Raw genomic sequence first — 144,179 nt, forward strand, 5'->3', positions numbered from 1 at the left:
ATTTGAGTATGGTACACTCCTACCATGTCCACTACTGACGTGCACAACACTTCACTTTCATGTAAGCTGTCCCCTTTGTTTGCTTGTGTGTGTGCCTCCCCATCACTTCATTTGTGACACTGTGCTTTGTGGTGCAGATCTTTGCCCAGGAGCAATGTGCCACTCAGGACATTTTCCCAATGGGTTATATGTGATGTTCTTATACTGTTTAGCAGTCATGGTTGCTCATATGCAGTTCAGCTGTTTGTGCTGCCCAGTCCTCTGGTCAAGTTGTTTCCACTTTTGTGTCCTTAGCTTGTGTATATGTGGGTGTTGTGTTGGGTATATGTGTGTATGCTGAGGTACTGCTTGACTTCCTGAGTGTGATGTTGTCAGTGTGCTGTTTTGATTGTTGTTGTGGGTGTTCATGGTGTGTCACTCATGTCTGTGTGGGATTGTTATGTTTTGTGTGCACACACTGCTTGTTCTGCATGCAGTGCTGTGGGTGTATGTTGCCTTGTCCTTGCCTGGTGTGCATCCCCTGATGTTCTGCTGTGTTTGCTATGTGATGATTTTTTGGCCTGTGCATCTGTTATATGTTTGATGTGACTGTGTTGTTCTGTGATGGTGCACTTCTTGTCTGTGTTGTGGTATGTTGTCTGTGCATTGTTCCTGACTGATGAGGTTGTGCACTTTGGTTCTGTCTATGCTCCCATTGCCTTTCCACAGTTTTGCTGAGCAGGTCATATCTGTTCTTGTTGTGGTTCTGTGTGTGTTTCTGTTGAGTTATGTATTTGGCTGTTGTTTTTGTGCAGACATTGGTTCTGGCATCCCTGTGTGTGTGTGTGATGTTTGTGGATACCCCCGGCAAGTGTGATTGTTTGTCTGTGTATTGACTGGACATTATTGTGTCTGACACTGGTGTCGTGTGCTGCAGGTGTGAGGGGGGATGTGTGGAGATTCCTACTTGTGATTGACAGTCATGGAGTGTGTCAATGGGCCCTATGGGTTGTGCTGCTGGCATACTCCTGTGAAGGAGTTGTATACATATATGTGGCTGTTCACAGTTTGACTTCAGGGCCTTCCTTTCATCCCTGTGCCTATACATGGGTTGCCTTGCTGTCTCCCTGAGTTGCTGCACTGAGGTGACTGTGGTTTGACTTCACTCACTGTGCCAGCCATGTGTGGTTTGATGGTCTGAGGGTGTTGTTCTCTGTTCCTTGTCTTGCATGTGATGTACACATGCTTGGTGGTTATCTCCTTGGCCTTCCATTTGTGTGCACCTCACTTTGGCTTTCCTATATGTTGTGCTCCATTGCTGCTGGCATGTGGTCTGTGTATGTGGCTGTGTGTCAGTGCAGGGTATGTCTGTGTGACTTTGTCAGGCTGTATGTCCAGTGGAGTGGTTGTTCATTATCTGTGTGTGTTCCTTTTGTGCTAGGACTCAGTTTTCTTGCCATGTGTGTGGTGTTGTGGTGGTGTGTGGGTTGCCCTGGGCCTGTGTTTCTGTGCTGTGTGTTCCTCTACAGCCACTCCTGCTGTGGCTGTCTCCCTAGTTGTTTGTTGTGTGGTGCAGTTTGTGGATTCACCTAGCTTGTTGTTGTGCTGTTGTTGTGCATGGGGGTGCACAGGAGGTGCACATGGCATGTCCCTTCATGTTGGGGGGGCCTAGTGTGTGGAGGGTGGAGGTGTGGCCCTGTGGTCTTTGTGCACTGCCCATGCCTGGCGCTGGCCCTGCCTTCTGCATTGTGCGCATGTTTTCCCGCGTCTTCACCACTGCGGTGACGTGCCCGGTCATTACTTCATGATCGCGGTAGATTAGTGACCTGGATGCAGAGGGGTGATTTGGTGCCAGGTAGGACATGTGTGGGAACACTTGTGGATGTGTTCCTTTCCCCACCAGTGTGTCTGGTGTGGACAGGCACCCTGTATCAACCCATGAGTTGTGTGTTGTGGTTGTGTGCCGGATTGTGTTATTGCGTATCTGCGACGGGTATCTGATAAAGAATCACTGCTGAATTTGGCACTACAAAACAACAAGGTACTACAATTTTATTAATCTTCCTCAAATCCTGCACTATCCTGTACTTTCCAGTAGGCTTTTTGAGTCCTATTATAGGCAAAGTACAAGGACTACTCATTACTTCTTTTAAAAGGCCCTGTTTAATCATTCGGTTAATTTCTGAAGCCACTCCTGCTTTCACTTCTGGACTCATTTTGTATTGTCTGTTGTTGGGATAAACTGCAACTTCTTTCACAGTCACCTTCACTGGATCTACATTTGCCATTAGCTGTATTTTTTTCCCAGCAAAATCCCATACTTCTAGATTCACGGTTGTTTTCAGTTCTTCTGGTAAGTCATCTATAGTCATTAAAGAATACATCTCATCTACCTCTGTGCCTTGTTAAGCAAGCATTATCTTATATACAATATCTTCATCAGGGGTTTGAAAAGCAACACCATCCGGTGTGCAATAAATTGTGCAATTCATTTTGCACAACAGATCCCTTCCTAATAGATTCACTGGACTAGAATCACAGACTACGAATCTATGCATATCTTTAAAATTTCCGATGTGCACTTCCATTGGTTCTGTAATTGGGGTTCTAATCTGTTGATTCGAGACTCCGACTACTTGCATCGCTTCTCCTTAGAAGGATAGGTTTGGGATATCTGCTGTTCTCACAGTAGAACGGGTAGCACCAGTATCCAATAGAAAAGTGATATCTTTGCCTTCCACTTTCCCATAAATAAATGGACCTGACTGATCTACCGGTAATGATGCACCAAGTACGCACTCCTCTTCCTCCCCCCTCAGGCACCGTCATTGCTCATATTTATTTTCATCATTATTCTGTAAAAGGTATTGTGACATCACAGAATTTTTCTTACCACTTCCTCCTTGAAATCCGGCGTCCGCACTGTACTTTGGCAGGTTCACAAAATTTGGCATAGGGGCAGGTGGCACCTGACACTGCTGATTAACTACCTTCTGCGGCTGATTCATAAGCACCTCATTCTGCGTCTGTGGCTTTAAATTTTGGTTTGGCCCATTATTATTCTGAATATTCTTACACTTATTTTTCCAATGTCCAAGCTTTCCGCACCCATAACAAGGAAACTTCTTCTTTGCATCCTATCTATTCATTCCTCCTCTTGATTTACCACCATTCGCCACGTGATCACTCTGATTCTGTTCTTTCATCTGACCATCTGCCTGACTATTTGACTTACATTCCTGTTGTTCTGCCAATTTCACTTGTGCCCACATGATTTTCTCTTTTAGCTTTCTATGTCTTGCCTCATTATCGTCCCCGCAATACCTTGTATACTTCAAAATCTCATCTATCGTCTTGCTCTGCCAGCACAACATGTGCTGCTGAATCATCTGACTAATTTCCCGGTTCAAGCCATACACCAACCGATACACAAAATGTCCCATATCCTTATCACCAATGTTCTCAATACCACTTTACTGCTTAAACACCTGGAGTAACCTTTCATAATACGCATGTACAGATTCATTCGGCTCTTGGGCTGTTCTATCTATCTTTACCCAGTCTGTTTCTTTGGGAGGGATTTTCCCTTTCAAGAAAGTAATTACTTGGTGATATTTCTTCATCACATTATCTGAAGGTGCTCCTGTTTTCGAATCTCTTGGATACTCTTCACTCGGCCAGTCAACTGTAATCTTACATTCCGTCCATAAATCAGCAGGCATCACTATATCAAACAGACAATCCAGATCTTTCAACAGGACCTTCGAAACTTTCACAAACCTATCAACCTGTTGGTACCATTCAACTGGTTTCTCTCTTAACCTAGGGAAATCGTTTGTAAATGACAAAATATCTTGTTGACACCATGGGACATGAACATATCCACCTCCAAGTACCTCTCTCATGGGACACATTCTTTTTACCTTTCCTGGTTCTTTTAATAAAAATGCAGAGGACACTTCTTTCACCTGTGCTTCCTCCTTCTTCCTTGTCCACCTTGTCCTCCACTTGCCAATGTCTGCCCACTTTTGCTAAATATACATCAATTCCTTTACCTGTAGCTTTTTACCGGACACATTCATATTTTCTAAATCTTTGACAGTAAACTCCACTCAATATTGTTTCTGTAGCATTTTTGATCTCCCTATATCTATTCCCATCTCTGAAGCAAGCTCTGTCAATTTCTCATGAAACACTTTCGCACTTCTTGTTATACTCCTGCATATAAACAACAACTCTTCCTCATTGTAAGTGTTCAATCTTTCTATTCCCATATTTCCAGCTATCATCTCTTCTAATTCTACTTTCAGTTTGTAAATATCTAAAATCTTTGGGGTTGAACTTTGTTTTTCTATTCCCTGTGCCCATCTCTCCAGATCTTCTGGATTTAGCGCTGTTGAACTTCTGGTTCCTGAGGATACCACAGACCTTCTTTCTTTTGAACTGCTGGGTGTAACTCTTTTTAGGGCTTCACTTACTGATATTCTTATCGGTAGATCCATTAATGAAATCACTGAATCGCATTCACTGGCTTGGTCGACAGTTATTACAATTTCTTTTCTAGGATTATTCAAAGGAGTTGTTACAGCTTGTGGTTTTGGGCAATTTATTTTGTCCCCATACAAAGGAACAATAGGACCTATAGTTACTGGTATTGTCAATGCTTCAGGGTTTATATTTATTTGGTCTATTTTCTGTATTAATTCCTCTCTACTTTTATTTAACACTTCCTTTTCCTTATCTTGAAGTACCCTACTAACTGATGTATCATGTAAAATTTTTGTAATTAAGGGTGTTCCCATGACTGGTACACTCGGGGTGACTCTACTGGGTCCTTCCTGATACGGTGGAGGGTATTTAGTTAAAATGTCCTCCAACAATTCATCATCTGATTCACCATATCCTGTCACTTTCAAGTGTTTCATTTTCTCTTTACTCTTGCTCACTGACTGCTCCTCAGCCATTAACACTGGATATAAACCTTCTGATACCATTGCTCTTCTCCATTACTTCATCTGACCATCACTTGACTCAAGTAAATATCGGAGAAAATGTCCCATATATTTTCCACTCCTGTTTTTCTCTCGTTGATATGACTCAGTCTCCCATTCTTCTAAAGCCTCATTCTGCGTTAGCCTAGGTCTTGGATCTAAATCATTCATCCGCATTCTCAAATTCTGAAGAATTCTCCCATTGAACGTACCATCTTCAGGAAAAGCGAAAACACCATCACTCTTTGTGGATTCTATCCAATTCTCCATCCATACACATGTACGATATCCTCTCTCCATCATCATAAATGAAGCAGGCATTTTAGGTGGCAGATTAGGAATTCCCTCTCTAGTCAACACAGGCTTATCTTTTGTAAAGAAATTCTTAATTTTCTTTATTAATGACATTTTTCTCTTTTCAAAATACATTTTAGACACTCGGTGCACAAAACAATAATCTGCAAATTATCGAGCTTTTCTGTCAGAACGACTCACACCAAAAGGCAAATGAGAATCGAACATACAAATATTCATCGACCAATACTAAAACAGCTTTTATTCAGTCACCCAATCAGATTCCAGCTCACGCTTGTGGTCTGACCAATGCCAAGCGTGACCTTTTCCATGTCGTCAGTTCAGCTCCTTACTACTGACCCCCTCCTTTACAATTTGCGTCAGTCACACGCCCGCTGTTTCAGTCTATCCCAGCGCGGCTATCTGTGGCATCAGTGCAACTCCGGCAACTGACCCTCCCTTCACAAGATAATACAAACTTATTTCTTTTACTTTTCCTTAAATGAAATTCGTTAATAACAACATAAAAACATTCGCTACTCTGCCTGTTCCGCTAAACAAAGGAATGATTTCCGACTTGTTCTGCAGTCTCAGAATTGCTCTTCTTTCACTGCGAGTAAAAACCTCTGTTTACCCTTCATTCAAGATCAAGAAAACCTGCTATTCCTTCAGTGTTACCCTTACTACGTGATAAAAGACCAAAGTTTCACCAGCAAACCTTTCGCTTTCACTCACACTCGCTTTAACAGAAAATAGTCCCTAATTTAACACTGCCAGCCCTGCATAGCTTCTCAGTGATATTCCAACAGACAAGTAACCTCACTGCAGTGTGGCTTCTGTCACCACCCGCTATTCATTAACCGGGAATTTTCCACACAACTTAAAACAAGACGCTAACTCTTTTTGTTAAACATAAATCAATAATCAATACTTATCACCAAACTAGTCAATAATAACCATAGCTCTGCTACCAGAAAACTGATCCAGCGGCGTACCAGCAACAGATACTCCAATACCATTTACTCACCTGGGCCCATAAACACACATACTCACAGTCTAGTAAAACCGCTGGAGTCAAAGTTTATGTTTACTAATATTTTAAGATTAGTCACCTCCTATTCTCAACTAATCTTTTCACTGATCAAAAAGTTCTTTACTCTGGTCGATGGACCATTAGTTGAACTAGTTGATGGTGAAATGACATTAATAAATCCTCTTCTTGCAATGAAATAACCACAGACTCAGGACATTTTTTAAATCTTTATCTAAATTATTTGCATGTGAACGACTTCAGACTACAGTACAGTCTCCGTCACTCATAGGAGAGAAGATTCAATTAATCAATCATCAGACACATACTTTATACCTTTGCAATAACTTATGCTCAGAAAGGAGAGGATAGAGAGAAGAGAACATCTACAAACTCACAAATTCATTGTTGCCTAGGATGGTGTGAAGACCAGCCCTCTGGCCAAAGGGCTGGAAAGAGTCCCAGGGATAGATCAGGCGACAAAGGCTTCAGGACAGGATAGCTGACCTCTCTAACATCAACTCTTGCGTAGCACCCCTCTCTGCCACTCTCTTCCTCCTCGAGATTCTTCCGCAATCTTCTTCTAAATTAGTTATTTAAGATAGATGGTTCTGCATTCGATTCTTCATCAGCATCTCTCGTTACTCCGACAGCATCCCAAGCTCTGCAGCATTCAGCAAATCTCCGTCTGACTAACTAAGACTACCTCAATGATACCCTTCGATATTCATGTGCCACCCATTAATGTTTCAATATCGTAAAAATACTAATTCTGATTGGACAGGCAAGGGGGGAATGTCACCACACCTTGCTTATATGTCATCTGAGTCTATCAACCCATTGTTCATAGATCCAACCCCATAATTTTTATTCCAAAACTTTATTCTCACCTATATTCACATCTTATTAGAAATATTTGTTTTAATTTGTCGTAAACATCCATTCATCCAGAGGTCTTCAGTGCTTGTTTCCAGGGTATGTAACTTTTGTGTCCTTGGATCGCATTCAAGAGTATCATCATTCTTCCGGCTCACTTTCAACAGGCATGCATGAAGGTCACATGTCTAACAAACTCTGGACATACACGAGAGGCCCAAATGCGAACTAATAAGAAAGTCAGAAAGACAAATATTATTTTCAAGAATAAATGGTTTCACTGTATACCACCCTTCTCTACTCTAATCTCATTTATTTATTAATGCTTTCCCCGCATTAGCATTAGTACAATAACTTGGCTTAATTTCAGCAAAGCAGATGCCATGCATGTGAGCTTTCAATCCGCCATATTAGTATTTTCTGCTCATGCACAAGAATTTCCCTCCAAGTGACAGCTCGTCATACTGCGTAGATGCAGTTGACGCATGTGCAATAAAGATTTCCCGTTAGCAGACATTTTAGAACATCGCTCCAGTTACTTATGTTAGTTGACACATAGGCATGCTTCTCTAGCCCTCATTTTGATGTGGTGTGTATTAGTTTTACACAATACGTAATTAATACCACGTTAGAAATTTAAACAAGTTTCTTTTTTACGAGTCCTTGCTCCATCAGTGGCAGCTAGCTCATCCAACACAAGGGCGCTGAAGAAGGAGGCCTGGAAAAAAGTCAAGTTCACCTCCAAATACACACACATTAACTGGGTCCACAAACTGTTGGTCAGCAAAAAAGGAGGCACAAGGAACAAAGAAAAAAACAGGCATCACACACACACAAAATTGCTGCACAAAATGGGCACCGCTGCATGGCCAGCAAATAAGTGGCCTGGAGAACCAAGAACACATGGCAGCCTGTGGCAAACACACAATTTGGCTACACAAAATTGCACCGCTGCATAGCCAGCAAAGAATGACACAAGGAAAAGACAATTGCTGTGTCTAGCCTGGAGCACATTTCCCCCTTTATAAAAAAAATCATTGTAGCACTGTAGGGAAAAGATTGCAAACATATTATTTACCCAACACAGATAACTGCTCTTCACCCACCAACATAAAATCACGTTGCCAAAAATGAAAAATTAATTTAGTTTAAAAATTCCTCAATCTCAATATGAACCATTTTACACATGCATGAACTCACAAAAAATGGCCGGCAAGAAGAAGGTAGTTGAGAACAAATGTTTGGCTACATGGGTCTGGACTTCAGGAGCCACCCTAGCCCTAGCTAGCAACACGAACATGAAGACAAAAAATAAAATAACCTACTTTTTGCATTTAATGAAAAGTCATACACAACCCCCTAGATGTTTTTGAAAAGCAAATAGCAAAGCAGCAGTGAGAATGTGAAAACATCAAACATCAAAAAAACACCCAAGGCCTAGTTCAGGGCAGGCTAGGCCCAAACAGTAAAGCAACATCACAGTAAAATGATGAACAAATGAGTACAAAATTCATACACAACCCCCCCAAATGTTTTTGAAAAGCAAATAGCAAAGCAGCAGTGAGAATGTGAAAGCAACATCACAGTAAAATGACAAACAAATGAGTTCAAATTTCATAAACACTACACAAGATATGTTGAAAATCTATATTCATCCCCGGCCTCTCTCATCCAAAAAAGTGAAAACATTTCCCCTTAAATAAAGTTAATCCCACATGTCCCCCTACTCCATCCTAAACTTCTGTCTACCCACCAACAAAGACACAAACTAAAACAAACAAAAAATAACAAAACATACTGCTGCATGCCCTCCCTCAAACAAGATTTTTTTTTCAAAAGTGCAGCATAAAACTTTTTGGATTTTTCCTATAAATCTAAGATTCTGGTTATGCGTATACATTAGAGATTGCAGACAAAGAGCGAGAGTGGTGCTTTTCCTCCAGAATCCAAATCCAAAGTAGACAAGGGGTGAGCAAAGCAGAGAGAGGAATCTTCAGGACAGGAAGAAGAAGTTGCTAATGTATGTACACTAGACATCCGGTCTCTATGGCACTTCCTTCCTATTTAAAAAATGAATAAATGAAAACTACTCCAACAGTCTGGTGAAATATCAACTTGAAAATGTATTTTGAGTTGATTTTCCAGCCGCTCGAGTAAAAGATGTACTGATATGCTGACCTGAAACCACCCGCATTAAAGTACTGCCACTCACATTTCCAAACAACCGCTGAACATTCTGTTCACATTTGTCAGACAAAAAATGTGAGCTTTCACGTTATCGCATTGATTATTGCTTCTCGCTTTCTGTTTTTTTCCCCGAATTGGAGAATTGGTTACACAAAGTGGCATTTTGGTGGTAGAATCTCTAACTATGCATTACAAAGGTAACACAAAAATACCAAATTACTACAGTTTCTCCAGCGTAATTAAAATTACACCCTGGCCTAACATAAGACATAGCATTCCTACTGGTAACCAGTAACAAATACTAATAACATTATAAATATATTTTCTGTACTAACGGTTTCCATCAACTCATGTAAGATGTGAGACTCATCAATCCTACTAGTGGGTGGAGATTTCGGGCTGGAATTATTGAATACTATCTGAGTGGAGTTCTCCCACCAGCTTTAGATGGCAATCTACATGTGAGGAGATCTCCATGCATAAGATTTCACTTTGTGAATCGAGGCCAGGGTCTCCAAATAAAGGCCTGATAATCTCTTTACTTAAGCAAAGTGGCATTTCATTTTCTTTAATGTGCAAATGGAACATTAAAAACCAAGTAATCTACTAATTAATTAATTAATCTAATTAAGACTACTAAAGATGCGTAATTATCCATGTGGGATTATTAATATTATTATTATAATTATTATTATTATTAGAAATGTCCCTTTTTGCAGAGTTCACCCCCAGACTTTTTGCTTCTTTCTCCTATTTTTTCCTGACCTGCTGTTGTAGGTTTTAGGACTCTGGGCTGATGATCAGTGTACAGTGCATATGCTCTCTGTATAAATTGTATTATGGATTGATGTTTCCATGATTGGCATATTTGATTTACTGGTAAGCCCCTAGTAAAGTACACTGAGCGTGCCCAGGTCCTGTAAATCAAATGCTGCTAGTGGGCCTGCAGCACTGGTTGGGCCACCCAAAGAAGCAGCCCTTCAAAGGCAACTCAGACCTGCCACTGCAGTGTCTGTGTGCAATCTAGTACTGCCATGTTGACTTGGTAGGTGCACCTACTTGCCAGGGCCTAACCTTCCCTTTTCTTACATATGAGTCACCTCTGAGGTAGGCCCGAGGTAGCCCAGTGGGCAGGGTGCAGTATATGTGAAAGGTAGGACATGCCCTGATGTGTGTTGCATGTCCTGATAGTGAAATACTGGCAATTTCGTTTTTCAGGATGGAAAGGCTATCTGGCCCATAGGAAAGCATGGGAGTTAATTTATAAAATCTTATAAATATAACTTCCCATTGAGACCATATAGGAAAATAAAGTTTAGTATGCCTGAACTCAGAATCTAAAGAGGCATCTTTTAGTAAAGGTAATTTTTACATTCTGTGTTTGGAAATGCCACTTTTAGAAAGTAGGTATTTTCTTGCTCAGCCATCCTGTGTGCCTCTTCTACGATGTGTATTGACTGTATGGCTTTGGAGTGACAGGGGCTGGGGATGTGCAGTGGCTCCAGAGAGTCTGGATGAGTCAGGGCTGAGCTGAATAGAACTGGGCTGCATTCAGAGTAGTGGGAGGAGTTTTCACTAGCACCTTAATACAGCCAGGTCTGTAATTAGAGTAGTGGGAGGAGATTTCCTTTCACCTGAATGGGCCTTGTCTGCTGTAGACAATGCTGCCTGTGCCTCCTGCTGGGAAGCTGGGCCAGAGAGGACCAAACTGGTTTAGACTTAGCACAGATACTCTCTGCCTGGGAGGACAAATGAATTTTGAGAAAATCCCCATAACTTTGGAACTCTTTTGGACCAAGAAGACTGCCAGGAAGAAGAGCTGGAGAAGCTGTGAGGAGGAACTACCACTTTGCTGAGTGCTTTTCTGTGTTGGCCTGCAGTGGCTGCTTCTGTCTTGGGCAGTGAAATGACTGGACTAAACTTTCTATAACTTATATTAAGTTTCTCCAAGGGCTTGGGGTAGAGCTTGCCCCCTGTTCAAGAAGTCTTGGGAACAGCATAGATGTCAAGTTCTTCTGCCATCAGGACTGGGGACTGTGTGTTTTGTGCTGCAACAGAAGAAAAAGCAACCCAACGCCGTCTGCCAGGCAGCTGCGACTCCGTGTTCTGAAGGCACCGCTGAGGGCAGTATGCACTTTTGTACCTCAATCCTGGTCTCAACGACAACATCAACCGGCACACCACTGAGCCGCTACTTGCACCGCAACCTATGGGCACAGCACTTCGCAGCACTTCGCTTCACGACAATGCCTTGGTATCCCCGACGGTGCCGCTCCTAGGTGACATTCTTGCCACTGCTTGCTCGTGGTTTGAGGGCACAGCTTGTAAGTTACATGATGCACCGTCCACATCCTGCACTGCAGTCTTGGCTCACCAACGCTGGTGCCACTGACTTCAGATCGTCAGCCGACAGCAGCTCTTTATCAATGATGATGACCTGAGGGCACCGCACGCCACACTGCTGCACTACGCACCGCAGCCCCGATGTCTGCCGATGCCAGCGCTCCTGACTTCAACCATGAGGAGTTCGATCTGCAACACTTGTGACTTCAAGGGCCAGACGACTCCTGCACCGATCTCCAAACCAACGCCTGTGGACGGCCGCCTTATGGGGCTCATCGAGAGGTCCCTGATGCCCTTAATTTCTAAAGGTACTGTTTTGTGGGTCTTCCCGACACTGTAGCTGGCCCGCGACGCCGTTGTCAGTCAGAACTGTTTGGATTTGTTGTTCACGATGCAGTGATAGCCCGAGACGGAGCTATTGACTTCAAGGAATTGTATTTCAAGTCTATTTTGATTACTGAAGATTTCTGAGAACTGTATGGTGGATTTTTATTGTTTTTAATCTTGTTTTTAGTATAACAAATATGAGATTTTTTTTTAACTGGTGTGGTGTTTGTTTGTAGTGTTTCCACTGTATTACTGTTGGTTATGTGCAAATGCTTTACACACTGCCTCTGAGATAAGCCTGACTGCTCTTGTCAAGCTACCAAGGGGGGAGCAGGGGTCATTTTAGGAGTGTAACTCCCTTATCCTGACTAGAAGGAAGGGTCTCTACTTGGAAAAGGTGTAAACACTTGACAAGTAGAGAACCTCATTTCTAACATTTACTATTATGATTATTATAATTATTATAATTATAATTATAATAATAATTATTATTATTATTATTATTATTTTTATTATTATTATTATTAGAGGACTTCTTACAAAGAACTGCTTAAAATTCGATTTCACTTGCAATCTCTTGCTGAAACGCTGGTTTGCTCACTCTGAAGACTTATACAGCAAGCCTTAAAATAACAGCATTATTTCTTGCCCAAAGAAAGTGTTTTGTTTTTCTAATTTAATTTACAAACTTTTAAAACTACAGCACGTCATATTTTTGTACTCTCTGCACAAAACTGTACAGGGAAGACATCCAAATAATGTGAAATTAATTCATTGTGATCTTTCTTTTAACACATAATTTGGCTTGGTTACGGAGGGAGGAACACATTTATCAATCTTTTATGCATTGGAACGGAGCAAGCCACCTTGCTACGCTGTGCTGCATAAAGGGGCAGGAATATGCCATATTTAACATTATCTAGCGCATTCCTGTCCTTTCCTAGCGCTGTCGCATTTGTGACTACCTAGTGCCAATGCAGCACCCTTGTGTCATGTTGCAAGGGTGCTTGCGTTGCAGGCAGGATTGTTTTTGTTCAGGAAGGAACATCTTCCTGCACAAAACAAATGCTGAGAGACAATTTCCTCTTTCCAGGTGTGCTGCAAAATGCAGCACAAGTAGAAAGGGGAAAAAACTAGGAGAAATAAAAATAGTTCCCTCCATAATGCCTCACTTGGGAAGGCGTAGCATTTTGAGGAATTTACAGGTCTACCACCAAAGGTAAATTTGGGAATGCATGAAAAACCATGGGTGAATGTGTGGGAACACCCATGCTCCACCCGTGGAACACCTCCCTCCGCAGAGTAACGCAATGCAGCATTTTGTGCTGCCGTGAATTACTGTAGATAGATCAAACCATGCAGGGCCATGCCAGGTGACCTTGCCTGGCTTGATAACTATCACTTACGTTTTGTGTTGCTTTTGCGTCCCCCTTGTGTGGTGCAAGGGCGATGCAAAACCTTGATAAATATGTCCTAGAGTTTCAAAGTTAAGTGTTTGTGGCAAGTTGCAGTAATCTGTTTCAGTACCCTCCTCCCGTGTTGCCTCCCTCTCAATGCATGCCTATTCTGTATTCAATGTATGGTAGGAAGCACTCTGAGGCTGAGCCTCCAACATTGGCACTGGTCATTAACGTAGAACTTTTGTTTACAACTGGTGCTCCTTGTGCTCCCATTGTAGGGCTATTGAGTGATTTTGTGTAGGGGCAAAATTCATGTGATTACTTACCTTTAGGGTAATTACATGATATTCTCCAAAAACAATGTGAAATTCTGGTCAATTATACGAATTGCCTTTTTCTGCATCTCGTGCATAAAAAAGATGTGAAGACGCATTTTGTGTTAAAAAAAAGTGCAAAATATCAATCAATTCATCAATCAGGGAATTGTAAGCGTGCTACTCACCCGTTAGGGTCTCAAAGCACTGGGGGGGGGGGGGTATGCTGCTCTGTTCAGCCGAAGAGCCAGGTCTTGAGGGTCTCCCTGAAGGTGTTCAGGGAGGGGGCACATCTTATGTCTGCCGGTAGCTCGTTCCAGGTCTTGGCTGTGATGTGAGAGAAAGATCTTCCACCTGATCTGGCTCTGTGGATGCGCGGGGTTTCTGCCAGTGCGAGGTTGGATGATCGCAGGATTCTTTTGGGTATGTGGAAATGTATTCTGTGGTTGAAATATTTGGGTCAGTTGTTGTGTATGCATTTGTAGGCATGAGTGAGGATTTTTAAGGTCCTCTCTTCTCCCCGGGGAGCCAGTGGAGTAGCCACAGGTGTTTGCTGATGTGTTCATGCCAGGGTATGCTGAGGACGAGCCTGGCCGCGGTGTTCTGTATTGTTTGCAGTTAGAGGAGTAGGGATTTATTGATGTCGGCGTAGAGTGTCTTGCCATAGTCGAGTCTGCTGGTGATGAGTGTGTGGGTGACTTTTTTCCTTGATTCGGGGGGATCCATTTGAAGGTCTTTCGGAGGATGGGGAGGGGGATGGGGAGGGTGTTGAAGCAGCTGGAGGTGACGGCTTTGACTTGTCGGTTCATAGTGAATGATGAATCGAGTACGATGCCGTGGTTTTTGGCGTGGTCTGTGGGGATAGGTGGGATTCCGAGGGCAGTGGGCCACCAGGTGTTGTCCCATGCTAAAGGGGTGGTTCCCAGGACAAAGACTTCTGTCTTCTCAGTGTTGAGTTTTAGGCAGCTGTTGGTCATCCAGACTGCCACTTCTTGCATTCCTCTCTGGAAGTTGAGTTTTGTGGTGGTGGGGGCTTTGGTGAGGGAGAGGATGAACTGGTGTCGTCGGCGTAGGATATGATGTTGAGGCCGTGTTGTTGGACAATGTCTGCGAGGGGGGCCATGTAGATGTTGAAGAGGGTCGGGCTCAGAAATGACCCCTGTGAGACTCGGCAGGTGATGTCCGTGGGGGCGGAGAGGAATGGCAGTAGTCTGATCCTTTGGCTTCTTTCGCTGAAGTACGAGCGGATCCAGACTGGGGCAGTTGCCTATATACCGGCGTCATGTAGTCTGGTGATTAGTGTGCGATGAGAGACGGTGTCAAAGGCTGCAGACAGGTCGGGGAGGATGAGGGCCACGGAGTGGCCCTGGTCCAGGAGGGTGCGGATGTCTTTTGTGGCAGCAAGTAGGGCGGTCTTGGTGCTGTGGTTGGCTCGGAAGCCAGATTGGGATGGGTCGAGGATGGCGTGCTCTTTAATATATTGTGTCAGCTCCCTGTTGACTGTTTTCTCTGCCACTTTGGCTGCGAAGGAGAGAAGCAAAATTGGCAGGTAGTTTTTGAGGTTGGTGGGGTCAGCCGCAGGCTTCTTGAGCAGGGGCCTGACTTTGGCACGCTTCCAGTCATCTGGAACGGTGCCTGTTTTGAAGGTGGTGTTGATTGTGTGTTGCAGTTGGGGCGTGATGGTGTCAGTGGCTCTGTGGTAGATGTGCGGGGGCAGGGGGCAGTGGGGGCCCCTGAGTGGATGCCATTCATGGCCGCGGCAGTATCCATGGTTGTGATTGGTGTCCAGTTGGAGATAGTGGGCTGGCTGGTGTCTTGGGGAGAGGGGGACTGGTTGAGGTGTCTTGTGGGCGGTTGGTGAAGTTGTCATAGAGTGTTCTGATCTTGAGATGGAAGTAGGTTCCGAGCTTGTTGCAGAGGTCTTGGGACGGGGTGATGTGTGCTGCTTCGCTGCGTGGGTTGGTGAATTCCTGGATGATGTTAAGGACTTCCTTGGAAGTGGTGAGGATTTTGTTGTGGATGAAGTTCCTTTTGGTCTTTCTGATTTGAATGTGGTAGTCCGGCATGGCATCCTTGTAGGTGGAGTAGCTGTCTGTTGTCTTGGTATTCCTCCAGTTCTGTTCCAGGCGTCTGCGGGTGCACCTGGCTTGTTGGAGGTAGGTAGTGAACCAGGCGGCTTTTCTGGGGCGTTGTTTGCCGGGGCTACGTTTTAGTTTTTAGAGACAATAATGGGGTGACCCGGTGTCCATCAGAACCTAGGTATACGTATTATATAGATACAATGGTTCTGTTGGGAAATTTCTAATTTCTTTAGAGTGTTCAAAGCATATATACGTTACATGTAACACATATCAATGAGTCAGAAAAAAGGGAGATAACACACACCAAAGTGGAATTTCAATTGGTATTTTTAAGGAAATAACAAATATTCTGGGCTGTAGTGATACATGAATGCAAATGAGAAAACAGAATAGAAGTGACTTGTGATGAAGGAGTGACATGTAGTGATAAATAATAAAGACAGTATACTCTGTATATGGCAAAAATGAAAGTGTAGTCAAAGGGGAAGTGTACAATTTTATGGTTTTGGCCTTATGTTTTTTTCACATATACTTCGCGATCCTTTGTTAATTAATCTTTAATCAGAAGCGTTGTGCAGACATATAGTAAGCGTTGACGTTTCGACCCCGTGTAAAGCGCAAAAATTAGTAAGTGTCACGGCGGGTCTTTCTCAGGACAGTGGGGGTAGGTATACAGCCTATGGGTTGAATGAAAAGCTAATTTAGGGTGTGTGTTATAAGAGCAACCAATAAATGAATGTTCTGTTTAGCGGTAGTAGCGCTTACCAAAAAGCAGATTTGGACGAATAACTGCCGGCACGTAGGGTCTTAGTCAAGTAGAGGTCCTTGTGGATCAAGCAGTAGCCTATGGAGTGATAATAATGCTTTAAACACTCCAAAAGATGCAATTAAAGAAGGCAAAAACAATAATTTATGAGGTGAAGGTCCGTCTATTAAAGTGAAGACATACCTCAAATTTGTCAAGAATCATTGGGGAAGGGGAATATTCCTCACAGCGGTAGAAATAGTCGTTTTAAGCCAGTCAGATGAATTACTGAAAAATAAGGGAGGTGTGCATTTAGTCATTATGGAAAGTTGAGCACTTGAGAAGCAGAGCGCTTCTGCATGTGGGAGCTAGGGGTTTATCTTGGCGCGATCTGGTATTTGCACGTCTCTCCAGCTCTCGATCGGTTGCAATAATGAGGCTGGGGACGGCAACCTATACTTTATGACAGGCTTTGCGTGCCTACAACGTGCAAGTTCACCCGTGAAGGTAAAGAAAGGCTACAGCTGCGTTCAGTTGACCTGGCGTCAAGGTGAGGGATGTGCTGTAAATTATCTAGAGGCAATAATTATTGAGAACTATCACGATTACGAAGCATTCTCACACAAACTGAATTTCATCATGTTAAAATAATTGGCGAAATTAGGCTTTTGAAAACGTGGCCGAAGTGTTGAAATGAGTTAATCATAATTGAAAAGTGCCTGGCATGCGATATTAGGACACCTATGTTTTTCTCGAGATTAGCGTTTAGGCATTGCAACATTTTAAATGAAAATCTGCCAAGAAAGAGAACTAAATCAAGTTTATAAATAATAATCTATTCAGAAATACATGTAATTGCCCCAACGAAACAGATTACACGTATGCGTATGTTTAACATGTACTAATCACCATTGAAAAATGCCTGCCATGCGTTATGTGAACAAACATATTTGGTGACATTAGAAACACATGTAATTGCAACAACTAATCAGAATACGCGTGTGTGTATGTTAAGCATGAACTAATCACCATTGAAAAATGCATGCCATGCGTTATACGCTATGTAATCCACATATGCTAGTCTTGAGATAAACGATTGTGCATTCCAACATTTTAAACAGAAAATGCCAGATATTAGGCACAACTAGTTGAAAATCTATTCAGCGAAGTATATAATCAGATTATACGTATGTGGAACATAAAACAATAGGATGTTATTTTCTTTAATTAAGCTAAAGTACACCAACAAATGTGGAATATAAAAACATTTGGATATGGTTTCCTTTGTTAAGCTTAACTTAACAGGCGAGCTGGGTAGAGATGGTAATATTGTCTGATAGGCTCAACCTGGTTGGCTAACCAATGCGTTTGAGAGGTCATATAAAGGATTCTACAGTTTGATCATTTGCCTATATGTCTCCTCCTGCTCATTTAGCCCGTTTTTTACTGAGTCAATCAGGTGGATCCATCTGCATTCTTTGAGGTTAAGTAGTTGGAGTATGCAACCCCCTCTGGGATGCAATGTTGCCTTTTCTATTACCCACCATTGTAGGTCATCCGCAGTGTGGTTATTTTTGGAGAAATGGTCAACTAGGGGAGCCCCCTGGAACATGCAATGAATTCTACTTTGGTGCTGTAGAATCCTGGATTTTACCTTTTGGGTTGTTTGGCCAACGTAAATTTTTCCACAAGGGCATTTAATAGCATAGATCACGTTGTGGCTATTACAGTTACTGTGATGTCTCAAGTGATATGTCTTTCCTAGGTTTTGAAAAGATTACCCTATTAGTGTGGATTCACAAGCCTTGCAAGTGCTGCACTTGAAATGTACCATTATTGGTGGTAAGTTGAGTTGTTGTCTCAGGTCTCGTGGTTTCTCGGTTTCAAGAAAGGAACTTACTACGTAGTCTTTGATGTTTTTGGCTTTTTTGAAGGCAAACAAGCGTTTCTCCTGTATCCCAATTTCCGTGCTCACCAGATTCCAATATTTTAGTAGGACTTTCTTTATTTTGTGACTGCGCGTGTTAAAGGTGGTCACACATACCAATTTCTGAGTGTCTTCTGTATGTGGCTGTATTTCCAAGAGAGTTTCTCTGGGTCTATAACAGGCTCTTTTCCGTGAGCGATTCAAAAGGCCTTTGGGGTATCCACGGTCCCTACTTTTTTTATGAGAATGTCTGTTTCTTTATAGAAGTCACTTCTTTTGGAGCAATTCCGTCATAGTCTAAGAAATTGCCCGTATGGCAAATTGTCTCGGAGACATCTGGGATGATGTGAGTCATATTTCAAGGTAGTGTTTCGCGCAGTCGGTTTGGTGTAGAGTGTAGTGAATAGTCTTCCATCCTCATATTGTAAGGTTATGTCCAAGAAATTAATGGACTCATTGTCATGGGACATGATGAATTGTATATCAGTGGTACGTGTATTAAGCCATGCTTTAAATTCCATCAGGCTCTGTTCTGTACCGGTCCACACCATAAGCACATCATCAATATAACGCTTCCAAACTGAGATGTTGTTTAAGTAGGGGTTGGTTAGATCATACAAGTAGGTGTCCTCATAGTCGTCCATATAGAGATTGGCCAGGCTTGGGGCGAATCCAGCCCCCATAGCTACGACTTTACATTGCAGGTAGTAGGTGTTTTGAAAAACGAAATAGTTTTTTTTCATGGCAATTTTGAGTAGGTCTACCAAGAATTCAGTTGGGATCCAAACTGGTGTAGGTCGTTTGTCCAGCGTCCTTCTTATGATCTGGATAGCATGTTCTTTTGGAATGCTGGTGTACAGCGAGGAGACATCTAATGTGGCCAGGAATTGAGTTTTATTATCATATGGCTGATTTTCCATTATTTGTATTGTGTGCATGGTGTCTCTAAGGAAGGACCGTGTCGCTATTACAAACGGTTGAAGAAAACTATCCAAGAACTGATTGAGGGACTCGAGGATAGATCCACAGCCCAATACAATGGGCCGTCCAGGTGGATTGTGTAGGTCTTTGTGCATTTTAAGGAGAGTGTAGATGGTAGGTATTCTTGGGTCAGTCTTGTTCAAAACGTTATACTCATGCTGTGACAGAAATCCTTCTGTTAGTCCTTGTTGGGTCAGTGTTTGGATGAGGCTACTAATTTCCATAGTTGGGTTTTTTGTTATTCTTTGGTAGCTCTTGGTGCAACTTAATTGTTTGTTGATTTCTGTAATGTAGGTTTGGGTATTTTGAATTACAACGGCATCACCCTTGTCAGCTGCTTTCACTACAATGGATGTGTTCTTATTCAGTGAGTGTAAGGCCTGTCTCTCGTCCTTGGAGATGTTGTGCTTGATGTATTTCTTGTTGTTAAGGAGGCCCATTACTTCTTCCATTACAATTTTTTCATATGCGAGGATCTTTTTGCTCATTAGGTATGTTGCAGGAAGGAACGTTGAGGCTGGCCTGAATTCAGTTGCTGATACGTGTCTGCTCCAATTTTCATTGTTCTTGAAGTGGTATTTAAGGCAGATTTTTCGGAAGAATTGCTGAAGTTCTAGTTTGATGTTGAAGTTATTTGGCGTGGTCGTTGGAATGAATGATAAGCCTTTACAGAGTATATCATATTCATTTTCTATCAATATGTGATCAGAGATGTTAATTATGGGATCTTTTGGGTTAATCTGGACTGATGGCCCGTGTCTTGCATTTCAGGTGTAATTTCTCTTATATCAGTGTTTCCTGCCAAAGATGGTATTGGTAAATCTTCAAGGACATCAGTGCTGTGCCCAGGAAATTTAATAATAGCAGCATCTTCATCTTCAGTTTGTGATCTGTCTGGTAATTCATTGTCACGTGTGTTAGTACTCACTCGTAATTCTTCTGGTCCGGAGGGATCTTCGTTGTCAGTGTCAATGTTCAATGTTGGTCCGTCTGGTAGGGTGATGTCTTCAACAGTGACTGGTGGTTTGTGTAGTATCTCGCTTTGAGAGGGTACAGGCTCATGTTCAGTTTCAGGTGTTAATTCTCTTGCATTGGTAATTCCTTCTACAGGTGATGTTAGCAATTCGTCACGGAAAACTGTGCTGTGTCCCAACTCTACAATGCTGGCATCATCTTCATCTTCAGCTTGTGGTCTGTCTGGCAATTTATAGTCATGTGTGTTTGTTCTCACTAGCAATTCTTCTAACCCGAAGGGGTCAATATGGTTAGTATTGTATTCACTTCTAGTTGATCGTTCATGTTTTGGGATATCGATGTTCCCTAAAGGTAGGTGGACGTCATCAACAGTGACTGGTGGTCTGTGTAACATCTCACTAGAAGGGGATACATGTTCAAGTTCAATGGTAATTTCTTCATCTATCACCACTTGTAGGTCTGTCTCCTTGTGTTGATCTCTCCATGGTTGTTGTTTCTCTGGAACCTTACTCTTGCGTTTCCACGTCTGTTCTGTCCTCGGTTCCATCTTGCTGGTCTGTCCCAGTTGGTGTCCCTGTTCATCCATGTTTGCTCCCCTAAAAAAGGAACACTGCCTTGTGGGTCGCGGAAACGTTGTCCCTGTTGGTCTTGGAGACGCTGTCCTAGTTGGTAGGGTCTGCTGTTTGTGCTTGTAGTTGGTCTATCACTGTCGCTGTCAGATCCACTTCCAAAGGATGAGTTAGAGAGATTGGTGTACCTGCGGTATCCTTGTCGTCCCTGGGTAGTGTAAAAACCTTGTGCGTCCTGCTCGTAGTGGTCGTCACTTAGGTACGGATAGATTAGTTTTTTTTCGTATGGTCAGATGTCTTTGCTGAGCTTATCCAATTTTTTGTTAAGAGTAATGGTCTTAAATTCCACCAATGTTTTTTCAGCACGTTCTAGGGCTTCTTTCGGGTTTGTAATTGTTCTGTCTTCCAGGATTTCTCTTTTGAGTTCCGCAATTTCCTGAGCAAGTTTTTTGGCGTATTCAAGAGCGGTCTCAACTCCCAACACCATCCAGTGTCGGGAGCAGTTGTTCGCAACAAATGAGAAACCCTCTCGGAATTTGGGGATTTCTATAAAGATTGCTGGTTCATTTCTAACCGGCAGGCCCTTTGGGATAATGTTTGCCTGTACATACTTTGTTAGAATGTGACCATGCAGGCGAGTACGAATTAATTTTTTCTCAAGCCTCTCTAATTTGGAGTTTTTTTTCATTTAATGTGGTGTCGAGTGGCCCAGTTCCTATTCCCAGGGGATTAAGCTCATTCTGTTCTTGGATTAGTTTCGCTATATAGTCCTCACTATATGCAAGTGTTTCCCTGTCTGACATATTATGATAATTAGGACAAGGTATAGTAGTAGTAGTTAATACTTTATTCGAATTCAATATTCATGAAATCATAAAAGCAACAGGTTCATACATGGACAAAAGTAAACCACAGTAAAATTTTTGTTTAAATAGGACATACAAAGATTACCTAAAAATTGATTAAACTTTTCCTTTTCCTTAAAATACTTTTTAAAAAGCCCAGCATTATTGACACACAATATTCATTCTGTAAAGAAACTAAAAACAATAAAGCGGGGCGACAATGTCTCCATGAACCATGTTTTTTTAAAAATGGCTTGATCCATCTTGATCTTTCCATCGAGTAAAATTTACAGAAACAAATTACGTGCAAGGTTGATTGGGTAGACAGATTATCACACGGGCAATTACAAAGTTTTCTCGCCCAATCATTAACTGCGGGAAAGGAAACTAGTCGGAAGAAAACGTCGAACCTTAGCCTAGTTAGTAAGAAACGGTCAAAGCCCACCTGACACCAGGTTAAATAAGGCTGAATGTTATAGGAGACCAGTATACGTTGATGTTGCAAAACGAGATTCTTGTTAAATTCAACGCCTAGTCTAAGTGATTCAACGTGAGACCATCATAGCTCCTTCAGATCCTTTCTTGTTATCCCGCACAGAGACTCTGGTTGATGATAAAACTCGGGTCTACCAAGATCCCTTGTGAATTGACAAATATACTTCAACCAGGGTATCCTGAGGGCCTTATCCAATCCCATGCAATCCTTGAGGATTTCTCTATTTAACGTTAGGTCCGGTGAGGTCCATACCCTATACCAAAGCAAAACTGGTTGTATGCTAATCAGGTCACTCACATAACGCATACCTAACTCTGCATGGCAGTTAAAAACAGGGGAGCTAACAGGGGTTGCCAGAATGAATCTCAAAAATGCATTCTCTACCTTTTGTATAGAGGAAGAATTGTTATAGATCCCCCAAATACCTGCCCCGTATATGGCTATGCTGATGCACTTAGCTTGATAAATTTTTAACAGAATCGCAGGTGGTCTCTTCCCCAACTTTTTCGAGAAAGTCATAAGTGCAGCGGTGGCTTTCTTGAATGACAATGTCCTATTTCTGATGGCTGGCCCCCAGGACCCCTTTTCCTCGAGGACTATGCCCAGATAAGAGAATATTTTGGTTGGGGCAAGTTCCTCCTTCCCAGCAAACAGGCGGCACACTCTTTTCTTACGACTACCACAGGACATTACAAATGATTTAGAAACATTGGGTTTTAACCCCCTGTTGTCCATGAAGTTTAAGTAAGTGTCCAGAGCAGTTTGGAGACCTCTTTGAGTCCGGGACATGATCACTGCATCATCAGCGTATAGGAGGGACGCGATTTGATGCTGATTAACCTGAGGGGAGTCGCGTACTGCAGCAACTAAGACATTTTCTAGGTCGTTAGTATACAGGTTAAACAGGAGTGGGGCGAGTACACACCCTTGTCTCACTCCCCTTTTTACATGAAAAGGCTTAGTGCATTCACCATTTATACCGTACCTAACCTTTGCCCTTGCGCCGGCATACAACTGTCTTAGGAAGGAAATAAGTACTTCGTCTACCTTCATGTCGCTCAAGATCTGCCACAGTCGATTGTGGATGACACAATCGAAAGCAGCACTTAGGTCGACAAACACTACAAAGGGTTTACCTTCCTTGGCCTGGGTATATTTACCAAATAATGATGTAAAATTAAGAACCTGTTCCACGGTACCGCAGCCCTTGCGAAAACTGTATTGAACCGGTGATAGAATGTTGGACTCAGTGGCCCATAGTTGTAGGCGATTCAAAATGACCCGCCCGGTGACTTTCAAAAAAGAATCCAGAAGGGATATGGGACGATAACAAGAGGGTTTATCCCGGTCCCCTTTTTTAAATATTGGTATGAGTACAGAGTCTGCCCAGGTATCAATAAAGCCCCGCGCACAGCTAGCCTCCAGTACACGCGTGAGTAGAGGCGACCAGAGCCCAGGCTGGATTTTAAATAGATCTATTGGAACGCCATCTGCACCTGGCGCTTTGTTACCTTTGCTCTGGGTGATTGCGTCAAAGATTTCATTAACTGTAGCATCTAGCTTAATCGGAGCAAAATCGCCCGCCTTTTGACCCTGGGTAATTATCTTCATATCTACCAGTTTGTCTTTCCCTCCTGGATTATAAACCTCGGCGAAAAAGTCTACCCAGGAATCTTCTGTGATGGCCACTTCCATTCTATCAGTTTCCCCTGTAGTAAAGAAAGGTGCCTTGACCGCCAGCCAAAAGGCAGAGCAATCCTTATCCAAAGACGCATTGTATAAACATTCCCAAGCATCGTTCTTAATTGCGCATTTACGGGCCTTCCTAGCCTGGTTGTACACACGTCTAAGATAAATAATTTCAGTTTGATTCCTCGGATTTTTCCCTAAAGCATTCTTTAGGACAGTATGGGCCTTAGTACAGGCTGAATCGAACCACCCTTTTCTAGCTACTCTCCCCTCTTTAATTGGACGTTGTAGGTCATCTTTAATTATCTTAGTAATTAAAGCAAAAGAGTCCAGAATGTCTGTATGAGATACTTCGTCCTGAAGGCAAACGTTGATGGGAATTAATGCTTGTTTAATTATGGTCCTGTTCATCACCTCTTGATTACACTTTGACCATCTAAGGGCATACCCATTCATTCTATTTAGGGTGCAGTTAGTTGTCCAGGCCAATTTCTCCGCCGGAGTACAGACTGTTTTACAGGGGAGCTGTATACTAAAGCTCAGTGGGAGATGGTCACTCACCCCAAGTGTATGGGTGGCAAAGTCGGTTAACCAGCTGGAGTGGGAGTTGGTAACGGTAACAAAGTCGATCAACGTACTAGACACTCTCCCCACATACGTCGAGCTAAACTCCACCGGGGGCCTACAGAGCAGGTTAACAAAACCAAGATCGAATGATGCCATCATTTCATTAAATGAATCACCCCCGCTATTATGATCAAAATGTGGTTGATATTCTGATTTATATTTTTCCTGATCACCACAGCCACTCAAATAATATTTACAGAGGTGGGGGTTGAAATCACCTCCCCAGATGATAATGGAATCCCTTGGGGATGAAACTAGTAGAGCCCCTAAATCCTTAATGAGAGTATTTATCATACCGTTAACTAGACCTTTCTCAATACTATTATACATATTAACGATAAGCATCTCCACCTTGGGAGTCACCCGAATTAGAATGATCTGATAGTAGTTGCATTGGCCCACCATTTTTACTGACAGAGTCTCCATCAGATTGGATAAATAGATAATCAGGCCGCCTTTATTTCTCCCTGAAATGGAGGGACTAGCAGGTTGATGAAAAGTTCTGTAGCCGGTAATATGGATGGCGTCCAGGGACCAAGTCTCTTGCAGACATAATATATCTATGTCCTTAATATAGTCAATCCATATGGGATTATCAATCTTGGAACGGAGACCAGCTACATTCCAGAAGGCAATCCTGGTTCCTTTATTTTTAACAACCCCTGGTTGATCGGACAGAAAAGTTACCTTCTGTTGGTCACCTACACAGGCTATCGCACTTGGTTCTTTCAAATCAGTTGTGGCAGGATCAACAGCAGCTTCCATAGTTGGGCGTCAATCAACTCCTACAAGTCCGCTCAAAACTGAGAAGCGATTGACCCCTTCAAAACTATGGCAGTGGCCGTCGTACCCACTCCACATCTGATTAGGAAGCGTTTTTCTGGGGTATTCCCAACCTGAATTAAGTGGGATGCAGTAGCTCTTCCTACTCCCAAGCTCAGAGACCTTGCTAGAGTTTGGTCTGTTCAGCTCCCTATAAAAGTAATCAAGTGGGAGGATCTGGATACCCTTCAATTGTGGCTTAGCATTAAATATGGACTCATCAATTATTCGTCTAACCAAAAAGGGATTATTAAAATTGAGTATAATACAGTCTCCAGCTTTAGTCTTCCTGGTTCTACCAATCCAGGACACTCTACGTATCATTATTAAATCATTCCAAATGTTGTTACCCGCCAAAGTGTTCTTTGTAAACTAGTGGAGCACCTTATTTTTTAACTGCCCAAAGTCCTCTCTAACGCCCCTGTTCAATACAGGGACGTTTGCGAGCACTACTACTAGGGGTGAACACACTGGTGGAAGATTAATAACTGGTAAAGGGACCCGTTCAACCTGTTCAGCCCGCTCTGTCTCCCCCATACATTTATCGCTGGTTTGTGAAGATGTAATAGTAAATGAAGTGGGTTCGGCAATATTAACATTTTTAGTTGGAGGGAGCAACAGAGGTAAAGTAGTGGTACAATTTTCACCAGAAAGGGTTGCAGCTACAGGAATGGTTGGTCCTTGAGGGGCTAAGTTATTGCTGGACGTTATCTCGGTACAAGTGATCGACTTGGGAAATGTTATGTTATCGAGCCTACATGTATTAATATTGACAAGGTCACCCAAGGCGTCTAACTTCCCATTGATGATTTTCAGTCTCTCGATTATTGGAAGGGTAAAGGATCGCAAAAGATGGATTATGTTTGAAAGTGATACTACTGTATCCTCGTCCCTTCCGCTAAATATAGCTCTATTATTTAAATCAGGTGGCTGCAATACAGGATCTATCGGTGCTTGAGAGTTCCTCTTGGATTTTTTGATGGCTTTCTTAGGACAAGTTACACTCTGTGTACCAGACAGCTTTAGAACTTTTGGTTTCCTGCCTGTTTGACTGCTCCCGCCCCTTTTCCTTTTCCCTTTCCTATCCATACTAGGTGGGGCCACTACCGTGATGGCTTCGAGGTCTACAAGATCTGCTGGCTGTAAACTTTTCCTGGGCTCTATCGGGTAAAAGCCCTCGGATGAATCAAGACTACTAAAAGAGTTATTACTCTTAGACACAATTTCCTCTACAAGCGGGTAATCAGAATAAGTTGAGCTGCGTGGGCATATGGAAGTCAGATCTGCCCTTGCCGGTTACACCACATTACTAAAATCTCCTAGGGAAGAGCGTCTGGCGTTCAAAAGTTCCATAGACAGTCGCTTTTCAGTCCTGGCAATCTCCCTTCCTACGACGTCAGCTGCTCTCAGGAAAAAGTCATCAAGAGTGCCAGTAGGTCTTTCGCCGGCAACGGCTGGTGTAAGGCGGCGTTTCCTCTCGTTATCAGAAGTGAGTGACATGATCACGTACAAGTGCAAATAGTCAGGAAGATCTTACCGTGGAGAAGTAGACCTCAGGGACGTGGCCCAGCCCAGCCTCTGCCGGCCTTGGACGGCCGTAGACGGCCCGCCCTTTACCCGGGCTTAGCCCGGCACGTCCCGCGAAGCGTCCCGCGAAGCGGGAGGCGCGAGGTCTGATAAGGCTGCCGCTGGAGAGGGAGGGGCTGTTACAGGTCACGCTTCCCCCGTAAGGTCCTGGGCCATGTAGTTCTCGCTGGGCTGAGTATTCCGCTGTCAATGCGCTGCAATTTGTAATTTGTAATTTGAGTATACAGAAAAAACCCTTGCAGGTCAAAACCTGCACTCGTACACTTAGAGAAAATAATGGGTGACCTGGTGTCCCTCAGAACCTGGGTATACGTATTATATAGATACAATGGTTCTGTCGGGAAATTTCTAATTTCTTTAGAGGGTTCAAAGCATATACATTACATGTAACACATATCAATGAGTCAGAAAGAAAGGGAGATAACACACACCGAAGTGGAATTTCTATTGGTATTTTTAAGGAAATAACAAATATTCTGGGCTGTAGTGCAAATGAGAAAACAGAATATAAGTGAATTGTGATGAAGGATTGACATGTAGTGATAAATAATAAAGACAGTATACTCCGTATACGGCAAAAATGAAAGTGTAGTCAAACGGGAAGGGTACAATTTTATGGTTTTATCCTTATGTTTTTTTCACATATACTTCGCCATCCTATGTTAATTAATCTTTGATCAGAAGCGTTGTGCAGACATATAGTAAGCATCGACGTTTCGACCCCGTGTAAAGCGCAAAAATTAGTAAGCGTCATGGCGGGTCCTCCTCAGGACAGTGGGGGTAGGTATACAGCCTATGGGTTGAATGAAAAGCTAATTTACGGTGTGTGTTATAAGAGCAACCAATTAATGAATGTTCTGTTTAGCGATAGTAGCGCTTACCCAAAAGCAGATTCGCACGAATAACTGCCGGCGCGTAGGGTGTCTTAGTCAAGTAGAGGGGTGAGCTCGTCTGCGCAGTTGGGGATCCACGTGTGGAGTTCTCTGGCTGTGGTGTTTGCGTCGGATGCTCGGGTTTGGTTGTCTTGGGAGAGGGTGGAGTTCAGTTGCTCATCAGTGACCTTGCTCCAGTTCGTTCGAGGCGGGCGTGGGGCTGGTTTAGGTGCTTTGGGCTTAACGACGGTGAAGTGGACGCAGTGGTGGTCGGTCCAAGGTGGTTGCCTTGTGTGGCTGAAGTGGACGCTGTTTCCTGAGGCAAAGATGGGGTCGAGGGTGTGCCCTGCCCTGTGTGTCAGTGTGTTGATGAGTTGGGTGAGTCCAATGCTGGCGAGGTTGTCACTAAGGATTGTGGAGTTGGGGTCGCTGGGGTTGTCGAGGTGGAAGTTGAGGTCTCCAATGTGTATGTAGTTCATTGATGTGATGGCGTGGGGTACAATGAAGTCTGTGATGGCGGTGGCGAAGGGTGTCCGGGGGCCGGGGGTCTGTAGATGAGTGTCCCGCAGAGTGTGGTCTTAGGGCTGATCTGGAAATGCAGGTGTTCGACGGATGGGAAGGTTTTGCTGTAGGTGGTGAGGCAGAGGGTACTTTTGTGGACTATGGCAAGGCCTCCTCCCGGGTGGTTGAAGCGGTCCTTCCTCTAGATCTTATAGCCGTCCAGAATGACGGTGTTGATGTCAGGGGCAGAGGCGACGTTGGTCCAGGTCTCTGTGAAGAAGGCGACATCATGCGAGAGAGAGTCGAGTAGGTTCCAGATCTCCATGGCGTAATTGTGCACGGAGCGCACGTTGAGGAGGATGCAGCCGAGGTTGTCGTCGGTGCTGGTGTTGGTGGTGTTGGTGGTGTTGAGGGTCGGGGTGATGGTGAAGGTCCGGCAGCAGCGGAGGAAGGAGAACTGGCCGTGGGTAGTGTTTGGTGAGGCCTGCTGGCATTCTGTGTGTCTTCCGGTGTTCTGTGTGAGGAGGGTGTTGCAGTCGTAGCGTTGGATAGTTGGATAGTTGGAAATCCAGGGTTCCTGGTGCTGGGCGCAGTCGGGTCGCGGACGGGCACAGACCGGCTTGCCTTAGGCAGCGGCTGCCATTTGTAGGGGAGGGGTGTGGGACGAGCAGCTGGGAGGCCTGGGCAGTCGGGGGCTGTGGATTAGGAGGGAAACGGGGGGGGAGCCAAAGGCCAACGGAACACAAACGGGAAAAAAGCGATACATGACACATGCTGTTTGCCATTTTTATGAGGAGACAGCACTCTGACATGAGCCAGCTCCTGCTTGGCTGTTTTTTTACCTCTTGTTACTCATTCAATCCAAGTTCATCCCATCATTTTCTGTCCACCTCTCTCTGTTTCAAACTTTATTTATACTTTTAGTCTAGTTTCTCTGCCCCTGTGCTTTTTTTTCGTGTTTATCCCTTATCTGCCACTTTTATATTTTTGGCAACCCTCATCCCCCCACATTTACGGCAGAGGCAGGCACTGAGCTGCCGAAGGCTGTAGAAACCCTCTGATGTCTGTGCAAGGGAGTTGCTTGTCAGAACATTGTTTCAGAGATGGGGGTTGTTGTGATGTTTTTTACACAGTGCTATCTGCCTCTCATGTTGGCAGCAGTCAGGAGACCCGCCAAGGGCAGCCTGGTGTCACAGACCCTGAACTGAAGGAGAGAGAGGAGCATCGTCACCATGTGCCACCACATTGGCGTCTTCTGCACCAGAGGCTGGTCATGTACAACTAGGCTGACATTATAGACCGAGAACAGCACCTGTGCAACCTGCTAGGCATCAAGATGGTGTAGACAGAAAAGTGACTTTAAGTAATTTTTTTAAATATTTAATTTGATATGTATTGCAGTTCAGGAGGCATTTTTTACAACACAGGTAAGTTTAAATGATATTTTTTGCAAGATAGATAGATAGATAATGGTGGGTGAATGGACATGGGTGAAAGTGGGCACTTTACAAATTTTGAAACAGACCAAAAGTAAAAGACGTCCACTCAGGATCCAGTACTTTATTTTAAATTGACTAGTTTATCAGAGCAGGACAGGAACGCAGGCGCATTTAGGTTCTCTTGGAACCTTTCTCAGATCGTTCTGTGTGAAATATTTTCCATGGTAGTGAGCACTAGATCCAGAGTGCACGTCTTGGACTTTTGTTCTTTAGCAAAAAGCATACTAAGCACCCAACCTCTCATAGCCAATCATAAACCTACCCCAAGCACAGCCTAAAACATCTATGTCACCTAGCAATCACTTGCTCCTTAATGTAGAAACAATATTTGTTCTGCTTATAATGAATTAATAGTCAGAGTGTGCTGTGGGGAATGTGACTTAGACAAGACTCAGCATTAGGCAAAGAGTAAGGTCACTGCAATTCTTGTGCAATTCTTTCTTATTATGTGCCAATATTCATCTGGAAATTATACAGCCCTTCACCAGGTTGGTTCTATTAATGTTGAATGAGCTAGTAAAATAAACTGAACAGCATAAATTTAAAGCACCACCATTTTCAATGGCAAAGTATAACACGGATAATTTCTTTAGACACACGCTATGTTTCTGCTGAAAGAAAATGTCAACCCATGAAATCAATTATTTAAACTTTTCTATTTTGCTTTTTCAGCACCTGAGCAAACAAATTATGTTTTTAATTATACAGGTGCTTCTGGTGGATTAATTAATGCAAAGTATTGCAAATAGTAATTAGGTAAATAATGTGAAAGTCACAGAGGTACAGAAGCATATAAACAATTCCAATGGCCCTAGAGAACCAGCAAAGTTGTACCTGACTGACTATTCAAACATGCTTGCAATAGTTGCTACAATTAATTTTCTTTCTTCTTTCTTCATCTGTTGTTCCTGTCAGAGGCCCTGTCCCAAGCTCCATTACCAAAGAGGACTGATACCGGTCTGGCGGGAGGAAGCTCTTCAGCTGAACCACCAGAAAATGGATGCTATTACAGTGGCAGCCTTTCTTTAGCTGGCAATGCTGGAGGAGGAGGAACCAGCAAAAGTCGTCCCTTCTTCCTCCAGTTCACAGCCACCGGAAAAGAGGGCTAAGCACCATCGGCCAGTTACTACTGGCAGCCGAATAGACCCCCATCACACAGAGTAGCCACCATCATTCATCTTTCAACCACAAAGGTCTTCCTCCAGGAGGTATTTAAAGGACTGAAGGAGGTGAAGCAGGCCCAGAGGAAAAATATACATAGAATCCACATTTGAGAGGGGTATTTTAATTGGAGAGGAGATGGGACTGTTTTATGTGTTGTGGGAACAGTAGGTAGGGGGTAAGTTTAGAGTAGTTTTGAGGGTTTAAGGTTTAGGGAGGGGGTGAGCCTGTTGGTGTTGGTGTTGGTGTGTTGAAACATTTAGGGAAGGGGTAGGTTCATATTGAGGATACTTTAGTCCTGTGTTTTTTGGAGGGATTTATAGAGAGCAGTGAGAGTGTTATATGGGATGTGGTTGGGAACTGTTGGACAAGAGGTACGTTAGTGTAGGATAGCTGTGAATTTTTGGGGGGTTAGGAGAGGAGTGGGCCTGTTGTGGGGGAGGAATAGATGGGTTTTGCTTGTTTTTTGTTAAATGAATACACAATAGTCTTCTTATGGGATTTTGATAATTATGGCTATTATTGATAGAGTTATTAGGTGTTTTGATTGCTATAAATGTTATTGTAGCATCCATAAGCAAAATGCTCCACCTATGTACCTACTGTCAGAGTAGAGGCTGAGCCCCTATCCTGATATATCATAAAGAAATTGTCCAATGTTCCACCCTTATCCTCTTTCCTGTCTACTCTCTATATGACCTAAGCGAACCCTAATGCAGGCCTCCAGTCCACTCTCCTGCAATCAGTGAAAGAAAATGGATAACGCATTACTTTTGCCTCCCCCCTTCAGAACTCAATGCTACCTAAGAGCACCCACCCCGGCGTCAGCCAACAGTAGAAATATCTGTATATTCCCCTACCTTATGCATTCAGTCAACAACAACAACCCATGGACTTCTGAAGTACAGAATATCAGTATATATCACACACACTACAAAGTCCCGTCCAACCCCGTACCCAACCACTACCCCTTTCCAGTTCTTACCTGAGCAGAAACATATTGTCTGCCACATCCCCAACACTCTCTACTGATATTGATGATGCAGTGGATCTTCCAAGGGACTAAGGGCCAGATTTATTTCTTGGCAAAGAGGGAACTCTGTTGGAAAAGCGAAGGAGCTCCCTCCCTGCCAAGACTATGGTCCACCTGCCCGATTTAAATGTGGGTTAGGCCATAGTATGACGATGGCGTAGAGTATTCCATCTCTGCCAGGGCTAAAGTTCTTTAACGACCCGATGGATTTAGGGCTGATAGAGGTTTGACTATAAGTCTGCCCACCTTATTTAGTCGGGTGGACATATAGCCATTTTGCCACCTCCAGGAAAAACCTGGTGGTAAGGGGTATATGAAAGTGCTCAATGCCCCTCGCTGTTGTGAGGGGGTCATGCTTTTTTTATTTCCTAAAAGAAAATCAGCTCTTGACATTGGTCATTCAAGCAGTCTTGTACCATCTTTCTATCGTCATACAGTCATGGTTTTGAAAATTGTATACCCTCTCCTTTCGAGGATTTCATTATTTGTAGGCCTGTGTTGTCAAACTGGTGTTGCAGAATGTAAAATGAGGAGTTACAATGCCTTGGAACCTCCTGTATTAGGGCTTTTACGGTCACTCTATCCTCAAGCTGAATGGTCCTCAGCAGTTTCCCATGCTTTGAAGGAATTACTTCTTTTTTTACAAAGTTTTGTACAATTACGTTAATGAAATGAGCTAAACATAGGCCTCAGAAGTATCCTCCATCAGCCAGTCAGTCAAAAGTCTTTATTCGGTTTAAGTGCAAACCATAAAAGCATACTACATAACAATAGATAAAAACAGTTGAAGGTACAAGAATCATTTTTAATAATTAATAGCTCCTAAAAACCTATAAAAACAGCTAGTACGACATTTAAAAACATTTCCATTTTAAAAACGTTTAAAAGAGGTCATACATAGTATGATTGTACATTCATTTCCTCAAGAATCTAATAACTATAGATAAAAAATTTGCAATATTAAAAGTTTCCCAAACATCAGTTAACATTTGAAGGTGGAGTAGAGCAGGTCTCACCTGCACAAAGCCTTTGTTTTTTAAAATAGGGAGTAAGAAACGCTTCCTGATATCAATGAAGTGCTCACAGAAAAAAAGGAAGTGTGTGATATCTTGTGGTGAAAAATTGTCACAAGAGCAAGGTCCAAGGTCCTCTACCCTTTTCCATCCTTTCTGTACTCCAAAAAGTAGATGCAGTTGATTTAGTCTAAATCTAGTCAATAAAAAACGGTGATTAGTATTTGTGACGTATCCTAGATATGGTTCCATGAATGGAGTTGTTTTGCATAGCTGGTGAGCCCTTACAGTTACCTTTAACAGCTCACTCCCTTCCCTATCCATGGTGGCTATACGCACGAACGTTTCCTTACACCAATTAATGTCTCCTTTCACTATAGCTTCTGGTGACTGGTATAGTTCTGGACGGCCCAACTTTATTGCCAGTTTCTGAATGTATTTCAGCCAGGGTATGCATAACCCATAATCTAATGACATACAATCTTTCATGATCGTACGATTAAGCAGTAGGTCCGGGTTTAACCAAATGCTTATCAATTCAATAAGGGTGCCACAGCGATAGAATCTTCTACAAAACCAATTCCAAGCTCCTGATGGGTGTTGTAATTGGCAGTTGTTTTCGGGACTGATAGGAGGTTTTTTAGGAACCTATCCTCAACAATCTGTATACTTTTTACGTTCTTTATGCCCCATACCTCGGCTCCATACATTGCTAGAGAGAAGCATTTGGCTCTATATATTTGAATAAGGGCCTTCATTGGCCTGGCACCTAACTTTCTGGCAAAACCTAATACAGCCAAGGTCGCTCTAGTTAAAACAATCTTTTTTGCTGTGGTTACCCAGGATCCTTAATCATCGAAAAGTACACCCAAGTATGGGAATGACGATACCCTAGATAGTGTATGGCCCTCACATGTAAAAGTTTTAATCTTTGAAGATTTTTGTCCAATGGCCATTACATGCGATTTTGAAAAATTGACATTAAGATCCAGCGCCTTCATAAAACCCGCAAAAGAGTCTAACAGTATCAGGCAATTCCCTGAACGCGGAATATCATTACATGAGGCGATTAGGGCATTGTCTAGGTTATTTATGTATAGGGTAAAGAGCAGGGGTGCCAAAATGCACCCCTGTCTAACTCCATTAGATGTGGGTATATCTTCCGTACAATTGCCCTGTTGATCATACCTGACCGTGGCCGATAGATCCCTATGTAAGTCAGCTAAGAAGTAGACGATGTTTTTGTCTACTCCATAGGATAGGAGCAAGGACCACAATTTTGACCTATTTACACGGTCAAAGGCCGAAGACAGGTCCATAAAAGCTACCAATAATGCTCCCTTCTTGGCCACCGTATATTTGCCTATTAATAGTTGCAAGTTCAGGCATTGATCTATAGTACCCATCCCTTTTCTGAAGCCGTACTGGGCCATAGAGAGTGTTCCAGATTCCTCTAGCCAGCCAGTCAATTGGGCAAGGACCACCCTACCCAGTACTTTCACAGAAGAATCTATTAGGGATATCGGGCGATAGCAGCTCGGGTCACCTCTATCGCTTATTTTGTATATGGGTATTATAACCGATTTTGCCCAAGTGGAGGGGAGACCCAAATGGCAGGCGTTAACAAAGACATTGAATAAAATCTTGGACCAAATTTTTATATCTGATTTAAAAAGGTCTACCGGGACTCCATCGGGTCCCGGAGCCTTATTACTTGTCATTTGCATGATGGCGTGTGTGGCTTCCAATTCTGTTAAGGACAAAGTATATTTCTCCATATTTAAAGTTGGGCCTTCCATCATCCCATCTCCGTCATACACCTGTTTAAAATGACTGAACCATTTTTCTTCTTGGATACCACAGTCAAGCTCATTGTTACGTTTGTCCTGAAAAAAGGGCTTATTGACCACAGACCAAAATTTGGCACTATTTTTAATTACATCTATAGATAAAAGTTCATTCCACGCTTCCTCCCTAATTTCATTTTTACACTTACTTTGAGCCTTTTTGTAAACTTTCCTAAGTGCAGCGATTTCCGCTTTGTCAGGTGGCACGGTTTTCAACGCCACCATCAACTTCCGTTGGGCTATTGAGCAACTATGATCAAACCATTTCTCCCCGTTTCTGGGTTGCCCCTTCCATACTTTTTTAAGGTCACTATCGACCTGGGAGCAAATTCTGCCATAGGCTACCAAGACCTCATCGCCTATAATGCCCTCTTTCAAACAGGTAGACATTTCATCCCCAACCTTTCCCATCAAGTTTTCATTGAAGTCCTTCGGTACCACTCGCCACCATTTCAGACGACGTGTTTGATCAGTGGGCCTTATGTCCGAAATTCCAACAGTCAGGGTGTCAGATTCTTTTTTCCTTAAATCTTCAGACAAAGTCACCTGAACAGGGTTAAGATCACCATAAGTAGACCAGCTGACTTTATACTGGCTCACCCTGTTAACTAAATTTATACTCACAAAAATGTAGTCGATAGTGGACCCCAGGCCGCTTCCTTTATATGTTGGGATATCTCCTGTGTAATTGATGGGGTAGATCAAATCATTTCCAGCGATGAGGTCTTCTAGGTACAAACCCTGCGGGGTGTGTTCAAAATGAATATTTTCTTGATTTGGTGGGCCTAAACTGTCCCAAACAAAACAATTACCTGAACAACGATGAACGTTAAAATCACCAAGCACAATAACCGAATAAGGATTCCTATTGTTAACATTATACATTTCCTAGAAATCATATAGACTGACTAAATGTTCATTAGGCGTACTCTTAGCAAAAGAATTATAAAAATTGACAATGAGCCAGTTCCCATTTGAATTAGTTTGAATTTCCTCTGCAAGGCAATAAGGCGAACCTGTCTCCACTTTAGTATAGGTTCCCTCAAGTTTCAATGAAATAATGGTTAAGAGGCCGCCCTTTGCCCTACCCCCACAAGAAACCACTGCAGCTGACCAAAAAGCGGCATACCCATCCAACAAGAAAGTATTTTCCGTGTCCCAGGTCTCTTGTAGCCCGATAATTTCACAGCCTAATACACAATTCCTCAACAGTGGATCATTTGCTTTACTATTAAGCCCAGCGATGTTCCAACTAAGGACCCTCGTACCTGGATGCTGGGGTGGCACTCCCACCGAGCCGTCAGTAGTGCCACCATGGGCATCCCCCTCTATAATCGTAACATTTAGGGTACCCTCCTCCCCAGTGCACATTAAATTTTCATTTGTCCCCTGATCCTCCTCCGTGGTCAGAATAGGAGCTTCTTTAGTGGGTGTAGGAAGGTCCCAATCAAAATCAAGTCAATCGTTTGAGTCTAAATCACTCAAAGGTTCATAGCGATTGGATGAAGGGACACCATGGACAATCCGCCCTTCAGGACCAGTTTCTCTGCCCCTGAATAGATCATTTATGGGCTGCTTTGTCCGGTATCTATACAAGTATCCCAGTGGGCGAAGAGTGATACCCTGGTCAGTATATGGGAGCGAGGAAGCTCTTAACAGGGCATTATTAAATAGGAATGGATTACTAAAATTTAGGATGACACAGTCCCCCTTAATATTCTTACGTGAGCGCCCTATCCATGAGACTCTCCTGGTAGTTAATATCTGGTGTGATAACTCTACAGGGAACCCACGCTGTTTGTTTAACCACGAAACAGATTTGTTCTTTAGGGATTCGTGGGATTCTGGTTTGTTTAGCAAATCAGCTTCTAAAAGAGGTGGGACATTAGTCAGCACAGCCACAAGTGGGGCACACTCAGGGGGTAAGTCTGGTTGTGCGCCCACCATGTGCTTGATCCTAGTTTCCCTCTTACTCACTGGGCAAATATCTAGAGGTGGAGTTTTATTCACTGCTGTCAAGGGTACAACATCTGGGGATTCAACTGGGTGTGGTACTTCCTTAGGAGGCTTATGTAACTCAGTTTTTCCCCTTGGGCCCTCAGCTGTAATACTAGCATTTGCAGATGGATCAATGCGGGGACCCAAAAGTTTTCGTAACTTTCAATTTCTGCCAATAGTACACCAATTTTGGTCACTAAGGGTTCAACTCTCTTAAGAATTTTAGCCTCCATACTACCAATCAAACAGTCTAATTGTTCAGAGTCTAATTTTGTTTTAGAGTTGTTTAACAGAACCTCCCTTGAGGTATCCCCGTTTATGGACAAAGGACCTGTTTGTTTGTGGCTATTTCGACCACCTCCCCGTTTAGGTTGTGTGTATTTACGAGGTCTCAGTACTCTCTGGGTTGCCGGAACCAAGTGCTCCTCTAATGGAGCCTCATTGGTGTCATTTAGGTCAGCCATATTAGCTTGAATCAGCTCTAATTCAGGAGAAAGAGGAGCTAGTTTTGCCAAGTTTGCCGAGTCGTGTTTTTCACTACTGCAGCTAGCACCATGAGAGGGCGAGGATAATGTGGTGGGCGTACTAATCAGTAAGGGGGAAATGGAGGTAGGAGTAGAACCCTGGCCTAGTGATTTGCGTCTTTCGCTATTTATTTTGGTAACGACTTTCACCAGATAATTATCAAGTGTTGCAGCAGTGGAGGGTGTTTTGCCTAATGTGGATTTCAACATTTTCACAGAAACCTCGGGATATATTAAAAATTAATTAAACAATACCATGCTGTAATAACGCCTATACGAATAAAAGGTAGCCAAGTAAATCAAAACAAGAATCAATCAGTTCCTTGTACTATGAGTCACCACCTAAACTCAAGGGGCGATGCAACTCACTGAGTCCAACAGAGGGGTGACGGGAACGAATACCTGACACCATTAATAACGTGGCCTGTCCCGGCCTCCTCGTGCCTCTGAGGGCCACAGAGGGCCCGCCCTTTGCCCGGGCTTAGCCCGGCGCCGCCCGCGCGTGTCCGGCGCCGCGGAGGGAGCCGCGGTCTTTTGTGCCCCTCGGGGCGCGTGGGTGGCGTCAACGGGCGCTAGGGCGCCTGGGAGCTGTAGTCTCCCCGCTCTCGGCCGCAAGGTGAAGTGGCGGCGGCAGGGGAGACACGCAGCGTAGAGGGCCCAGGAGCGGCGGCAACAACACAGGTGAGACAGGGCGCCAGCAAAGTCCCCAAAACAATGAAGCAGGTCTCTGTTTCAAACTTCCCGCTCCCCCTAGGGAACCGCGGTCTTTTGTGCGCCTCCGGGCGCGTGGGTGGCGTCAACGGGCGCTAGGGCACCTGGGAGCTGTAGTCTCCCCGCTCTCGGCCGCAAGGTGAAGTGGCGGCGGCGGGGGAGACACGCAGCGTAGAGGGCCCAGGAGCGGCGGCAACAACACAGGTGAGACAGGGCGCCAGCAAAGTCCACCAAACAATGAAGCAGGTCTCTGTTTCAAACTTCCCGCTCCCCCGAGGGAACCGCGGTCTTTTGTGCGCCTCCGGGCGCGTGGGTGGCGTCAACGGGCGTTAGGGTGCCTGGGAGCTGTAGTCTCCCCGCTCTCGGCCGCAAGGTGAAGTGGCGGCGGCGGGGGAGACACGCAGCGTAGAGGGCCCAGGAGCAGCAGGTGAGACAGGGCGCCAGCAAAGTCCCCCAAACAATGAAGCAGGTCTCTGTTTCAAACTTCCCCATCAGCCATATTTTGACTATATAACTGCCATTGTCAGTGGCAACAAATCCCATCCTACCACCTCTGCATTGAAGCCATTTATAGACTTTGGTATTACATTTTTCCAGGATGTTGGCAGCTGTATGTGATTTATCTATTGAGAACATTGTGATAGTCACATGCCTCTGTCTGCCTTGAAACGCAATGGCAAGGGTGAGACCTGAGGCTAGCTTTGGCTTAACCCCCTAAAGGAGGCCCACTGAGAGGTGATGCATGTGTAGTCTGTGACGTGACAACTTGGCTACATGTCCTCTGTGAGGTGAATGGACTGAACAGCGCTCTCCTCCATTGCTACACTAACCAATTCTAGCATTTGATGGTGCAGCACTCGCACAGCAACAGTTAGGTCCGGAATGGGACCTTTCATTTTGGATAGAGAGTCTTGACAAATTTAAGAAACACCTATCTTTGTATCAATGAAAGAAAGAAGAGGTCAAGCGATAATATTTGGCCAGATTTCGGTAGTATAAATCTAATTGCTAATGTGTTTGAGGGCACAGTGGCTCTTTGCTGAACATAGACTTGATAGTAGGTGGTTGGGGCAGTTGTTTTTTTTGTGAGGTAACCGCCTAAAGTGACCTAAAGAATCAGATAGGCTGCTGAGATGCTTTTGAGTGACTCTAGCCCTCTTTTCTTTGTGTCATGTGATGACTACATAGTAAGAGCGACAGGACTTCTTCACATAATGGTAACATCACCTTTGCTTCCTCACCACCACCGCTTCTATCTATCTGTTCAGTGACTTCTCTCTGTGCAGCAGCTATCTTTTCAAGGTTACACTTCCCACACGACCGCATGATGGTTTTTCAGATGGGTTAGTTGGCCTCCAGTACTGGAATGCCCGCATATCTTTAAACAATGTACTGGTTTGCAGTAAACTGTGCAATCTGCAGTGTGTCCTCATGCAGCTTGAGTGTAAAAAAGCATACCAGGGAGAAGTGATTCCTTAGAGAGCTAAAGTCAGATAAACTTGTGATGGAGCTAGACGATTTTGTTTGACTTTCCCAAGGACAGGCTGCCTCTGTGGTAGGGATGGTGGTTGCTGCTGGTGTGGGAGTACTTACAAATATGGAACGGAGGTGTTAGGGATACTACATGAATCAGAGGTTGAATTAAAGTGATCGGTTCTTCATTTGTGGCAATCTCCATGTGACAATCACTGGCTCATCATTTTCCAAAGCTTTCAGCAAAAGTCTTTTTCTCCTACCTCCCAAGGTGGGAGATGTGGGTCCAATCCATGTCACAATTATCTGATGAGGAGCTTGGAGTAGATAGGGGAAGTGGTTCTTCTTTTCCTTGGAGGATATAGTGACAGCGATGTGTGGAATGAAAGAGCAGTCAGACTATCCTGCTTTTCTACACCAAGCTCAAATTACTGATCAGCGCCTATCTCTGGAATATAGGGGACAACCTCCTCTAATTGCTGTTGTGGTTCCTGTGGAAAATCGGTTTGCTACTGATGCAATTCGATTTTGTGGTTCTCATTAATAGCTATAATCACTGCAGCGCTGAGAGATATCTGCTTCAGTTTTGGTGCTGGTGCCATAGATGATCCAGGGTTGAGCCTGCTCCTAGTGTCATTCTGCTCAAAAGAAGGTGCAGCAGGTATTGTGCATTGATGATAAAGGATCAGGGACTTAGTACCAGTGCTGGCAACAGTCTTTGTAGCCATATTATTTACTTCTTATACTGGCCTGGTCAATAGCACAAGCAGAGCACTTAGCAGATAGGTCTCTGGTGTCAGGTATTTCAAAGATTTCTCTCCATCTTACTCCATATCCTCTTAGTCACCTGCAAGTAATACAAAATAAGAAACAAGAGAGTGAGACTTACAAGCCATCATCATAACAACATTTTTTTTTTAAATGAGTACCTCTTTACCTGTTGTCTGTCCAGGCCCCAAGGAACTCTTAGGGGGGCAAAGAAAGATAGGTAAAACATTTATAAATTAATAGATTCATCGATTATGTACCTCCAGGAACCAGGTGGGAGAAAGGCAAAAATGAAATAAACTATTAGATCAATAGCTGGTGATCCTCCAGGGCCCATTTGGCACCTGTTAGTGAGACTGGTGGAGGCAGGTAAAAATAATTCAATGAAAGATAACAACGATGTACTACAGTGCACTACAATCAGTCAAAAGCTAAAAAAATATATATGTAAAATACATTACGAAACATTTTCAAAAGGACAAAAATGACATGGGCTTTAAAAAAAAAGCTATTCTCCTAGAAAATGAATTGTAAAAAAAGTGGAATAATGTAATTAATAATCACAAACACATGCTGGCTTTACAAAATGATGGCTACTCACTACATGGCTAGTAAAGAAGGAGGCATGGAGAATAAATGCAAATGGCCACCATTGATATTGGTTCCACAAAATAGTAGCTGCTCATCACATGGCCAGAAAAGGTAGAATAGAGAACGGCAAAAAGACCACCTATGGCATACTCACACACACGCAAACACACAGCCACTGGCTCAAAAAACTGGTGGTTGTTCACCACATAACCAGCAAAGAAAAAGACACTGAGAATGTAGGCAAAATGGCTGTCTCACACACACACACATACTTTGGCTTCACGAAATGGTAGCTGCCCACGATACAAGGAAACATGGTGACACTGGGAACCAATAGAACATGGCTGCTCTACCCTGACTAGGTCCCCTTCCTCTCCCTCCTCCAGCATATACTGGCAGGATTGCAGAGGAAGGATGGCTTAAATATACACCCAAAATGTGAAGAGGCCCACTTGTGCAGTAAAGCAGCATAACTAATGTAAAAGAAAAAAATGTCAAGGTGAAATTACAGTACAATAGAAACTGTGAGAAAATATGTAAAAAAAAGTTTAATATGACCCCAACACAAACAGCACTAGACAGCACTTACCTCTGCAAATTAGTTTTAAAAGTTGAAGAAAACCCAATAAAGCAGCTATTTCACACAAACACACACTCAAAATGATGGGCAAGCACTTGGTGAAGAACAAAGTAAAATGTCTGGTTTCATTGGCCTGGACTACTAGATCCACCCTGAGCATAGCCACCAACAGGTAAATACAGACAAAAAAAATCTATATTTAACATTAATACAAGACCATCCACAAGCCCCTAAAAATATAAAAAAATATCTTTAACACAGCAGCAGTGCAAATGTGAGAAAGTACATTTAAAATACATCCAAGGCCCCTAGCAGACAAGGCCCTAAAAAGTAATATGCACCACAGTGTTGGAGCTGTAACCAGTTGATAATAGCATCTAGAGCACAGCAGCGAGGATGCCAATGGATGTGTGCCTTTGAGTGTCTTTGGTGTTGACAGATGGGCCATTCCGTTTTTGGCACTATGAGAAACTTACAGTGATATCAGTGCAAACACCTTCAAAATATATACATTCCTAATGTGTTCTGTACATATTGTAAACATACATATGTATATATAAATGAATACAAGGGGTCAATCGCATAATCAAAACTCATCATTTGCCACATTTGTCACTGCCAGCACTGGTGCTAAGCTAATTGGTTCTCTATTGTAAAGACCTGCATTTTGCACCAAACTCTAAATAGACCATGGAGTACCATATGGACTCTGGGGATCATTGTTATGCAAATAAAACCCAAACTCACTTGGCAGCAGCCAACGTACTTTGGCAAACATATAGCTGTTTAGCTTGGATCCTGTCACAATGCCCACACATGTTTGCACACTATTATGCCCATTCCATCTGTGCAAATCAAGCCAATGTCAGCTCACGTACTCCTAGTATTAAATCATAGCGGCCTATTCACAAAGGCATTTTGGCATTCATAATGTATATTTCTTCAGACTCGTTTATGAACTGTATCACGCATTTGTGAATTGCCCCCAAACATCTTAAATTGGAATAAAATCTGTATTTAGAAAATATTCATGTACAATTAGTACAAATAGAAAGGTCTCGCCCTCTTGCACTTTTAGAAATAGGGGTTTGGAGATTTTTAGGGAAGATTCACAAAGGTCTGTAAGAGTATGTAAACGAGTACTCCTGTGGTACTTCTTCCCATACTCGCATATGCTTTTGTAAATCAGCCCTATTTGTTTTATCTCAAACAAAAAGAATCAGGTCACTTTTAGTGGGAGTTGGACAGATTGCTATTTACTCGTGGCTATGCCCCACTTAACTTAGAAGAAGTAACTGCAGAAATATTTGTGCAGTTATTCTGCGCTTCTCACGCAATATATAACTTGTCTTTTAATGGGTGTTTGGAAATGTGTAGCATCAGGATTGAACTGGTACAGAAAGCAGACCAGGGTGCCAAAATAAAAGTGGCCCACCTATGCAAATGAGATAGCTAAAAAGTGGTCCATGTTTGCAAACTGAGGCAGTTTTTAACTTGTACACACACGCTGCATAAACGTTTCATGGAAGACTGCATGGACTTGAATTTGCTGCAGGCAATGATTGTTTTAATATCAGGAACTCAACAGTACAAACCAGCCCAGCAGACCATAAAAAGGCCCATCAATAACCAACAAACTGACCCACACATTGACCTGTCATAGCAGCCCATAGGGCACAGCCTGATTGCCCTACAGGCCGGTCCAACCCCAAATAATGGCTAGATAGCTTTGCTTATTATTTGTAGATTAATAAGGCCTTCTTTGGTTCATAAACTCTCATCTACGCAAACAGAACTACTTTCCTGTTTAAAACAGTCACTCTTTAATAGAACCTAAAACCTTTAGGGTGCTCAGTCTTAGAACTTCATTTTGAGTCCACCATTAGGTGGAAATCCGGATTAAATAGGAGCATCTCCTGCATCCAGATTGCACATTTTTGCAAAAATTCTGGTAAAACCTGGAAACATTTGTGGGGGCGGGGGCTACAACATTCTTAGCTCAGAATAAAAGGAAACTTGGTGAATTACTGCAATATCCCCATTCAGAGGTGGGTGAACTCTGAAACAATAAGTTGCATGCCCGTATATTACTGTACCTTTCAGTTATCACTATTTTGTGGGTGCGATATTGCTGCCCCCCACCTCAAAATAAAAACATGAGGTACTTGAAGGGAAGCTCATAGTGCTCTGCAATGAGAGTGGTTTATCTTCTTGACCATAGATAGCCCCGAACGACACTGAAAAGGTCATATATTAATACCACCGAATGGACTTTGCATTTCATTGCTTCACCACTTTAAGATTCGTGGCATTTGTGTGTCTGTAACTCAATTGCTCCTCAATCTGCATAAAAAAATAAAATAACTAATAGATAATGTCATCAGAAATAAACCGAGCCTGTCCAATCTTATAAGCTCGGGCCATGTCTATTACCAATCTAATGTGTTCACTAGTAGGTAATTGACATATGTCTAATGGCATAAATGTCAGGGGAAAAAACGTATTAAGCATCGGAAAAGGTTTTGAAAAATCTGTGGTCATACAATTTGCTTGGCTAAAAGGAAGAGTTGCCAGGCACTTCTGCATCTTAGAAAATTAGTCTCAGCAGGCGAACCATTACATGTTCCCAATGCTAAGTAAAATTACTGCGAGTCATTATCACACATTTCCTTTTACTTTATGCAAAATTATCTGCAGTGCATCATCAGCACATCAGCATTTCCACCTATGTTAGTAACGTTTTTAATTATTTTGAAAAGTGTGACATTTTCAATGATTTAGAGTGAATTTTAACATGTGTACTTCAGCAGTCTTGGGAGAAAATATTCCACACATTTTTTATGTAAATGTGCTGAATAAACCACATAGCTGCTTAAGAGTGCTTTACATGAAACTGAGATTGTTGGGACAATAATCAGGCAATCTGTCCAATGCAAGATAAAAGGATTACACAATAAGCAGTCCAGAGAGTGAAGAGGAGCCTCAGGTATATTCCATACACCCCAGCCACAGCATACCAACTACTAATTCAGGAGCACACAGGCTCCTCACTCTACGTTCACAAACTTTGTGGGTGAAAGGTTTCACTGTTTTAGCCTACTCTACAATGTTCTGGTATGTTCTACAGTGTGAGTGACATAGGTGGCGGACAGATACCACACATCTCACTTTTTTCACGAAAGATATTTTTCTCAGATTCCCACCCAAGAAAGCATAGAAACACATGACAGGGAAAAACCCATTTGAAAAAAGACAAGCAAATTAAACAAACATGTTAAGTAAGGATTTTCATTCATGGCTTTACAAAGTTAAAATTACACATGAGTACCACATTACACTTCCAAAGATAAGGGGAAGTTAACAAAGTAAAATCTCTAGCTGTATTTCTTGACTAAGGAACCTTTAAAGAAACTCGGGGGCAAGTCCCCTGTCCACTTGATCCGCAGTGTTTTCCCCCGTATGTAACACAGGACTGCCATACCCATGTCCACTTTTTGACCTTGCTTCACTGTTGTTTTCACATGTCTCCCCATTATGTCTAGGCCAGACATTTTTCACTACCCTCCTCAGATTCCATATTCTACCATCCTGTGTCTTGACCACATTGCGAAAGGGCTTTATGATTTTCATGGGTTCAGTACATTTTAACCATTGTTTGTTGCCAGTTGGAGATTTCACTCTTCCCCAATCCCCCACTTTAAACTTGATAATTTTAGTCTTATGCAATTTGCCAAACCTATCTTTGCAGGCTACCTGCAACTCTGACTTCTTTTTCCTACACTGTTGGCCTATGTAAACCCTCATCCAACCTTTGTGCCACTTCATCCACCGAGGTACCAGTCTAGAATTGGCCTTCCTGCTCTTTAACAACTGAAAGGAAGTCATATCTTTTGACTTATTGAGGAGTTAAGCGAAAAGCCTCTATTCGCCTCTAAACCTAATTTGTTCAGCTCAACCCATTTGTTTTGCCAGCTTTGAGTGTTTTGTTAAATCTTTGTACTGCCCCATTGGTTTCTGGGTGATACAGGGGACTAAGTTTGTGTGTTATTCTATTACATTGCAAAAATTCCTTCATTTCTCAGGTGCCAAACTGAACACCATTGTCAGTCAAAAGGGTGTTGGGTAAACTCTCTCTTAACAAACAACCCTACCAGGAAGTTTATAACTGAGGTCGACCTGATGTCAGAGACAAATTTCATTTCTATCCATCTTAAATATGTAGACTAAAACTAGAAAGTATAGGGAATTCCTTTCCCCCGTCAGTGGTCCAATGATATCCATTGTTACATCCACCCAGGAACCTTCAGGTAAGGTACGACACTACATGGGAGAAGTGTGCAATTTTGCTACCTTATAACTGGAGAAACAGGCTATACAATTTCTTATCTCTCTCTCAACCGGTACATCCATCTCTGGCCACCAAATGTCTAACCTCCACTTGGTTTTGGTGATCCCCAGATGGTCTTCGTGTGCTATGCCATTCAGTTTTTTCCTGAGGGTTTCTGCAAGGATTGGCGCCTCTGAAAAAGCATCCATCTACTTCTGATAATTCTTCTCTGACCATTCAATATAGCCACAGCCACTCTTCATTCTTTTCTACAGTATTCTTACCCCTGGATCAACAAATCTGGTACTTTACTTAGAAGGGCAATCTGTTTCTAACTCTTTTTTCAACTTTTCCTCCTCAACCACACCTTTGGTGATCACACACACATTCTCTTTGTGCAATTCTATACCCCCACTTCGGTTATCACAGACTTTCTCCTCCTTTTGTGTGTCATCAACCAATCGGGACAAGAAATCTGCTGCAGGGGTATGTGTACCAGGGATATATTCTACATCATATATGTACTCTTGTAGATTAATGACCCATCTTTTAATTCTACTTGAAATTACCTCCAGCTCTTTATTTTGTAAATTCCTCCTTAAGATGCTTGTGGTCCGTTTTTAACTTGGACACAGTCCCCTATATAATGTTCTTGAATTTGTTTAGCACCCAGTACACTGCCAATTCTTCTTTTTCAATTACAGAATAGTTGACCTCAGATTGCCTAAGTGCTCTTGAGGCAAATGCACTGGTTTCTTCACTTTTTCCACTTTCCTGTAGAAGCACACTCCTAGCTCTTTTGAACTGGCATCTGTTGTAATGATATTTTGTTTGCAGTTTTCCTGGAACAAACGCTTTCAAGTCTGGTGCAGTGGTCAGAGAATTCTTAACACCTTTTTAATTCTCTCTCACAATGCTCATCTCACTCAAAGGTTAGCCTATTTTTCAGAAATTTGGACATATGGCAAAGTTGTTGATGAATTTACTATAAAATTCTATAATTCCCAAAAATATCTCAGCTTATCTTTCGCTTTGGGAACCACTAATTTCATTATGGTGTTCACCAGATCTGCTTTGGGTTGTATACCTTCAGAAGTGAATTTATGACCAAGATAGTTTATTTCAGTACATTGAAGTTTACATTAGTCTCTCCTTACTGCAAGGATCTACTCTTTGATTCTGTCCAAAATGTTTCTAAGTCATTATGTTGTGCCTGAGAATAATCTTTCTTAATTAAGTGCACTCTTGTTAACATTCTTGATCACCTGGAATCTGATTTAACAAAGGCTCTGGATTTTCTGTCTCTCCTCAACCTGAAAACTATGGCCCTACAAGACTATCTTGTTCCAACTGATAAACCAAAAACGAGTGCTGAAACACATTGGAAAAAATCTTAATTACAGTCTCAATGCTCGACCTGCCAGACAAATTACAGAGGCTACAAACCTGCATGTTCTAGAGCGAAGATGATATACATCAAATCCTGAATTGATGAATTATCAAAATTATACTGTTCAACATCTATAAGGAAGTGGTGTTAAAAGGTTTGTCAACTTCATCAACTCAACAATGATACAAACTCCTGTTGTTTTTTTGTTATTGAAATTGACACCCTATATATTACACCATCATTCCTACCCCCACAAGTTGGGGGCCTGGGACCGCATTTCCCAAACACACTAGTGTAACCCCGCACCCTCATGAGTAGGCAGCAATCTCTGGAATTGACACAAGCAAGAGTCTCACTTCCTTCAAGTAATCACCAACTTCTTGGTATGTCTACATTTACCCAAATCATCTACCTGAGCCTCACAGCTCTGACATTCATTACCACTAGCCTCATCGCCTCCTCTCTATCCAGTGGAGTTTCACTCAATTGCAAAATCATCACAGCAAAATAAAAACCATCTGTGAGAACAAATATTGTTTCTAAGTTCAAGCCCATTTTTTATGACTTGTGTCAGCTGCCACTCACCAACTTTCTTCCAACCTGAATGCAGATAGTCTCCCCAGTGACTTTCACTGAGGATTTAGAATCCATCAGGGAACAGAGGCCACTCTGCTAAATATCATAGCAGAGCTACTCAACTACCAAACTACAGTCACCTCTGAGCTTTCTTCCTATTGAATCGTTCAGGCACATTTGGCACATTTGACCATCAGGTACTACTCAACTCTACCTAAAGCAGAGCAGCCAAATTGACATGGTTTGTGTCATTCTTACATATCAGCTCCCATTATGTCACATTGGGCACAGGGTGCTCCTTAAAACATCTTGGTCAGAGCTCACAACATGAACATATTCTTTCAAAGTGATTTATCGTGTAACCACTATTAACCGCAGTCTCTATAACAGCATGATGCCATCTACAACAACTAAGGGGTTCTCCCATTGCTTCCTTGCTCAGGGAAAATCACTCAAAAGCTTCTGTGATCATATCTTTTTGGCTTTCCTCACAGACCTATACACAGGTCTCCCTAATAAGTCTGCCTCAAAATTCCAGAGAGTTTAAATCTACAGAACCTGAATGCAGTTCAATTTCAAATGACATGATGACATAGCTTCAGTCCTGAAATATGTCCATTGGCTCCCATCAAAAGAAAGAGTAACAACCAAAAAGGTATGTATAGTATATAAGGTACCTCTCTGTGATCCTACGGCAAAGTTCCTCTTAAAACTGTTTGTTCCTTACCTACTGACTAAAAGACTGATGTCTGCCAACAGACTAACCCAGTGCAGTACATCACGTGTAGTGGCTGAAGTCTTCATGTTCATGTCCCACCCCTTGTGGAATCTCCCTACTGCTACACTTGAGACTGGAAAATCCCTTCATCAAATTCACAACATCCATAACAACTCATCTCTTTGGCACTTGGGTAATTCTGTCATGCTCAAGATATGTTTACTCAGATGTTGCTTGAAGACCTGGCTAGTCAAATGCCTAAGACTGGCAAGCCCTCTTCATCCTAGGTTCTAATTCTAAGGACTATTGCTCCTCTCTCAGGCTATGTCATCTTTGCAGTCAGATTCAAAGGCGGAGCACATAGTATGATGCCTCCTTATTGGATAGACTACTGCATTTCCATCACCAGACACTTGCGAAGGACTATCCAGACTATCCAGCAACTTGCTAAAAGTTCTATGATACCAATTTAGGGTGTTTAAATGCACCATACTACAAATAAAATAAATACATGAACTAAAATTCCTTGAGAGTGCTACCCATAATTGACTTCACCTAACCTGCCAACTTTGGTTGAATTGCCATGCAATAGAATAACAGAGAAGAGAAGAGAAGAGAAGAGAAGAGAAGAGAAGAGAAGAGAAGAGAAGAGAAGAGAAGAGAAGAGAAGAGAAGAGAAGAGAAGAGAAGAGAAGAGAAGAGAAGAGAAGAGAAGTCAGGTTTAATATGATGATGTGTGAATTGATTTGATTTGATTTGGGGGAGTGTTCCATCCTGCTCTGCTGTTGGACAAGAGGGCCTGGTGGTAGATGTAGTGCTGGCTTCCTACCCCACAAACACCCATCCCTGTTAAGATGGCTACCTACCTGTAAGTTTGAAGAGAGCAATGCAATGGCTGACACATGGATGTGGGTGTGGGGGGAGTCTTCCATCCTGCTCTGCTGTAGAACAGGGGGCCTGGGGGAGTTGTAGTGCTGGCTTCCCACCCAAAAACACCCCTCCCTGTTAGATGGCAACCTACCTGTAAGTTTGAAGAAAGCAATGCAATGGCTGCCACATGGTTCTGGCTGTGGGGAGTGCTCCATGCTGCTGAGCTGTGGGACAAGGGTACCTGGTGGGAGTTGTAGTGATGGCTTCCCACCCACAAACACCCCTCCTTGTTTAGATGGCTACCTACCTGTAAGTTTGAAGAGAGCAATGCAATGGCTGACACATGGTTGTGGGGGGAGTGATCCACCCTGCTCTGCTGTGGGACAAGAGGGCCTGGTGGGAGTTGTAGTGCTGGCAGCCTGTACACATGCCCCCTGGGAATGTTGCTAGCTACCTTTGGGGTGATTCAGAGGGATTAAATGTTAGATCTGTGAGGCATGTGATGGGAAGTGTGTGTTGCACATAAGTGCATTTGGGCCTAGGAAGTGTAGCTTTGTAGTAGTGCAAGACAGTACATAGCAGAATAATAGGAGACATTCTTTGTAACTTACCAGCCTCCACTTCTCTGGCTATTACTGTGAGACTCTCTGGATGCAGTATGGCAAGCACCTTCTCCTCCCATTTGGTGAATGTTAGTGGTGGAATGGGAGGGCTACCGCCAGTCCTCTGAACCAGCTCATGGTTCTTGTCGGCACGCTCTTTCACCCTGGTCTTGAGGTCATGCCACCTCCTCCTGATCTCCTTCTGGGTGCGCAGGGTGGTCCCTACTGCATTGACTTTGTCGACTATAGTTGCCCACATTTGATTTTTTGTGGCTACCGGTGTCTGTTGGATTATGCTTCCAAACAAATGTGGTTCTACTCTGAATACCTCATCTACCATCACTGACAACTCAGTGTCAGTGAATTTGGGCATCTTCTTCTGTCACATGGTGTGTGATGTGCAAATGTGGGAAAAGTGCAGTTGTGAAGGTGGTGGTGGTGGTGGTGGTGATGGGTGTGGTTGTGATGGTGTGATGTGTGCTGATTTGCCTCTCCTTTGTGCTGTGGGGTTGGGCCCTTCAGTTGTGGAGTTGTGCAAAGGATTCTGTCTGGGGAAGGGTCTGATATTATACTCAGCTATGTGGGTTTGCAAGAGTATTCATGTCAGGTGTGTTGTGTGGGTTGACCTGGGATTTGTATTTTGTACTTGCCATGGGGATGTGTCATTGGGGTTTGTTAGGGGTATATTGAGTCTGAACCAAATTCATAACCACACTTGGTAGCCTTATTGTGTGCTTGCTTTTGTCTGCCATTACTCTTACGGCGCGACCGTAGCGGTCGGAATGCAACTGCCCTTCCGCCGGCTCTCCCATTCATCATTTGTTGGGATCGCAGCGGTTGGAAACAACTGATTGTTCAGCTATCACAGCTATCGTATCCTAATTTCACGTGTGGTCAATCCGTTGGTCGAACTGAGGTTTTGGTTCTTCCTGCAGCGAATCCGATGGCAGCGGAACAATTTTCAGCTTTTCCTGACGTTCCCGGCGGAGTTTCGTGAAATCCAACCGCCGCGGTCGGATTTTTCTGGTGGTTCACAAAATCTGACCGCCGGTTTTCCCGCGGTACATGCAGACGGTTAATTTCCATGACCATGGCAGTCGGAATTGTTTTCCGTCCACCATTCTAATCGACCCCTAAGTGTGCTGCAAAATGCAGCATACATGGAAAGAGGAATTAACAAGAAGAAATAAAGATATTGGTCCTCATTACACCTATCTTTGGGAGGGATATCTTTTTGGTGCATCTCAGGTTTACAAGGTCCTGTAAATCTGGAAGTGTGTCAAAAACCATGGGAGTTGCGTGAGAAACCTCATGCGATTTCCATGGAATGCTTAATCAGGGCAGAGTAACACAACACAGCAATTTGAGCTGTATTGCGTTACTCTAGATTTTTGGAGCCACTCAAAGCCCCACAAAGTGGCTTTGCGTGGCTTCAAATATCTGACTTAAGGTTTGCGTGGCTCTTGCATCATATTGTGTGGTGCAAGAGCGATGCAAACAGGATCATAAATATGGTCCTACGTCACACATTTAACTGATGTAATTAATTAAACATTTGTAAGAAGATGACACAAAACAGCTGTGGAAATATGACGATTTTACCCAGGATGCACACAATTCTAAAATTATTTAATACCCTAATCGATGTACGTGCTCACTTCGTACATGCAAAGAAATCTATAAAGATGAGCCTGAAAAGTGACAAACTTGCAGTGCTAAATATTTCTTGTCTTTTCAGTAGCATTTACATAATTAGAAAAACATACTGTGAAGTTTTCCCAAGTCTTCCAGTTGTTAGAAAACACCGTAAAATTAAAAGACTCTTGAGGATCTACCCACAGTTTAATTGTTAATATATTCTAAATTCAGTGCATGCTTCACAAGGTAATCAGCATGCGCAAACTCTGCTCTTATACCATACCTTTATTTGTTTTGATTAATTGAATTTGTATAAATGAGAAAGCAAATAGTCAAAAATCATGAAATAAATTTAGGTAAAAAAAATCATGAAGCTACATTAGTTCAGACGTGCAAATTAAAACCATACCACAGTAATTCTTTTTGTGGAACCATAGAAAAGTATCGATCTGCTTTAAGAATGAAAGTATTGTTTGGACAATGTTATCATTTTGTGTATCAGATACAGAAGACTAGAGGTTATCCAACTTGGTTGAATATGAACATGTACAATAATGCTACTACCAAATAGGAGATCTGAAGTGTAAAGGATGCTTTTACCATGGCAATATATAAACTTTAGTTAGAGATTCTCAACTCAAATACCCACTGTCTCTAACTGTTTCTAAACCAATCATTGAGGTAAGTCTTCGAACATAAAACATAACACTTTGACTCAGGAATCCCTCTTTCACTCAATCCGCCCCCCCGAGACGAACAACTCAGAGATCTCACAACCCACATTAATGCATGATGCTAGCAAGCTACACTTAGAGACTGTAATGTATTGTACATACTATGTGCTTGTTATATTATTACTGTGTATTCATAGCAGCTCACTCGTGCTTGTCACGCTACGCATTCTGTATGTTGGCATGCTCGCTTGTTCTGTTATGCGCGCATGCTGTACAATTGATAGATAAACATGCATATGTTCAAACTGGCATCCTCGTGCATCCTACCTCCTCCTTGAAGTATGAACGTACCTAACAGACATTACCTGTTTGGACTTCAAGGAGGAAGGATGCACTCCAGTGGTGTCTTCGTTATACTGGAATAAAGCTTCACTAGTTTTCTAAAAAACACTTCTCTTCGTTTCAACTTTATTTGATGTGAAGCTTTCATCATTTCATTTGGCGACAAGTTACCTTCTATTTTCCACAAAACACCACAAAGACTGTGCCTCTTATCTTCGCTGGACCCACTCACTGCCTTCCGTTCAGCCTTCACTGAAGCTGCCGCTCTTCGCTGCACAGCCAAATAAACCCCTGCCTTCTACTTTACTGCAACGCTTCATTTTCTGAGGAGCGCTTTCCTGGATCGGCATAGTGCTTGCTTTTGTCTTCTGCGACAATCACCAACCCGCAGCAACTCCCTGATTTTGTGCGCTACTTTCTCAATCCTAAAGCAATAGATTGATTGGTTTCACCCCCCCACCTTTCCTTTAATACGGGCCTTGTGATTGATCACACTCGTGCATACTCCCCTGCTAAATCAAATGAGCCCGTCATTGATGCACCGTGGCCATTTTAGCTTGGGGACATTCACAGTAAGTTTGAACACGCTCATCACGCGTGCAACGGTGATTTATTTATTTTCTTTACCTCCTCGTTTACTTCAGTACAATCTATCCTTAAATTCGACAAACACTTTACATCTTTTAAGTACTGTACTCACCTAAAGCGAATTCCTATTTCCTTTTACACATTATAAGTACTGTACTTTGCTTACAATATTAACAAAACCAATTGTTTCTATTGGTTTAAATGGATTCGCAGCAGATTTTTCAATTAGATCATTTTCTTCCAAGACCAGGCAAACCAAAAGAAACCTGGAAACTCTGGTTCAGATCTTTTTAGAATTATTTGGTTGCCATAGATGCTGAAAGTTACTCACCCAAACGCAAGTTAGCAATTCTTTTCAATTTTCTAGGCAGTGCAGGTCGTGACATTTTTGATAATCTCCCAGTATCTCTTCCACCACCGGGTGAAGGAGATGGATGGAACATATACTCTGATACTGTTAACAGGTTAAACCAAACATTTTAGAACAGCCAAGCTTAATGCTGGAGAGATGTAACTTTATGAAAAGAAAACAGAACTCAGATGAGTCAATTGAAGACTATATTTCAGCGCTGAGAAATTTGGCTGCAAACTGCAACTTTGGGGCTGAGTTGGATTTTCATATAAGGGACCAATTTGTTTACAGCTGTTATCATAAGAAGATTTAAGAACGCATACTCAGCTGCAGAGATCCTTCTTTAGCTGAGGTTATTGATATTGCAAAGGGTATAGAAAGATCTATTATCACTTCAAGATGTATAAGTAATGAAAATGTGTCTTCTGTCAACATGATTCAACATGATTCTGCCATTAACAATGTTTCTTACAGGTCTAAATTCGTTAAACCATATCTACCTAAACAAAACAAAACAAATTCATTTTGTTATAGGTGTGGTTCAAGATCTTACTTAGGAGATAGTCCTGTTTGCTTGGCGTCGGGTAAAAAGTGTCCCAATTGTGGTAAAGTGGGTCATTTCTATACAGTTTGCAGAAGCAAGAAAGTTATCAGGGTTAGTAATCTCGAGACCAATAAGTGCTTAAAAAACCATAGTGCTGAACCTAATCAATTGCTATCTGATAACCTTGAAAGACTTATGCTTTCCATTGACTCTCAATTTTTGACTCCTTCTACACAAAGAGTCAAAGATCCAGTCTGTGAAGTTATTGTTGGTGATGTCAAGGTTAACATGATGGCTGACTCTGGAGCACCGGTCACCATCATCGCAGATACACTTTTTGAAGAGCAATGGACATTAAAGAAACCTTTACAAGCTTTGGATAGTATTGCAGAGGCCTATGGGGATCACATCATTGAAATGCTTGGATATTTACTGAATTCATCACATGTTTAGAACACAAACTTTTAACTAAAGTGTATGTTGCTCATAAAGGTAAGAATATTGTTGGATTGCAGGATCTAGCAAAAATGGGCCTGAAGTTGGTTCCTGGCTCTGATAATCCTGTTCAAATTAATGAGGATATTTCTGTTTCTTCTGTTTTAGAAAATAACATTACTGAGTTTCCAGATATCTCTGCAAGCATTTTCTCAGAATTTCCTGAAGTTTTTACTTCAAAAATAGTAAAAATTACAAAGGTGGAGCATGTTATCAAGTTGAAAGACAATGCCATACCCATTTCACACAAGGCCAGGCCTATTCCTCTAAGTGTTAGAGATGATCTTAAGATTCTATTAGACAAATTGGTTACTGAAGGTATCATCAAACCTACTGAATCTTCCGAATGGGTCAGTCCCAAAGTGATTGTAAGAAAAAAGGATAATTCGATTAGTTTATGTGCTGAATTGCGTTCACTTAACAAAAATATTGTAGTGGATTGTCATCCGTTACCAAAGATTCAGGATTTGTTGTCTAATATTGCTGGTGCAACTTGTTTTACCATTCTTGACTTAAGATCCGCATACCATCAAATAACTTTATCCTATTCATCCACTGATCTCACCACATTTGTCACACCTTTTGGGGTGTATAAGTCTCTAAGGCTGCCCTTTGGTTTAGCCTCAGCGGCTAGTGTTTTTCAGAGATTTATGGATCACATGTTGGAGGGTATTGGTTCAGTACAAGTCTATCAGGACGATGTTTTAATTTTTTCAAAAAATAATTCTGATCACATAATAACCTTAAAAAGGGTTCTCAATAAGTTCAAAGAGTTTGGGGTTACATTAGGAACTAAAAAATGCTAATTCAAGGTAGATTCACTTGATTACTTAGGTCACAAAATTTCAGCTTCAGGAATTAATCCAAAATTTTCCCTTACTTAAGCTATAGATCATGTTGTATTACCAAAAAATAAAGATCAACTCAGATCATTTTTAGGCATGACTGAGTACTATTCAAGGTTTATTTCAAACTATGCACAGGTTGTTCGACCCCTGCGTGCATTATTGAAGAAAAATGCTAGTTTCTCATGGAATAATGAAGCACAACAAGCTTTTGATCTTATCAAAAAACGTATTCTTCAAGCTTCTGCACTTTCGACTTTCTCACCTGGTCATAAATGTATTATATTGGTTGATGCGAGCCAACATGGCTTAGGAGCAGTTCTTTGTCAGTGGGTCAACGGTAAGGAGAATACAGTTGGTTTTTCATCCAGATCTCTGACGACTGCAGAAGTCAACTACAGTACAATTGAGAGGGAGGCTCTGGCATGCACATGGGCTGTAGAGAAATTTAGAACTTTCATTTGGGGCACGCATTTTGAGATTTTTTCTGATCATAAACATTTACTAAATGGGAATGGCACAGGAAAAGCTTCTGCAAGACTTGTTCGCATACTCTCACGCTTGCATGAATACAATTTCATTATAAAGTATATACCTGGAGGTCACAATGGAAGGGCAGATTGTCTTTCCAGACTGTCGTTAGAGGATGATTCGTCATCTTCCAGGTTTGATGATGTGGAATGTGTGGTGGCTACTGTTGAGGATTTTATTAATGATTTACCTCATATTACTCAAGAAGATTGGCTGAAAGCCTCTGAAGAGGATTCTGTTCTTCTTGCAGTCAAGAACATGATTGTTGCGGGTTGGCCAAAAGAATGCTCCTTACCTGCTCCTTTAAAATCCTTTGCCCAGGTCTATCAAGAACTTTCTGTCGTAGAAGTTTTGGTCATGCGTGGTGATTTTACTGTACCCCCCACATCTCTTCGTTCAAACATTTTTAATATTACACATGAAGGGCATTTGGGAATGGGAGCTACCTCTAGAAGGTTGAAAGAAAAATCTTGGGGGACTGGATTGGAATCAGACGTTGCAAATTGGATAAAATCATGTCAAACTTGTCTTTTGTCTGATAAATATTGGAAAACCATGAAAACCAGAGGGTGTATAGACAAAATTAGCTCTTGATTTTGCAGGCCCTTTTGAGGATCTTTCTACTGATAAGAAATATATTATAGTATTGATAGATTATTTTTCAAAATGGGTGGAGTTTGAATTTTGTTTTTCTCCTAACTCATCATCTGTGATTAATTTTCTCTCAAGAGTTTTTCTCTCTGAAGGATTCCCCAAAAAATTGGTCACAGATAATGGCTCTCATTTTACTTCAACATCGATGGAGAATTTTCTGTCGTCTCATGATATTAAGCATTTAAGAGTGGCTTTGTATTCACCTTCTGCAAATGGTTTGGTGGAACGGATTAATAGATTTATAAAGGAAGGCATTCAGTCAGCTTTAGCTTCTAATGCACTTTTTGAAATGTTTCTAAAAAAACATTTGGTCGTATCATACTGGACCTCATTCTTCAACAGGCATTTCTCCCTTTAGACTTCTCAAAAAGAGGGACCCTAATGGAACACTTTGCCCTTTCTGGCAAAAAATTTTGAGAAAGGAGGATAATTCATGCTTGGTATGCAAGGATGTACAAAACATGCTTAAGAAAGTTGCTGTTCAACAATTTATACAAAAAGAAAAGTTTGATACCAACAGTTGCAACACTATGCATGATTTTCAAGTTGGTGACTGGGTTATGATTGAATCTCCCCAAAAAGTTAAAAAAGGTCTTTCAAAATTTTCACTTCCAGTACAAATCCTCAAGTTGTCAAAAGGCTCTTTATTTTTGGGTCACAAAGGTTGGTAGAATAAAAGAATGTTGGTTAAATTAACGCCTGATCAAGCTCGCAAAATATTGTCCAACAAAAAATATGATTCTCATGATAATTTACATTTTTCTTACTTTTCAAATGATTCAGGTCTAGATGAATCTTTAACTTCAACTGAAAATGATTTTCAGGTCCCAGATTTCACTAACTCTTCGTCAGACTCTTTGTCTATAAATGTCCCTTTACAAACTAATGATTGTGTGAATTCTACCCCAATTTCCGTAAGACCTTCTCGCAATTGTGCGTTCCCCTCAAAATACAAAGATTTTTATTTGTCCTAAGTATACAAGATTTATGCTTTTGTTGTTTGTGAAAGGGGGAGGGTGATGTAATGTAATTGTACATACTATGTGCCTGTTATATTATTACTGTGTATTCATAGCAGTTTGCTCGTGCTTGTCACGCTACACATTCTGTTCGTTGGCATGCGCGCTTGTTCAGTTATGCGTGCATGCTGTACAATTGGTAGATAAACATGTATATGTTCAAACTGGCATCCTTGTGGATCCTACCTCCTCCTTGAAGTATGAACGTACCTAAGAGACATTACCCGTGTGGACTTCAAGGAGGAAGGATTCACTCCAGTGGTATCTTCGTTATGCTGGAATAAAGCTTCACTAGTTTTCTACAAACCATTTCTCTTCATTTCAACTTTATTTGATGTGAAGCTTTCTTCATTTCAGAGACTACTTAGATACCAACCAGTCCATGCCCAAAGCCAAGAAAGATTTAGTAGACATCCTAATCCAATCGAATGCTCTTGAGATCACTCCCATTATAAATCCCAAACAATCTCAGATAACATGGACCCTATACATCCTCTTCTCAGCCATGACTAGCCACATAGAGTGGCAAATCAAAGCTCCAAATAAACCTGGAACTCATTACTTTTTGAAGCTTGGTTTAATGATGCCTCTAATAAAGCCTTATAGCCCCCTGTCAATAGTTATATCAGTTGTGAAAGGCCCTGAACTGGAGTTATAGGCCCGAGCTGCAGATGTGGGTCTATAATAAGGAAGTTGGCCTTAATTAAGCGGTATAGCCCGAGGCAGAAGGGCTATATGGCTATTGCAACACTCCACTAATGAGGGTAGAATGTTTAAATGAAGAAGGGAAAAACAAAATGACAACCATTAGAATATTGAAACAGAAAGCATATACCAGCCATTATTAAACCAGAGTCACTTTTTTTTCTTGAATAGAGCTCTCAACATTTCAAAGTTCTAGTATAGCCTTATAGCCCGCCGTAGTGGGCTAAACAGACCATTAAAGAACCCCTCCAACATTGAACACCCAAGCCAAAGGCTATTAGAATATTCTGCCACTAGAGGACAGAATGTTCTAACAAATAAAATAAAGCCCTCGGAGAACCCGAGAGGATTGAAATCCCCTTGTGATCAGTGAGGCCATTGTTCACAGCAATAGCTGTGAACGACAAAATTGGAATGTTGGAGCTCCAGGTTTCTAACGGCCATTAGAAGCCCGGAGCACTCCATTGTTTTCAACAGAGCTCCCAACATTCACATGCTTTAATAATATTTATAATGTTACTGAGGGGCCCATTAGGATGGCGATTGGAAAACCACCCCGCCTGCCATGGTAGCGGAAATGAACTGCCTGTCGGTACCGCGGCCAAACCGGCAGTCTGATTAGGATCTACCGCCCAAAAAAAACGACTGCGGCGGTAAAAGCCACCGAAAAACCACCCGCAGTGGGCAGAGAAGGCGAAAACCCATCACCAGTGCTCGGATTTGCCTTGGAAACACACCAACCCGCCGCCAGGACAGCGTAGACACCGCCCGGAAAAATAGGATATCCCCGATGTGACCGCTGTACGTTCAGCTGTTTTCGACCGCCGTGGTTGCAAACAGTGATGAATGGGAGAGGCGGCGGAAGGGCTGTAACATAGCCACCGGAGCGGACACTCCGTGAAAAAAATGGCGGTTGAAATGAAAATACACAACAAGGCCAACAAGTGCACACAGCAAAATAGTCCTGCCTCCAAAAACACCTAACACATCGCAAAGACACACCCCCATGACAAATTCAAAAAGTACAAATCCCAGGACAACCCTGAGATGTGTGAGCTGACAGTGTGTGACCACATCATGCTTAATGCTGTGGAGAGGTCAAGGGGGGTGGCCTCACCATTGATGAGCAGGGCAAAGTTGTCGGTGTTGGATGGCAATGATGACGATTGCAGTGGGGCGATTACTGTGGAAGACGGTCTTGTGCAGGTTGCCTGGAGCTCTTTGCGTGGAGGAAGGTTGCCAGTTGCTCGTTGACTGTCTTTCTGATGACATTTGCTGGCTAGGGAAGTACGTTGAGCTTCCTTGAGAGCCAGTGTTCCTGCCATCCATTGTCTAAGAAGGGCCTGGGTCACTTCATGCCTCTATCTCCCATGGAATGTGGCTAACTCCAAACATACATACATGACATGCTGGACGGGTCTACAAGGATGGGGAATGATGTGGTTGAGATGTTGTGTGGGAAGGGGCCTGATGGAGATCCCCAGGGGATGTTGCACATGAGACAGGTGTTGTATCTGCTGCTGATGGAAGTCCAAAACCTGAGGGTGGTTGGTCCCGCGTATAATAGTGCGTTCTGCCTCTGTGTGCCAAGGCTTGCGTGCATGTCCATGAGCTTGCAGGGGTAAGAAGTTGCAAGGGATTGGCTCAGCCTTGAAAGGGTGGGATGTCTTTTGGATGGAGAGCTGATGTCAGTGCACTCACGATGCTGATGAGCTCCTTGATGTTGTGCTGTTTTATGTCCTCCTCCCCATCTGAAGGATCTCCAATTGTCCTTGCTGATGATATGCTGATGGCTGTGTGTGCCGTTTTCCAGGGTTGTAAGGCCACTGATGGGTATTTGTGTTGCAAGCTGTGCACAAGAGCCCTGCTAGACGTGTATGAGTCCAGTATGTCTGCCTTGACCCAGGTGGCTTAATTGTTGATGTGCGTCACAGGAAAGTCCGTCAACGTGGCTAGATTGTTGGATCAGTTGCTGATCCAGTGAGTGAGGTTGCAGGGTGTGGCGGTGGTGTTGGCTCCAGTGTCCCACACAGCATGTCTGTGTTGACTTACATCAAGCATCTTTGGGGGATTGGTAGCGTGGTGTGTGGCAGTGTGTTGCCCGTCGGAGACGTAGATGCTAATGTGGATGGACCCCAATGATGGATGCTGGTGTTGTTCTCATCCAGCCATAAGTTCCTGGCCCACAGCCACATGTATCCTGTGGATGTGAGGGCATGCGTGACGATGGACGTGTTGATGGCTTTGCGAAATTGTGGATGTAGGCCTGGAGATCTGTAGACGAGTGTCACTCTGATGGTTTGCAGGGGGTTTGTGCCAAACCGGATTTGTGACCCTGAGTGCGTACTTGGGAATAGATATCAATTCATCCTCCGGGATTGTTAGTGCCGTCCCTGCGGGTGCTCTTGTATCCGTAAGAGATGGCAATGAAGAAGTTGTGTGCTGAGGATGCTTTCATCCAGGTCACTGCCATGATGGTGATGTGTGGGCCTGTTGTGTTGAGAAGGTAACAGAGTCCAATGGCGTGCTGTTGTACGGAGCCGGTGTGGAGTAGGAGGGACATGACCTGGTTGGTGTGACAGGGCCTGGAAGACGGGGCAGTGCTGTGTAGGCAGTTGGAGTTGCACACTCAGCATGCGAAGGTGTCGTGTGTGCGCCTAGCGTATACCTGAGAGCAGGCGGTAGATTTTTGCTTGGACATTGCTTGGAGGGTGGCTGCAACATGAGACTGTTGTGTGATGTGGGTCATGCAAGGACATGAGGGTCGTGCAATGTGCACGTTGCATGCGCTGACGGTCCTGCCATCGGCACCACCTGGCTGCAACAGTGGCACAGACAAGCTGATGACAGCCTAATGAATGGGTGGAGGGAGGAAGGGAGGAGCATCTTGGAGGCGTGTGGGTTGCAGAATCCGGCAACTTGGTGGGCCCTTGCCGCAGGGGCCGCAGCTGCAGGCGGCATGTACTGGAAAGTAGGCCAAAAGTAGCACACAAAGACAAGGATGTCAGAAAGGACAACTGCAACAGGTGCATGTTAAGGAAGGAGTGTCAGGTTACTCATGGCTCACCCAGAGAAAATGGATGAACAATCACCAAAGATGACTGACACAGGATCAGGAAACAGAAGGCCGAGCTGCGCACAGGAGACACACCCTCAGCAGGCGTTGACGGCCCGTTGGTGGGAGCAACCTGACCAAATACATCCACAACCATGTACTTCATGCATAATAGAGATCATTATCCATGAAGAACTGCATGCATGTTGCCGAACTACACATACACTCTTATGCACAATCTTTGACAACTATGCCAGAGATGACGCATGCAAAGTGGCAAGAGTCCTGCATTGACAGATATGAGGCACTTCGGACGGTAAGGAACACCTTTATTACTCAAGCTCACACTGAGGGAAGTGCATCAATGCGAACAGACTCAGAGATGAGTTGACTGAACATGTGGGACCTACGCTGGACACCCCTTCCCAACACGGATGTAGTAAATCCAAATGAACTGGCACACAAGTTAAGGGGATGAACCAAACACCTCCTGCTGCACACGGAGAGGCTGCAATTCCCCATTGTGCCCGTCATGGAGATGTCCCACACTATGTCCACCCGTAGCATTCCGTATGTTTCAGAGGGAAGTTTTACACACATTGATGCCTTCATCAGAATCCTAAATCCATTACAGATGACTGACACGAAGGGTGACTGTCAGTTCATGGGAGTCATGCTACATGTTATGTGCCCCATGGTGAGTCAACATGTATCCATGGTAACACAACATGCACAGAGGCAGTCCCCACATATTCCAAACACGTACCACCTCCAAAATGCCTTGCTGCAATCCTTACCCAAAATTAAATTTCCCCATGTCCGTGCATGGAACGCTGATTCAGCACACGTTGCAATACTCATGAGGAATAGCAGGAGGACAACGATGACACGAGCAGACAACATGCGCAAGAACCTGGGAATGACAGAAACACAAGACGTCAGCAAAAATATTTTTTCTCCGCATACATGGACATTTACTAAAAAGGAACAATGTTGTCCCCATGCTAATTTAAAAGAAACTGTCCCTGCTAAAATGTGTGGAATTACATCATCACTCAAGTCACACATCAGAACACAAATCTAAGTCACTTAGCATACAGTCAGCTGGACACACACATTGCAACACATGCCACCCAAGCCTCCAAGCGTGCACACTCAGACCCAGTGACTCACCATTAAGAGAAGAAGTTACGTATGAGCTGACTCCGGATATCCTCCTCCTCCTCCTCCTCATCACTTGCCTCGTGACCAAGCCCTTCATCCTCCACGGGTGGATGTTCCTGCTCATCCTGCTCCAAGATGAGTGGCACTGCCTTCTCCACTGCCATGTTGTGCAGCATGCAGCACACAATGAAGATTTTGCAGACTTTCGCCGGTGCATATGGGAGGGACCCGCCTGTCTTGTGAAGGCACCGGAATCGGTTCTTCAGGAGGCCAAACGTCCTCTCAATCCCTCACCTGGTCTGCCCGTGTGCATTGTTGTACCGGTGATCTGCAGCTGACCTTGGGTTGCGGAGAGGCGTCATCAGCCATGGCATGTTGGGATAGCCAGAGTCCCCTATATGGAAACATCATGTAAATAAATGGGTCACCAGATGCCGTAAGAGCCAGAGATACAGAAACACACAGGACAAACAGAGTATACCCACCAACAAGACATGCTCGTTCGTTGTGCAGCCGCAGCATCATTTGTGGCACCCTGCTATGCCTCATGATGTAGGCATCGTGTGCTGACCCTGGAAAACGTGCACAGACATGGGAAATCAGCATGTTAGCAAGACACACCACAAGGGCATTTATAGAGTGGTTATGTTTACGGTTGCGATAGGCTACCTCCTGCGCCTGTGGTGGTACCAAAGCCACATGTGTCCCATCAATGGACCCAATGACATGGGGCATCCCTCCCAGGGCATAGAAATCACCCTTGACACCTGTCAACTCCTCAGGAGTCGGAAAATGGATGAATTCATCAAGGTGCTCCAACATGGCTGCCAAAACATCACGCAGGACACGACTGAACATGGTCTGTGACATGCCACCAACATCAGCTATGGTGAATTGAAACGCACCTGTGGCAAACAAATGTAGGGCTGCCATCACCTTCATCTTGGGGGTCAGCGCAGTGGGATACCTGTGTCACGGTTGGAGGTGTGGGGCCACCTTGGCGGTCAAGCCCTCAATCAACTGTTGAGTGAATCGGTAACGTCGGATGCAGGCACGTTCCCTCATGGCACCCAAGTCTGGCATTGTTCGGGGGACAGGCGGTGCCCTGCAGAAATTAGTGATGAATGACGAGGATTGAGAGCAAAACAACATCAATGTCAATGAACAGATCACATGCTCAACTGCTACTACACATCTGCTAAATACAGAGTCTGGTGTGTGCAATACATCCAGGACATGTATGCTAGCTTGGTGATACTCCTACGAAAAGCCATATACACCCGTTGATTGGCAAGTCTACATGACATGCCCTGAAATGAGCTTGGGGCCAGTCTGAGTGAACATCCAGAGACATCACAGGAGTGACATACATCCACATAGCTGCATTTGAAGGATGTCATCTCATACAGACAGCTGACGGCAAGCTAGACGCACAGGTCACATGGAAACTCATATGTACAGATCACACACATTGCGTTGAAGGGGTACACCTGAAAACAGAAAACACAGACATTAAGACGACGCAGATAAGTCCTGAGGTGAAAATATCATGTCCGATGCATACAGACCCTGCTTACATGGAAATCCACATGTGGCATGGTGTGCGTAGATGTGTGCCATGCCCATCTCCACAGAGACACATGTTGGATGCAGCAACAGCAGATTGTTGACAGAACAGTAACAGCAAGCTCATGGGAACACATGACACACACATGACATAGTCACATCGAGGCATGGTGATTGTGAAATGTCAGTTGTTAGTGTCCATGTCCCTGGCATCAGGGGACAGTTGCGGGTGGTGGTGGTGACTGTGCCATACCAGTGATGCTGTGCTTGACACGTTTGTACTACAGGCACACATGTGCAAAGTGTGAAGGGGAAGTGTGCCACATAGTGCCCCATCACACATGACATGTGTACACAGGTCATCACACATCAATTGTGCAACTACATGAGGAGACATGTGCAATATCACTGCCTGACACACCTAGGCCCTGCACATGAAAGTCTGCAATGACAGTGACTTGATATACAGCCTTGTGCAAGTCAGAGACCTCCATTCCTTTCGTGTGCGCCTCCTATCACCAGTGTAAGCATGTGAAACGCACCATACACAAGCTCTGAGAGCGTGTGTATGGTCCGTATCACTATAGTAGTGGTGCCGTAGGAGTACGCGTGGTACGGACCGTATATATGCTCTGAGAGCGTGTGTACGGTCTGTATCACTATAGTAGTGGTGCTGTAGGAGTACGCGTGGTATGGACCGTACACACACGCGTACTCTTACGGCACCACTACCACAGTGACCGTACAAGCGCTCTGAGAGCGTGTGTACGATCCGTATCACCATTGTAGTGGTGCCGTAGGAGTACGCGTGGTACGGACCGTACACACGCACGTACTCCTACGGCACCACTACCACAGTGATACGGACGGTACATGCGCTCTGAGAGCGTGTGTACGGTCCGCATCACTATAGTAGTGGTGCCATAGGAGTACACGTGGTACGGACCGTACACACGCGCGTACTCCTACGGCACCACTACCACAGTGATACAGACTGTACACACGCTCTCAGAGCGTGTGTACAGTCCGTATCACTATTGTAGTGGTGCCGTACGGGTACGTGTGAAACGCACCGTACATGTTTTTGGGATTCAACAATTACATAGGGGACAAGTATTAGGCCCAAAATGCATGCTGGTTGTCATGGATACAGAGATTTCAGTTGCAATGTGGCCATCATGTGGGCTTGAAAAGTCAGTTGGGCCAAAAATTACAATGTTGCAAAGTGGTGTTTGCCTTGCTATGATGCTCAAAATTTGAACCATGCAAATTTGTGTCATTGGTGTATGTTTAAAGTGATTGGAGGAAACGTAGGATGCAAATGAGTCTGACCAATCACTCTGTACTCCTGTAAATGAAATCCCCCAGCAAGACAGATATAAGTCAGCCAGAACCCATGAGAGGGCACTTGCCTGCACAACTTTCCTGTCGACCACACTGCTGCTGTCTGTGCTTCCTCTGGCACCATGTCGCGGACTGTGGAGAGGGCCCAGCCATTCACCATGGAGGAGAATGAGACCCTGCTGAATGACCTCCTCCCACAGTACCCCAGCCTGTATGGGAGACCAGGGGAGCAGGTGAGTGCTGACCCCACTACCTTTGACTGTGCACCTGTTTCGTGGCTGTCACTTCTGGCATTGTGTCCAGGTGTGACAGACATGCAATGAGGTTTAGAGTGGGTCCCAGGGGGGGGAAAGTCTTATGTCTGTCATGCAGAGCATGAAGTAATTTGTGTGTGCACTCCTCACTTGCATTGTGCTTACTGTGACATTCACTGCATAGTGCATGACATATTCAGCCTGGCAAATCCTGGGTGGCATTTTTTGGCTATTGTCCTGAGGTGATTCAGTGGTCCCCCTGGTGTGGCAGGTGACTGTACCCACAGATGTGTATGAGTTGAGGGGAGCTGTGGTGAGAGTGTCCAAGTGATGTGTACCACCTCCTGGACATTGATGTGTGTGAAGGTTCCTTGTCATGTGGGTGAGTGTCTATGTGAAGTGTTGCACCACAGCTGCATTGAGGAGGCAACAGCTCTACCCAGCTGATGTGAGGAGTAAGCCGTGCTGTGTGTCTGACTTGCTGGGCTAGCCCAACACCTGTGACACCCCACAGGCAAGTGGCACATGTGCAGAGTGAGGTATGTATCCGCTGTAGCCAATGGGAGGTGATTGATCTGTGCCTGTGTGTGTCTGTGTACTCTGCTGAGGTTGCGTCAGTGGGCTGGGGCATGTAACTGCTTTGAGGTGCTGTCCATCAGCCTGGTGTTGCATGTGATGCACAGTGTGTGCCATGATCAGAAAGTGTGTCGCACCACTCCTGCCACCTGTGTAGTTTCAATGCCATGTAGTGCATTGGGGCTTCCACAGAGGCCAATGTCGATATGAGTAAGATGGGATTCCTTGGCAGCATCCTATGCCCTGTTCAACATATCATCGATGTTCAAATGTGTGTCTCTGTGACATGGAGCAGGTGTAGTGATGTTGTCTCACTTTGTCATCCTCACATGTAACTGCCTACGAGAAGGGGGTGATTTGGAAGCGGATCGTCAGGGCCGTGAGAGTGGCGGGGGGTCGCAGTCGGCACCTAGCCCAAGTCAGAAAACGGTGGCAGGACATCCGGTGCTGGACCTGGCGGATCGCCCGGGTCCAGCTGGGGCTCTCCCCTCCACGCCCCCACGGCAGGCGCCGACGCCTGACCACCCACATGATGCGTGTCCTGGCGGTGGTGTTCCCTGACCTGGATAGGCAGTTACAGGAGGGACAGCAGCAAGGAGGGGGTAGCTACCTGTCCGTTTGTTGTGTTGTGTGTCCCCAGCTTTTGGAAGTGCTCTGTAGCCTGGATACACTGCCAGGGTTTATATGTGCAGTGCATATTCTGTTCCCCAAAGTCAACCGGTGCTCTTATTCGTCCCTTCCCCTGCTTGACATGTGTCCTCTGGTCTGTGTGTAATCACAATTGCACATGGTCATCTAGCCTGCCAGTTGATCCAAGTGCACATTGCTTTCAGCATCATGTGAGAGGGTGGTCTGTGACATGTGTTGGTACCTTGCCTGTGCCCTGTCCTGTTCACTCTGTTGGGGGTACATATGTGTTGGCACTGATGATGAGTCTCAACATGGGATTGTGAGGTTTCACATGTATTGTTCACCCTTGCAGCATGCATGACCAATGTTGTGGCCTCAGACATAGTGTGCATGAGTGGGAGATATGCATAGTGCCAGGACGGTTGCTCATGTTACAGTCAGATCATTCCAGGAACAAGGAGCAGTGTGCCCAATACAGTCCCCTGAGACACCCTTGCCTTGTAATCATGTGTGTCATCCAACACTGTGTACATTCTCAGTGTGTTCAGCATATGTTTGCCTCTGTGGCATTGTTCCCTGGCCTCATTTGTATTTATCCAAAGTGTGCTACATGTGTCCACTGGACAGGTAGACCCCATTTGGCTTGTGCATACTCACTGGGCAGTGCCTGTGTGTCTATTCACAACTATCTGTCAATGTTTTTTTGTCACAAATATGTGTTGGCAGCCTCACAAGGTGATGTGGAGTACTTTTGGGAAGTCTTGCGGCACATTTTAGTAAAGCCTGATTAAGAGGTGTCACTTCTTGATCTGTCTCAATAACATTGTCTCGGGTATGGGGGATTTGTGCGGGCGAGGCCTACATGGCCAGACCTTATGTCTCCTTGCCAGGTCTGACCTGTGTGTGATATTTGGCTGGACAGAGACTCAACGTGCAGTGTCCCAGTGATGTGCAGGGTTTAATGTGTGTGCTTTGCAGCATGTGTCAATTGTTTAGATGCATGATTCCTGCTCATTCATGTTTTGCAGCAGTGTCTGGTCAAGATGCTACGTAGTTTGGTCTTTGTGTGCTGACATCTGTGTGGACATTCTGGCTTGCCATGGGGGTGTCTCCTCAGTGCAGGTATGCCTATTTACAACACAATAGCAGGCCCATTAGCTCATGCATTGTCCTGTGTTTGGACATGTTTGTCACTCCACATGACAGGCAATGGGTCAGATGTGTTGGCAACTGTGTCATCAGGTAACGGATGGCCATGTGACAACTGACATAATTCAAGTTGTTAGTCACAAGGTATTGTACCTTACCACTCACAACACTTGTCAACAGGTCTTCATGTTTTCTATGCTTTAGTTTGATGTTTTGTTAAGAACTATTATGCGCCTGCATGACAGATGTCTCCCAAGGAAGTGCACACCAAACCACCTTTACACTTTCAGGGAACACACTGACACAATTTTAAAGAAGGCACTGTTCTAATGAGAATGTTTTTCTGATTATACATCTACATGTTCCCCCAGTGTTGTGGAAATTGGGTAGGTCGTTGGTTGTTGGTGATACCAACTTACGAGTGTCAAGTCATCAAGCCCTCCGTGGGCCCATGTATATGTACTTGCTGAAACTACATTTTTTACTAACAGTGGCTTCTTTAAAGAAGGCTGGCAGCTTCTTCAATGACTGGGTACATGTAGTTTTGTGTGCACCTCCTTGGGAGCCATCTGTTATGAAGGCACATGTGTGTTCTGTTCACTAAATGGCACATTCCCACATTCTGACCATGTCGATTGTGTCAAGTATTGTGATTCCCAAGGGACCACGTTTTTTAGTTTTACTTACAGGTCTCTGAGTGTGGGGACACCTTTGGTGTTGAGGTGTGTTGCTTAGCCTTGGGTGCACCACTACTGTTTCTTTCAGGGTAAACAAGAGGTGGCATGACTTCATTGTATTGCTGTGCTCACCTGTTCCCAGACGCTAGCTCCTCAGTGTTTTCTCATTAAAGTTTTGGGCTGGTGTGTCCTATTGTTCCTTGTGTCCAAGTGGCATGGTGGGTCTACCAACTGGAGAGTACAGGGCTTACATATGTGCGGAGTAATCTAGCTGTTAATCATGATGCATTGCCTGATATGCACTGTGACCTATTGTTTTTGTACTCATGTGTCAGATGTATACAGGTGACTGATGTTTTTCTGTATCTTCACCTTGCCCACAGCATCATCATTGGAAACCGAGGGAGACACCGGCATGGACCTGGATGAGGGACTCAGCACCAGTGCCACCAGTGCTGGCAAGTCTGTGGGAGCCAGTGGCACGGAGGGCGAGGGGAGTCAGTCAGAGGACCTGTCTGGTGGCGACTCAAACTACGACGCAGACGGGTCCGAGGCTGACCTCATCGAGGGGGCAAAGGCTGCTACAACACCTGGCAGCAGCTCAACATCTGTCCCCGCCTCCTCCATTCCCAGCAACGCCCTCCCAGTTGCTCCGGTCCCTTCTGTCCGTGCAGGCCACCCCCATGTCTCCTTCAGGACAGGCACCGCACCCCCTGCCCCTGTCACCCCTGCTGCCCTCAGTGCAGAGTCTGTGGACATACTGCAGCAGTTGCAGGTTGGGCAGGCATCGGTGCTGACTGTCCTCCATGGCCACACCACACTGCTAACACAGATGGTGTCATTCATGGAGGGCATGTCAGCATCGATGTCTGAACAATGCAGGTTTCTGCGGTCCATGGACTCTTCACTGACGGCAGCAGTGAGTCTCCTGCAGCGCTTCGTCCCCCCCTACCCCAGCCCCACCCACACTTCCCTCTCCCATACCTGTTCCATACACACCCAGACATTCCCAAGCACGCACCCCACCAGACACAGGCAGCACACCACCAAGTAAGGGCAAGCGCACACCTCCTGTCACGCACACTCAGGGGGATGTAGGCACACCCACTGGGTCTGGGGCAAAAAGACATGCACGCAGCCACAGTCGGAGTCCGCAGGCCTCACAACCCGGTCCCTCAAAAAGCACTCCCCTTGGCTCCCCTGCCAAACTGACACCCGAAGAGCTGGCCATCACCCACACTGTGACACCACCCCGCAAGTGGGCAAGGAAGTCCCCGGCCAGGGTAGTCAAGTCCCCCCCTGTCCACCTCCTCCCCCCAGGGCGCTGCACCCCTTCCCTTGCCCACACCCCCTTCGGCCACCCCCCCGTTGGCCCTGGGGTTTCTTCCGGTGCAGGGCTTACCCTGGACGCCCTCGCAGCAGTGTGCAGCGACGTGCTAACATCCACCTTTGCCGCTGCCCCACCCCCTGCGTTGGAGACATCCACCCCTGCACCCACCACACCTGACCTTCCCCCTCCTGTCTCTGCGGTGCCTGGGCCTTCCCCACATGATGCCCCCCCCGGACGACGAACCTGAGGGTTCCAATGTGCAGGCAAGCTAGGGGAGACGCGTGCCCATGTGTTCCCCCAAGGACTTCTGTTGTGGACTGGCCATTGGCCTTTGTATATAGTGTCATTACAATTTTTTATTTTTATGCTGAATAAAGCATTTATTTTTACTTTGCACACTATTGCATTTCAGGTATTGATGTTGGTGCTGAGGCTCCTGGAGTTGGTGTAGTGGTAATGTGTTATGGTTCTGAGAAATGTTCTACTCTGATGGGAATGAGGTGGACCATGGCGTCTGCGTGCCATCACAAGGTCTCTGCAAAGATTCATTGTTAGTGTGTGTTATTTTTGTTTTGAGACATTGTCCCAAGGAGTGTTCCTTCCTCTGTGGCACCTGACATCTTCCCTGCAAAGAGTTGCACAATTGTTGTGCTGACCTGTGTCTACATTCCCTTTGTTGGTGACGGATCCCTTCAACTATGGCCATGGCTGCTCAGCAATGTCTCCGGCTGCATCGTCTGTGCCATCCTTGCTAGTCACTACTTGTGTATTGAGTATGTCGAAATGCCTTCATGGGGTAATTCGAACGTTTCAGCACTATGCATATGTGTACTCCCGGCCTAGCACACATATGGTACTTTTTCAGCTGGGTAGTTGGACACCTGACTCACAATTGTGGGCATTGTATCTGTGTGAACTCCACCCTAGTCCTTCCATGTGAGACAACAATTGGTGGCTGGCCCAGGACCTGCACATTCCTATCAGTCCTGGTATGTGCGTGACAGTGTGTGTTCCCTTTGGCTCTCTTAGTTTAGTAGGCAGTGACATGACTATACAGTCTTGTGGCATGATCTCAGTGTGTGTATTGTGCTGCATCCACCAGGGGTGGGTATGCATGTGTTATTTGTCCTCACACCCACATGTGGTGTGTCATGCAGTGGGGGAGTGACATCCATCCTCCTGGGAGTGGGACACTGCTGTCAGTGATGTGTTGTTATGGCACTATCATCATTGTCCACAGTTAGGGATGTGTACATGCACCCATGGACACCCCCCATGTCTCTGTCCACTGCTGGGAGTCCTCTGCACCCACACCTCACGTGTCTGTCCACTGCTGGGAGTCCTCTGAAGCCACCCCTCACATGTCTGTCCACTGCTGGGAGTCCTCTGCAGCTACCCCTCACATGTCTGTCCACTGCTGGGAGTCCTCTGCAGCCACCCTTCACATGTCTGTCCACTGCTGGGAGTCCTCTGCACCCACCCCTCACATGTCTGTCCACTGCTGAGAGTCCTCTGCACCCACCCCTCACATTTCTGTCCACTGCTGGACGTCCTCTGCACCTACCCCTCACATGTCTGTCCACTGCTGGGAGTGATATGCACCCACCCCTCACATGTCTGTCCACTGCTGGGAGTCCTCTGCAGCCACCCCTCACATGTCTGTCCACTGCTGGGAATCCTATGCAGCCACTCACCCACCCCCTTGGTGCACTACACTGCTGTCCTGGGCCTACACACACATCAATATAGTGGTAATATGCTGCACCAGGCCGTAGGCCAAAATTTGTGGCGTGTGTACGCCTTGTATCCCAAATGTACTGTTGCCATAGGGGCACGTGTGGTACGGACCGGACCCCCGCATTCATGAGGTGTGTACGTTCTGTACCACCCGTACCCCTACGGCACAAATACAATGGGGATACGGCCCGTACCCACGCTATGTATGCGTGGGTGCAGTCTGTATCACTATGGTAGTGGTGCCGTAGGGGTACACGTGGTACGGCCCGTACAGACGCCCTGTGAGCGTGTGTACGGTCCATGCCACGCGTACCCCTACGGTACCACAATGGTGGTACGGACCGTACACACGCTCTGAGGGCGTGTGTACGGTCCGTACCACGCGTACCCCTACGGCACCACTACAATGGTGGTACGGACCGTACACACGCCCTGTGAGCGTGCGTACGGTCCGTACCACGCGTACCCCTACGGCACCACTACAATGGTGGTACGGACCGTACACATGCTCTGATGGCGTGTGTATGGGCCGTACCACGCGTACCCCTACGGCACCACAACAATGGTAGTACGGACCGTACACACGCTCTGAGGACGTGTGTACGGGCCGTACCACGCGTACCCCTACGGCACCACTACAATGGTGATACGGACCGTACACGCGCTCTGCGGGCGTGTGTATCGTCCGTACCACGCGTACCCCTACGGGACCACTACAATGGTGGTACGGACCGTACACACTCTCTGGGGGCGTGTGTACGGTCCGTACCACGCGTACCCCTACAGCACCACTACAATGGTGGTACGGACCGTACACACGCTCTGAGATCGTGTGTATGGTCCGTACCACGCGTACCCCTACGGCCCCACTACAATAGTGATATGGACCGTACCCACGCTATGTATGTGTGAGTACGGTGCGTATCACTATTGTAGTGTTGCTGTAGGGGTACGCGTACATGTCCACTTCCATTGCTGCATGACGCAGGGATTGGTGGACACGCCCCCCGCAGTGACCGGACCCTTGAGGTAATGTATGTCCTCAATATTGTAGGTTTTAATTTGGGTAGGGGGTATGTTTCCTGCCCCTCACCCCCCTTGGCCCCTGGGTGTTGTGCTCACCTTCTGCGGCATGTGCGTCGGGTTCGGTGCACCAGGCCATAGGCTAAAAGGGCCGAGATGACACGTAGGATGTGGTCCATGGCTGTCCGTCACATACCGGGGCTCCGTTTTCGCGTCGGACTCAGTTTTCCGGCTTTTTTTGGCTGCTGTAAAAAATAGCTGTGCGGAGTGACGTAGGGACGAATCGTACTTGCTGGTCCGTAAAACGCTGCCTGACTCCGTACAGACGTCGCGTACGCGCTGTCCAGGATCAGACTCGTAGGTAATTTTTAGCCGTACGGTGTTTTGTATGATTCGTACGGAAATGGTATTTCTGTACGAATCGTACTTGCTGGATTGTACGGTGGATTTCCCGTGTACGAGTCGTATGGAGAATACGCTCCGTACGACGAATCGTACCCGGGTTTTACAGGATCGGAATCGGCACCATAGTTGTTAATTAATGTTAATTATTTGATATTTATTTTGGGTAATTTTATTTTTGTGTGTGTTGTTTTTACTTTTAAAGGGGTAAAGGGTGGGTATTAAATACATTTTAATTACTATATTATTAGTAGTTAATAGTAATAGTTTTTAATTGAAAGGTAAGTTTTAATTGTGTTTTATTATTTTATAGTTTAATTTAGGTGTCTGTTGTGGATATTGTAGTGTTAAAGTGTGTGTAGTCAATTAATGTTTATTAGTTTTTATATTAATAATTTTTTTTAATTGATCATTAATTAAGGAAGTAACTGTATTTTAAAATGGTGAAGTGTTTTGTTTTTGGTGTGGTGTTATTGGGTGGGAAATAAAAGAAATAGATTTATTTTTCGTTTTTATTTTTTTGTTTGTAAATATTTTCTAGTTAAAAATGTTTTTTAATCTATTGAATATTTTATTCTATATCATATTTGTAGGTTTTTGTTATATGTAATGAATATTACAATGTTTTCATCTTATATAGTTAATATATTTGATTTTTCTTTTTTAAATAATGTTTAGTTTTTTTCATTATTTTTCAAAATTTTATATATTGGTTTCAACTGTTTGAGTGTGAATAGTAATTTTTGTCTCTCCACTATCCAACACTTTCCCTACTGTTGCACTCATTTGACTGGGAATAGTAATTTTGACCCCTATGCTCTCCAACACTTTCCCTACTGTTGCACTCACTGGAGTGGGAATAAAAAATGTTGCTCCGCTATCCAACACTTATTTTATTTGATTTATTTATTTTATTTTCGGAGTTTTATATAGCGCTGTCCAGACCCGGAGGTATCAGAACACTTTACAATAGGAGAGACACTTTACAAAAAAGTTTTTTAAAAAACAGCAAAGTCCAAAACATTTGAGTGCAATGGAACAAGGAAAAAAAATAGGTACATGTAGTAAAGGAATAGAGGGGGATAGTGAATAAGGCAGATGGTAGGAAAAATATGGTCGAGTCCTGAATACCGGCACCAACTAGGGTAGCATCCAGGGTCAGTCCAACCCCACGGGGCCCAAACAAAGGAATACCAATTTGTGTCTGGTGAAAAACCCGCAAGAGGGTTGAGGTCGCAGCACAGCAACGTAGCGGGACAGCTTCACTCACTGGGCCTATGACTAGCAGACCACTGAGAAAGGCCATCGGAAGGGGGTAAAATGGCCACCTCGCCCCACCATCACCACACACAGGAAGTGGACGAAAAGCGATGGGGGAGCAAGAGAGGATCTATACAGTCCATCGCTAGGCCGCGACCAAGCCGCTGAAATAAACTCCATGGACGAGACAGGCCACAAGCGAAGCTCCCGTTGAAAACCTCCCACCTCCAGGAAGGAGGACTCCGTCCGTGGTCGCCAGTCCAGTGGAGGAAGTCTATCCCGACTCCTGGACCGACAAGTGGATGAGAGGGCCCAATACAGGAACCCAGTACTCTCTTCCCACTCCGACCAGGGGGAAGTCATTCCACAGGGATCGCAGCAGCCGCAGTGGGAAAACGTGCAGGGCCACCATCACAAAGGTAATCCAAGCGTGTAGCAGTTGCAGCAGGATGCAGAGTAGTAGTGGCTGAGACTGGAAGTTAGGTGATAGCCAAGGAATGAAACCCAAAGGGGATCCCGAGCCCGTCTCCTCTCAGCTACATTGAGCAGCTCAACCGTGCAGTCAGCCATTATCCTCATCCTCATCCGCTGGATGAGTTTGTTCTTGTTGTTGTGGAAAGACTTCTTCAATTTCAACGATTGTATCATCCTGGGGCAACGCAGAAAAATTATAGCTTTCAAATCCCAGGGAGGAGGAGGTTCACTTGGGGCATTTTGCAGATAAACACCAGAAATACGATCCCTCGCCCAGGAGCTCCCGACCGGAGCTCCTACCCGTGGGCTATATTGGATAATCCTTATCCTACTGTTGCATTCATTGGAGTGTGAATAGTAATTTTTACCCCTCCGCTATTCAACACTTTCTCTACTGTTGCACTCTTTGGAGTGGGAATAGTAATTTTTGCCCCTCCGCTATCCAACACTTTCCCTACTGTTGCACTCTTTGGAGTGGGAATAGCAATTTTTGGCTCTCCGCTATCCAACACTTTCCCTACTGTTGCTCTCACTGGAGTGGGAATAGTAAATTTTACATATCCACTAGCCAGCACTTTCCCTACTGTTGCTTTCACAGGAGTGGGAATAGGAATTTTTACCACTCCACTATCCAACACTTTCCCTACCGTTGCACACACTGGAGTTGGAATAGTACATTTTATTCCTCCGCTATCCAACACTTACCCTACTATTGCACTCACTGGAGTGTGAATAGTTATTTTTACCCTTTTGCTATCCAACACTTTCCCTACTGTTGCACTGATTGTAGTGTAAAATATAAGTTTAAAATTTTTTAAATAGTTTAATGTTTTAATTTATTATAGATTTTAGTTTTTTTATATTTTAAATCATTAATATATATTTTTATTTTTTATATTATATTAAACTTTTAACATAAATTAAAAATAATAGTGTAATTGTTTTAAAGAAAATATATATGTATAAATTATTATATTTGTGTGTTTATTTTTTTAATAAGTTTATTTGTTATATGTTATTAAAATGTATATTAAATGTATTTTATTTTGTTAAAATTATATTTAATATGTAATATATTTAATATATATTATTGTATTTTATATTTATATAAAAGTCGATCTTTTATACATCTATATTTTTTACATCAATATTTTTAGTCAATATTTTTGTACTTACCTGTTTAAGTATAGGAGTCGATATTTTTGTTGTCTATATTTTTTACTTGATATTTTTAACATCGATATTTTTTACAATGATGTTGTGTCAGTGAACCTTTTTGGAGGGTTACTCTGTCATAGATGTGATGGGTACCCCATCCACTTTAATACTAGGAAATTATATCCTATGTCAATTGCATTAAGGGAGAGGGGATACTACCCATGTTTGCAACAGAGTAATCCATCCATAATTTTCAAGCCATGCTCCTTGTACCTAATCATTACTCACAACTCAATGGCTCACAGTCGAATAAAAACTTTCCTTTTAGCAATATGATACTGAATGTCATTTAACACCTATCTGGAAATAGTAACCCATGTATTGAACAGTGTAATACCAGCATTCCAAATGTATAACCGCAACCAAGGCAATCTTGAATAGTGACTTAAATTTAAATTGTGAGATAATTCTGACACAACATTCTCTTCATTCTTCCCTGTTTTCTATAACAACGGACTTTAGCAAAGCTGCTGTCTCTTACCACTCACATTAAAGGTACTATCAAGACTAGATTTCTTCAAATCCAGAAGTGCTACAACGGACTGTCCTGCCTACTTTCTCATCCCTTTCTCCTTGATCGTTTACTAGGTTAAGGCTACAGTACCGCAAAGTCATAATAATGGGTAATATGGGAGACAGCATTTGTTGATATGGTGGACATTGATGATGTAATATATTCACTCTGAGGCAGGCTAATTTATCTAAAAATGGTTCCCTTGCTCTCTCGCAATTACCAGTAAGAACTGATAAAATAAACTTGACAACACCCTTGAATGAAAAAGGCTGAAGAGATGTGCTCAATGGTTTTCAGCTTATTTAAACAGTGACCAAAGCTTCTGAGGATAGCAATAGCAGATAGTGTCAAAATTCTTGAAACAAACACACAAAGACTCAGTATATCTAATATCTACAGAACCAATGCTGGATTCTGCAAGCCCTACATAGCATCTGTCAAATGCCATCCCAAAAGGATATTCAAGTTTGTGAAGTCCTCATGTTAGCTGAGGGTAATGTTCCCTTTTTGCTGGGTCACCCTGGATTGTCCACTTTTTGCTAGATCTTACTTTGTTGCTGATTGTAGAACTCTTTCCGCTTTTTCTCTGGTAAATAGTGACACATTCCTGTGCTCCCCTTTTCAACATGGTGAAATTGGCATATTCAAAATTTTCAAATTTAACATCCCAATAAACCCTTGGTATATGGTCCAAAGTGTACTTAGGGCCTGCAATTTAAATGTCAGTAGTGGACTGCAACATCCATTGTACCAACCACTACAGTGACAGTGTAAACATGAGGTCAGCTCGGTATCCTGGCAGTGCAGTTTTGAACTTCAAATTCGACCTGCCAGAATAACCTCTTTTAGCAGATCTCAACCTTGCTATTAAAAATGTATGTCACCTCTAAAGCATTCTAAGCAAACTGATCAAAATGAGGAACAAAAGAATGTTATCTCTTCATTGGAGCTGAAAACTGGGTCAATTCAATATTTGTGGACCACAGTTATCTGTTAGGACAAAAACTCTAATTTGTGCCTGACTTGGTATTGTTGTGGGGATGTTTTGCTCTAGCAATGAAAGATTGCAATAAGCTTCTCATGAGGAGGTACAAAAATACTTACAACCAGCACAAATATCCCTTTATGCATGTATTCAGTATTCTTCAGATACATCCTCTTTGGCTGACAAAACTTATGTCTCTGTTATATGTTGCTAGGTTTAATTGTTTTTACTATTGAACTCTCAGTTTCTAAGTAGAACCTTCTTTGGTTGGGAATGTCCCCTGCATGGTGCACAGTCGTGTCCATTGCCCTGTGGATCCAACTGTGAGTATCTGGTATCTTAGTTTTTGTATTTTTTTTCCAACCTCATACTACTCCAGTGTGTTCATGAAGAATTAGACATTCTCTTTAACAAACGTTTGATCCAGGGCCCTCCTGGTTCTAGAGTGGTGCACCAAATGGGCTCTCCATAATAGCAGAGGACTGCTGCCCATGCCACACGGTTCATTCTTCTACTACGGTAGTGGCAGCATATTGTGTTTTTGGAAATCCGAGTGTGACCAGTCTTTTTACCTGTGTCACAGAAATGGGGGCATACTGGTCTACTCATATAAAGTTCTACTGATACTCGCAATCCCGAATCCTTGAACTAGGATCCAGGGTGCACAAGTGTATGTGTGTTGTGTGTGGTCTGCTTACTACGCACATAAGTGAGTATTTGAGTGAACCAAAGTGACAGAGGTCCATTGATTCCATTTTGGTAACCGCTGGCCAATTTACGTGCACAAGAAGGGGTGAGATTCCCTTCCTATACAGTGGAAGCATATTATTGGAATACCTGAGACTGGACCGAGGAAACCTAGACACTGAAGGGGGAAGAGGAAAGTAACTTCTCCTCAGAAATTCAATTAGAATCTTTTGAGAGAGCAGCTGATTAGTCTTCCTGAAACTGACACTTGGTGGATGATAGGGGTGAAGGGTAGGGCTGTGCATCCAATGCAGGAGTGTGAAAAGTCTTTTGGTAGGGGACAGGCTACTGTCTATCTTCCTGATCACTGTCAGGTGCGGATATATGATAAGCAGTTGCAAAATACTCACACCTCTTTGTGCCTCTGTTTTATGCCTCTGTTTTGGGGTTTCAGTCAAGAAACAACCCTGCTGTAAAGAGCATCTCCTTAGACAAAGGCTATTTCTGGAAGACTGAAGGCGAACACATGAAAGCAGAACACAAACTGGTTCAAATGTTCAGACAGAGAATACATTTTCTTCATCCCCTGACTGCTATCCCTGTATACATTATGAGATGTTGACTGACCTATGCTGTTTGCCCAGAACAGGGCCATCTCCTGAAGACCACTTTGCTGCCTCCAGAACATTGTTGTGCAGCCCGCGTCTGCATGTCCGTAACAGAGCATCCATCTGACCTGATTGTGACTAATGCACCTCCTCTCCTATCAAGGGAATTACATGGCATAAAGTGTGGAAGACCGATGTGATAGCTAGATTGAAACCAAATTAAGGGCCTGAATCTAAGTGCTTGCTATTTTTGCGTAATACTATAAATCCAAAGGAAGGAGTGCTGAACCTTAGAGTACGAGAGGTGAAAAGTAGTAGGGAGGGTGGCATCCTCACCAGAAAGGTATAGCCTGGCACAGATACCTTGTGATTCTGAAACTTTATGTGCCAGTGTGCAATATTGAGTTTTACTGTGTAATAAAATACTTTTCTTTGTAAAAGATGAGCACTGGGCTGAACAATCATCTTATTGCATTTTTTGATGTCTGTTGAGTGTAGAGCCTGTTGTACCCCCTTACTAACCTCCATGAGAAGACTGTGACTGCTCGTCACAGCTACCACTGACCATCAAATGTTAAAGGGGTTGTACTTGGCCCGATTTGAAGAGGCATAGTAGGATGGACCTCTGGAATTCAGAGGCAGTGACCTAGTAGTGGTTGGCTGGTCACACTGAAACTTTGACTAGTTCTGTCCTGCATCGTATTGTAGGAGGAGGTGGAGGCTCTCACCACTTGGTTGCTGTACACTAAAGGAGTCGCCGGACGGGACTGCAGGTCCCAGGAGCCCTGAGCGCCGCAGCTGTGTAGCGGCCCGCCCTCCCGCCATCCCGCCCACTAACGGGATAAAACACCTCGCGGAACCCGCTGGCGTGGGTCCCGCATCGTATTGTAGGAGGAGGTGGAGGCTCTCACCACTTGGTTGCTGTACACTAAAGGAGTCGCCGGACGGGACTGCAGGTCCCAGGAGCCCTGAGCGCCGCAGCTGTGTAGCGGCCCGCCCTCCCGCCCACTAACGGAATAACGGACCACCCTTATTTCCTATTGGCTGTTGTCTTGGCCAAATAGCACCAGTACAAGCGGAGCGGGACGCGACGCGGGACGCCCTGGACGAAGCCCGGACTAAGGGCGGACAGTCTGAGACAGTCCGGGACAGGAGGGGGCAGGTGGGAGCAGCAGACCGGCCTATCGATATTCGTGTTATTTAATTTACCATTGCGCATTCTGTTGTGTGTATTGATTGCCAAGTCATTGTTGGTGACCGTTTAAAGCTCCCAGGTGATCGGAGGTCGTATGTGATAACCCATTTGGGAAACTCTGGTATATTGTTGTTTGGTGTCTACAAGTAGAAATTTTAGGGGGTGTGGGAGCCTGATTTGCTAATTATGCCTAAAGCAAAGACAGCAGCCTCGACCACAACCATGGACAATTACCTGGTTAAGATGGTCGATAAAATTAATCAGGAACGTAGGAAATCTCTAGGTCGTCCAGGGTCACAGAGTTTGGTGTCCCCCCCGCCTAATTGTTTGGCCTCTGAGCCCCCCCCTGTTCAGGATCTTAATACTCCCTTATTACCCACTGATTGTATATCTGAGGGAGTTGTAACTGACATCATTAGTTCGGAAAGTGATACTCCTGAGTCCACGATCGACCCTGAACCAGGCCAAGCTATTTTACCTGATGTACCTATCCCCAGCCAGTCTGTATCCAGACGCCAAAAATTAACACGCACCTGTAGGAACACTAGTAAACCCACACAGTCTAAGCGAGGAGGGAATCGCTATGCTAACAAAAAGGACACCCCCCCGCAGATAAATGTCCCAGCCCAATCTGTGCTAACGGAAGGAGCTAAGGTCATTTTAGATAAAGAACAGTTGGATCTTATAACCCAGGCTATAGTTGCCAAGTTTGACATATTTGTTAAACCTCTATTGACCAAACTTTCCACTCTTGCCGATGAAGTAGTCAGATTGGGAGGCATCTTGGATTCTTTTATCAAGGCTAGACCAGCCCCAAACAATATTGCTGGTACACAGGTGCCAGAGGAGACTTCTTTAACTACCTCTAATACAGCCCCAATGATGGCTGAGAACAGCAGTTCTGAATGCAGACCTGGGTGTGCCCTTGGAAAGCCTGTTGCGGTTCCCAATGTACCATATCAGCGGCAAGACACCACTAAACCACCCGCCGGTTCAGTACCGGGGGAATCGTTGGGCCATAATGTTAACACCCCTAGCTCCAGAAACCCCCAACCGGACCTGCCACCTACGTGTGCACCATTTGTAGCAGTTCTTATGAATGTCCCCCCTGTTAAGAGGTTTGATAGCAATCCTGCTAGTGTAGAATCACACTCGTCATTAAAGAATAAAACTGTGGACTGGCTCCACCGACAGTGTGATTTCCCTATAGCACTATCCAGAGATATACTCAGTACCAGGAGAACTAACTGGGTTGGTAAGTCCCGTAAGACCTGCGAAGGTGACTGTATAGTGATCAACTTTCGCAACCCCCAACTTACCTCCACAGTTTTAATTAAAGCCGCTTCTCTCCCTGCGAGTGAACATGGTATATCCTTGCGGCCGCTTGGGTACTTTTATAGAGATTTTACTACTCAACCTGTCATTCAATCTGTTGATGAGCGCCATTGGTATAGGCCTAGAGTACAGGATCTGTGTGCTACTCCCACTATCTCTACGTTTAATAGATTCCAGCCATTAAGTGGGCTTGATTACAATGATTGACTGGAGCCGACCATAGATGGTGTTAGGTCGGAGGACTTGGACTCGAGTAAAGTGAGCTGCAATAGGGCCCCTAGGATATCAACAATAATTACTGACAATATTGGTGTAAGCCAACAAGACTCTAGTGTGGCATGCGACCACGAAAATCTGGTTAACGTGAGAGGGGATAGGTCCCTGTTGAATCCTTCCACCTGCTTAGTTAACCCTGGTTCATGTGTCATAGCTTGTTGGAATGTTGCGGGACTTTCCCACAAGGATGATTGCTTAGGTTGGTTCGATTTTATCAATCTTTTTAATATTTTATGTTTCCAGGAAACCTGGAGTTTGGACCCCATTAATTATAACGGGTTTGTCTCATATCTAATACCAGCAGTGGCTTCGAACTCAGGAAGAGCCAAGGGTGGCCTCCTGACACTGATTTCTGTTGACGCTCCGTTCGTAGTAAAGAAACATGTCCCGGTGGGGGACCATTCCCAGATCCTTTGGCTTTGTAAGGAGCAGGATAGGAATATCCTTTTAATCAATTTTTATAATAATGTGTTTGATAAATCTAGGCAACGGATAGCTTTTGCTTTGGAGGAAGCTTTGGTTAAAATTGTTACAGGAAATGAAATCGCTTTTGATTTTATCTGGTTGGGAGATTTTAATATCTCTACCTGTATGTCCTCTGCCCATAGGGTCTGTGGTTTTTTAAGCTCCCGAGGAGAGGGAGTCGCCCATTTTCCCCATAATCCATATGGGGATTCATTAAATAAAATCCTGATGACATATGATATGGAGATCATGGGGAATGCGAGGGGTGTCCTTGATGAAATTGTCCCTACCTTCACGGGCAGAAACGCTAACTCTGTCATTGATTTTATTTGTACTTCCTCTAGCCTTATTCCATGGTGTTCTGCCCCTTTGGTAGTAGATAATTTGATTAGTGACCACAACTGCCTGACCATGGAGATGGCTTTTTGGAAAACTAATATAGGTCCCAAACCAAGTATTGTGGATAACATTGAACCACATAGACCCAATGGATATAGAATTAGGTGGAAGGGGGAGAAGGCAGACCTTCTGTCTAGTTCCATCATTGAGAACTGCTCTAAAGAAATTGAAACTATCTTAGTGAGTGAAGAACCGACAGCTGTGATTTTGAATACATTTGTCAATATCAATCACTCTATAGAAGCAGTATTCACCAAACATTTTAAGGGCGATTCAAATCGGCAAAGGGGGTGGTTTGATCATGCCTGCACTGCTGCCCTGAAGAGCCTTAAGGTGGCATTGGCAGAAAAACAGAGGGACATTACTCTTATCCGGCATCTTAGGGCAACCTATAAGGCAGCAGTATCAGAAAGAAAGGCAGAACTTAAGCGTGAGGCCTGGGATAAGTTAGACCGGGCCGCCGAAACCTCTGACTCCTCGCTGTTTTGGGCCACAGTCAACAGCCCTTTCTTAAGGGACGAGGTTACGCCTATTCTGTCAGCTAACGTTAGCGTGGGAAGCTGGGTCTCCCACTTTTCCCTGATTTTTGATTCTGATAAACATATGGACAATGGAGGTGGGGTCTGGCCAATTCTTCCCCTAGATATCACACCTACCGAGGTTAAGAAATGCATTATTGCAAGTAAAGGTGGGAAGGCTCAGGGACCTGATGGTGTGCCGGTGGATATTTATCAAAAAGAACCTGAAATCTGGGGCCCATTATTGACTAAGGTATTTAATACTGCTGTGAGACATGGTGCACCGCCCACATGGGAGGAATCTATTATTATCCCCATCTATAAGAAGGGGGAGAAGGGTGATGCTAAGAAATATCGGCCTATCTCCCTTCTTGATTCGTCCGTGAAAATTATGAGCCGGGTGCTCCTTGTCAGACTAGAAGAATGGGCAGAAAATAATAATATCCTGGCCAATTCTCAATACGGATTCAGGAAGGGCAGAGGCACAGTAGAACAGTGTCTCAACCTAGAACTACTAATTGGGAAATATACTATGGCCAAGAAAGGTTCCCTCTTCCTCTGTTTCGCCGACCTTAGTAGTGCCTTCGATATGGTTAACCATCAGATTCTCTGGGAGACACTACTTGGAATGGGGGCACCGGAGGGTATTGTCCATTTCCTGGCCAGACTGTATGTTAATCTTAGTTCTAGTGTTCGATATGGCCCGGGTGGGGAGTGTACTCCTAAGTTTCCTGTTAAGCGTGGCATTAGGCAGGGGTGTGTGTTAGCCCCCTTGCTTTTCACACTTTTTATTAACGAGGTAGACTCTGTCTTAAGGTCTGTGGGGGCAGATGCCCCAATCATTCTTGACTCCTATATCCCGGTATTACTATATGCGGACGACGCAGTACTTCTTTCTAGGACCCCTGTCGGCCTCCAACGCCTCATGGACAGGTTTTCCTTGTTTATTGGGGAAAGGAAGCTGGTCATTAACAAAACAAAGACCTTTGTCATGGAATGTGGTAAGGGCCGTAAAAAACCTCATTCCTTCTTTATGGAAGGACAGAGGGTACAGACGGTAGATACATTTAACTACCTGGGTATCACCTTTTCCAAGACAGGTAGCTGGTCCAGCGAAGTCACCCACGTTAGAGCAAGAATGGCGAAATGTGCTCACGGGGTATTCACGTTCGCCTCTAAGATTGGGGATAAACGGATTAGCGACATGCTGAAGATCTACCAGATGAGGTGCCTTTCAATTGCCCTTTATGGAGCAGGTGTCTGGGGGCATGTTTCGGTTGGGAGTCTCCAAGTGGAGGAAAACCTGTTTTTAAAAAGGTTACTCTGTTTGCCTACTTCAGCATCCACGCATTTGGTGCACAGGGAATTTGGAATATCCCATCTCCTAGATTCCATTGCCCATAGACCTTTAATGCTGTGGCGTGCGATCTGGGCTAAGGAGGAGACCTCCATGAACAGAGCTATTATTAAGGACTGTTTATCTCTAGATAATTATTCGAAGATCCCCTGGGTAAATTTTGTTATGCACAGTTTTAAGGACATATATGGTCTTAATTTATACGAGGACTGTTATGCTGCCAACAGTATGTCCAAAAGCGAATTGAAGTCTGTTTGGTTGTCACTAAAGTATGAGCAACATTTGAAGGCCAGTAGCAATTTATCCATCTGTAAGCTCTATGACAGCTGCTGTGAGTTGTCAGGTTATCAATCATATTTGAGCTTTGTTACTAGGCCCTCTCATAGGTTCGTTTTAACCAGACTGCGCTTCGGAATTGTTCACCATTTGGTGGCGTTTCCTAATACCAAAAAATACCCTATTGGTCCTTGCCCTTGTGATGGAACTACAGCCCAAAGTACAATGCACTTTCTATTGTTCTGCCCACTATATGGTAACTACCGTATTGCTTTTTTAAAACCCCTGTATAAGAAACTCGGTGTCAGAACAGTTAAGGATGTCATGAAACTGATATTTAACCCCTCTCCCGATGTCTGTTTCTTTACAGCCACATTCCTTTTAAAAGCTATCAAGGCTAGGCCTAGTATTATCATCTTTTAATATCGCTATTGTTGTTTTTATGTATTACCTGTTTTAACTCCATTGATGAAGTTTTTATTAATTATTCTCGCTATTAGTCTATGTGTATCATTGATGTTTTTTATGTATGATCTGCTTTTATGGACTTTGTTGTCAAGCTCCGAATAAAGCTTTATGAATTGAATTGAATTGACTAGTTCTGTATGAACATTTTCTGTCTGCAATTCTGCAGCCAAAATATTATTAATAACACTGGAAATAAATACCCCAGCAGGCCTGAGAAGTGGGGCTAAGAGCTGCAAAACTCAGTGACAGGGCCATAGAAAAAGTGAAAGAATGAAAATGGAGGATACAGTTGAGACAATGGCAAAATGAAAGTGGGTGTAGGAGGAACAGGTAAGAAGAGGTGAGGAGAGGTGAAAAAGAAAGAAAGATGGTAAGAAAAAAAGGGTGAAGGAAGTAATGAATGGTGAAGAGAAGAAAAGGAGATGAAGGAGAAAAGGAAGGGTGGGTGAAGGAAGACAGGGTGAAAGAAATATTTAAAAAAGGGTGAACAAAAAGAAGAAAGTGTGAACTGAAGGAAGGGTGAATGGTTAACGTAAGTGGAAATGGTCGAATGAAATAATGGTAAAAAGAATGCTGAATGGATGGAAGGGTGAAGGCTAAATATTGTGGGTGTGAGGAACCCCTAAAACTGTACACCCAAAATGACACCTCAACAGCACACCCATGGTTGAATGAATTGGAGACCGTGTTAAACTTCAAATTCATGTGGCAATGTGTCCCCGAAATATTGCACCATACAGAATATAAAAAATACTGACAATTAATTAAATAAAGCCCAATAACTGAGCTATGAGGCAAGCATAAGGCAAGAATAGAAATGTTAATATTTATTATAATGTTCAAAAGGTGTAGAAATTGTAAATGTAAATTCATGAGGCTATTGCCATGAAGGATGACAGCAGATAGAGCAAGTCCCAAATGAGCAGCCAAATCAATTAGAAATTGGACAGCACCCCTAGTAGTTTGGGAACATCTTCAGGAAAGTTCTGGCTCACTCCGAAATGTAGTCATTACATAAAATTTTCTCATACAGGAAAGCATTCATTTCTACAAAATCATCATGGTGTAAGCAAAAGAATTACACATTTAGCAAATCAGAGCACAGTTCTTTTAAAACTCATATTGCATTACCATCTAAGCGGTATTCCACTACAGAAATATTGATTTTGCTCACTCCATGCTAATGTAATCCTGCGATGGCATGACAAACCAGTTAAAAGAACAACAGCAAACTATTGTGAATGAAAGCAGTACAGTGAGCTAGAGAAGGGCCTTGGGAACATGCAACAATGCAGTGCCCATGTTAGAAGGTTTTCTTCTAGAACAGCAAGAACAACATCAATGAAAATAAACAAACCTGACTCTGCTTGACTGTGTGTTGCAGAAAAATGAAACAGTGAACATACAGGAGGAAACATCCATTATAAATAAGATGGTACTAAGGCCTAGCTGAGGCCTCATTAGCATAAGCTAGAAAAAGACACTTTAACATGCCATAGCAAATGTGTTCCAAATAAAGTACCATGTCAGTGTGTACATGTAAATTCAAAAGTGAATCCAGTTCTGCATATTGTTAATAATGCACAAAAATATAAGATGCACAAAAACTCTAACAATAGATAGAAGTGTGAATGAATGTATGAAAAGTGAAAAGATGGACAAAAGGTGATAGGTGAAAAGATGGATTGGTAAAAAAAATGATGAAAGGATTTAAGGACAGATGGATGGGTGAAAAATGGGTGATGGAAAAGTAATGGCTGATGAAAGGGAGGATGAGGGGGGGAAGTTGGACAGGAGAAACAAAGGGCAAAAGTATGAGTGGGCGGCTAGAAGAATAAAAGGATAAATAGGTGTATCAGTTGATGGGAGTGTGGGTGAAAAAATGATTGTATGGACGGTTGAAAGGCTAGATGGAGGAATGGAAAGTTGAAAGGATGAAAAACTATGTGTGTGCTTAGATAGATAGATAGATGGATGGTTTGATGGATAAATGGATGGATGGATGGGTGAAAGATAACATCAAGGCTGGAAGGAGTGATAGACGTATTGATAGAGAGAAAAGGGCAAATTAAAGAGTGGATGGATAGAGGGAATGGTGTAGGTATACATGGATAAATGAAAGGTTGCATTGACTAAAGATGGTAGGGTCGACTAGAAAAGATGGATTAAAGGTTGGATGTATTGATAGTAGAGTGAACAGATGGATGGGTTAATGGATGGAAAGTTGACTGGATTGGTGGATGGTTGCACCAATAGGTGGCAAAGTAAAAAGAATGGATGTGTTTGTGGATGGATGTTGTTAGACCTGACAGCCTTAGGGTGGACTTCCCCAAACATTTTGCCTGCTTACCTCCACGCTTTGCTGTGTTGTTGGCCTTAGGGCTCTTAGCACTTTACCATGGCTAACCAGTGCTAAAGTGCATGTGCTTCTCCCCTAAACATGGATTCATTGACTTTTCCACAAATGGTATATTTAATGTATCTGTAGAGTGCACTACTTGTGCCCAGAGCCTGTAGATTAAATGCTACTAGTGGCCTGCAGCACTAATTGTGCCATCCATTCAAGTAGCCCTTTAAACATGTCTAAAGCCTGCCACTGCAGAGCCTGTGTGTACAGTTCACACTGCCATGTGGACTTGCATTTAAAACCCCTTGGCAAGCCTTAAACCCCTCTTTTATTACATATAAGTCAAACCTAAGGTAAGCCCTATGTCAATCAATCAATCAAGCATTTATGGAGCGCACTACTCACCTGTTAGGGTCTCAAGGCGCTAAAAGGGGGGGAGGGAGTGCTGCTACTGATCGAACAATCAGGTCTTGAGAAGACTTCTGAAGGTCAGCAGGTCCTGAGTCTGTCACAGGTGGATGGGCAGGGTGTTTCTTGTCTTGGCGACGAGGTCGGAGAATGATCTGCTGCCGGTGGTCATTCGGTGGATGCGTGGAGCGGTAAGGCCAGCGGAGCGAAGCTGCCGGTTCGGGGTGTAGAAGGTGAGTCGTTTGTTGAGGTATGCTGGTCCGGTGTTGTGAGTGCTTTGTGTGCATGGGTGATGAGCTTGAAGGTGATCCTCTTTTTGATGGGGGGGCCAGTGCAGGTCTCTCAGGTGGGCAGTGATGTGGCTGTGCCGGGGGATGTCGAGGACGAGGCGAGCGGAGGCGTTCTGTATGCATTGGAGTCTTCTCTGGAGTTTGGCCGTGGTTCCCGCGTAGAGGGTGTTGCCGTAGTCCAGCCTGCTCCTGACGAGGGCTTGGGTGACCGTCCTTTTGGTTCCAGTGGGGATTCATATGTAGATCTTGCGAAGCATGCAGAGGGTGTTGAAGCAGGAGGCGGAGACCACGTTGACTTGCTGGGTCATAGATAGTGTAGAATCCAGGATGAACCCTAGGTTGCGTGCGTGGTTGGTGGGTGTCGGTGCAGCCCCCAGCATGGCCTATGTAGCCCATATGGCAGAGTGCTGTGTAAGCAAAAGTTAGGACCTGTACTTTTAAATTGACATGTCGTGATAGTGAAAAACACCTAGACTTGCTTGTTACTACTCTCATGCCTACCCCTCTCATCGGTTAAAATTGGGGATTCCTTATTTTGCTTTTAAGCTGTAATACCTGATTGAGAAGGAGTAGCTCTGTCATATTTTTTTAATATCATTGGAATGATAACGTTAAATCCTCTATGCAGCAAAGTTGGATTTACCAATACTACTTTTAGATAGATAATCCAAACAGGCACATGTCTGATGGGCCCATCAGTCGCACTGCGACGTGTAGGATCCGATCCTCACAGTTAACAAGTTAACTTACTTTTCTCCAAATTAAATCCAAATAGTGAACCAATGTTTTGTCCAAAACTCATCCACGCATGAATCCAGTTCATCATAATCACAATGAGGACAGTGTGATACCACTGTAGTTCTTTATTGCATACACTGTTTCAACTGTCTTCTGCGTGCCCATCCGGGCTTCAACATCGACATGTAGAGGTGAACAATTCATCCTAGATGCTCTCACGTAGTTTCGCCCAATGCTTTTTGGGCAGTTATTGGCCATTTGTCAGGGATAATTGAAAAATAATAACAAAGACATATAACCCGTCTGTTCAAAATTAAAACAATTCTAACATATTACGCACTCATGCCTGTTCACCCACCCTCTAAATAAAGCCCTCATTAAGCCCACCCTACATCTTCCATGAAAAACAAAACGTAATGCTGCTGTTGTACTAAGCTGTTATGAGAGCCCCTTCAGTTCAGTGCCCAAAAAAAACCTTTAACAAATGCTGCATTCGAAAAATGAGAGTCCAACCAACATCCCTTTTCTCGCTGTTTAACTGTCCTTCCCACAGTAAAACAAACACTAAAAATACCTTCAAAGCCTCGGTCGATAACCGTATCTACTCTTCCAAACTCTCTTTAACTGCCGTTAGTGCATATGGTCTCATCTTGACAAACAACAGCTAAACCCTTCCACCTGGACATCATTGATTTTATAGCCACTCCAAACAGTATTACCCTGACCCCGTGACCCAGTCCCGGTTTGAAATGTCAGCCCTTAAAGAGATACTATACCGGTGAATGTATACACCCTCGTGAAAGAAACGTGCACGTGAAAAATGTATCCATTCCACCCGCAAATGTGTTTCCCCACCTTATGCTTGCCCACCTAGTGCCTCCCTCGCCCTCTCAAACATGATATCACCAATCTGTGCCAGAAAACGCATCAAAATATACAAAACAGGTGTCTGCGAAATCAATAAATATAAATTTCAAAGTCAGTGAAAAAACTAGAGAGTGTAAACAGGGTTTAAATGTCCTTATTAACGAATATGGAAATCAATTTCAGTGTTGATTATGCATAACCACTTCAGGTTCCTTCTGAATATTCACTGTGCTCACACTGCCTTCACGAACAATTTAAGGGAAGGAGTGCATTCTGCTTTAATATATCCTTTGCACTTTTAGATAGATGTCATTTATCTGCTCTTAAATCTCTGTTTGCCTGCAGACTGTCTCCAATACATGTCTGGGGTGTGTGACAGCTAAACTTCATGCATTCCCTCTAGACAGTCACACACAAAGGAAGGTTAGGTGTAACTGATTGGCCATCTGAATCCTGATGGGTAATCCTGGGCAGGATGGGAAGAAGAGCTGACACTTACGCCTGAATGGAAAGTGTCCTGTCCCCACATAAAGGGTTGTTTACTGCCCTGTGGTGAGTCTGGAACCAGGGATGTGAAGGGAGGACCTTTGTGCACTTCAAAGCCCTTCTCTTGAAATCATCTCCTCTTCAGAGGCACTACTGAGTATAAGTACTTGCCCTCTGACCCCACCAAATCAGACACTTCTCGACCAGTAAAGAAACTCTGCCAGGAAGGACTGGTGTGCTGCTACAAGGACTGCCACCCCGGAAAAAATGCTTTTCTACTGAGCTGCCCAGCTTCCTGCCACCCTCTGCCCCTACTGAGGAAGAACTGGACTCTTGCTTGATCCCAGAGCGATGTTCAAGGGCATGCTAGCTTGCCTCCATTTTGAGACTCAGGGATATCAAAGTCTCACCCCCGTGCCTGGTCAATTGGAAGTGGGTCCAGGTGCTTGCTCCAATGAAACTGATGCATCCTCTTCTGTGTGAAGCAGAATGGCCACATCTACACTGTTGCAGGAACAGACCCGGTGCGTTGCAATAGGAACCAGCGCATTACCTTAAGAAATGATGCATTAGAACCGTGCTTCACAGCCGCTGCAGTATCAGAAGATCAACGTATCCCCTAAACTGCGTGGCATTGGATTCTGAACAGAAAAAATCTTGACTTTGGCGCTTCATCTTCAGAACTGGAACATCACTGCATGGAGACAATTGATACATTACCTTGACTGCAGGGATCGACATTGAGACATCGCTTGGCTGTGCCCTGCATCTTGCTGTTGGGACAAGGGTCAAGGTACTTTGTTCAGCAGCTCCATCGCAGTCAACCTGAACTCTTGACTCCGGTCCAGTGCAACCAGATAACCCCCATAGCTCCCAAGCGCTATTTGTACATTTAATTTATACAAATTCTTATCCTGACTTCTACCTATTAGAGTTTTGTTGTTTTGATATTGTTTTATTCATAAAATCCTAATCTATTTTTGTAAACTTGTGTGAAGTAGTTTTGTGATGTTTTCACTGTGTTACTATTGGAAGTGTTCCACAAATACTGTACACATTGCCTCTTAAGTTAAGCCTGCCTGCTCTATGCCAAGCTGCAAGAGGGTGAGTGTATGTTAATTTATTTATTGTGTGTATTTGACTTACCCTGACTAGGATTGTGATTACTGCTTGGACAAGGTGCATATTTCTGCTGGCCAGAAACCCAATTTCTAACAGACAGGTAAATGGAAGGGTAAAGGGATTGGTGGTATGATGGATGAATGAATCAATGGGTAGGTGAAAGAATGGATGGAAGGATGGGGAGGACAAAGATGAAAGGTTGGCTCTATGAAAATAAAGTTTTGAGGAAAGATGGAAGAAGGCTGGTTAAACAGATGCATGAATGGATGAAAGAATATGAGGATGGAAATGTCAACTGATGGATGGGTGGAGGAGTGAAATGATGGATGGATGATGAAATGATGGATGGATGATGAATAGATGGATGATGGGTGGATGGATGAATGGTTGGATGATGGACGGATGGGATAATGCAAGGGTGAAAGGGGCTTTTTAGTAGATACAGAGGGTATTCAGAAAAAAAATTGAGTTAAAAATATTGAATTACAGAAATATTGAATTTTTATTATCATGACACAAAAATCTTGTGTGCAAAATTATCGGTGACAAAAAATTATTTTCTAAGGTAGCAAATCCTTTTTCAAGTTTCTTTATGTGTTTATGTTATATTTTAATTGTATATCTTTTATATTTTTTATGCAATTGTTGTTTTTAAACATAGTTTGGAATTTTAAGTCATTTATATTTTTTATTTAATTGTAAAATAGGAATTCATAGTGTGAGGTTTGTAGGTGTACAGGGTAGGAAGTTAATTAAGTATAATTCATTTACATATTTGTTTTATTAATATTAATTATTTGATTATTAACCATGTAAATTCTGCAAATAATATCTTTTAAGCAATATTTCAGGTCTTAGCTGTAAGGTTTGTAGGAGTATTGGGTGGGAAGTTCATTAAATATTAATTGATTTATTAGTGATAAAAAATGTATTATTTGTTAGTAAATTATATAAATTGGGAAATATATTATAATCTTTGCCTTATATTTGTGGCGACGGTTGTTGGGTGTGTAGGGGATAAAGAGTGGGAAGTTAATCGAATAGTTACTGATACATTTTTTATTATTGCTACATTAATAATTTAGCATTAATTAATTATGCAAATTGTGTAATTCGTATAATTTATTTAATTTACATTTTAGGTGTGGGTTGCTGGGTTTATATGGGTATAGGGTGGGGAGTTAATTGAATAGTAATTGATTAATTTTGAATTAAATATTAATTGTTAATTAATTGTTAATTATTTAAATTGTACATATATGTTAAATGTGCATTGCCAGGTATGTGAGACTGTAGTTTGGACATTCAATTAAATAATTATTAAATAACATTTTTTTCCATATTAATTAATTAAAAAAAGATATTCATTTTAATTTTGTTGTTGTTTCTTCAGCGTCTATATTTAATTTTAGGTTAATAACTTTATAATTTTATGAAATGAATACTGGTATTAAAATAAGGTATGTGTTTGAAGTGAAGTACTTTCCCGGCCGTTGCACAGACTGGAGTGAGAACAGTACATTTTACGTCATTCTGAGTCTAACGCTTTTGCTACTGTTGCACTGATTTGAGTGGCAATAGTAAATTTTACCACTCTCCTGAGTTCAATGCTTTCATTACTGTTGCACCGACTGGAGTGGGAATAGTACATTTGATCCCTCCTGAGTCCAACGCTTGCCTTACTCTTGCACCAACTTGAGTGGGAATAGTACATTTTACCCCTCCTGAGTCCAAAGCTTTCCCTATTGTTGCACTGACTGGAGTGGGAATAGTAAATTTGACCCCTCCTGAGTCCAACGCTTTACCCACTGTTGCACAGACTAGAGTGGGAATTGTAAACTTTACCCATCCTGAGTCCAAAACTTTCCCTACTGCTGCAGAGGCTGCAGTGGCAATAGTGAATTGTACCTCTCCTGAGTCTAATGCTTTCCCTACTGTTGCACAGACTGGAGTGGGGATATTGCATTTTACCCCTCTTGAGTCCAACACTTTTCCTACTGTTGCAAAGACTGGAGTGGGAATAGAATATGTATTATTCCTAGAATTTTATAGTTTTGTTTATATTGTTTAAAATTATATTATAGTTCTGTTTTTGTGTATTTTAAATTATATTTTCTTAATTAGTAACGTTTGTATTATACAATATATTTTTAGTAAAATGTATTCTTTTATTGTGCTTACTTTTTATGTGTAATTAAATTGGTATTTTTTAAAACATTTTCTAGTTTATATATAATGGGTTTTAATTAATTGTGCATATGTATGTATATATATATATATATATCCAGGGAAAAGTGCTCCTGCTGGAAGTCAGAGTCCTGTGGGAGGTGGTGCCAAAGTCGTTGGAACAGCCGATAATCCAAGTGTGCACAAGGTCAATCGATCGCGCTCTCAGAGACCACACCAAGATTTGGGAATAAGTTGATTTATTCCATCATAAATCAATCGTGACGCGTTTCGGCCGACAAACGGCCTTGATCACACAAACTGCACAGTTCAAAATGTCCTCATTACATACACAGCCTAAGAAACTGAGGTAGGACAATGTATTTTACTCAGATCAGAGTAAATGCCGAAGTTGCATGGCGGCCATGTTGTAACGTGTTACATCACAAGTTAAATGACAATGTGCGATCAACTAGCACAGAAACAAAATACGTATATGTGACACATGAGGCATAAATGGCAAAGGTGAATGGTCATATGCTGGTGTGCGCACATTGTACGGTCCAAGAAAGGGAGATTTAGCAAAACTGGATACGGTCACCATCTGGGAATGTCTAAGTGTCCTGCATGAGGCCTTGCCTTAAAATATAAGATAAACATAATGTGAATATAGGTTAAGCCATGGCCGAAAAAACGGTCAGTGACACCCAAGTAAGATAGATCAACTGGCCAGGTGGTATGTCAGCAGTGTGTGGATGTGGACTGTAAAATGCAAAAACAGGGACCGACAGAGCAGCATCTCGAAATACATTCCCCAAGTGGGAAATTCTGTGCAAGGCAGCTGTGTAGACTGAGGCATGGAAAACCAATGTGACAATATGTGAATCGTGATGTACAGAATATACATAACATAAAAGAAAAGTTTAAGGAAATAGAAAGACAAAGTCTTATCTGCGGCCATCAAAACATCAGGAGAGTGATGCTAGGAAGAAAAGGGTAGGGACCACTGTGGTTCTACTGATTCCATCCGGAATGTCCCTTCCTTTCCTCCTGTGAAGAGAAAGGGTAGAAATTAAAATCTTAAAACCACAGACTAGGTGACAAATAAAGCACAATTATAAACAGCACTAGGCATGTGCAGTTACATTTCTGTATACAGTTGGCTCAGTATTATAACATACCACTATTCCTCATGTAGGTGTATTGCAATCTCCTCGTCAATTTTATGTCCCTTGGGGTAGCGTGTTCCCAACTCAATGATGCATCTGGATTCACGCTTCCTCAACTAGAGTTCACGATTGCCCCCTCTGTGATTGCTTACTATTTGTTAAATAATGAAGTACTGTAGTTTCGTACTATCTGAGTAGTGGTGTGTCTCAAAGTTCCTGGCTATGGGGTAGTGTTGATCATTGTTGGAGATGGCCCTCATATGTTCCAAAACACGCTTCTTGGCCATATGCGTGGTACTCCCCACATAGCGCAGGTTGCACGGGCACTCTAAGGCATACATGAAAAAATATTAGCTGCATGTGAGGAATTGGCGGATCAGTGTAGGCCTGTTGCTGTTGGTGTTGAGATATTCCTTCCGCATGCGGCTGCCACGACAGGCTTTGTAGTGTCCACATAGGATGAAGCCCTGCAGATTGATGCCTCTTTTCTCTTTGGTGGTGATATCGCTATGCACTTGAATGTCTCTCATATGCTGCGCCCCTTTCTTTATGTGATGCTTGGTCTATCTGGGATAGTGGTACCTATGATGGGATCTTTCTTTAATATGTCCCAGTTTTTGGTGAGGATACGTTGTACTTCCTTTGACCCACCATTGTATGTGAGGATAACTCTGGTGATGTCGTCAGTGTCATTGCAGTCTCCTTTGTTGTCATTAGTTTCTAGGATGGTAGTTCTGCTAATGATTTTGACCTTCTCTACTGCCCTACGTAAGACCCATCTGGGAGAACGTCTCTCGGCAAATCTTCCTTAGGTGAGAGTGATGTTTATTTAGTCCATGTACCGAAAAACATCCAACGCATTACTTCACTGATAAATTGGGGCTGGATTGTATGAGGTTACAAACCACGTAATCCATAGCCCACTGGGGCAGAATTTACTTTAACCATGGTGACTGTGCCCACTTGGGTGATATTTCAAATTGTTTTATGTGATGTCATTTGAGATGTCATCTGTGATGTCATGAGTGATGTCACTGACCATGTCATGAGTGATGTAATATGTGACGTCATCAGCAGTGCATTGCGAGCGCGCGAGTTATAGTTAGCTGAACTAACTATATCGGGGGAATTTCAATCGTTTTGTATGAGAGAAAAGTCCAGCTAACCATAACGCCCCTGAAACCTATGGTTTTTTCAGTGAATTTCTAAGGTTTTTTAAATGCTAATTCCTAACTATAACGTGCCTGAAACCTATGGTTCGTTCAGTGTATTTCAAAGGTTTTTTAAATGCTAATTTCTAACTATGCCTACAGAGATAGGACATGTGAAGAAAGAAGAAAAAACGCACAGAAAGAAAGAAAAGAAATGCAGAAAGAAGCAACAGAAGTCCTCAAAGACGAAGAAAAGTGCAGGAAGAAGGATAACGGGCAAAAAGAACAAACTGAAGTGCAGAACGAAGCCTTGTTGCAAAATCATCCTGTACCCTCAACTTTTTCAGACGGATACTGGTGGTAACTGAGTCTGACTAACCAGTCCTAGAGCCAGTGCTATGTTAAAAGACACTCAGAATACAGTGAAAACACCTACATACACTAGGGAACACTATGCGGATTGACAGGGAAATATTTCCCCAACTTATAACGCGCCACAGGGCGTGTTTGCACATGTCACCTCAGGCCCCATCCCCCCCCTTCACCACTGTGTAAACGCGCCCTGTGGCCATTCTAAGTTGAGAGATTAAGTCCCCTTGAATCCCAAGGGTCTCTAGGGTCAAACTAGCCCACTAGGTACCTCCAGTAAGCGCCACAGAGCTGCGTTGCATAGAGGTGTAAAAAGGGGCGTGGCCTCAGAACACATGTCTGCAACGCAGCTCCCTGGCGCATACTGGAGATACCTGTTGGGCTAGTTGGCCCTCAGGGACCCTCAGTATTGAAGGGGAATTAATTCCCCAACTTACAACTGGCCAGGGGGCGCGTTTGCAGAGTTCTACAAGGAGGGTGCGTGGCCTCCGGCGCAATGCAGGTCTTTTATTTTTTTTATTTTTTGTAAGAAGGAGGGCTGTGTGGCCCCCCTTCTTTTTCTAATTTATTGGCCCTGGAGACCCCATCCCCCAGGGCCTTCACCCTAATTTTTCTTGTTGAAAAAAATTAATTTGGAAGGGGGCGGCATGGCCCCCCTCCCAAGGCCTTAACCGGCCCCGGGGACCCCAACCCCTGGGTCATGACTTTTTTTATTTTTATTCTTTAGGAGGGGGGCTGCGTTGCCCCCCTCCTCAGGCCACTTATGGTCCCGGGGACCCCATCCCCTGGGGTCGGCCGTTGTTTTTTATTATTTTTTTAAAATAAATTTATAGAAACACCTAGGACATGCTGGACAAACCGTATGTACCTATCACCATGACGATTTGCGTGATATTCATTAAAAGGTGACTATGCATACAATGAATCCACGTGGAATGCATTTACACCGCTAGTGAAGCTCTGACGTGTCTGAGGCCCTACCGTGCCTAACCCAGGCGCCCCGCCGGTGGTTACTCTCCAAGTAGACACCCTTCTCGTTTATTTATACAAACATGGGTAGCTATTGACGGGCACATTTAATACACACACACACCTAGCCATTCAAAGGGGATTCGACAAAAATTCGACCAATCTATGCAAGAAACCCCCCTCACGGTTAATAAAATACACATCCACCGCCGGATGTGTAATACTTTTTATTTTACTCTCTGGAAAGGAGACGAACCTCACTTGAGAGTCACAGCGTGCTCCTGGCTGAGCCCAATGCTGTGTTACACCCACCAGTGCCCGCCGAGTGCCACACACCACTGTGTTTTTTTTTACACTCCAAGGCGTATGCTATGACACTCTCTAGCCCATGTGCACTGTAACTCCACCCCGTGAATATGTCATGTCACACTTGCCTTCGCATGGGTTATATTGCCCCATCTAACGTGCCTCCCTTGATGCCTATGTTATAAAGCACAGCGGTTGGCCATACATATTACAATCTGGGATCCATATCTTTGTCACAGTGAATATGCAACGGTACACTCCCCAGCACATATTTTATATTACAACTTTAGAGACTAGTTAGGTTACACAACACTGCCCTGTGCATATTACACTCCAAGGCGCATATCGCATAGCACCCGCTAGTGCTTGTGCTATCTCGCACTCTCCAATGAATCTGTCAATGCGCACAATGTATTGCATATTATATTTCACGCCCCGGTTCATCTTATATCACACTTTTTGGTGCATAGTTTATACCATCTACTATATCTAGTTTTCATTTTCAATCGTGCTCTCAGGACTATGTTCTATATAACATTGCGTCCACCTACCCTTTTCAGGGACATTACATTTTGCGATGGGGGTGGAGGGTCAGTGGGTGCTTCTGTCAAGCAAGCCCGGAGTCACAGTCACAAACGTCCTCTTCTTCCTGAATAAAAGTGAGATCATGCTGCATACTTGTTCATATTTTAAGTAGTTTGCACAGACACACATTTTAAAAACAATAAAGTTCCTAATACCCACCTTCTCTGAACAGTTAGCTTGCTGCCCCATCCTCCTCCTCCCTATCCTCTGTTGTCTGAATCCATGGACTAGCCTCCTCCCTCCTGCCATGCATGGTCTGATGTGCTGCCACTGCCCTCCATTTAGCATGATGTACCAGTCCACTCCTCCTGCCCTCCATTGCCAAATTCTATGGCCCATCATTGACCTCCTGCTTAGCCTCTGTGCCTAGTTTTCTGCCCCTATTCTCCTTCCCCCTGCCCTCTGATGTCTTTGTAGATGCCCCAGCTCCATCCTTTGTGCCCACCATGTTCCATGGACCTGCCACTCCTATCTACTCTGAGTGTTCTGTTGAGCTGCCACTCCCCTCCCACCTGCCTAGCATTGTCAGATGACTGTAACCTGTCCCTGCCACCTCTACCCTGCCTGTCCACATGCCGTGCCTCTATCCCCTTCCTCCTGTCCTCCATGGTCCATTTTACTGCCACACCCTTCTGTCCTCCCTGGTCTGCTGTGCTGCAACTGCTCCTCCTGCCTGCCCCGCGCGGTCTGTTTTGAGGCCCCTTTCCCTGAACTCTCTTATCTGTGCCCAGGTCCTGACCCTCCCTTCTATCCTCCATGGTCCTTTGAACATGCCCCTACACCCTCCTTCTTGCCCGTCATAGCCATTGTACTGCCACTAACCCTCCTGCTTGCCATGCATGGTGTTAGACCTGGCACCATTGGCGTGGGTCACCCTTCCATTTTTGTCTGCGCCTCAATGTGTTTTTGTGTTGGTGTTAGCTGCTCAGGGCACTGTGCCACTGCCATCCAGTGCCACAGTGCAAGTGCTCCCTATGGTAAAATGTATTATGTGAATTGACTTCCCTGTTTGGCTTATTTGGTTTACTGTCAGTCCCTAGTAGAGCGCACCAGGGGTGCCAGGGCTTGTAGATACAAATGCCGCTAGTGGGCTGCAGCACTGGTTGTGCCACCCACAGAAGCGGCCTAGTAAAATGCGTCTAGGATCTGCCACTGCAGAACCTGCGCGCGGTCTGGTACTGTCGCGCTGACTGAGCAAGTGTCCCCACTTGCCAGTCCCTAAACCTTCCCTTAACTACATGTTAGTCACCCCTCTGGTAGGCCCAAGCGCAGGGTGCATTGTAGGCATAAGGTAGGACATGCCCTGATGTGTGTGGCATGTCTTAATAGTGAATTACAGCCATTTTCGTTTTTCACTATTGAAGGCTACCTGCTCTCCATAGGCCAGAATGGGCTGCTGGGATCACTACACGCTGTGACCCCAGTGGACTCAGAGGGCATGGTAGAAAGTCATGTTTAGTATGCCTGAACTCAGAATAATAAAATACTTCTTTTAGCAAAGTTTATTTTACTATCCTGTGTGCGTAAATACTGCTTTTAGAAAGTTAGTATTTACTGATCTGACCATCCAGTCCGCCTCTGCGTGTGTGTGTGTTCTGCCTAGCAACAGTAAAAGAGCAGGGCTGGGGGATTCCAAGAGACAGGTGTGCTGCCAGGTGGTGGGTAGAGAGATTACACCAGGATGGGTGGGAGGAGTACACCTTGACTCTTGAATAGACCTGTGATCTGCCACCACAATGCCGGCTCCGCCCCCTGTGGAGCGTCTGATGTCTCTGCCCTGCTGCTGAAAAGAAAAAAGCAGAGTCACCACAACAAAGTGCTCCAAGACTGGACTGAGCCAGAACCAGACCCCCTGGCGACAAAGAACAAAAGAATTGTGCTATAAAAGCAGGAGCCCTGCTCCTAAGAAATCAGATCCAGATTGAACCACGAAGGAACTCTGCCCGACTAGAAGGACCTGGAAGAAGCTGAAGGAGGAGTAACTTCCCTGACCTGGGGGATTGGCCTGCAGTAGGTGCCTTGCTGAGGAAGGAGAGGAAAAGACTGAAAGAGACTTTACCCTTTGTTTTTCAACTATCTCCAAGGGCTTGGAAGAAGAGCTTGCCCCCTGAACTGAACCCCAGGACCAGTGGGTTCACCGTGTCTCCGCTCGTCTGAGAATTCGAGCCGTGTGCTTTCTCCCGCCGGAGTGCTCTGCGCACCTTCGCATCCCTCCTAGGGCCGTGACACCCAGAAGCCTGGCCGCCTCCACTCGCCGAGAGCCCCGCTCTACCTGAGTCGCTCTGGACCCATCGAGTCTGGCCGTCCCGCTTCCCTGTCACCTGCCTGCTACTGGAGCGCGTTTGGTGCCCTCTCGCCCTCCCGCCGGATTTCTAAATGGGAAGTGAAATCCAGCCTCGGACGGCCGCCCGTACGTCGTAACGTATCCGGCCGCCCCGCTTCACCCCCAGCCAGAGTCTGACCGTGCCGCCCACTGAAGTAACCTCCTGCACAGTCCGTGTCGGAGGCCTGGGGCTGCACCTGTCTACCGAGAGCCGCCCACTGATTCTCGATCCGGAGACCCTCGAGGTGCAGAACCTGCATCTCCCTCGAAGACTCGTCCAAGCACATCGCACGTTCCCAGGTACAGTGAACTCTCTATCGGACTCGGGGTCCGCAACGTTCTGATTTCCCCGTATCACTGTACCCTGGGTGCACTGCGCATCACCGTGACTGGACCGACCCAACCAGGCACTACGAAGCGCTCGTGATAGACTAAGTGACCGAAGAAAAGAACAGTGCCTAATTATCATCTTGTGGCTCCCATTTCGCAACCGTTATTTATGGTCTTGTACATGCCTGCGTAACCAAGAATCCTTTATATAAAGTATACGTATTTTTGATACAACTTACGCCTGGTGTCCGTTTGTGGGGGATCGTTGTGATTTACTGTGTGTTATTATATCTGCTTAACCGACAGCGCCCTGAAGTTTAGCCCTGACTGCTCGCGCCACACTACCTATAGGGTGAGCAGGGGTTGTTCTGCACGGGTAATTCTCTCGCCCTGAATAGATGAAGGGACCACTGCTTGTCACAAGTACCTACCTGTGCCAACCAGAGGTTCCCCATTCTAACATTGGTGGCAGCGGTGGGATTCGGATTTGCATTTATGATTTACATACAGTGAATTATTGATCACCACGTAGAGCAGACCTATAACGCAGCCACAGATTGATTGACAGTTTTTGCTAAGGAAGAATCTCCACTTTAAGAAAGCATGCCTAGCTCAGTCAGTGGGAGCAGAGCGTCCTCTGTATTCTCTGGAGTTGATGACATCGATTGGGAGGAAGGCGCACTGCGGAAGTGCAACAATGATATCTTGAAAGGATATCTCTCCAAGTACCGAATTAAGCAAAGCGGACTAACCACTAAGGATCAGTACGTAAAGGCGCTGAGAGCCTGGCACGAATCAAAGTTTCCAGAGAATGCACGAGAGGTGATACCCCCAGAAGGTGTTTCTGAGCCTAGCAGAGGCCTGTCGCCAGAGGAGATGGCCGACAGGAGTGCTGCACGAGCACATGAAGTGGAGATGGCGAAACTGCAAATGGAAATGGAAAGGCAAAGACTGGCCATGGAGCATGAGGTAAAAATGAGGGAGTTGGATCTCAAGGCCAGGAGTTTAGACAACTCGCCCTCTGGTGGCACCAATTTAACAGAGTCGAGGGTGCACATTCCTAAGGATGTAGTGAAAGAGTATTATAAGCAGGATGATATTGGGCAGTGGTTCAGGGCCTATGAGGTAGCCATGTCCTCCCACCGGGTCCCTGAGAAAGATTGGGGAGCGGGGTTGTGGGGAAGGTTCCTGAGTGAGGGGCGGGACACACTGCTGGATCTCCCCTCTGATGTCAACACATCCTATCCACACATGAAGGAAGCTCTTATGACAAGGTATGGGTTAACTCCTGAGTTGTACAGACAGAGATTTAGGAATTGCACCAAGAAACCTGGTACCACTTATGTAGAGTATGTGACCTTTTTCTGCAGAGCGCTGGATGGTTGGGTGAAGGGTAGCAAAGTGAATGATTACCAAGGGCTGTTTGACTTAATTGCATGGGAGCCCTTGTCGGATAATTGTTTTCCTGAGCTACGCCAACACCTGATCGATAGCAAGCTGACTAACCCTAGGAAGCTTGCTGAGGAGGCGGACCGCTGGATCAGCACCTGGGTCCACAAGGGTCCCGTGGGAGGCCCCGCCAAAGGTGTCCAGGGTCCCCAGCAGAATAATGGGGGGGACAAGGGTAAACAAACGGAGTTCTACAAAGGGCCCCAAAGTAATCCCCAGGGGAACCAAGGGAAAGGTTCTCAGCCTCCCCCACCCCCGAAGCAGACCGGGGCCCCGACAGGTAACCCTGTTCAAAGAGGGCCCCTCAGATGTTACAAGTGTAACAACCTGGGGCACATTTCCATGGATCCCAAGTGCCCCATGTATGGTAAACCAGCACCCTCTGGTGCTCCACCCCCCAAGCAGGTGACTAGTGTAGCCTTTGGGAGGGAGATAGATGTCCAAGGGGTGGGGGATCCCGTACAGATGACCCTAGTCTCGTTAGGAGACAGTGAGATGGTCGCTGAGGCCCAGCTGCCCCCCAATACTCAAAAGTACGGGCAGTGGGTGACCATAAATGGCCGAAGGGTGGGGGCTCTTAGAGATACAGGAGCCAGTGTGACTGCTGTCAAGCAACACCTGGTGTCTCAAGAGCAGGTTGTCCCACACGCATTCTGCCGTGTTGTCAACACCGACAACACCGAGAGTCAGTGTCCAATGGCTCAGATTCCCTTTGAGTGGGGGGGGTCTCTGGTACTCTGCAAGTGGCTGTGAGAGAGGCCATGCCTGTTGATTGTCTCCTAGGTTACGATTTGGAGAGCTCCCCTTGGGAAAAGGTGGAGAAGAAAGCTCACCTGCGGATGGTGGGTTTACCTGATTGGGCGTGCGTGACCACCCGGTCGATGGCAGCCAGTAGGGGTGTTGAAGGAACCCTGGAGCCTGAGGAAGAGGCCCAGGAACCGGCCTTAGAGAGAGGGCACAGGAGGCACGGGAATCCGGCTCCTGAAGTTCCTACGGCCCAGGAGGAAGCAGACCCTGAGGGTGATGCCCTGGAGCCTACCGGGGAACAGATAGCCGAACTGGGGGACCTGCCTGAGCTGACCCATTGGCAGCAAGAAGGAGGCCCCACCAGGGAGGAGTTCTGCAGGGAGCAGAAAGAGTGCCCCTCTCTAGAGGGTATGCGGCAGCAGGCTGCAGCCCAGGCCAATGGTGATCAGTCCGGAACTCACTTGATCTACTGGGAGAACGACCTCCTATACTCAGAGCCTAAGGTTGCTGAACCTGGGTCAGCCCATGCGCTGGTGGTACCCCAGAAGTTCAGAGCCTTCCTACTGGGGCTGGCTCACGACGTACCGTTAGCAGGACATTTGGGGCAGGACAAGACCTTTGAAAGGCTTGTCACCCACTTTTATTGGCCCCAAATGCGCAAGAGTTCTGACACTCACTGCAGGACCTGCCAGACTTGCCAGGCAAGTGGCAAGAGTGGAAGGAAGCTGAGAGCTCCACTCCAACCTTTCCCTGTGGTCAGTACCCCATTCCAGCGAGTGGGGATTGACATTGTGGGGCCACTGGACCCCAAGACAGCCATGGGCAACAGGTTTATCCTGGTCTTGGTGGACCATGCCACCCGGTACCCTGAAGCCATCCCTCTGAGGACAGTGACGGCCCCCGTGGTGGGACGGGCACTGATGGGAATTTTCTCCCGAGTGGGATTCCCTCTAGAGGTGGTGTCTGACAGGGGGACCAACTTCATATAGAAATATATGAAGTCCATTTGGCAAGAGTGTGGTGTGACCTACAAGTTCACCACTCCTTACCATCCCCAAGGAAACGGGTTGGTTGAGCGCTTCAACCGAACCCTGAAAGGCATGATTATGGGTCTCGAGGAACCCATGAGGCGTAAGTGGGACGTCCTCTTACCATGCCTTCTCTTTGCGTACCGCGAGGTGCCACAAAAGTCTCTAGGGTTCAGCCCCTTTGAGCTTTTGTACGGCCACCCAGTACGAGGACCTCTTAGTCTGGTCAAGGAAGGCTGGGAGCAATCTCCCAGGAAACCTCCCCAGAATGTATACAGTTACATGCTGGCTTTCCGGAACCAGACTAGGCGTTTCAGGCAACTTGCTGAGGCAAACCTGGAAACCAGCCAGGAGGAAATGAAGCGGTGGTACGACCCGAATGCCACTCTGGTTGAGCTTCAGCCTGGTCAGAAAGTGTGGGTCCTGGCCCCTGTGGAGCCTTGTGCACTCCAGGACAAGTGGACCGGACCCTTTGAGATTGTGGAGCGCAAGAGTTCTGTCACCTACTTGGTGAACTTGCAGTCTCCTAGGAACCCCTTAAGGGTCCTGCATGTCAATCGAATGAAGCCCCACTTGGAGAGGTCCGAAGTGGGCATGCTCTTGGCCACCGATGATGGGACGGAAGAGGAGTCCGAGCCTCTTCCTGACCTCTTGGTAGCCTCAGAGCGGGGCGGGTCAGTGGATGGAGTTAACCTCTCACCCACCCTGACCCCTGAGCAACAGGATGACTCCCGCCAGCTGCTGGGGCAGTTTCCTGACCTGTTCTCCCTGGTTCCTGGTATCACAGATTGGTGCGTCCATGTCGTGGATACCGGAGACAGCTGACCTGTGAAGCACAAGGCTTACAGGGTAACTGACAGGGTCAGAGCCTGCATCAAAGAGGAGGTCTCAAAGATGCTTGCTCTTGGGGTGGTTGAGTCCTCCAGCAGTCCTTGGGCCAGCCCAGTGGTCTTGGTCCCAAAGGCTGCCTCGCCGGGTGCCACGCCCGAACTCCGGTTCTGTGTGGACTACCGAGGACTCAACTCAGTCACGAAGACTGACGCGCACCCCATCCCCAGAGCTGATGAGCTCATCGATCGGTTAGGGGCTGCACGGTACCTCAGCACGTTTGATTTAACGTCTGGGTACTGGCAGATTGCCTTGACTGAGGGGGCCAAAGAGAGGTCAGCATTCTCTACACCAGATGGGCATTTTCAGTTCCGAGTGATGCCCTTTGGGATGAAGAATGCCCCTGCCACCTTCCAGAGGTTGGTCAACCAGGTGATGGCTGGGCTGTCCGAGTTCAGCGCAGCATACCTGGATGACATCGCAGTGTTCAGCGGCACATGGGAAGAACACCTGCGACATCTCTGGGAAGTGTTGATGGCGCTGCGCAAGGCAGGCCTCACGATCAAGGCAAGCAAGTGTCAGATCGGGCAGGGGTCCGTGGTGTACTTGGGACACCAAGTAGGGAGCGGCCAGGTGGCGCCCCTACAGCCCAAGATAGAAACCATCCTGGCTTGGGAGCCCCCAAAGACCCAGACGGAGGTGAGGGCCTTTTTAGGACTCACCGGGTACTACAGGAGGTTTGTCAAGGGGTATGGCAGCATCGTTGCCCCCTTGACAGAGCTGACTTCGAAAACGGAGCCCAGAAAAGTGATATGGACTGACACCTGTCAGAAGGCCTTTGACACCCTGAAAACTGCCATGTGCACGGCGCCCGTGCCCTTGGCCCCTGACTTCTCCAAAGAGTTCCTGGTGCAGACAGATGCATCAGAGCATGGTGTAGGGGCTGTTCTCTCACAGATCACTGAGGAGGGCTTTGACCAACCCGTAGCCTTTATTAGTAGAAGGTTACTTCCCCGGGAACAAAAGTGGAGTGCGATTGAGCGAGAAGCATTTGCGGTGGTCTGGGCATTGAAGAAGCTAAGACCCTACTTGTTTGGGTCTCACTTCCGGGTTCAAACGGACCACCGGCCCCTCAGATGGTTGATGCAGATGAGGGGTGAGAATCCTAAGTTGTTGAGGTGGTCCATTTCCCTACAGGGGATGGATTTCACGGTGGAACATCGCCCCGGTACAGACAACGCCAACGCTGATGGTCTTTCCAGATTTTTCCGCCTTAGTGATGAAGAACTCCCTGGGGTAGGGTAGTTCTCCCCACTCTTCAGCTGGAGGGGACACGTGTTAGACCTGGCACCATTGGCGTGGGTCACCCTTCCATTTTTGTCTGCGCCTCAATGTGTTTTTGTGTTGGTGTTAGCTGCTCAGGGCACTGTGCCACTGCCATCCAGTGCCACAGTGCAAGTGCTCCCTATGGTAAAATGTATTATGTGAATTGACTTCCCTGTTTGGCTTATTTGGTTTACTGTCAGTCCCTAGTAGAGCGCACTAGGGGTGCCAGGGCTTGTAGATACAAATGCCGCTAGTGGGCTGCAGCACTGGTTGTGCCACCCACAGAAGCGGCCTAGTAAAATGCGTCTAGGATCTGCCACCGCAGAACCTGCGCGCGGTCTGGTACTGTCGCGCTGACTGAGCAAGTGTCCCCACTTGCCAGTCCCTAAACCTTCCCTTAACTACATGTTAGTCACCCCTCTGGTAGGCCCAAGCGCAGGGTGCATTGTAGGCATAAGGTAGGACATGCCCTGATGTGTGTGGCATGTCTTAATAGTGAATTACAGCCATTTTCGTTTTTCACTATTGAAGGCTACCTGCTCTCCATAGGCCAGAATGGGCTGCTGGGATCACTACACGCTGTGACCCCAGTGGACTCAGAGGGCATGGTAGAAAGTCATGTTTAGTATGCCTGAACTCAGAATAATAAAATACTTCTTTTAGCAAAGTTTATTTTACTATCCTGTGTTCGTAAATACTGCTTTTAGAAAGTTAGTATTTACTGATCTGACCATCCAGTCCGCCTCTGCGTGTGTGTGTGTTCTGCCTAGCAACAATAAAAGAGCAGGGCTGGGGGATTCCAAGAGACAGGTTGGCTGCCAGGTGGTGGGTAGAGAGATTACACCAGGATGGGTGGGAGGAGTACACCTTGACTCTTGAATAGACCTGTGATCTGCCACCACAATGCCGGCTCCGCCCCCTGTGGAGCGTCTGATGTCTCTGCCCTGCTGCTGAAAAGAAAAAAGCAGAGTCACCACAACAAAGTGCTCCAAGACTGGACTGAGCGAGACCCAGGCACCCCTGGCGACAAAGAACAAAAGAATTGTGCTATAAAAGCAGGAGCCCTGCTCCTAAGAAATCAGATCCAGATTGAACCACGAAGGAACTCTGCCCGACTAGAAGGACCTGGAAGAAGCTGAAGGAGGAGTAACTTCCCTGACCTGGGGGATTGGCCTGCAGTAGGTGCCTTGCTGAGGAAGGAGAGGAAAAGACTGAAAGAGACTTTACCCTTTGTTTTTCAACTATCTCCAAGGGCTTGGAAGAAGAGCTTGCCCCCTGAACTGAACCCCAGGACCAGTGGGTTCACCGTGTCTCCGCTCGTCTGAGAATTCGAGCCGTGTGCTTTCTCCCGCCGGAGTGCTCTGCGCACCTTCGCATCCCTCCTAGGGCCGTGACACCCAGAAGCCTGGCCGCCTCCACTCGCCGAGAGCCCCGCTCTACCTGAGTCGCTCTGGACCCATCGAGTCTGGCCGTCCCGCTTCCCTGTCACCTGCCTGCTACTGGAGCGCGTTTGGTGCCCTCTCGCCCTCCCGCCGGATTTCTAGTTGGGAAGTGAAATCCAGCCTCGGACGGCCGCCTGTACGTCGTAACGTATCCGGCTGCCCCGCTTCACCCCCAGCCAGAGTCTGACCGTGCCGCCCGCTGAAGTAACCTCCCGCACAGTCCGTGTCGGTGGCCTGGGGCTGCACCTGTCTACCGAGAGCCGCCCGCTGATTCTCGATCCGGAGACCCTCGAGGTGCAGAACCTGCATCTCCCCCGAAGACTCGTCCAAGCACATCGCACGTTCCCAGGTACAGTGAACTCTCTATCGGACTCGGGGTCCACAACGTTCTGATTTCCCCGTATCACTGTACCCTGGGTGCACTGCGCATCACCGTGACTGGACCGACCCAACCGGGCACTACGAAGCGCTCGTGATAGACTAAGTGACCGAAGAAAAGAACAGTGCCTAATTATCATCTTGTGGCTCCCATTTCGCAACCGTTATTTATGGTCTTGTATATGCCTGCGTAACCAAGAATCCTTTATATAAAGTATACGTATTTTTGATACAACTTACGCCTGGTGTCCGTTTGTGGGGGATCGTTGTGATTTACTGTGTGTTATTATATCTGCTTAACCGACAGCGCCCTGAAGTTTAGCCCTGACTGCTCGCGCCACACTACCTATAGGGTGAGCAGGGGTTGTTCTGCACGGGTAATTCTCTCGCCCTGAATAGAAGAAGGGACCACTGCTTGTCACAAGTACCTATCTGTGCCAACCAGAGGTTCCCCATTCTAACACATGGTCTTCTGTGCTGCCATGCCCCCTCCCACCTTCCCTGTGTGGTCAGCTAGCTGCCCCTGACCCTCTCCCACCTTCCCTCCATGGTCTGAGTGTATGCCATCATAGTCTCACTGTTGCTCTCCATGGTGTGCCTTGTTTCTAGTGCCCATCCTGCCTGACCTCCATGGTCATCTTGCTGCTCCTGCCCTGCCCCCTTGCCCCCAGCCCTCTGTTTCCATGTGCAGACCCCTATTCCCTCCCTCCTGGCTTGTCTGTTCCATTGTAATGCCCCTGATCCGTCCCTCCTGCCCTTTATGGTCTGTTATGCTGCAGCTTTCTCTCCTTTCTGTTCATTATGGTCAGCTAGCTACCATTGCCTTTTTCCCCTCTGTTCTCTGTTGTCCATGTGCATGGTCCTGTCCCCTCCCTATTGCTTTCTATGGATTGTTGTACTGCACTCCCGTCCTGCATGCCCTGTGTGGTGTATTGTGCTGCTGCAAACCCTGATACCTGCCCTGTAGGGTCAGTTTGGTACACCTCTCCATGTCCCTCCTGTCCTCTGTTATCCGAGTCCATGTCTCTACCCCAATTCCTCCTGCCTACCATGATCCAATGTACCATTCTTGCAAACATTTTGAACTTGGTAAGAGGGAGATTTTGAAAAAAAAACTGGGGTATTGATTTTCCCCTTTGAGTTACATTGAAAAAGAGGAGATTGTAGACAGGAGACAGATCAAATAAAGCCCATTTGAGCTTAAAAACATTGGACGTTTCCTGGCTGAAACGGGTCAGTTGGCATGTATGGTCGTACTACCACTGCCTTCTGCCCACAATGGTCTATTATATTTCCACAGCCTCTCTTGCCTTTCCTGTATTGATGGTTTGTTGCCCCTGCCCCCCTTTCCAGTGCCCTCCATAGTCTGTTGTGCTGCCACTGCCCTTCCTGCCTGTCCAGTGTGGTCAAATGGTTGCCTCTGCACTCTCCTACCTGCCTTCAATTTTCAGAGTCCGTGCCCCTGGCCTCTGCCTCTCAACAGTATCCCAATGAACAACTAGATTGCTAACATTCTATATTTATTACAAAAGTGTGGAACGCCTGACGTCATCTTGATGTAATCAAAACTGTAATACCTAGAGCATTTCCTTTAGAAATTACATATATGAGAGGGTCTTATTTGCATCAAAATTATGGTTAGCGCTATAAAAAACTAAAATGAGGACATATTTTCTGAGTTTTCAAATAGCGACAAAGAACTTTTAAATTATTTGTAATCTTTATGTTTTTTTATCCAGTTGACCACTTGATTAAATGTTGCACTTAGGGGAGAGGATGTGGCGTTAGTTCCAGAGCTGCAGACTTTGCAACTGGGGAACCAGGTTGGAGTTTCTGCTTCAGCTCAACATTCTGTGATTCTGGTCAAATCACTTAATCTCCCCATGTCTACAACCAAAATGAATTTGATCTTGTGTGATGTAACCAATGCTCATGTAAAGCACTCCAATACCTGACAAGTCTGCACTATATAAAACTGCAAATACACAAAAAATAAGTGTTTTGCACACTTCTGTCATTGGGTTACATGTGGGCTACATCTGGGTGATATTTGTGCTGCATTTGGGCTCTGTTGTCTCTGGTGGCCATCTTGGGAGATTTATTTGTTATGAAGTTTCCTAATTTCCTCATTTACTGCAGTCTCCTCAGTAGGAAATGCTTTCAGTTTTTTACTTTGATTCCATCAAGAAGGTATTCAGATATGTCACACATTTGCCATAAATTCTGAATGTTAGCACTATAGTTGCTCATTAGATCACTGTAGTAAAGCTACTGCTCACCACAGAAGTCTGCTGCTGGTATTAAAAGTGCATGTTTCAGTCTGCGTGTCAGAATGTTTTAATGGAATAGAAGAGGATTTGAGAAGTCACTCAAAATGTGCCCTAATGTTTCTCTCTTCAGCACTAATCATAATTTCTATGGCAAAATGAACCCCCTCATTGTGTTCCTTTTTAAATTAAATGTTTTACGTGTTACCAGTTTATTCCAATCAAGATGGCTTCAGGTGTGCCATACTTTTGTCATAAGTAAGACAGTAAGCACTCTAGTTGTTCTTAAGAACACTCTGGGACATTCTGTCATTGGGCTATACTTGGGCTACATCTGGGTGATATTTGGGCTACATTTGGTCTCTTTTGTCTCTGGTGGCCATCTTGGGAGATTTATTTGTTATGAAGTTTCCTAATTTCCTCATTTACTGCAGTCTCCTCAGTAGGAAATACTTTCAGTTTTTTACTTTGGTTCCATCAAGAAGGCATTCAGATGTGTCACACATTTGCCATAAATTCTGAAGGTTAGCACTCTAGTTGCTCATTAGATCACTGTAGTAAAGCTACTGCTCACCAGGGAACTCTGCTGCTGGTCGTCAAAGTGCATGTTTCAGTCTGCATGTCAGAATTTTTTTATGAAATAGAAGAGGATTTGAGAAGTCAAAATGTGCCCTAATTTTTCTTTCTGCAGCACTAATCATAATTTCTATGGCAAAATGAACCCCCTCATTTTGTTCCTTTGTAAATTAAATGTTTTAAGTGTTACAACTTTATTCCAATCAAGATGGCTTCAGGTGTGCCATACCTTTGTCATAAGTAAGATTGTTAGCGGTCTAGTTGTTCGTTAGAACACTTTGGTACATTCTGTCATTGGGCTATACTTGGGCTACATCTGGGTTATATGTGTGCTACATTTGGGCTCTTTTTTCTCTGGTGGCCATTTTGGGAGACTTATTTGTTATGAAGTTTACTAATTTCCTCATTTACTACAGTCTCCTCAGTAGAAAATACTTTCAGTTTTTCCATCAAGAAGGCATTCAGATGTGTCAAACATTTGCCATAAATTCAGAATGTTAGCACTCTAGTTGCTCATTAGATCACTGTAGTAAAGCTACTGCTCACCAGGGAAGTCTGCTGCTGGTATTGAAAGTGCATGTTTCAGTCTGCATGTCAGAATTTGTTAATGAAATAGAAGAGGGTTTGAGAAGTCACTCAAAATGAGCCCTAATCTTTCTTTGTGCAGTACTAATCATACATTCTGTGGCAAAATGAACACCCTCATTTTGTTCCTTTTTAAATTAGATGTTTTAAGAGTTACCACTTTATCCCAATCAAGATGGCTTCAGGTGTGCAATACGTTTGTCATAAGTAGGACTGTTAGCGCTCTAGTTGTTCTTTAGAACACTCTGGGAAGCTGCAGTAGAACAAAAAGGAATCAACTGACAGTCTCTGCCCTTGTTGGATGTACATGTTTTACTGAGAATGTCCGACTTCATTCTCACATGACTGAGAAAGATAATGAGAATTTACAGAAAATATGCTCTCCGTTTAGCTTATAGATCACCTTCCAAACCTCTGTGAGAAAAGCATGAGAAAATAGTTTTCTCTCAAACATGATTCATGATATCACAGCAGAAGGCTTTTTCACAGGTTAAAATCACCTTAGAACACACCACAATTCCTAAAATGAGTATGGTACCATCAACAAATGATTTATAATGTAACTAAAGTCTTAAAACCTTCTATTAACAGCAATGCTTTTTAATGAGGTGCTATCATGTATATTGGTCCCAAGATGGCTGCCAACACTTCTTGGGTGAAGTACTGACAGCCAATCAGATCTCACAATGAGATGTGTGGTTAGGCTCCGCCCAGATATATCTATCTTTTTAACTCTAATCTTCTCAGGAACTACTGAACAGATTTGCACAATTTAAGCAAAAGGCACGAGTCTGAACTGAGGACTACCTCTTTGCCAAATTTGGTGTAATTCCATTCAGCAGTTAGGGCTGTAGCTGCGTCAACAGGTCCTATGGGAAAATGCATAGGGGAAAATGCGTTTTGGGACCCCCTTTTTCTCGGCCCCCGCTTGACGAATCACAGTGACATTTTCAGGATAGGAGCGGACCGGAGCTGGCCAAAAGTTTGGAAAATTTTGCGAAGATTCGTCAATCGGTGCCAACGTTATTCCAAATAGAATGTTGCGGATTTCCTATGGAAAATAGGTCCTAAGGTCCTAACTATGACTACCTACTGGCGACTGCCAGTAGGTAATATATATATATCATATATATATATATATATATATATATATTCACTGAAAAAACCATAGGTTTCAGGGGTGTTATAGTTAGCTGGACATTTCCCTCGTACAAAACCCTAGAAATTCCCCCGTTATAGTTAGTTCAGCTAACTATAACTCGCGCGTCCCCGCAATGCACTGCTGATGATGTCACATATTACATCACTCATGACATGGTCAGTGACATCACTGATGACATCACTGATGACATCTCAAATGACATCACTGATGACATCACTGATGACATCATCCAGTGAGTCTGTGTTTCTGTAAAGTTTTAATAGGTTTAATATATATAGGGAAAGGCCTATGGAAGAATGAGTGGGTGTATAAGTGTGTGAATGGATGATTTTCTAGTTGCGTGACTGACTCTATAAGTGAGTCATTAAATGTATCTTACTGCAGACTAGTGACTAAACTGTGTGAATGTCTGTATCTGTCTGTCTGTTGGTGTATAAGTGGCTGCATGGTTTTGTGAATAGCTATATGAGTGTCTATATGGGTTATTGATTGGTTGTCTGAGTATCTGTATGGGTGCCTGAGTGTTTGTGTGGGTAGGGTGTGTGTGACTCTGTGCATAGATGTGTGAGTGGGTGATTCTATGGGTGCATGGTTTTAAGAGTGCATCTGTGATGGACTGTATGGTTGGGTGAGTGTATGCATGGGTGTGTTAGTAATTGAATGTATATCTCAGTGGTACATGTGTGAGTAACTACATATGTGAAAGGCAGGGTATATGTGTGTAAGAGTATATAACTGGGTATATGTGAGAGTGTGTGATTGTGAAAGTGGCTGTATGGATGAGTCTGTGCTTGTATCAGTAATTGTATAAGAGCGTAAGAATGTGGTAGTATTTTTATGAGTAAGTGAGCTTGTTTGTGTATAACTGTATAGGTGAGTCAATTGGAGTGTGATAAATTATTTGCATGATTGACTAGGTGTGTGAGTATGTCTATGGATGAGTGGCGGTGTCTGAGTGTCTATATAGGTGTATAAATGCATATGATAGTCCTGTACTGAGTGACTGTAAGTGTGAGTGACTCTACAGGTGAGTGAGTGGAGGTGTGTGTGGACCTAAGAGTCAAAGAGTGGGTATGTAATTATTAGTATTGGAGTATCTATGGTTTTGAAAATGGCCGTCTGAAATTTTGAGTCGGTGTATCAAAGGTTATATTAGGGTGTGAGAAGATGCACTAATTTATTACATGGATGATGTCATCAGTGATGTCATTTGAGATGTCATCAGTGATGTCATCAGTGATGTCACTGACCATGTCATGAGTGATGTAATATGTGATGTCATCAGCAGTGCATTGTAGGGGCACGCGAGTTATAGTTAGCTGAACTAACTATAACGGGGGAATTTCTAGGGTTTTGTATGAAGGAAATGTCCAGCTAACTATAACACCCCTGAAACCTATGTTTTTTTCAGTGAATTTCTAAGTTTTTTTAAATGCCAATTCCTAACTATAACGTGCATGAAACCTATGGTTTTTTCAGTGAATTCCAAAGGTTTTTTAAATGCTAATTCCTATCTATAATTTATTTCTAAAGCTATGATGTTTAATGATTTTCATTGATTTTCTAAATGTTTCAATTTCAGTGTGTCAATTCCTTTAATTATGTTTTTTTTAAATACTTTTTTATCACCTTTATTTTAACTTATATTTTCAATTAATTCTTTTAAAAATTAAAAAATATTATTTGTTTTTATTGGGTTTTTGTAAAAAAAAATGTTAATGTTTTAAAATATATTTTTATATTTTTTAAAATATTTTTTAAACGATATTTTCAAAACGTTATTTTTTTTTCCCCATTTTTTTGGGATCCGCGCACCGTTCTAGATCCCTGCGCAAATGCATCCACGTATGGTATGCTTTGGGTATGTGTTTGGTGCGCAATTGCAATGTGACCAGTACGCGACTTCAGCCCTATACGCGACACGTACGATACACATTACGCGACGCTTCCGCGATGCGTCATATGCGTGTATGACGCGGTGGGTGTGCGAATCCCACGAAATATTTAACATTTAAAAAAACATATATATATATGTATTTCATGTGAATATTAATTGAAGACAAACTCTAACCTACTCATAAAAGTAATATATTTTTACATCTAATCCTATATTCCTTTTAAATTCAATTTCACGGATGAGCACTGGGTGCATGCTGCGTAAGCGCACGGTTCGCGGATCCCATGTGACCTGAAAAAAGAGATTTGATTGGTTCATTACACTTCCTGTTCTAACTATTGAAAGACCCCACCCATTTCAATCATTCTTCTTAGACCTTCTTTGGAGGAGCATCTCTCTGCGGAGAAGAACTTTTTTTGGCTAAGTTTAAACGTGGTTCAATCTTTTTTGCTAAACAATGGCTTCAGGGCAGGAGGGATCTCCAGCATCTCAACATTCTTCTGGAGATGAATTTCTGGTTGAAGCACCACGCCCGGAAAGATATTCATCTATCGTCTGGAAATTTTGTACGTTTCCAGAGGGGCAATCAAAGACCAATGCCATCAAAGTGACATGCAAGATATGTCAAAGAGTGTTCTCCCGTGGCGATTCAGAAAAGAAGTACTCATGTGGTACAGCCAGCATGAAAAAACATCTCAAAACCATGCATCCAATAAACCTGGCACGTGAAGAATTCCGAAGAATGAGAGTTCTTCCTGGACCTTCACAGACATCAGAGCCAAGTACTTCTTGCGTGCATCCATCGGACCAACACCTGGACATCCGTCCTCAGTTTGCCACACTGAAAGTCCTCTGCTTGAAGTGTAATGCAGTGCTATGCTACGGAGAGCAATCTATTGACTTAATTTGCAGGATGCAAGGAAGCCATCATTGTTAGTTTTCTTTGTTGGTTTTTCTTCCCTGAAGTTCATTGTTTTGTTCCTCCAGTACTGTTTTTTCCTTTTTTTTAAAAGAAAAACCCCCCAAAAATGAAAATTGTTCAAAAATCCAAAAAATATATAAAAGAAAAAAGAAGAAAAAAAAGTTCTTCTAAGAACTAACTTTCCTGGTTTAAAAAAAGAGCTATATTTGTTTGTTAGTGTGTCAAAGTTCAGATGAATGTATGTGTAGTATGTAATTGACTGAATGAATGCATTAGTAGCGTATGGTGAATGTAGAAGTGCAGAACTATGAGGAAGTGCTGCAGCATCACACAGTAACCTCTTTAACTGCAGTGTGCTCTAGTACTTCCGAAGCACAGGGATGCAACATATGTACATAAATATGTTGCAACTCTATGCTTCTCTCTGCACGGCTGCTTAAACTGCAGCCATGTGGTGACACAGGCACCCTTGCACCATGGTGCAAGGATATCTGTGTCATGTGCTGTTTGTTTTTGTGCAGGAAGAATCAGAAAACGCATTTTTCTGCTTCAATGTATGCTGAACATTTTAGCATGCATTGAAGATTTAAAAATGAGGAGAAATGAAAACAATTCTCCTTGTTGTGCTTTCATACACCAATTGGAGAATGGTGCAGCATTCACACACATATCGAGATTTATGATTTCTGATAAATCTGAAGATGTGTCTTGTTCTATGAGTATTCAGTGCAATCATGCACAACAACACTTATAGAACACCATTTCAACGCAAAGTGATGTGAATGATAAAGTTGTATTTACATGAAGTAGAAAAAGTACATAGAGTGCCTTTTCCTCTCTTTGTAAATATGAAAGAGTGTCTTGCGCAATAATTATGTTACAAAAATTGACATATTTCTGTTTTTAAAATTGCTTGCAAATGATAGAAGGTAAGCACAGAGTTTTATCTGCAAAGATGCTCAAATAAGAATGATTAAAATGATTGCGGTCCTTCAAAAGGTACAATGGGAAATATTATGAACCACTCAAATCTGTTTTTTTGGAGGTCACATGATATCCGATAACAGAGAGATTTCCAAACTACATAGGTATAAACAGAGTGTTTTGAAAAACGTGTTCAAACTTTGCAGCTTCTTGCAGATCTCCCCATTCTGCATATTAATACTTAGTTAAACTTACCTTCACAGTAATAGAAATTAAAAATGGTATACATTTTTTTCAGATTTGTTTTGTAATGTAAATTGATGTAAATTGCTTATTTTAAAATTAGAATCTGTGAAAGAAAAGAAAAAATAGTTATAACATGTAATAATACATTTTTAACAATACAGCATAATTTAAACAAAGTAATTTGTTTGCCTTTTTTGCTGTTCTCAGAATATATTGAATTTCACTAGAAATAGTGAATTCAATCAGTGGGCAAAAAAAAAACAATCAAAAAGATTGTTTAAAAAAAACCAACATGCTAGTCTCAGTAAAATACCAGAAAATACAAATAACACATATATGAAATGCTTATGGCTAACAACATTTTATAACTTTAACTTATAAAAACTGTAAATGTTGTCGCTTTAAAATATTCACCGAGTCAATGAGCACGAAAAAGTCCATAATTCAAACATATACCTTTCCTTGAGGCCAAATAGTATTTTTGCACTCCTTTTTATGTAAATTGTCCAATGGTAATCCTATTAAATTATAATATTATATTCCTCAGAGAATGAATTATCTTCTTAAAACTTTGACTTTAAAAATATTAGTTAGGAATTTAATAATTCCCTAGGCAAACATTGTTTGAAAACCAACTGAGAAACATTACAGTGTCCAGCCTTTGTCACATTTTAGATAGGCAGTGTAATGTCCAGATGTGGTGGAAGGACCATCATGGAAAATTATTGCAATTGCTACAAAAGACCTTCCTGATATTGATAGTTGTGTTGCTACAAACTGCTTTATTAAAGTATCCAATTTTCTTCCATCAGCTGTACAACGTTGCATCATTAAAATTATGTATTGTCCATATTTTGTTAAAAATAATGTGGATAACATTTCCGATTTACATTGGCTACACTCCATGTTTTGATTTGCACCTTTAACTAATTTATTGAAAGACACTGATTTACAGTGTGGTAATGTTAAATACAGAAATCTTTCAGTGTCTACATTTGCGTTACGTGTATACATGCAATTTTCACAATAATGTTCCCATTTGTAAGAAAGGCCAAAAATATTTTCTATTTCTACACCTTCATTTTCAAAAATGGTAAGCATATACATTAAAAATTCCTGAGCATGTTGTTGGGTATTTTGTGTAAATTTTGTGGAACCAGAACACACATCCAAAAGGTTACGAACATCTGAAACAGATTGTATTTTACTTGTATCTGTTGTCAATTTTTCATAAACAGAATGCAACAGAGAATAAAATCTTTTTTGCCGATTCAGCATAATTTGTTCTTGCAAACCTTCAAGAGAAAAAACAACATTGACCACTACATTAGCATAGAAGTTGACACCTGAACTATTTTCAAACTGATAACCAACAATCTCTTCAACAGTGTCCAATTTCTTATTATTACTTGCAATTACAACATTATCATGTTCTTTTCCCTTCTCGACACCTTCAGAACAAATATTCTCAAACCTTCTTTTTCGACCAACCATACGCTTTTCAAATACAGGATATTGACCTAAATTCGGAGCATACACCCTTCTTAATCGATTATACTCTTTTACACAGTTTGCATCTGCAGTAACCTTTGTCTCATCAAAATCAATCAAAAACAAACCAGATAATGTTCTGACTCACGACAAAGCAACATATGCCATACCCTCTTTAAATACAGTAGATCCAATGTTCACCAATGCACTGTCTACACTTAATCCTTGAGATTTATGAATAGTCACTGCATATGGCAGAGAAAATGGAAATTGTTTCCTACGGACATATAAATCTTTAACAAGCAAAAAACGAACTGAACAATTACCAATTTCTTTAACTTCTTCAATCTGATCAAATTTAATTTTAAAAAATTCAATTCCTTCTTTTTTCTGATAATTAATAAAATCCACCACTTTACCCATTGCGCCATTAACTAACACTTTTTCTACATCCAAATTATGCCTTTATATTACCTGACAGTTTACGCACGCATATAGTGTCTTTTCTAAACCAGATGTTTTAGATATTTTTTTTCTAAAGAATCCAATTTTGTTTTCAACGTTCCCGTCAAAATAATAGTGTTTCCTTCATGCTCTATTTTATCGATGGCTTCCATTTTTATAATTTCTTCATTTTCCAGTTTCAAGAGTTCTTCGTTGAATATGGAACACTCGTGCAGTTTTGGCATTAAACAGATCATTGAATTATTTTCAGCAATTTTCATGTACACTTTTGCAGGAACTACATTTTCATTTGGAAACACATTGCAAAGTAATCGACTCTCCAAAGCTTGTTTGCCATGTTCTGTCAGAATTCCAATTCTTATATCTTGAAGAATACTTCCATATTCAGCATCATTTGCCTGTCGCATATTTGTTGTCAGTTCTTTGTATGCAAAATAAGTCCAAATGTTCATGTTAACAACACTACCAAGAGACTTTCTGGTATCTTCATGTGCAAGTGTTTTAAATACCGGTTGTCCTTTTATCAGAGTCAGTTGCAATAAATCTCCAAAAACTATGACGTGTTTGCCTCCAAATAACACGTCATACTCTGTTTTAAGAATTTGCTGCATTCCTAAATGCACAAAGGCAAGCATCAAGTTTGAGCCCATGCTCACCTCATCAATAATGAGAAGTTTAATTTCCTTCAGGACTCTTGAAACTTCGCAACAAGCTTCTCCAGATAGCTTGTGGTATTCCAATTTGTTCTCATGCTCTACTGGTAGCATTAGTAAACGGTGTAAAGTAATTCCGGTAACCCCTTCAGTGCCACGCCCTTTCCCCGCCCTGTGCCGGGCATTGCATTAGCGGGCGGGGTTCATGACGAGATAGTCTCGTCATGGGCACAGCGCAACCGCGCTCCATGACGAGACCATCTCGTCATGGGCACTGAAGCGGTTAATGTTATGTGCTGCCAACCCAGTTGGAGCAGTGACAACACAAGACAAATGCGACTCAGTTGTTTTCTGCACATAACTTGTAATTACTTTAATTAAGAAACGTTTTCCTGTTCCAGCTTGACCACTCACATACATTCGGATAGGTTGAAATGATGTACATGAGCACCCTTTCTTTTCATGAAGTAATCCATGGTCAATCTGCTCTTTCACTTCTTCATATATTTGTTTCTGTTCAACATTTAGTTGTTCTTCCAAGTTTCCTAACTGTATTACATCTTCTTGAGCTTGATACATTGCTGTTTCCACCTCATTCATGGTAGTAGCTGCTTCATTTTCAACAATTGGTTGTCCAAGTGGATCTTGACTCAGTGCAGCAGAACTTTGACTTTCTTGAGAACTGTCTCTAGCAATCTCAGCTGCAATTGTAGCTTCTTGATCAATTTCATCATTCAACATTTTCACATAATTTGCAAAAGCACTGCATTGTATGCTATCATTACAAGCATTAAATGAATCTTCATAGCTCTGAAAATCTCCAAGTAATTCCAGTTCTGAATGCCACGGTTTGAACATTTGCAAAAGGGCTTAATAGTAAAATTCCCTTTTGTCAGCAGTGTCGCAACTCAGTTTCCTGTGATTAATTGAATTTCCTTTCCTTTGTTTCACCAGACATCCTTATGAACCAATCACTGCATATTTTCCATCATTGACGTTCTCTGTAGTATTCAGTTTAAAAGTGTAGTTTTGCAGCACTTCATAGAGACACATGTTCTCAAGGTGATGACTTCTGTTTGGGTAATATGTGTCCAACATATTCGTTTTCAAAATATATGTACTTTCTGGTTCTTTTTCTGCTAAATATTCAATTTCTTGAACAGATTTCAGTACCCGATTTCGCATTCCTGCACGACCTAGACTCACCCAAATGATTCTTCTACTTTTGGAATATAGACTTGCAGATGATAACCGATCTGAACACTCATATGCTCCAATTTCACGATGCGATAACATCTTCAAACTGAAACTGTATAATTTCTTACTTAGAGTCTTCTCGTGAGAAATATCTTCCCACATTTATTTCAATTCAGTCTTTTCTGATTTAGTAATGTAGGACGTTACATATCGAGCAACAGCAATGGAATTGTCCGCAACATACTGAATATCCATGTTAGCGTTCCACATGGATAAAATAACTGTATTGTAGTCATTTATGTATTTCGATTCTTCGCTTCTTCTTAAGTTGTAGGTATTTTTCAGAGACTTTCTTGTGATGGTATGTCGCATAGCTGACATAAAACTGTTCACTCTTCCTTTTGATAATACAGGACGTGGAAATCCAAAACGACATTTGGTATAGAACTTATCCTTTGACTTGTACTTTCGTCAACAGTATTTTCCACACCTATGGCTTTGGAATTGTAAGAATTGTTGTTTTAAGTTTTTATCTTCTCTGCTATTGGGTACAGCACATGTGGCATAATCTTCAATGAAAGACCAAACAGTTTCATCTGAATCTGTTCCAAATTTGGGGGCGTCCTTGATCCATAACAATATATGTATATGAAGAGCACCTCTTGCTTGATACTCCTTTCTCCAAAAGAAATCCACAACTTCTCCAAGAGGAGGATTCTTTTTATTGCAGATGAAAGACATCATAGCTTCAAATCTATGATTGACATATCTGCATACATTAACAGGATCCAAGGAGCACAATTCTCCAGGTGTCTTGTATTCAATATTTTTTATATTGGGATTTGCCTCTCGAAGAAATTCAAGTAAATCGTCCCAAGCATACTCAGCACAGCTTAGTGTAACAAACCATGTAGGAGTTCCCAAGTTCCGTAGCATACATTTCAGTTCTCCGTGACAACGGTACCAATATTCATTAGTCCCACACTGACATGCCATCAGATTAATCAACTGAGATTATAAATGATCATCTCTCTGATGCACTTTATCCATAAAATCCTTTGCAGTTACGTTTTGCAGATGCATTCCAGTTTTTAAAATGTGATTTACTGCATATGAAAGTCCAGACACGTCACTTTCAAACAGAAGATGAAACATAAAAGGGATACATTGTCAAAATCTTGGATCTTCTGCATATAATCTTGTTGTCCGATATTCCGATGCAGGAATCTGCACAGAACGTTCATCATATCGTCCACCTTTTCCTGTTGGAAACAACTGCAGGAAACAACGAGCTTCCAAGCTCTCTTCTCATACACTCATGGGACTTCCTGTTGCTTTTTTCATTTGAAACAACTCAATCGTATTCCCCATCACCTCTTTGGAATGAAGTGGATGTACACTGTAATGTTCATAGATTTCTTCACATCTGGACATGTCCACTTTTTCAATTTGTTCACTTAATGTTTCAGTATCTTGTGCTAAATCTATTTATTCTTCTCCTACAAACACATTTCTATAGTACTCAATTTTTTTTTTAACAGATACAATGATGCCTTTTGCACTTTTCTAACATCCACTAACTCTTGCCAGATTTTCTTATTCTTAGTAGGAACACCATTAACTAGAATTTTCTGCATGGTCTACACCAATAGTTTCAATATTGTTCCTTAAATCTAATGGTAAACACACAACTCTTCCTTTCAATCCTCTATGCAACTCTGATGGAGGTAATTTACCTGTTTTAGGCTCCATACGAACAATAGCCTGAAACGGGTGAACACATTGAATGAGAATAGACTAATACGTATTTAAATCTATCAGCTCTGGAGGAATAGCAACCAACTCTAGATTATTATGAACATCTCTAGCAGGCATTTTATTCTCATCTAATTTGTTATAACAATATTTGCTAATACGCTGCTCAGATCCCAAATAAAAACAATCCTCTACCAACAAATAAGTTGCAAATTCCATCCACTTATCATTATCTTCTATTTCACTTTTTAAATACGGTTTGACACCCCTAGTCGGATTTTTATAGTGACTTCGCCGGCAACAAATACAAGAAACATTTGGTCTTTCACCTGAAATTACCTTAAACTTTGTGATTTCATCCTCAAAATATTTTGTAATTACGGGTTCTACATTGTCTTCAACATTTTGTTCTACTAATGTGTCAGTTTCTGCACTCTCTTGCTGAGGACCAAAGTAACAAAACTCAATATCATCGCAAACCTTCTTCACATCTGATACTGACCCACGCAAAAGAGCACTGTTCAACTCATTTAACTTTAGTGCTGGACTTTTTGCATAATACAATCTTCACATTAACTTCCGCATTTGAGTATGATGTACTGCCAGCACAGCATCCTGAAATGGTGAAAAACACTTTGACAAACCTTCCTAGAAAGAGAAGCCAGAGAATGACCTTGCAAACCAGTATTTTTTCTCACTCTGCAAGGGTCTAGTCCTTGCAACACCTTAATATTTTGTTTAACACTTTTTTTTACTATATGCTCGTAAAAAACTACATAATTTATCAATAGATTCCTGTCGTACACTACAAATACTACTGCAATCCCAAGTGTACACAGGGTGTTTAGGACGTCTCCCTAGAACTTCATCAGCTATCACTTCTTCTACATTTCTTTCAACCATTTTCTCTTTCTCAATTGGACAACCATCTCTAACCTCGTAACCTCTACCACTGGTGTCAACTGCATACAGTAATTTTTGGCTCTGTAAATAACTCTCTTCATTAAAGAAAGGCTCTGAACTGGAACTGTGTTTCCATTCTCCCAAAAAAACATCACACATTTTTTTTCTAATAATTGCTCTTTTCCTCCTACTTTTGGCCTTCATTAAATGGATTGGTTTATCTAGTGATCAAATTCTGTTTAATACTAAACAAAAATAGTTTCCTCTTTACTTCAAAAGCCTTTTCAACAATGTTTTCAATATGCTTCTTCTTTTTATAAAATAGAGCTCTCTTTTTATATTTCTTCACATCTTTCAGCAAATTATGTACTAGTCTCTTGTAAAATATTTTTGGACGTAATTCCTTATACTGATTTTGTCTTCTTTTACCATACTTTGTCTCCTTTGACTGAACATTAGCTTTTTTGATTTTCCTCTTATTTTTTATTTTTTTTCTAGTTGAAGCATTCTCAGTGGTTTCAGCATTCTGTACATTCTGTTTACTCCTACAAACATTTTTAATAAATTGCTTTGTGATCTTACCAGAAGATTTTTTTCTTTTTAGCCACATTATCTTGTACATTCAATACTTGTGGTTGATGTTTCTTCAAGTAATTCTCCTGTATCTGTTCTTTTCTTTTTCTTTTTTTTTCTGGCATGATTTCTCTATTTTAACGTTGAAAAACAGTATCTGTAAAAAAGAATCACAAATAAAAGTATATAAATAACTTTCAAATGTATACTATTCTTTTACTGTAGAAACACATTTTATATAAAAAACTGACTAAGAAACTATAGCCCTGAAGCACAAGTGTAACGATGGTTAAAACACTACATGCATAGTGCATTCTACTTTGAAGCAGTTCATGACCTAAAGCCTACCTCACTAAGGGCCATATGTAGGTAGCCTAACATTTACCGCTTCATAAATACCGAATTTTACCGATTCGGTATTTATGAATCGGTAAATGATATGTAGGTAATCTATCGGTAATATTTACCGATTCGGAATGGGTCGGTAATTTAGAATCGGTATTTACCGATTAGGTAATGATGCATACCTTCCCATTGATTCCTATGGGCCAGGATGCCCATAGGAATCAATGGGATGCCAGTTACCATTACCGAATCGGTAAATACCGATTCGGTAATGGGGGGAGCACAATCAAGGGTGGCAGGGTGTCACAGTGACACCCTGTTGCACCCCTGATTCCTGCATGTGTACACATGTGGCGCACATACATGCCCTAAGGGCATGTATGTCTGCCACATGGCACTGTTAGTCCAGCAAAATATTGCTTTTTGCAATGTATTCGGTATTTAGCACCAACATATATTTGGTGCTAAATACCGAATTATTTTCCCTGCACATCACTCATTTGAGTGTCACCTACATATCATTTCAGGATTCGGTATTTACCGAATCGGTAAAATTACCGATTCGGTAATTTTACCGATTCTGTAAATTACCGAATCCTGAAATGTGCCCCCTACATAGCAAAAGCCTAAATACCGGTCGGTAACGGGATATTTACCGAAAATCGGCCGTTACCGACCGGTATTAGGCTTCCTACATATGGCCCTATAAGACTAAATGCTAACTGACTGAATGATTACAGTACTATATGGAGACACACTGGGTGAGTGACAGGGTGTTTGCTAGAAGTGTATGAATACTGACATGGATATTGATGGTGTGAAAGACAAGGGTGTAGGTGATTAGAGACCTACATGCATAGTGGACACGTGTTTGAATCCATCCATATGATAAGGCCTGTCTCAGTCCAATAGTACTTGCATACTGACTGAATGTTTTGAGTATTACAAGGAGAGTGCCAGGATGAATTTATAAGTATTTGTATTTTGGTGCACTAAATACATTAGTACATGGTGCTGAATAAGTCACTGGAGAAGTATAAGGGGAGTGACAGAGTGTTTGCGGGAACTGTGTAAATACTGTCTGGGATATTGAAGGTGTGAAAGACAAGTGTGTAGGTGGCTAGAGACCTACATGCATACTGGATAGACGATTGAAACAGTCCATAGAGTAACACTTGGATCACTGCAAAACTACCTGGAAGTGTATGAATACTGACTGGGGAATTGAAGGTGTGAAAGACAAGTGTGTAGGTGGTTAGAGGACTGCATACATAGTGGATAGTCCATGTGCTAAGGCCTGGCTCACTGCATGAGTACTTGGGTACAGACTGAATAATTAGTGTTTGGGTTTTGGCACAGTGAATGGATTAGTCCATGGTGCTGAATGGGTCACTAGAGGACTGCAAGTGGAGTGACAGGGTGTTTGCTAGAAGTGCATGAATACTGACTGTGGAATTGAAGGTGTGAAAAGACAAGTGTGTAGGTGGTTAGAGGACTGCATGCATACTGGATAGGCATTTGAAGCAATTCATGTACTAAGGCCTGGCTCACTGCATGAGTACTTGGGTACTGACTGAATGATTGCAAGGAGAGAGCCTGGGTGAATTTATAAGTGGTTGGCTTTTGGTGCAGTGAATGGATTAGTACATGGTGCTGAATGGGTCACTGGAAAAGTATAAGGAGACTGACAGAGTGTTTGCAGGAACTGTATGAATACTGTCTTGGATATTGAAGGTGTGAAAGACAGGTATGTAGGTGGCTAGAGACCTACATGCATAGTGGATAGACGTTTGAAACAGTCTATAGAGTAACACTTGGATCACTGCAAAACTGCCTGAGTACTGACTGAATCATTAGAGTACTACAAAAAGATTGACTGGGTGAATCTTTTTAAGATTTTGGATTCTAGTGCAGTGAATAGATTAGTACTTACTGCCAAATGAGCCAGTGGAGGTGTGCAATTAAATTGACAGAGTGTTTATTGGAGTTTATAGATACTGACAGAGAAATTGAAGGTCTGAAAGGCAATTGTGTTGGTAGTTAGAGGCCTCCATGCATAGTGGAAACACGTTTGAATCAATCCATGTGCTAAGGCCTGCCTCACTCCATTAGTACTTAGGTACTGACTGAATGATTAGACTATTGCAAGAAGCGTACCTGAGTGAATTTATAAGTGTTTCAGTTTTGGCGCAGTGAATGCATTACTACATGGTACTGAATAAGTCACTAGAGCAGTGTAAGGGGAGCGACAGGATGTTTGCTGGAAGTACATGGATACTGACTGGGGAATTGAAGCTGTTAAAGACAATTGTATAGTATGTTAGAAGACTGCATTCATACTGCATATACATTTGAAGCAGTCTATGTGGTAATCCATGGTTCACTACATGAGTACCTGGGAACTGACTGAATCATTAGACTACTGCTAAAAGAGTGCCTAGGTAAAACTTTTAAGTTTTTCAGTTTTGGCGCAGTGAAGAGATTAGTACATGCTACTGGATCAGTCACTGGATGAGTGCAAGATGAGTGACAGGATGTTTATTGAAGTATATAGATACTGACTAGATAATTAAAGAAGTGAAAGACAAGTGTGTAGGTGACTAGAGGCCTGTATGCATACTGGATAGGGGTTTGAAGCAGTCCATGTTGTAAAGCCTGGCTCGCTGCATGAGTACTTGGATACTGTCTGAATGATTAGAGTACTGCAAACAGAGTGCCTGGGTGAATTTTAAAGTTTTGGGGTTTTGGCACAGTGAATGGATTAGTACATGGTGCTGAATGGGTCACTAGAGGAGTACATGGGGAGTGACAGGGTGTTTGCTGGAAGTGTATGGATACTGACTGTGGAATTAAAGGTGTGAAAGAGAACTGTGTAGATGATTAGAGGACTGCATGCATAGTGGATAAGCATTTGAATCAATGCATGTGCTAAGGCCTGCCTCACTCCGTTACTACTTGAATATTAACTGAATGTTTACAGTATTGCAAGGACAGTTCCTTGGTGAATACATAAGCAATGACTGCCTTCTAATTCTACCAAAACTTGAGAACAGGAAAGCTTTTAAGCAGTAATGCGTATTCAAAGATATGAAGTACCCAAATGCTTCTCTCACAGTGGTTCCCAAATGCACACAGACTCACAGTGTGATTCTAGACAAGCAACACTATCCCTAGGAGTTTACCAAAACTCATTCACTACTGTGGAAGGGGTAAGGGGACTGCACACAATCTACATATTTCAGTACTGCACTTTACTGTCAATGCCTGACTCATTTTATCAATGCATAAGCAAAGACTGGCTTCTAATGCTACTAAAACTTGACAACATGACAGGTTTTAAAATAGTTATTTGTCAGCAAATACATGATGTTACCAAATGCTTCTCTCACAGTGGTTCCCAAATGCACACAGACTCACGGTGTGATTTTAGACAAGCAACACTATCCTTGGAGTTTCCCAAAACTCATTCACTAGTCTGGAAGGGGTAAGGGTACTGCATACAATCTACATATTTAAGTACTGCACTTTAGTGTCAAAGCCTGACTCATTTTATCGATGTATAAGCAAAGACTGGCTTTTAATGATACTAAAACTTGACAACATGACAGGCTTTAAAACAGTTGTCTGTCAGAAAATACACGATGCTACCAAATGCTTCTCTCACAATTCTTACCCAAATGCACACACTCACAGTGTGATTCTAGACAAGCAACACTATCACTAGCAGTTTACCAAAACTCATTCACTACTGTGGAAGGGGTAAGGGGACTGCACACAATCTACATATTACAGTACTGCACTTTAGTGTCAAAGCCTGACTCATTTAATCAAAGCATAAGCAAAGGCTGGCTTCTAATGCTACTAAAACTTGACAACAAGACAGGTTTTAAAACATTTATCTATCAGCAAATACACAATGTTACCAAATGCTTCTCTCACAATCCTTACCCAAATGCACTTTAGTGTAAAAGCCTGACTAATTTTATCAATGCATAAGCAAAGACTGGCTTCTAATGCTACTAAAACTTGACAACATAACAAGTTTTAAAATAGTTATCTGTCAGCAAATACATGATGTTACCAAATGCTTCTCTCACAGTGGTTCCAAAATGCACACAGACTCACAGTGTGATTCTAGACAAGCAACACTATCACTAGGATTTTACCAAAACTCATTCCCTACTGTGGAAGGGGGAAGGGGACTGCACACAATCTACATATTTCAGTACTGCACTATACTGTAAATGCCTGCCTCATTTTATCAATGCATAAGCAAAGACTGGCTTTTAATGCTACTAAAACTTGACAACATGACAGGTTTTAAAACAGTTGTCTGTCAGCAAATACACGATGTTACCAAATGGTTCTCTCACAATCCTTACCCAAATGCACACAGACTCACAGTGTGATTTTAGGCAAGCAACACTATCCTAGGAGTTTACCAAAACTCATTCACTAGTCTGGAAGGGGTAAGGGTACTGCACACAATCTACATATTTAAGTACTGCACTTTAGTGTCAAAGCCTGACTCATTTTATCAATGCATAGGCAAAGACTGTCTTCTAATGCTACTAAAACTTGACAACATGACAGGTTTTAAAACAGGTATCTGTCACCAAATACACGATGTTACCAAATGCTTCGCTCACAATCCTTACCCAAATGCACACACTCACAGTGTGATTCTAGACAAGCAACACTATCACTAGCAGTTTACCAAAACTCATTCACTACTGTGGAAGGGGTAAGGGGACTGCACACAATCTACATATTACAGTACTGCACTTTAGTGTCAAAGCCTGACTCATTTAATCAAAGCATAAGCAAAGGCTGGCTTCTAATGCTACTAAAACTTGACAACAAGACAGGTTTTAAAACATTTATCTATCAGCAAATACACAATGTTACCAAATGCTTCTCTCACAATCCTTACCCAAATGCACTTTAGTGTAAAAGCCTGACTAATTTTATCAATGCATAAGCAAAGACTGGCTTCTAATGCTACTAAAACTTGACAACATAACAAGTTTTAAAATAGTTATCTGTCAGCAAATACATGATGTTACCAAATGCTTCTCTCACAGTGGTTCCAAAATGCACACAGACTCACAGTGTGATTCTAGACAAGCAACACTATCGCTAGGATTTTACCAAAACTCATTCCCTACTGTGGAAGGGGGAAGGGGACTGCACACAATCTACATATTTCAGTACTGCACTATACTGTAAATGCCTGCCTCATTTTATCAATGCATAAGCAAAGACTGGCTTTTAATGCTACTAAAACTTGACAACATGACAGGTTTTAAAACAGTTGTCTGTCAGCAAATACACGATGTTACCAAATGGTTCTCTCACAATCCTTACCCAAATGCACACAGACTCACAGTGTGATTTTAGGCAAGCAACACTATCCTAGGAGTTTACCAAAACTCATTCACTAGTCTGGAAGGGGTAAGGGTACTGCACACAATCTACATATTTAAGTACTGCACTTTAGTGTCAAAGCCTGACTCATTTTATCAATGCATAGGCAAAGACTGTCTTCTAATGCTACTAAAACTTGACAACATGACAGGTTTTAAAACAGGTATCTGTCACCAAATACACAATGTTACCAAATGCTTCGCTCACAATCCTTACCCAAATGCACACACTCACAGTGTGATTCTAGACAAGCAACACTATCACTAGCAGTTTACCAAAACTCATTCACTACTGTGGAAGGGGTAAGGGGACTGCACACAATCTACATATTACAGTACTGCACTTTACTATCAATGCCTGACTCATTTTATCAATACATAAGGAAAGACTGGCTTCTAATGCTACTAAAACTTGACAACATGGCAGGTTTTAAAACAGTTATCTGTCAGCAAATACATGATGTTACCAAATGCTTCTCTCACAGTGGTTCCCAAATGCGCACACACTCACAGTGTGATTGTAGACAAGCAACACTTTCACTAGGAGTTTACCAAAACTCATTCACTACTATGGAAGGGGTAAGGGCACTGCACACAATCTACATATTTAAGTCTTGCACTTTAGTGTCAAAGCCTGACTCATTTTATCAATGCACAAGCAAAGACTGGCTTTTTATGCTACTAAAACTTGACAACATGACAGGTTTTAAAACAGTTGTCTGTCAGCAAATACATAATTTTACCAAATGCTTCTCTAACAATGCTTACCCAAATACACACAGACTCACAGTGTGATTGTAGACAGACAACTATCCCTTGTACAAAATACATTTACTAGTCTACAAGATCTAAGGTGACTGCACACATTGCACAAAATCTACTACTACAGATTAGTACCAAAATGTTTCTCTCAAAATGATTCCTAAATGCACACAGACTCACTGTGTAATCCTAGACAAACAACACTATCCCTTGCACTATACCAAAACACATTTCTTAATCTACGAATACTACATTTTAAAAGTAGAAACATGACTCATTTTGCAAATTCATAAACAATGACTGATTTCTAATTGTACCAAAATATAAAAACAGCACAGGTAACTGTCTGCAAACACATGAAAATCACAAATGCTTATCACAGAATGATTTCTACATGCACACACACTGTCAATAAGATTCTAGACAAAAAAAGTACTCCCTGCACTTTAGCAGGAGAAATACATTAGTCTGATTAAAATCAAAATAGACCACATACATCCCCTCAGAATTAAATAACTCACCTTTCAAGTTGTTTTGTAGATTAAGAATTGCATCAGTCACACACCAGATTTTCTTATACAGAATCTCTGCACTGTGCACCTGTCAGCAAAACCAAAGAATGGCAAAGTTCCCTATCATTTTCCACATATATACATGTAAACAACAAATCACATTCCTTCCCACATAAATTCAAAAGCAAAGACACATTTCTATTGGTTAAACATTTCAACCTTTTCCAAATGACATAAATGTGAACCCTACCCCCAATCTGCCTTCTGTCTGTTACCATAGAAACAGGTCATGGAACACTGAACTGAGCACAGAGGTCACAAGTTCAGCACACAATGTTGCTAATCAAAACAGCAAGTGTGCTTGACTTTTCAACATATCAGCTTATCATATATACTGTTCCTTTCAATCAGTTTTTGTTAACCAATAAGAATCATGTATTTAAAAAACAGAAACATGCACCCTACCTTTCAGTGTAGAAGGTTGCCAAACAACCAATGATTTCTTTTCTTTTTTCAAAATGGCATCTTAGCCACCATTTTAGAAAAATCTTACTTTTCAAACTGCCATTTCATTTACAGAGACCATCTGAGTGCATCCAGACCTCCCTTCAAGATGCTTAGAGTGTGGATTGTGGGACACAGCTATATTTTCTGGAGCCAAGGGTATGCAGAAAACAAAGGCATTCACAAAGACCTAGGTTTGCCAAATGTAGACATTAAATGGATTGGACAGAGGGGGTTAAAGTGGCACCAATTTATGCCATTGGTAAAATCCTTTATGCATATCCAACACCCTGACCTCATAATAGTGCACTGTGGTGGCAAATGGCAATGACCTAGGCACTTTGACTGGGGTAGGTCTGGAAATGCTTATGAAGGACACCTTTGCAGAATTGATTTCACTTTTTCCCAAAACTTCCTTTGTGTATTCTAACATATGCCAAAGGCAGAAATGGAACTGGTCCAATCATTTTTGTCCACAAATTGAGAAAGCTAGGAAACATGTCAATAAATCTGTTTCTGCTTTTCTCCGAGACTATAGAATGGGTTCCATTTACAATAACAATCTGCGCTTTCATATGCAAGAGATGTATAGGAGTGATGGAGTACACTTTACTGATGAAGGAAACAGAGTTTTCCTCAACAACTTTAGACTCTGTATAGGTACTTACTTATAAGTACCAAAAACTCTCAATGAACACAACGGCTCTTTTTAGAGCCACTCAAGAACAAAACACTTAAGCTTGATGTTTATCTCCCAAAAATTTCAGGTTTTTTCCTTGGATCCATGCACCCAACGCGTTAGGGACCGCGCACCCAACGCAAGAGAAACCGTGCATCCAACGTGTTAGGATGCGCGACTCCTAATTTTACTGTAAAAAAAAATAGCCCCTATCACTAATTTTTATTATCCCCGGCTTATAAAAAAACATTGGAGACCGTGGGGGGAGCCCCAATGCCCCCACGGTCCCAGCCGGATCCCCGCGTCCTTCAGGAGCCAGCATTGCTTTTCCACATGGGGAGCTGCTAACATGCAGTTCCCCGTGTGGAAAAGCAATATCGTTTGGATTTTGAAAGAGAGAGTAGGGAAACCTGCTCTCTCTTTCAAAATCCTAACGAAGTTTGCTATGGGAGGACGGGAGACTCCCGCCCTCTCATAGCAAACAAGAGTGTCCTGGGGTTGGCACCCCAGGACACTGTAGGAGCCGGCCCTGGGGTTGGCGGTCCCCAGGGCCCTCGAGGGCTCCAGGAGGGGGGCTACACAGCCCCCCTCCCCAATTAACTTATACACAATTTGCCCCCGGGATTTGGCCCACCCAGGTGCTACTTATTAACGAAGAGCGGAAGCCCGCGTTTTGGGTTTTTCTTTTTTTTCGGCCGGATCCGCACACCCTGCGCGCATTTCGCCGTTTCAAAAAAAAAGGGGGCCCCAGGGGGTCAACACCAGAGGGTCAGAGTATTTCTACCCTGCCCCCTTTACATCTTTCACACACTTATTTCCCTTACTTAATCAGCCTCGCTTCTACCGAGGCACAAAATGGCTGCCAACAGTTCCTGGTTTTGAATGTAGACAGACACTTGACAGCCAATTAGCATTCAGCGTGTGATCGGGAGGGTGCACGCTCGGTTCAGGGAGGGTGTCCTTAGGGTGCGCATATGGTGCATGGATCCTCCGAGGCCATAGATATATCTATCTTTTTTACTCAAATTTTCTCAGGAACTACTGAACGGATTTACACCATTTATGCAAAAAGCACAAGTCTGAACTGAGGACTACCTCTTTGCCAAATTTGGTGTAATTCCGTTCAGCGGTTCGGGCTGTAGCTGCGTCAACAGGTCCTATGGGAAAATGCATGGGGAAAATGCGTTTTGGGACCCCCTTTTTTCTCGGCCCCCGCTTGACGAATCACCACGGAACTTTCAGGATAGGAGCGGACCGGAGCTGGTCAAAAGTTTGGAAAATTTCGCGAAGATTCGTCAACCGGCGCCAGACTTATTGGGAATAAAATGTTGCGGATTTCCTATGGAAAATAGGTCTTAACTATAACTACCTACTGGCGACCGCCAGTAGGTAATATATATATATTCACTGAAAAAAACATAGGTTTCAGGGGCGTTATAGTTAGGAATTAGCATTTAAAAAACCTTTGAAATTCACTGAAAACCCATTGGTTTAAGGCACGTTATAGTTAGAAATTAGCATTTAAAAAACCTTAGAAATTCACTGAAAAACCATAGGTTTTAGGGAAAGTTATAGTTAGTTGGACATTTCCCTCGTACAAAACCCTAGAAATACCCCCGTTATAGTTAGTTCAGCTAACTATAACTCGCACTCCCGCAATGACATCACTGATGACATCAGTGAGTGTGTGTTTCTGTAAAGTTGAAATATGTCTAATATATATAGGAAAAGGCGTATTGAAGAATGAGTGCATGTATAAGTGTCTGAATGGTTGTTTTAGTAGGTGTGTGACTGACTCCTATAAGTGAGTGATTAAATGTATCTTACTGAATGCATGGGTTACTGACTAAACTGTGTGAATGTCTGTATCCGTCTGTCTGTTGGTGTGTAAGCGGCTGCAATGGTTTGTGAATAGCTACATGAGTGTCTATATGAGTTATTGATTTGTTGTCTGACTATCTGTATCGGTGCCTGAGTGTTTGTGTGGGTGGGGTGTGTGTGACTCTGTGCATAGATGTGTGAGTGGGTGATTCACTGGGTGCATGGTTTCAAGAGTGCATCTGTGATGGACGGTATGGGTTGGTGAGTTTGTATATGGGTGTGTTAGTGAGTGAATGTATATCTCAGTAAAACATGTGTGAGTAACTACATATGTGAAAGGCAGTATATATGTGTGTTAGAGTATATAAATTGCTATAAGTGAGAGTGTGTGATTATGAGAGTAGAGGTATGGATGAGTGTGTGCTTGTATAAAAGCGTAAGAATGTGCTAGTATTTGTATGAGCAAGTGATCTGGTGTGTGTATAATTGTATAGGTGAGTAAATAGGAGTGTGATTAATTATATGCATGACTGACTAGGGGTGTGAGTACCTCTGTGGATGAGTGGCGATGTGTGTGTCTATATAGATGTATGAGTGCATATGATAGTCCTGTACTGAGTGACCGTAAGTATGAGTGATTGTACGGGTGAGTGAGTGGATGTGTGTGTGGACCTAAGAATCAATGAGTGGGTATGTAGTTATTGGTGTTGGAGTGTCATTGAACTAACTATAACGGGGGAATTTTACTGGTTTTGTAACCTTTCCCTAAAACCTGTGGTTTTTTTCAGTGAATTTGAAAGGTTTTTTAAATAATAATTTTTAAATATATTAATTGTTTTATTTAGTTTTTTGATACTGTTTTCCTACATTTTTTAAACTATTTATTTTTACATATTTTATTTTTTAAATTACATTACATATTTTTAATTTAAATAGAAAAAAAATATTTTTTTAAATATTGAAACTCTAATATTGTTGTTTTTATTTTATACTTTTTAAATTATATTTATAATATTTTTTTCTTTTTTTTTTGGAGTCGCGCACCCAACGCGTTAGAAGTCGTGCATCCAACGTGTAGGAGTCGCGCACCCAGCACGTGCACACCAGGGGGCCGTGCTGGGCGCCGCGCTAGGTGCGCACTCCTAATTTGCCCGTAAAAAAAAAAATTGCCACCTATCACTAATTTCTATTCTCCCCGGGGACCCCATCCCCCGGGGCCTATATACAACGTTGGGACCGTGGGGTGAGCCCCAATCAGTGGCGTCACTAGAGGGGTGCGGGGGTGTGGACCGCACCGGGTGACACCAGCACATGGGGTGACACCAAAATGATGTTAGTGAGTGTTAAACACAAAAACTTGTTATTTTGTTTTGCATCAACCCTAGTGACGCCGCTGCTGAGCCTCTGCTTTTAAATCCAGGAACCCGTTACCCGGCCGCGCGCCGGCCAAGATTATTATCCAATCAGGCTGGCTTAGAAATACCACGTCGGCGTCCGGACTTTGACGACGTCACTCACGTGACGTGCCTCCCGGGGTTGGACCCGCCGTTTTCATCATCAGCCCACTGCCCAGTGACCACGCGCCCATGCGCCCACACTACACGTGCTTAAAATGTCAGCACTGACTGACTGCTATTTCTTTGTCCAGATCACTACCACCAGGTAAGGAAGCGAGGTGGGGTCGGGGCAGAGCGCGACTCCTCTGTTGCTGGGCGGGGGCCTGTAAGTAGCAGACGGCCGTTTGTGTAAATTATAGTGGCTGCACTTGTGTAACTTCTTAGAAGCCACAGTCAACGTGCGTGCGCAAAGTGTAATGTGGGAAGTGGTATCATGCTCAGTGCTGCATCTTCTATGCGGAACACCTGCTGCTACATGCAGAAAGGAGCCGATGCAGTTCCCTTCTGGTTCTGGGGAACAGGGGGAGCGGTCCTCCGTGCCAGCTGTGAAATTATCACAATGTCACATTCTTCTGCGTATTTCTAATTTATGTTGTGCAACCTCTTAGTTGGTTGTAAAGTCGCAGGATAAGGATTTCATGTCTGGCAGGATTAAAGAAGCCCCGACTTTTTGGCCAGCGGTAGTATGCAAAGTTAAACTTGCAAGCAGAAGAATGCAAAAATGTGAATGCCTAGAAGCCAGGGCTGTCTTAATCTTAAGGGGCTAAAAATGAAATGGGACCACTTGGCAACTGATTGCATTTTAACATGTGTAGTTTTAGTTTTCCCATAGTTAACAAAGGTTTTTAACAATGTAAATAAAAAGTGGTGACTGTAAAGATGTGCTAGGGCTGTCCCAGTGCTTCGTTTGTGATTTAAAAAAATAAGGGCCGGAATAAGAAGCGATTGGATGTAAGGGGGCAGGCCTTACCTACCTCCTCCACGGAAAGACCCAAACACCTCTGCTAAGTTCTGCTTGTCGACTACACAAGCAGTCTGGCTGAGGAGCAACATGAACCCTGTCTGGGACGGCGAGTAACGGGCCTCCTATTATTTCCACTGTGATTTGTGAAAGCAGAAGGGCGAGCAGTGTGCTGAAAGGTTAAAAATCTCTGTTTTGGTGGTCCTTCTGCTTCCATGACTTTGGAGAACGTAAGAGGGACTTAACTGCTGTAAATTGAGACAGCTTCAGCTGGTACCTGACCATGACGGAGGTGGCAAAGAGTCTCATTCCCCTGAAATACGTGCTGTGGTACACCACTGGTACAAATTCAGTACTGAAGTCCCTTTAATAGTAACACACATTTATTGATGATGGATAGCTGTCAAACGTCCCCAAGTCACATGTGATACGTTCAGCCAGACCAGACGTTTTAGCCAACAGTATTTTTTAAAACCATGGTCACACTACCAACAGAATAAAATGCCAGAATGCAATGGGCTGTCAGCTAAAAGCTTGAACTGTGTAGTGAGATACATGCCATGAGGCTTTTGGCTGTTGTGAATACTAGACGATTAAAAGTATCACTAAAAATAAGAGGTAGAGTTCCTTTACAGACACTACAGAGCCAGGGAAAATGGGTTATGCAGACAGAGAGTGGACAGCCCCTGTAAGGGAAGTACACGGGATTCTAACAGGGAAGGAATTTCAGAGATATTGATGTTGTGTTATACTAGCCATGGTTTTGCAGTATGGCCTTTTCATGCTATTGGCAATCAACGTGACTTTATCGTGACTAAGAGGTTTCCATCGCAGTTTTTGATGGTGTTGCAGAGGTTGTGTTCAGGTCCAGAGTTTTAAGAGTTAAGTGATTATAAGTTTCATTGAGGAAGAGTCATTTTGTGAAGCCCTGTGACAAAAGTGGCTATCAAGGAGGCCAATGCAAGAAGGAAGGGCCCGATTCACAGAACTAACTTAAGACAAAATCCTAAACTTACTACAATTTTGGTATTCACAGAAGGCACTTACTCATTTTGGTATTCACAGAAGGCACTTACTCATTTCGGTATTCACAGAAGTAAGGAGTCCTAACTTTAGGACTCCTAAATGCCTTCTGTGAATACCGAAAGTCTTAAAACTAGGATTTTTCTCAGTTTAGTAGTAGTATAGTTAGGAGTCCTAACTTTAGGACTCCTAATTGCCTTCTGTGAATACCGAAAGTCTTAAAATTAGGATTTTTCTCAATTTAGCAGTAGTAAAGTTAGGACTCCTAACTTTAGGACTCCTAAATGCCTTCTGTGACTACCGAAAGGCTTAAAATTAGGATTTTTCTCAGTTTAGTAGTAGTAAAGTCAGGAGTCCTAACTCTAGGACTCCTAAACTGAGAAAAATCCTAATTTTAAGACTTTTGGTATTCACAGAAGGAATTTAGGAGTCCTAAAGTTAGGACTCCTAACTTCTGTGAATACCGAAGTGAGTAAGTGTCTTCTGTGAATACCAAAATGAGTAAGTGTCTTCTGTGAATACGAAAATGGTAGTAAGTTTAGGATTTTGTCTTAAGTTAGTTCTGTGAATCGGGCCCCTTGACTTTAGCAGAGACCCCTCGACGAGAGTAACCATTAATGTCTCTAGTGTGTCCATATTAAGTGGATGATGCAGACTCTGTGAAGAAGTTTCTTTTCAAGTGTACAGTGGCCTGTTGATACTTAAACTCTACCACCCAAAGCGTAAAACCATTTGCCGAGGGCAGCGGCCAACGTTAGACTCCATCACTCAAATCCACCATTAAAGTGTCCAGACAAAGCCCCAAAGACTGGACTCAGCGAACTGACAACATTGGCATACAGTCCACACAACACAGTGAATGGGCTCTTGGTCCTTACTCTTGAATTATGACGCTCTGGATATCTGCACCCGTTATTTGGCACTGGCGGACTCGGAGGAGGTCAATCATGGGGTAAGTCGCGAGGGGGTGACACCATGAGTTACCCGCACCGGGTGACACCAACCCTAGTGACGCCACAGGCCCCAATGCCCCACAGTCCCAGCCGTCTCCCCGCGTTCTTCGTGAGCCAGCATTGCTTTTCCACACGGGGAGCTGCTAACATGCAGCTCCCCGTGTGGAAAAGCAATATTGCTTGCATTTTGAAAGAGAGAGCAGATTTCCTTGCTCTCTCTTTCAAAATCCAAACCAAGTTTGCTATGACAGGGTGGGATCCTCGGCTCCCGCCCTGCCATAGCAAACAGCAGTGTCCCGGGGGTGGGCACCTCGAGACACTGCAGAAGCCGGCCCTAGGGAGTGGCAGTCCCCAGGGCCATCGACTGCTCCAGGAGGGGGTCCACGCGACCCCCCCACAATATAAAACCAATATAAAGACCATTGCTGATGATGTCACATATTACATCATACATAACATGGTCAGTGACATCACTGATGACATCACTGATGACATCTCAAATGATATCACTGATGACATCACTGATGACATCATCCAGTAGATGTAATATGTGATGTTATCAGCAGTGGATTGTGGGCGCGCAAGTTATAGTTCATAGAACTAACTATAAAGGAGGAATTTCAATGGTTTTGTATGAGTGAAATGTCCAGCTAACTATAACACCCCTGAAACCTATGGTTTTTTCAGTGAATTATAAGTATAGGTAAACAATATTTTTGTGCTCAATATTTTTGACACAATATTTTAACCACGATATTTCGGGCTGCAATATTTTGTCAGTGAACCAATACAGAGTGCTATTGAGGTATTTCAAACTTGAACTGAGTTCTAGTGAAGCAATCTGGTATCTCTGTAGGCCAAGATGAAGCACAATGCAGCATTCTTTTTTAATCATTTATCCGTTTTTTCGGAAGTCATATGTAAGCAGTGTTTGTCTGCTTATCAGGTGCAAGTTTACTAACATGTCAGGCATCACTGGGCTTTGTTCTTCTGAGATACAGAGGCCTAGTATGAGCTAGATCGGAAAGCCTCAGACCTTAGGTCGGAGGCTTTCTGACCAAGATCGTTGGTTTCTATTCCGACCGGCTGATTACAAAACAGGAGCAGGAGCAAATACATATCTACCACGCTGGAGCTAGCGCGCAGGTAGAGAGATTTGTGCTAACCTCCTTGTAGGTTGTTTGTTTAAGGGCGCTGCAACTGAAACCGGCGATTCTTTTAAAACTTATTTTAAACTTATTGGGTGACATTACTTGAAAACTTACTTGCATTATTGATGTGGTGTTTTTTTAACTGGTGTTGTGAATTTGAATCTGCACTCGCTTCGTGAGCAGCTCATTATCCTCACTTCCCTTACCTTAGAGGCACTTCCGCTGCAACGTAGCGGTCTAGCGCTTAGGGCGATCAGCTGCTGCACAGCAGGGCTGATTAGCGGGGGAGGAGCCAACACGATATCTACAATGCTGGAGCAAGAGCGCAGAGCGCGCGTGCAGCGGGTGCGCCACAGGTGTACCTAAGGCAAGCCCGTCTGCACCCGGCCGTGCCCAGCTGGGTCCGGGGGCCAGAACCCCTGGCCCGCACAGAGTCTATCCAGCAGATTTTCTTTTAGCCTTAGCCCATGGTTCTGCCTCCCTAAACACTAATATAGCAGATACCCTTATAACGGAAGAGCTACTAAGGCATCCAACTGCAGTAGGAACTATAAGTACTCTAACGTACCGCCCTAGACAGGACAATCATGGTAGTACACAGGGACTTCGGGTAGCAATCTTAAATACCCGCTCCCTGCAGAAGCACAACATGGAGGTCTTTTCACTTCTCCAGGACGACTCACTAGATATTTCAGGGGTGACTTGGCTCGAGGACTCCTCCACCCCAGACATAGTAGCGGCTCTATCCCCGGACTATGCGGCACTGTGGCTCAATAGGCAGGGAAATATGAGAGGGGGGTAGCCATTCTATCTAATCGGCAATTGGGGATAGAGACAATTGTCACTGAAAACATTGAGGGTGCAGACATTCTGGGAGCTAAGATCTCCACTAAGACTACTTGTCTGACCCTAGTTGTGGTCTACCGCCCCCCGCGCACTTCCCCCAAATTCATTGAGCGCTTCACCGAATTAGTGAGTGACCTCCGCTCCCGGTATCAGTGCATCATGGTGACTGGGGATTTCAATTTACATTGGGACCAGACACCCAGAGATATGCATGCACAACAACTACAAGAAGCATTAACTGCCTTGGAATTTAGCCAACTTGTCAATGTACCTACTCATAACAAGAGTCACACCCTTGACTTAGTCTAGACCACTCACCCCTCAGCTGCTCTGGCAGATATCAGCCCTTGTGCCTGGTCTGACCATTTTCTGATTAAATGCGTGATCCCACTCAAAACTCGGGCACTCCCCTCACCCCCAGAATGGAAGGTTCTACGTGGGTGGAGGAAAATCAAGGAATGCGACCTTGTGGAGACCCTACTCAACTCAGCCATAGATAGGCCAGTACCAGGCAACCTCGACCAGGAAAGCAAAATCCTTTCGATTAGGCTGAGGACTGCCATCGACAAAGTTGCCCCACCACGTAGGGAAAGAGTAAGGTACAAAAGTAAAGGGGCCCCTTGAATGAGGTGTTGCGAGGAAAGAAACAAATACTGCATCAAGCTGAGAGAGCCTGGCGTAAAGCTTACAATCCAGGTGCTCTCTCGGAATACAAAATTATGCTTGCCACATACAAAAAAGACATAGTTGCGAACTAAGACTCCTGGCCGCAGATAATAAGCAGAAGGAGACCTTTCGTATCCTAACTGAGCTGAGGCAGCCACAGGTAGAAAAATCCCCGGTCTGTCCGGAAGACTGTAATAAACTTCAGTCCTATTTTTTACAAAAAGTCACTGACCTCCTGTCGGTCATCCACCGTACCCCTGTTGCCCATATCCCCTCAAGGGGTGCACCTAAACTACTCGTCTATGACAAACCCCTCTCTTCCTTCCCAAGATTAAACCACGATTCTCTAAGTGTCATAGTAGCCCGCATTAAATCAGGGTCACCAGCGGAACCCTGTCCACCTAGGGTTTTCCGCATGGCACTCCCGGGATTGGAGAATGAGGTTGTCAGCCTATTAAATCGGTCCCTTGATACTGGTCAAGTTCCGACCAATTTTAAAGAGGCGAGAGTCATACCCTTGCTGAAAAAACCTGGGGCTGATACATCAAATTTCAAATATTTTAGACCCAGATCCCTTTTTTAGCTAAAGTGCTGGAGCAACGTGTGTTGAAAACTCTATCCCACCACCTGGAGAGCAATCAGCTCTTTCACATAAAACAGGCTGGTTTCAGGGCGCACCACAGCACTGAAGTGGTAATGTTGGCTGTCTTAGATGAACTGAGACTTATGGCCGACAAAAAGAAGCCTTGTGCCCTGGTTCTCCTAGACCAGTCCACCGCATTTGATACGGTCAATCATGACCTACTCTTGTCGCGGATCAGGGAGATGGGAGTTCAAGGGGTTGCATTCCAATGGCTGGTGTCCTTTTTGTCAGGCCTATCTCAAAGGATTCAACTTGCGGAGCATGTAACGGATGCAGGCGAGCTAACGCGTGGCGTCCCTCAGGGATCGGCACTATCCCCCCTCCTCTTTAATGCTTACCTTCAACCCTTGGTGGCAGCATTGGCTGGTATGGAGTGCCAGGTCTTTAACTACGCGGACGACACCCAAATCCTGATCCAGATTGACAACTCCCCTGCGGCACATGTACGGATGCAGAATGTCCTGAAATTACAGTCAACTGGATGACAGCCAACCACCTCAAAATCAATCCCGATAAAACCGAGGTTTTCGCTGTCACCACGAATGCCAACCCTTGGAGTGATCTCTTCTGGCCACCAGATCTGGGCCCCTCCCCTGAGCCCTCCCCAGTGGTAAAGAGTCTGGGTATAAAAATTGATGTCAAACTCTCCATGTCTCACCAGGTTACGACCGTGGTGGGGACATGTGTGGGTTTGTTGAGATCGCTGCAGAAACTCGCCCCCCTTCTTTCTTTTACGGCACTACGTATGGCAGTGTTGGCATTGATTATCTCCCGTCTAGACTATGGGAATTCGCTGTATGTGGGCCTTCCCGGAAAACTCTTGTCTAGACTTCAGGTAGTCATGAATGATGCTGCCAGACTGGTGTTTTGGCTCTCTAGACGAGTTCACACCACCCCCTTACTGCAGCAGCTGCAATGGCTTCCGATCAAGCAGAGAACAAGATTCAAGGGGCTATGTATTGGCCATAAAGCCATCTATTGTCAAGCTCCAGCATATATTAAGGAACGATTGGAAAATTATAGGCCAGGACGCTCCCTGCGTTCCTCCGATGCCGGCCGGCTGGTCTGCCCCTGTTTTTCGACCTCCTCCAGGGGGGGTAGAGCTTTCTCCTCTTTGATTCCTCAACTCTAGAATGAGATGCCAGCAGAGCTCCGCAAGGAGCCCGCTCTCCTCCCATTTAGGAAAAAACTAAAAACCCTTCTGTTGATCGAAGCTTGGGGCACAATGTAGGCCAATCCTGGGCATATTTCCTACTGTGGTACCAAGGTTGGGCATTCTCTCAAGCACTTAGAGACCAGTGGTGATAATGCGCTATAGAAATCCCACTTAACATTAACATTAACATTAACATTAACATGGAAACCCTGTCAGAAAGTGTGTTTGGGGGCCCCTAGCTGGGACCCCTTCTGTTTGAGGCCACCGGTTGGGGGCTGAGGGGGCACCATGATCCGTGCACCTTGTGCTGCCTGCCACAGGGTGCAGGGATTAACACAATCTCCTATTTCTCTATGGGGGCTTGGGTTACGGCAGGTTAGTGATGTAACACAAGCTCCCATAGAGAAATAAGAGTATGTCTCTGAACCATGTGTTGTGGCTTATCTTATTTTGTCTTTATAGATATGATGCACAGGTGTGTGACTTGGGTGATGGCTGAGACTCAAGGATTAAGGTAGGCCTGCTCTTGTCTTTAACTAAGGACAGGGCTTCTGTCCCCTTCATTTTAAATTTGTCAGAATCTGGTTTGCATGCTGGAGGTAAATGAGTTTGGTTCCTTTGTGCTTTTAGATGGACTGTGGCTTTGAAATTGAGATCTTTTGGTCAGGTTATTCTGCTTCCCTAGGTGAGAGGCCACCAACTTGAAAGCCGTATCAAAGCACAACATCATTGCACTGGTCATTTAGGTGACAGTGACCTCTGGAGACTACATAAAAGTTAAAGTTGTCACTTAGGGCTCTATTACGAGTCTGGCAGTCCACGGACTGCCAGACTCATGGGGGTGCGGCTGTAGTGCTTTTCCAACTAATCTATTTTGATTAGAGAGGTCAGACCGGCATTGCCTTGGTGCAGCTGCCAGGGAATCACTGCTCCCTGGCAGTGTTGGGTGGTCAGAAGACTGCAATATGCGTTCCCTCCGAGCATATTACGAGTTTCCTCTCCACCAGCAGTGTCATGGCGGTTCCTTCTCCATGAACACCGTTGTAGAGAGGTACGAAAGGGAGCTCTGCAGGGCCCCATGTGCCTCTTCTGCATGGAGATGTATGCAACAGGGTGCAATATGTACCCCCCTGCATGCATGTACCCCAGTTCCTGCACATCGTGGACTTAACAGTCCATGCTATGCAGGAAATGCTTTTGGCATCACCATTGTGGTGCCCATTTTCAGGGCTCCACCGTGGGAATGGTAAACAAAAACGCCTGGCAGACGGCCCAACCACAGCTGGTGGACGCGGCGCAGCACTGCCAAAGTCCTAATCAGGCCCTTAATGTCAAGAAGCATTGCATTGAGGGAGAGACATGCATGGATTAATGTGATTGTCTCTCCAGTGGATTCACTTTAATTAGTTAAATCACCTCACTCTGC

Source organism: Triturus cristatus, chromosome 5_2 (assembly GCF_964204655.1).
Source record: "Triturus cristatus chromosome 5_2, aTriCri1.1, whole genome shotgun sequence".
In the NCBI taxonomy this organism is placed as follows: Eukaryota; Metazoa; Chordata; class Amphibia; order Caudata; family Salamandridae; genus Triturus; species Triturus cristatus.